The 103,469-nt window shown below is 35.4% G+C and overlaps 14 protein-coding genes across 17 annotated transcripts; 9 read left to right on the top strand and 5 right to left on the bottom strand.

Moving 5' to 3' along the window:
- The first annotated feature begins 12,820 nt into the window (after positions 1-12,820).
- Positions 12,821-15,071, top strand: LOC140884561 (uncharacterized). The gene is made up of 6 exons (XM_073291349.1): positions 12,821-12,953; positions 13,091-13,180; positions 13,294-13,378; positions 13,651-13,739; positions 14,143-14,254; positions 14,667-15,071. Exons 1-6 carry the CDS (start codon positions 12,918-12,920, stop codon positions 14,834-14,836), a joined length of 582 nt encoding a protein of 193 aa, XP_073147450.1. The 5' UTR covers positions 12,821-12,917; the 3' UTR covers positions 14,837-15,071.
- Positions 15,072-20,650: 5,579 nt separating this feature from the next.
- On the top strand, positions 20,651-25,088 carry LOC140882393 (ranBP2-type zinc finger protein At1g67325). The gene is made up of 7 exons (XM_073288374.1): positions 20,651-20,930; positions 21,525-21,922; positions 22,268-22,334; positions 23,476-23,546; positions 23,649-23,803; positions 24,143-24,223; positions 24,798-25,088. The coding sequence occupies exons 1-7, from the start codon at positions 20,738-20,740 to the stop codon at positions 24,847-24,849; spliced, it is 1,017 nt and encodes a 338-aa protein (XP_073144475.1). The 5' UTR covers positions 20,651-20,737; the 3' UTR covers positions 24,850-25,088.
- Positions 25,089-28,060: 2,972 nt separating this feature from the next.
- On the top strand, positions 28,061-35,882 carry LOC140880965 (RNA demethylase ALKBH9B-like). Its single transcript, XM_073285882.1, has 6 exons — positions 28,061-28,426; positions 29,140-29,805; positions 34,080-34,165; positions 34,255-34,565; positions 34,641-34,712; positions 34,788-35,882. Exons 1-6 carry the CDS (start codon positions 28,270-28,272, stop codon positions 35,053-35,055), a joined length of 1,560 nt encoding a protein of 519 aa, XP_073141983.1. The 5' UTR covers positions 28,061-28,269; the 3' UTR covers positions 35,056-35,882.
- Positions 35,883-36,760: 878 nt separating this feature from the next.
- LOC140883107 (protein ANTHESIS POMOTING FACTOR 1) lies at positions 36,761-40,651 on the bottom strand. Of its 2 annotated transcripts, XM_073289439.1 has the most exons (12): positions 40,616-40,651; positions 40,384-40,475; positions 39,979-40,079; positions 39,343-39,443; positions 39,202-39,268; positions 39,017-39,116; positions 38,824-38,937; positions 38,595-38,732; positions 38,411-38,495; positions 38,247-38,296; positions 37,233-37,493; positions 36,761-37,071 (listed from the first exon to the last, which is right to left on the bottom strand). In XM_073289439.1, exons 1-11 carry the CDS (start codon positions 40,620-40,622, stop codon positions 37,350-37,352), a joined length of 999 nt encoding a protein of 332 aa, XP_073145540.1. In that variant the 5' UTR covers positions 40,623-40,651; the 3' UTR covers positions 36,761-37,071; positions 37,233-37,349. The 2 variants fall into 2 exon arrangements, with proteins under 2 accessions (XP_073145540.1, XP_073145539.1); XM_073289438.1 differs by lacking the exon at positions 40,616-40,651 and having other exon boundaries at positions 40,384-40,604.
- Positions 40,652-44,808: 4,157 nt separating this feature from the next.
- On the top strand, positions 44,809-47,248 carry LOC140882091 (uncharacterized). Its single transcript, XM_073287844.1, has one exon. The coding sequence runs from the start codon at positions 45,088-45,090 to the stop codon at positions 47,035-47,037; it is 1,950 nt and encodes a 649-aa protein (XP_073143945.1). The 5' UTR covers positions 44,809-45,087; the 3' UTR covers positions 47,038-47,248.
- A 1,043-nt stretch (positions 47,249-48,291) lies between these two features.
- Positions 48,292-52,182, bottom strand: LOC140882010 (uncharacterized). Of its 2 annotated transcripts, none has more exons than XM_073287716.1 (2): positions 52,059-52,182; positions 48,292-50,839 (listed from the first exon to the last, which is right to left on the bottom strand). In XM_073287716.1, exon 2 carries the CDS (start codon positions 50,728-50,730, stop codon positions 49,189-49,191), a length of 1,542 nt encoding a protein of 513 aa, XP_073143817.1. In that variant the 5' UTR covers positions 50,731-50,839; positions 52,059-52,182; the 3' UTR covers positions 48,292-49,188. The 2 variants fall into 2 exon arrangements, with proteins under 2 accessions (XP_073143817.1, XP_073143819.1); XM_073287718.1 differs by lacking the exon at positions 52,059-52,182 and adding an exon at positions 51,202-51,895.
- Positions 52,183-53,000: 818 nt separating this feature from the next.
- LOC140881232 (ferredoxin--NADP reductase, leaf-type isozyme, chloroplastic) lies at positions 53,001-56,017 on the top strand. Its single transcript, XM_073286377.1, has 9 exons — positions 53,001-53,244; positions 53,347-53,581; positions 54,025-54,158; positions 54,261-54,339; positions 54,433-54,524; positions 54,621-54,698; positions 54,887-54,949; positions 55,337-55,571; positions 55,799-56,017. The coding sequence occupies exons 1-9, from the start codon at positions 53,137-53,139 to the stop codon at positions 55,864-55,866; spliced, it is 1,092 nt and encodes a 363-aa protein (XP_073142478.1). The 5' UTR covers positions 53,001-53,136; the 3' UTR covers positions 55,867-56,017.
- A 1,341-nt stretch (positions 56,018-57,358) lies between these two features.
- On the top strand, positions 57,359-58,714 carry LOC140883365 (uncharacterized). The gene has a single exon (XM_073289804.1). The coding sequence runs from the start codon at positions 57,385-57,387 to the stop codon at positions 58,360-58,362; it is 978 nt and encodes a 325-aa protein (XP_073145905.1). The 5' UTR covers positions 57,359-57,384; the 3' UTR covers positions 58,363-58,714.
- Positions 58,715-62,364: 3,650 nt separating this feature from the next.
- LOC140882926 (MLO-like protein 4) lies at positions 62,365-66,605 on the top strand. The gene is made up of 15 exons (XM_073289188.1): positions 62,365-62,579; positions 62,694-62,751; positions 62,913-63,145; positions 63,272-63,388; positions 63,477-63,555; positions 63,665-63,771; positions 64,305-64,379; positions 64,518-64,603; positions 64,928-64,977; positions 65,077-65,117; positions 65,219-65,392; positions 65,517-65,552; positions 65,689-65,756; positions 65,859-65,919; positions 66,115-66,605. The coding sequence occupies exons 1-15, from the start codon at positions 62,469-62,471 to the stop codon at positions 66,433-66,435; spliced, it is 1,617 nt and encodes a 538-aa protein (XP_073145289.1). The 5' UTR covers positions 62,365-62,468; the 3' UTR covers positions 66,436-66,605.
- Positions 66,606-67,609: 1,004 nt separating this feature from the next.
- On the top strand, positions 67,610-69,434 carry LOC140884748 (protein POLLENLESS 3-LIKE 2-like). Its single transcript, XM_073291596.1, has 4 exons — positions 67,610-67,847; positions 67,932-68,144; positions 68,236-68,391; positions 68,491-69,434. The coding sequence occupies exons 1-4, from the start codon at positions 67,680-67,682 to the stop codon at positions 69,361-69,363; spliced, it is 1,410 nt and encodes a 469-aa protein (XP_073147697.1). The 5' UTR covers positions 67,610-67,679; the 3' UTR covers positions 69,364-69,434.
- Positions 69,435-69,674: 240 nt separating this feature from the next.
- Positions 69,675-75,691, bottom strand: LOC140882736 (cell cycle checkpoint protein RAD17). 2 transcript variants are annotated; one of them, XM_073288911.1, is made up of 12 exons: positions 75,566-75,691; positions 75,257-75,492; positions 74,414-74,474; positions 73,837-73,916; positions 73,704-73,751; positions 72,530-72,586; positions 72,249-72,351; positions 71,733-72,043; positions 71,158-71,656; positions 70,593-70,791; positions 70,456-70,516; positions 69,675-70,022 (listed from the first exon to the last, which is right to left on the bottom strand). In XM_073288911.1, the coding sequence occupies exons 1-12, from the start codon at positions 75,594-75,596 to the stop codon at positions 69,783-69,785; spliced, it is 1,926 nt and encodes a 641-aa protein (XP_073145012.1). In that variant the 5' UTR covers positions 75,597-75,691; the 3' UTR covers positions 69,675-69,782. The 2 variants fall into 2 exon arrangements, with proteins under 2 accessions (XP_073145012.1, XP_073145013.1); XM_073288912.1 differs by having other exon boundaries at positions 74,414-74,471.
- Positions 75,692-76,282: 591 nt separating this feature from the next.
- LOC140885115 (rac-like GTP-binding protein ARAC1) lies at positions 76,283-78,884 on the top strand. Its single transcript, XM_073292046.1, has 7 exons — positions 76,283-76,837; positions 77,400-77,487; positions 77,588-77,697; positions 77,810-77,873; positions 78,137-78,201; positions 78,347-78,412; positions 78,511-78,884. Exons 1-7 carry the CDS (start codon positions 76,739-76,741, stop codon positions 78,610-78,612), a joined length of 594 nt encoding a protein of 197 aa, XP_073148147.1. The 5' UTR covers positions 76,283-76,738; the 3' UTR covers positions 78,613-78,884.
- An 825-nt stretch (positions 78,885-79,709) lies between these two features.
- On the bottom strand, positions 79,710-83,911 carry LOC140880361 (protein FREE1-like). Its single transcript, XM_073284725.1, has 10 exons — positions 83,134-83,911; positions 82,900-82,986; positions 82,667-82,798; positions 82,320-82,451; positions 82,143-82,208; positions 81,860-81,970; positions 81,536-81,628; positions 80,465-80,498; positions 80,241-80,311; positions 79,710-80,101 (listed from the first exon to the last, which is right to left on the bottom strand). The coding sequence occupies exons 1-10, from the start codon at positions 83,842-83,844 to the stop codon at positions 80,024-80,026; spliced, it is 1,515 nt and encodes a 504-aa protein (XP_073140826.1). The 5' UTR covers positions 83,845-83,911; the 3' UTR covers positions 79,710-80,023.
- A 12,724-nt stretch (positions 83,912-96,635) lies between these two features.
- LOC140883640 (thiosulfate sulfurtransferase 16, chloroplastic) lies at positions 96,636-99,019 on the bottom strand. The gene is made up of 6 exons (XM_073290189.1): positions 98,792-99,019; positions 97,905-98,024; positions 97,706-97,779; positions 97,554-97,624; positions 97,279-97,332; positions 96,636-96,897 (listed from the first exon to the last, which is right to left on the bottom strand). Exons 1-6 carry the CDS (start codon positions 98,941-98,943, stop codon positions 96,823-96,825), a joined length of 546 nt encoding a protein of 181 aa, XP_073146290.1. The 5' UTR covers positions 98,944-99,019; the 3' UTR covers positions 96,636-96,822.
- Positions 99,020-103,469: the final 4,450 nt, after the last annotated feature.

Raw genomic sequence — 103,469 nt, 5'->3', positions numbered from 1 at the left:
GGAAACGTAAGAGAAATGCGACTAGTGATTTGTAAATGAATTGTTATATTCTCATTTCCCAATTTCATTTGTCAATGGGACGCAAATTCAAATTAGTTCATTCGATTATTGTCACTATCCAAAAGCTAGCATCGAATGAATCCAATTCTAAATTCAAAATGTCAAAATCAAGTGTATGACTAGCATCGAAAGAATTGATGTGAGAACATTGGAGTGATGAAGTTGTAATCTTTTGTGAAATTCTTATATAGCACAAAAATTTTTATAAAACATAATTAACTTGCCCTTAACTTTTCAAAAAATAATCTAAAAACGATGAAAGTTGTAAATTATAGTAATATGAACCTATAAATGTAATTGATCAATTCTTTTTATTAACTCAAATGACAAAAATACCCACAATTATTAAAATATAATATTTGTCAATGAGTTTTTCTTTGTCCAATAATTTAACATATTATTTTTAAATTTGACTATATTAAAGATTTTAAATATTATAAAGTGAGAGAAGACCAATATTTAAAATAATAAATCCACCAACATGCTATCCAAATATGTTTTTTTTATTTTATAAAATTTATATAAATAATAGCATTAATAATGTTAATGGCATAACAAATTGAAACATAGTAATATTCAAAATATTTATTCAGAGAGATTGTAAAATGTTATGGGCAATAAAGCTTGGACCAAAAGTGAAAATTTTTATCTGGAGACTTGCAATAAACTGTCTACCATTGAAGGATATGTTGGTCCCAGGTATAGCATCACGGGATAAAAACTATGGAAATTGAAGAATAAATAGACACCAAGATTTACGTGGAAAACCCCCAAAAATTATTAGGGTAAAAACCACGGGCAAGACCAAAAGATTCCACTATAATATTTGGAGAATTACAACCTCTCTCTGTGTTTCCAAAGAGACACTCACTCTCTTAATACAGAAGAAAACATATCTCACAAATATATATAGAAATAAATAAGGGAGATGAAGAAACTCAAGCTTAGATGATTGAACTCGAGATGGGATATATAGAATGCTGGAGGAGAGCTCTATTTATAGAGCTCCCCCTGGGTTGTGAACGCGTGAAGGCCAGGAAATTCATAATGAATTTCCTTCAGCTGCACATGATTGACCAAATGAAAAACATGCACGTTTTCTTCATTCAAACCACCCACCATCTTTGACCAATATTGAGCCACCTTTGCTGACATTCTCCCACTTGGAGATTTGATTGAGAATCAAACACATCTCCACACATCCTTTCAAACTTGCCATTCCTGCTGCTTACGTGTAAGGCCCGAAAATATTAAGTTCTTAATTACGGGATTTAAGATTTAAATTCCGAATAAAATAGAAAAGATGAATTAAAGAATTTATGGAAATTGAAGATTTCAATTTCGGGTCAGAAATATTTAATTTGAGGATTTTTCGGATTTTAAGATTTTAATATCCGGAATTCTTAAATTAAAAGATTAAAAATATTTGAATTGATATTTATGGAATTTAAGATGTGAATTCCAAGATGATAAATATCAAAGATTGAATTTGAGGATGAAATCCGAGAAAGGACCCATTTGCAAATATTGAGCAATTCAAGGACTAAAATGCGATAAGGTCTGAAATGATTTAATTTTAATCCGAAAATATTTAATTTGAGAATATTTAGAGTTTAGAATTAAATTCTATTATTCTTAAATTATTTAGTATTAAAATTGAATTAAATCACTTGTCCGGGGTCTAATTTGCAATTAGGCCAAAGTTCAGGGACTAAAGTACAATTTTCTTGCAACTTGATATGTATATACGTGTAGTGTGTTGAAATATCAGATGATTCAGCTTCCCAAGATCAGATTACACTGTGAGAATGGAGAAGAAACTTTCCAAGTCCATTTTCTTCCGTTCAATCTCCAATAACTTTTGATCCGCCCGGTAGAATTTCCGATTGATCGTATATTTGCGATCACAGCTCTTAGTACTTCGTTTTGACGTAAGTTTTATGAAGTTCTACCATGTTTTAATTCTATGATGTTGTTAGAATTAAGATTTGATTGTATAAACGTGTTCTAGCATGTACGACGATAGCATATCTAAGATGGATCGAGAAAAGATCGTCGTTTGAACATGTTTTCGATTTTTGAAAGATTTTTCATAATTCTGAATTTTTAGGGCTGATGATTTCGAAATTGTGTTGATGAATTGTGTTGCTTTTGAGTTGAGATGAGTAGTAAGATTGATGTTATGCTTTTAGAAAGACCGAAATCGTACCGTTACGCCGCCGGTTCAAGATTTTGAATTGATATGCATTCTACATATCTAGAGCTCATCTTCAAGTTTATTGTGAATGAATTTAATATGAGATTATGTTGAGAATGTAGATATGATGATATTTGAATCGAAAGACTTATCGGACTCGAATAGTTGCGACGTCGGTTTGAATTCTGATTGTCTTAGCAAGATTTGAACAGAATAAGCTCTAAATAATCATCGATTCAGATTGGAAATTGATGTTTAGATATGTTATAATATATTTCAGATTTGAATTTAAGATTATCGAAGTTGAATCGACGAGTTCGAGTTCGAATGACTTGAAGTATTTGAAGTTGAATCATAAATACCTTCAAGTAGCATTGATTGAAATGAGTAGAATTGTATGACTGATTTGGCTAGCTTTGAGATGATCAGCATTGGCAACAGATTCAAGATGTTTGAATCGCGATGAAAGGTATGAATAGACATTAATAAGATGGGCAGAATAACTCGAGTTTGTTTTTGATTATCGAGTTGCCTAAAATCACATACATGCATGTTTTCATATATGTTATGGTTTACGTTTACATAAATGGGATAGATTATTCAAGATAGCTATTTTCTTGAAGTCGCAGAATATTTATGTAAATGTTTATTTGTCTGATTTGATTTATAGTATTTTCTGTATTGAACATGTTTTATGTATTACATGTGATACTTACAGATTTGTCGGTATCGTTGAGTGATTATATGTTCATATAATTATATGATTGATGTGTTCAAGGTGTTTTATAGCAGTTAATGCATACAGAACATATTGCATTCATCTTGAACTCCAGCCAGTAAAGCACAGAGGGTTGAAAGGCCTAGAGTGCATATGACGTTTGGAGGGCTGTAGTTGAGTGGCACGGAATGTAGACTTACTTCCAAAGCCAGAAGACTCACTATAGTTGCACCAAAGTCAGAGAAAATGAAGTATTCAACTTCACCTCGATTGGGTGAGTTGGTGTTTGTTGAAGATTTTATTTCCTCGGGATCCCAGAACTACGATTTATTGATATCAGATTTGATAGCCTATTCCTTGGCACATGCATTGCATTTATGCATTAACCTAGAGATTTATATGGTTTAGAATATGAGTTTGTAAATGCTAGCATGTTATGTTATTATGTAACGTTCATGATATGAATGAGTTATATGCTTAAATGATGTATATACATGTTATTCATACTGAGATTTATTCTCACCGGAGTTATCCGGCTGTTGCTTTGTTTGTATGTGTGCATTGCATCAGGTTGGGGCAAGATCAAGCTAGAGTTGGCTTGGATAGCTTGAGAAGAGAGATAGCATGTGGTGATTCGGGTTTTAAGCAGATAACATGTAATTATGATTTGATAAACATGTTAGAAAGCAAGAACCTTTGTATAGGTTGTTTTTGTCAAGTATTGATTTATACTTGAGAGTTCATGTATTCTAGATCACTTGATATTAGTTTGAATGCATGTTAATTAGCTAGAAGCATGTTTAGAAATTTATATGAAAGTTGTATAAGTTTTGGAATCACATTGTACAACAAGATTCATTTTATTTTTCTGGACAGAGTGCCCGCTCGATCGGGTGAACTCCACCGATCGAGCGCGGCCTGTGATTTTCCAAAGCAGAGAAGTGAGTTTTTGGGCTAGCTCGATCGGATGATTTACACCGATCGAGCGAGGCCAATATGAATTCAGACCCGAGAGCAGGATTTTCTTGCTCGCTCGATCGGGTGAGTTTACCCGATCGAGCGAGGTGCTAAGATTTTTTAAAAAAAAATAAAAATTTAGCTCTTGGTTTGAATATTTTTTTATTGTTCGATTAATTGTTTATTAATCGTTAATTTCCCTATGATGAGATTAGCGACCCGGGTCCCCACATTACGTTTCTGCTAGGCCACTTGAGGATCTACACCACTCAAACTTATCTGTGTTCACTGGCTTGGTCAGAAAATCAGATATGTTATCGTTCGTATGGATCTTCAGCATGTCCACACTTCCTTCCTCTACTACTTATCGTACAAAATGATATTGAACTCCAATGTGTTTAGTCCTGAAATGAAAGGCTGGATTTCTTGCAATGTGCAAGGCACTCTGACTATCACAAAACAGGGGAATCTTTTCTTGTTTGTGCTCAAGCTCCTCCAATAACCTTTTAATCCATATTGCCTCCTTGCAAGCTTGAGTAGCTGTCATGTATTCTGCTTCCGTTGTAGATAACGCCACAACTGTTTGCAGTTTTGAAACCCAGCTGACTGCACCTCCTCCAACTGTAAACACATAACCAGTAGTAGATTTTCTTGTATCTGGATCACCTGCGTAATCTGAATCCACATAGCCCCTGAGTGTAAAATCTGATCCTCCAAAACATAATGCAACATTCGAGGTACCCTTAATATATCTAAAGATCCTCTTAACCGTGCTCCAATGCTTTTGTCCAGGATTCGCCATATACCGACTGACTTCTCCCACTGCTTGTGCAATGTCTGGTTTTGTACAAATCATGGCGAACATTAAACTTCCCACTGCTGATGCATACGGTACTCGAGACATCTCCATCTTCTCTGCTTCACTGCTAGGACACATCTCAAAAGATAACTTGAAGTTAATAGGAAGAGGGGTTGAAACTGGCTTACTATCTTGCATGTTGAAGTGCTGCAAGACTTTCTTCAAATAATTTTTCTGGGAAAGCCAAATCTTCCTATTGTTTATGTCTCGGTGAACTTTCATCCCTAGAATCTTGTTTGCTGGTCCCAAGTCCTTCATATCAAATTTCCTAGCCAACTGTGCCTTCAATTCTTGGACCCGATCTTTGTTGGGGCCTGCTACCAACATGTCGTCCACGTACAACAGCAAAATGATATAATCATCATCACCAGACCTCTTGAAATACGTACAAGGGACTGCACTGAGTCTGTTGTACCCAAGGCTCATGATATAGGAATCAAATCTCTTGTACCAACACCTCGGCGCCTGTTTGAGACCGTACAGAGATTTATTCAACCTGCAAACCAAGTTCTCTTTGCCTTTTTCTGCAAAACCTTCTGGCTGGAGCATATAGATTTCTTCTTCAAGATCGCCATGAAGAAATGCTATTTTCACATCTAGCTGTTCCAGATGTAGGTCAAACACCGCACACAATTCCAACACTACTCTGACTGTTGAAAGTCGAACCACATGAGAAAATATCTCATTGAAGTCAATACCTTCTTTCTGAGCATACCCTTTGACAACCAATCTCGCACGATACCGCTCCACTTGGTTATTACCATCACGCTTGATCTTATAGACCCATCTGTTACGGATAGCTTTCCTCCCTCGTGGTAGTGTAACAAGATCCCAAGTTTTGTTTCTGTCCAATGCTTTCGATTCTTCCTGCATCGCTGTCATCCACAGGGATACATCCGAGCTTTGAGTAGCCTCATGGAAACTCGATGGCTCACCATCTTCTGTTAATAGACAATATGCAATGTTTCTTTCAGTGACATAATCTGAAAGCCAACCTGGTGGTCTTCTCTCTCGAGTTGACTGCCTCACTTTGGAAACCTCTGACTCAACTGGTTCTTGTTCCTCGTGCTCTGGTACTGCTTCATAAGAAACTTGATCTTCGTCTGTCTTATTTTCCACCTGAATGATAGTAGTTTCTGAATTCAGTGTGCCTTTGTCTCCCTTCACTTTATCTTCCTCGAAGATAACATCTCTGCTGATGATAAGCTTGTGGACAGTAGGATCCCATAAGCGAAGCCCCTTTACTCCATCAGCATAGCCCAAGAAGATGCACTTTCTGGATTTGGAATCCAACTTTGATCTTTCTTGTTCATTGTACAACACGTACACCGGACTTCCAAATGTATGTAACCGAGAATAATCAGCTGGCTTGCCAGTCCACACATCCATTGGAGTCTTCAAATCAATCGCCACTGAAGGAGAACGATTGATGATATAAAAAGCGGTTTTGACTGCTTCTGCCCAAAATGACTTTGGTAGACCTGCAGTACTCAACATGGCCCTTGTTCTGTCCAACAAAGTTTTGTTCATCCGCTCTGCCACTCCATTCTGTTGAGGCGTGTAAGCCGTCGTGAACTATCTTTTGATGCCCTCATGCTGACAGAATGCATCAAATTCATCACTGGTATATTCTCCTCCATTGTCAGTCCTCAAACACTTGATTTTCTTATCAGAATCAAGTTCAACCTGCGCTTTGAAAACTTTGAAGACTTCGAAAACATCTGACTTCTTCTTGATTGTATACACCCAACATCTCCTAGAGAAATCATCAATAAACGAGACAAAATATCTTGCTCCTCATAGGGATAGCACCGGTGCTTGCCAAACATCAGAATGAATCAGCTCCAATATGCCTTTGCTTTTGGCAGTAGATGAGCCAAACTTTAATCTGTGTTGTTTACTGGTAACACAATGCTCACAAAAGGGTAGAGTCACTTTTGTAAGCCCCGGCAACAGCTTCGGTTCTGAGAGAATCTTCATTCCTCGTTCTGACATATGCCCAAGCTTTCTATGCCACAACACTGTAGATTCTTCCCACGAACCAATTGATGCAACAGCTAGTTCCGTCTCTTTGTGTGTTTTCCCCAACAATACATACAGATTTGCAGCAATCTTTTCCGCCTTCATAACCACAAGCGCGCCTTTCACAATCTTCATGATCTCTTTTTCGATACGGGTTTTGTACCCAATATCATCCAATTGCCCCAAAGACAAAAGATTTTTTGTCAGGCCCTTCACATGTCGTACCTCCTGTATGGTGCGAATAGTGGCATCAAACATTTTGATTTTGATGGTACCGACCCCAGCGATTTCCAAGACATGATCATTTTCCATGAATACAGATCCTCCTGAGACTGGTTCATAATGATCGAACCATTCTCTCCTTGACGTCATGTGTCATGTCGCTCCTGAATCCATAATCCATGCATCATAAAATTTGTGTCTGCCTTCTGCAACTGTTGCTGCTTCGCTGAATAGTATTTCACCACTTTATGAAGTACTGGCCACATTTCCTTGAGATCCCTTCTCGATGCTCTTCGTACACTCTCTCTTGAAGTGCCATTTACCGCCATATTTAAAGCAGTAAATATTCTTCTTCTTACTTCTTGACTTGGATCTACCATATCTGTGGCTCCCACTGGAGTCACGCTCCGTCAATCTTCCTCTCGTCATCGGTAAAGCCTCTGCTTGCTTCGATGTTGTCAACCTATCTTCCTTGTTCCTTCGACGACTCTCTTCTCCAAGAACCGCAGTTAAGACATCGTCAAAATTTAAATTATCCAAAAGAACATTATTGGTAACATTGATGATGAGCTGATCGCATGAATCTGGTAGACTCTAAAGAAAAAGCTCCGCACGTTCTTTTTCCTCTATTTTATGCCCTATATACGTGAGCCGGGAAAATAGAGTATTCAGTGTATTGATATGGTCGGTCATCGATGAGGATTCAGCCATCCGAAGAGTATAAAGCTTTCTCTTTAGGAAAATTTTGTTGTGTAGTGACTTGACCTCGTACAATTTTGTCAGAGTATCCCAATTAACTTTTACGCTTTTTATTTCAGAGATACTTGACAAAACTTCATCCGCTATAGCCAAGTGCAAATTGGCAACAACATTGTGATTCATCTCGTTCCACTTTTGATCGTCCGTGACATCCGTCGGTCTATCTCCAATAGCTTCCAAGCAACGCTCCTTTGTTAGAATTGCTTGCACCTTCAATTTTCACAGCAAAAAATTGCTCCCGTTGAACTTTTCTATCTTGTATTTTGCCGTCATATTGACTACAAGAATCCTGCCTTATAAAATCTTCAAAAAATCTTTTCTGATGTGGAAGATCAGTCAAAGCTGCAACCACATAGCATACTCAGAATTTTAAGAAATTTTATGCCAAGGCTTTGATACCACTTGTTAGTCCCAAGTGCGGCATTACGAGATAGAAACTATGAAAATTGAAATGTCGGCAATTGGCATTGAATTGAGGTTTGAAAAGTCAAATAGAGTGGTTAGCAAATGTAGCAAAGCAAATTAAAAATTATTGGTACAAGAGATTTGATTCCTATATTATGAGCCTTGGGTACAACAGACTCAGTGCAGACCCTTGTACGTATTTCAAGAGGTCTGGTGATGATGATTATATCATTTTGCTGTTGTACGTGGACGACATGTTGGTAGTAGGCCCCAACAAAGATCGGGTCCAAGAATTGAAGGCACAGTTGGCTAGGAAATTTGATATGAAGGACTTGGGACCAGCAAACAAGATTCTAGGGATGCAAGTTCACCGAGACAGAAGCAATAAAAAGATTTGGCTTTCTCAGAAAAATTATTTGAAGAAAGTCTTGCAACGCTTCAACATGCAAGATAGTAAGCCAGTTTCAACCCCTCTTCATATTAACTTCAAGTTATCTTCTGAGATGTGTCCTAGCAGTGAAGCAGAGAGGATGGAGATGTCTCGAGTACCGTATGCATCAGCAGTGGGAAGTTTAATGTTCACCATGATTTGTACAAGACCAGACATTGCACAAGCAGTGGGAGCAGTCAGTCGGTATATGGAAAATCCTGGACAAGAGCATTGGAGCACGGTTAAGAGGATCCTTAGGTAGATTAAGGATACCTGTGATGCTGCATTATGTTTTGGAGGATTAGATTTTACAGTCAGGGGCTCTGTGGATTCAGATTACGCAGGTTATCCAGATAAAAGAAAATCTACTACTGGTTATGTATTTACAGTTGCAGGAGGTGCAGTCAGCTGGGTTTCAAAACTGCAAACAGTTGTGGCGTTATCTACACGGAGGCAGAATACATGGCAGCTACTCAAGCTTGCAAGGAGACAATATGGATTAAAAGATTATTGGAGGAGCTTGGGCACAAACAAGAAAATATTTCTCTGTTTTTGGACAATCAGAGTGGCTTGCACATTGCAAGGAATCCAGCCTTTCATTCCAGGACTAAACACATTGGAGTTCAATTTCACTTTGTACGAGAAGTAGTAGAGGAAGGAAGTGTGGATATGAAGAAGATCCATACGAAGGATAACATAGCTGATATTCTGACCAAGCCAGTGAACACGGAGAAGTTCGAGTGGTTTAGATCCTCATGTGTTCTAGCAGAAATGTAAGCATCAGGAATGACAAGATTGAAAGAATGTGTGGAGATGTGTTTGATTCTCAATCAATTCTCCAAGTGGGAGAAATGTCGGCAATTGGCATTGAATTGAGATTTGAAAAGTCAAATAGATTAGTTGGCAAATGACAACAAGTTGAATGAAGAAAAAACGTGTAGCAAATGTAGCAAAGCAAATTAAAAATTGATTTGCTTTGCAGGTTCACACCGAGGGATTAGCTCTATAAATTGAGCTATTTCCTCAGCATTCTCTGCATCCCATTCTCAAGCAAATCATCCGAACTTGAGTTTCTTCTTTCTCCTTGGAAGCAAATCATCCGAACTTGAGTTTCTTCTTTCTCCTTGGTTATTTTTATATATTTATGAGATAGGTTTTCTCCTGTATTAAGAGAGTGTGTGTCTCTTTGGAAACACAGAGAGAGTTTGTAATTCTCCAAATATTACAGTGAAATCTATTGGTCTTGCCCGTGGTTTTTACCCTAATAATATTTTTAGGGGTTTTCCACGTAAATCTTGGTGTCTATTTATTCTTCAATTTCCATAGTTTAAGCTTGCAAGGAGGCAATATGGATTAAAAGGTTATTGGAGGAGCTTGAGCACAAACAAGAAAAGATTCCTCTGTTTTGTGACAGTCAGAGTGCCTTGCACATTGCAAGGAATCCAGCCTTTCATTCCAGGACTAAACACATTGGAGTTCAATATCATTTTGTACGAGAATTAGTAGAGGAAGGAAGTGTGGACATGCTGAAGATCCATACGAAGGATAACATATCTGATTTTCTGACCAAGCCAGTGAACACAGATAAGTTTGAGTGGTGTAGATCCTCAAGTGGCCCAGCAGAAACGTAAGCAGCAGGAATGACAAGTTTGAAAGGATATGTGGAGATGTGTTTGATTCTCAATCAAATCTCCAAATGGGAGACTGTCAGCAAAGGTGGCTCAATATTGGTCAAAGATGGTGGGTGGTTTGAATGAAAAAAACATGCACGTTTCCTTCATTCAAACCACCCACCATCTTTGACCAATATTGAGCCACCTTTGCTGACAGGATAAGCTACAACAAAGTTGCATTCTAGTACTAGCCAACGTTGTGAGACTTCTGCAGCTCAAGGATAGAAAATAGACGTCATCTCTTCATTTTGTGCCCTTTTGCACAAGAGTGCATGAGGCATAATCCACTAACGGCTGAATCCTTCTTGGAGTTATTCTTCTCGTTTTTGGCAGAGTTGGAGGGCTGCAAGGGGGCTAAGTTTTGTATGTTCTTGTGGAGTATTTGGCGGCAAATAAATGAGAAAGTGTGGAACAATAGTAGCAAAAACTCGAGCCAAACAGTTAGATTTGCACAATATTATCTATGTGATTGGATAGGAGCCAAACAGATGGTCAATGAGATTAGTACCCATGAAAATATTAATGAATCATGTACTTTGTGGCATAAACCTGCACACTCTTTATCAAGTGCAACGTGGATGCTACGTTTTTATCTGAGGAGCAAAAGATTGGGCTTGGATGCATTTTGAGGGATGAAGAAGGGCGATTTATGAGATGTTGGACTTGTGTTACTAATGGTGTGGTTGATATAAAGGACGGTGAAACAATGATACTTCTTGAAGCTCTCTCATGGATTCGAAGTTTGAGGTGAAAGAAAGTATGTTTTGAACTTGATGAGAAGGGGGTAGTGGACACGAAAAATTCTGCGTAGATTTGATATCTCATAATCTAGTTTTATTGTGCACAAATGCAGTGGCGTACCCATAATTTTTTTTATCATAGGGGGTGAATTCAATAGATTTTTTAAAAAATACAATAAATATCATATATTAACTTTATATGTTTTTTGCAATACATTTTCTCAAATTTCATGCTTTGAAAATACTTCATAAGATACCAAATAATTATTTAATCATTTTTCAACCGATTACGAAGTGATGTTTTAATAATTTTCATTACTCAAAAAAGCTATTTACTATAGTTACAACGGATATATAACAATACTAATTTTCAAAGTAAATATATCAAATGAAATATTGATGTTTTTTTTTTCTATTAGGCGATAATAGAGAGCTTTTGTTAAGATGATCCTTTTTTCAGTATTTAATTGTGATCTCCAAATCCGTCTTTACTACTATTTATTCAAAGTTTATCATGGTAGTCAAAATGGAGGTGACTCTTTTGTTATTGAGGAGGAGATTGCACAATTAAAATTTGTATTTTAAAAAGATATTATGGTAGTGTTTGGGAGATCTTTTGAAAATTTTGTTAATGAAAAGTTGAGAAGTGTTTCCCAAAAACTCTCCCAAACACTACCTATATATATAGTACTAAACTTTTTAAAAATTTGAGGGGGGCGATCTCACCATTTCGGGACCATGTAGCTCCACCACTGCACAAATGCAAAGATATAATCAGAAGTGAGCATGATTTCTCAATTGTTTTTGCCCAGTGACAATCGAACAAGTGTGCTCATGTTTTGAAAAAAAGCCTTCCGCTCCTATGTTACTCCCACACTTTGGAGTGAGACTCCGAATTTTAGCTTTTCTTATTTCGATCAGCTATGTAATAATTCCAATAATTGTTAATAATATTTCTTTTGTTTTGAGATTAAAAAAAATTCTCAAAAGAATAACAAGGATCAAAATTATGAAATATAGTAGTAACGATAATAATTTAAAATGGTCATAATTAGAACCCGTTCGGTATTAGTAGCCATTTTTTAAAAAAAAGTGCTTTTTTAAGTTTTAATTTTGGGCTTTTGAAAAAGTTTTAAATTTGGCTTAAAAAATATTTTTTAAAACACTTAAATGATCATCCAAACACTTTATAAAATAAAAAACATTTTTAAATTTTTTTTTCTTTTTTAAGCTCTTATTTTGGGCTTTTGAAAATTTTGGGCTTTTGAAAAAACTCTAAATTTAGCTTTAAAAGGTGTTTTTTAACACTTAAATGATCGTCCAAACAATTTTAGAAACTAAAAAAACACTATTTTTTTTAAAAAAATATTTTTTTGATTTGGCATTTGATACCAAAGGTAGCCTTAAGCTCTATAACTTTATTAATAATAAGAAATTAGGTATGTTTTCTAACTTATCTTGAAGAAAAACGTAATTAAGTAGCAATTAGATTTGTTCAGTATTAAACACGATATTTATCAATTATTTTTACAAATTAATAACTTACCCATTATTTTATGGACAATTTGCCCAAAAATCTCATATGCAAACATGTTTTGTTTTGGACTGTTTATTCATAAAATGTGGTACAACATCATACATCATGTAGTATAAAATCATATAAAATATGATACAAATTAATAAAAATTATGGTACAAAAAAGTGGTAAAGGAATGTAGTGTAAAAGGTGTTTACATTTGGGATTTTTTGCCAATTTACTGTTATTTTATTATCAAAATTGTTATCGACCAACGTAAATGTTCATACAAACACAAGAAAACTCAAGAAACATCATCATTCATCAATCGTGGTGCCGAATTATTTCTTCGATTTTCGATGGGAGGTTCCGAATCGGCTCTCACCAGCTCTCAGGTAGATTCTCCAGCTTCAATGCGTAATTCCTCAGCTACAAAGCCCTAATCTCAATTGCTGCCCCAAATGCTAAATGTTCCTTGTGCAGTGAGTGATTCTTCTCTGAAAGCATTTATGTATAATGTATGCATCTGTAGGGGGAGAATCTGGATGATGAGATCACCACTGTCTCGGAGCGGACAGAAGTTGGGGACCCGATATTGGAGAAGCTGAAATCCCTCAAAATTGTGAGTTCCTTGTTCATCAAACCTCTGTCAAGATGTATTAATTCCATTGATGTATGATTGATGATTCTCTCTTTTTGTTTTCTGGGTGGGGGGTTGATTGCAATTTGTAACAGACGGCGCCAATACTGACTTCTGCTCCGGGGGAGAGTAGTTTGACAGATATCCTTGTCAGGAAACCATCTTCTTCTTCCACTTCTGGTGTGATTTTGTCACTGCTTTTGTCATTGATTTTGTTGCGGCAAACTGTTAATTGTTTTTCTGTTTATGAATGCATGTTGATTGTGGATGAAGAAAATTTTTGAAACAATAGTAGACTGGAAAGGCAAACTGTTAATTGTTTTTTTTTTTTGACTAACTCACTCTATGACATCGTTCGTTTCCTTTACAATCTTGTTGCTTTCCCATGTTTTATAAATCCAAATGGTCTGATTAATTGCCAATCTTTTGTTTTCTTGTTGTTTTTGGACTAGGTACCGTAAATCCTAATGTGCTACTGGAGCTCTTCTCGATGTATCGGGATTGGCAAGAACAGAAGGCCAGCAAAATTAGTAAAAGACAGGTTGGAATAGGTCACCGCAAATATTCCATAGATGCATCTGTTGTTCGATGCTAATCGATTCTTAAATGTTTGTTTTTCTTCAATCGACATGTATAATTATGTAAGGGAATCAAAACTTATAAAAAAATTAGAAGTTGGTAACTAGGCCATGTCTAAGAGGCATGCAGCATGTTAGAATCTGAAGCTTTATTACCTGAATTGGGTTTGTGCCATATCTCAATTGCACCATCATACTTTTGATTTGGGTTTGATGCTATGAGAACTTAAGTACCCCCATAACAGATTCAATTTATCTTCAGACCTGGAAACAAGTTTATTACACGTGTAGTTTTTATTTTGGAATGAGTATGAATATGGTGAGTTCAATTGTTCTTAAATAGTTAATATGTGTTCTTTTCAACAGGAAGAGATTGAAAACAAGATAGAAGTTGCAGATGCTCTGGCAGTTAAGCTTCTCCAACGTTTTAATTACTCAGCGTCAGCAATGAAGACTACCTCTCATCATCTGTCTGAAGGTACCGAATCCACTCATCTAATGCAATGCAGGTAGTTGGGGTTGTTGATAAAAAAAAATATTTACTGATTACATTGGTGTATGTGTTGGTAATCAGTAGATATGACTATTGTTGCTTACAAATGCGTCGTATAACCCATGAAGCTGACAGCCACAGTTTTTATTCGATTCTTCAAGCATAGAGGAAGCATAAAAAACATTTTTTTGCTCCAGTGGTGTGTCTTGTGCACCACATAAAATTTGATGATCTAAAATAGTGGCATCGAGGAAGAGAATTCCATTATCCTGGCATGCTTTTTATGATTAAAAAATTTGTTTATTGCAACATCGTCATCAGTTTCTGTAATATTTTATGAACCGTGGAGCCTTTGCAGTAAATATCACGGTTTCATAATCTTGTTCAAATTTCCCAGTTCATGCCTTGCAAGTAGAACTCGGAGAGTTGAAAGGTAGATTGACCGAAGTCATCAGCAACTGCGATGCATTGTGCAAGAGAATAGCCGCAGAAGGACCAGAAACACTGCAATCTTCTATCGCGCCAATCACAGTAGCGTCTACCGACCCAAAGAACCACCCTGTTTGACATCTTTGCAGATAACATCACAAGATGAGGATTTTACAATAGCAGGCTAGTTTTTTTCGTTTTTATAAGTAGAATTTGGTTGTGTACAGTTTCTTTTGTAGAATTGCAATCAGATAGATTCAGAAACTTGACTTGTTCGAAAAAATATGATCTTACATCATCAAATTATGATCATTTTAGCGTCATAATTGAATTGTTTTCCCTTCTGTATTTCTGGATCCGAACTAATGATTAAATTTACCACATCACAATTAAATGTTATGTTCATATTATTTTTTCATATTCTATACAAGATCCTAAGATATGAGTTCATGTTCCATCCTCTAATTAATTTTTATGGAACAACGTCGTGTGCTTGAAATATTTTACAAAATTATTGTGAAAATATGTTGTTAATCAATCAGATCGATTGTTAGAAAGTCATCTAGTGCTTCGAAATGATATTTTGTGCATCAAGCCCGAAGGGATATTTTGTTCGCATTTCTTCTAAATTTTGGGAAACATATTTTTCAATTGATTTTCTTTAATAACTCGATAAAATTATTAGAATCGATATTATATTTTGAAACTGAATATTATTTTTTTACTTTTTATTTTTTGGAAGAAAATACCGACTTTGAAGATTATCGAAATTCCAATTTCTTAGAAAACACGAGAGTTTATAAATTTTAATAGAAATCTCACTTAATTTACGAGCTTAAATATCAACAATAACTTTTTTTTTTTAATTTTTGAATTAAATACCATACATTACTACACCAAATCCGAAAATACAATTTCTTGTAACCAAGAAGAGAAACCCGACCAAGCGTTCTTAGAAATACAATCAATGCAAGTATTAGCAAATTTAGCTAAAGAATGAGCGGCAGAGTAGCAGCGTAGTCTAAGTTTGAGACTATGATATCAAATGCAGGTAAAGATGACAGAAGAATTATTCTGTAAACCGAAGTGGAGGGGGTTTGAGTTTTAGTAAGTTTGAAAATTTTTCACAAAACTCTGATTTTCACACAAACTGAGAGAATCGTTGGAAAACCCAAATATTTAGTTGCAAGGATCCTCGAAGCTCGATGTTTCAATCATTTTGATATCATGGAGTGTCCCTTAAGAGCGAGCAATCCTACGACCATGAGGAGTTTGTTTGTCATGCTTGGATGATGTGAGGTGTGAGATATCATGCACTAAGTGCGTGATATATAGCTTTAAGAGGAGTTATCACAACTACGAGGGTCACATGATGGCGGCCTTTAGCAAACTTCTTTCGAAAACGACATCAGTAGTTCGTGAGAAGTTGCTAGCATTGTGAGACCATTCTACATGATGTTTGAGATTTTTTTTCTTAGTCAGTTATATATTATCGTAAAGAGAGACATTAATCTAAAATAAAAAAATATCACCGCTCCCGGTCCAAATAATAACATCGCAAATGAATATTACAAAATTACTATAATTTACTTTTAATTTTTAATTGTAAAATTAATTTTATAATTTTTTTGAATCTAAAATTAATTTTAATAAAAATATTTAATAATCTTATCAAATATGTGTAATTTAAAATATAATTAAACATGTGTATCTACCTAGTGTAACAAAATAAACGATTAGTTTCATATGACAAAGTCATAAATTTATATCCGTGAAATGGGTCGAGCTAATTCATACATGCAATAAAAAATAATATTTATGTCAGAGTAGCTCTATTGTGAGACAATCTCACAGCTAAAGTTCCATGAGACTTGTCAACTCTTTTGTCCAGGTACAACGAGGAGCTAACTTGAATAACCGCCATGGAGGTGGATTTTTGGAAGCAGAAAGTTGCTTGTAATTGGCTTGAGGATGAGGAGCGAAATACGAAGGTCTTCCACAATATGGTTAAAAAGAAACATGTGATGAATCAGATCTTCCGTATTTGGGAAGACGAGATTTGTCTCACCTCCCCAGTCCTCATTAAGCAGTCCGAAGGCTGCATACTTCGAGCGCCTTCTCACAGGGGAGCCTTTTGTCCTGGATCTTCCAGATTTTTCTGGTTTTTCCCCGGAAATTTCAGAGGAGGAAAACTTAAGCATCGCGACTGTGCCCACCTTGGAGGAGGTTCGCTCGATTGTTTTTTCAATACCTCGGGATAATGTGGCGGGACCGATGGGTACTCCTTGTTTTTTTTTTCCAGAGCTTCTGGGAGTTTGTGCAGCAGGATGTCATGGACGCAGTCCTTGACTTTTTCAGGGCTCTCCTTTGCCCCAGGGCTTTACAGCCACCACAATCACTTTGATTTCAAAAGTCGAGGGTGCGCAAGCTTGGACGAACTTCCGTCCTATCAGCTTGTGCAATGTCACGAATAATATCATTTCGAAGTTGTTGTCTTCTCGATTAAGGGATGTGGTCGGGAGAATTATTTCTCAGAATCAAAGTGGCTTTGTGCCGGGTAGGATGATCTTTGATAATATCCTTTTCGCACAAGAGCTTACTCACAGTTTTAATCTCCCTGCCCGTGGTGACAATGTTATTTTGAAATTGGACATGGCTAAGGCTTATGATAGAGTCCAATGGTCGTTTATTTTGGAGGTACTCAGACGTTTTGGATTCTCTGAGCAGGTCTTGAGGATGGTGCGGGATTGCATCTCTTTTTGCAAGTTTTCGGTCAATGTGAATGGTACCCCCGCTGGTTTCTTTGCTTCTTCGAGGGGTTTGAGACAGGAAGACCCTCTGTCCCCCCTCCTTTTCATTCTGGGGGCGGAGTACTTGTCCCGTGGTCTAGACAGGCTGTTTGTTTAGAATCCTGATACGAGATATCGTTCTGGTTGTGATCTGTCTATCTCACATCTGGTCTATGCTGACGATGCCATCATTTTTTCCAATGGGGGCTCTCGAGGTATGCAGTGCCTCAAAAATTTCTTGGCCCATTATGAGAACTGCTCGGGTCAATTGGTGAATGTGAACGAGAGTGCCATGATATTTCCTACGGATTGGACCCCTCGTCACCGCTCCTGTTTGCTACGCATCACAGGTTTTGCGGAGGGACAGTTGCCCATGAGATACCTTGGAGTTCCGCTTTTCCGTGAAAAATGAAAATGCTCTTTGTTTGAGCGAGCCTCTTCTGTAGTCGGTCCGAAAAAAGCTAGAGGGCTGGGAGAATCGCTCCCTTGCTCCTGGGAGTAGGATGACCCTGATTAGTAGTGTGCTCTTCTCTATCCCGATCTATCTATGTCAGGTGATTCAGCCTCCTTTGGTTGTGTTGAAGAGACTGAAGCTTATTTTTAATGCTTTTCTTTGGGGCTCTAGACCATTGGAGAAGAAGTGACATTGGTCTCGCTGGTCTTGCGCCTGCCTCCCAGTGAAAGAAGGGGGCCTTGGCTTTCGCAGGCTAAAATACATTGTTGACAGCTTCTCTATGAAGCTGTGGTTCAGATTCAGACAGGGTTCCTCTCTCTGTGCGAGATTCCTTTCGAGGAAGTATTGCCGAACTGTGAGCCCCATCTGTGCTCTATCTCGTGGAACCATTTCTCCCACTTGGAGGCGATTGCTCAAGATTAGGCCTCGTTCGAAGAGTGGTATCCGGTGGAGGACTTGTCACGGTGAGGTATCTTTTTGGGATGATACCTGGTTGGGTGATGCCCCTCTGTCGAGCAGGTGTGATGTCAGAGGGGACCATAGAGTGAGTGTTTCTAGCTTCATGTTGGAGGGAGCCTGGGATTTTGATATCCTCTATGCTGTCGTCGCTCCCTCGGTGGCGGAGGAGATTGTGCAGATCCCTGTTTTGATTGATGAGTCGGATGTGGCCATTTGGATCCACAACATCGATGGTGCTTTTTCTGTGAGATCTGCGTGTGAGCAGGTCAGACAGAGAGGATCGGTCTCGTATATCCTGACTCCTTGCTGGGGGCGCTGGATGAGGCCCACCATGTCCATCTTCATGTGGAGATTTTGGAATCGGTGGTTGCCTGTGGATGAGGTGCTCCAGCAGCGTGGTATTACACTTGTGTCCAAGTGTCAGTGTTGTGAGATGTCGGAGACATTCACCCACATTTTCATCGACGGTCCCATTGCCCGTTCTGTGTGGCATTTTTTTGGGGCCATCTTCCATGTCCGCATCCCCATCACTGAGGACTTTCGGTTGTTTCTCAGTGTTTGGAAACGGGGTCGTGATTGGTCTCATGTGGGTAATGTGAAGGAGTTCATTCCGTTTGTCGTGATTTGGTTCCTCTGGACTGCACGTAATGATGCTAAACACCGTCACTTATCCTCTTATGTGGAGAAGGTCAAATTTCATATTTTGTGATATTTGAAACTTTCTCATTCGGCGGCCACTATCAAGCCCCGCCTTTGGATTGGGGCTTTGCAGGCTGCCCAGACATTGGGTTTCTCAGTTGGCCTTCAATGAATTCATAAGACTGCGATTGTCCGTTGGCTGAGGCCGCCGCCTGGGTTCTTCAAGCTCAATGTTGATGGGAGCTCGAGAGGGAACCCGGGTGAGTCTTCTGTGGATGGGGTTGTTAGAGAGTCTTCTCGCCGCGTTCTAACGTTTTTCAGTGAGTTCATCGGTGTGAGGTCCAATGTCCGTGCAGAGCTTTGGGCTGTTTGGAGGGGTATCCTTCTCTGTTCTCACCTTAGCCTTTTTCCCCTTTGGATTGAGACCGACTCCCAGATAGCCATTTAGATTCTTCGATCTCAGAGGTGTCGTTGGAATTTGGACCATATTGTGTCGAGGACGCGTGTTTTATGCGGGATAAGCCGGTTCATTTCTCGCTTATCTATAGGGAAGGGAATTCGGTAGCAGATGCGCTGGCGCGACTTGCTCATGACCATATGCAGTGTTTGTTGGAGACTGGTGTTCCTCTAACCACTCACATCGCTGCCTTGGCCCGTTCTGATTTATCTGGGATTCCATACCTTAGATCTAGGTTTACCTAGATCCTTTTACTCTTTTTTTGCCATTTCTTTTGGGCTTTCTTTCTTTTCTTCTCTTGTTCTATGTCTGTTTAGACCTTTTTTATATATGTAGATATCTATTTTTCTTTGCAGGTACAGCTCTCCGGCCTCCTTTCGGATTCTTTTGGAGTTAACTAGTCTCCCGGGCCCGATCGAGTTGATTTTTCAGGGAGATAGGGCGCTCACTGTGGTTTCCCCTTGACCGACTCTTTCTTTTGGATGGTGGTATACGGTGGCAGATTTACATGCCTTCTTATTTTTTAGTCTTCATGTTTACTCGGGTTTTAGGATTTGGTTTGGGCTCTCTACGCCATATCCTTGCTACTTTTTCATCCGATTCTTCTGGTTGGTGGTCGCGCTTGGTCTGCCTGTTTTGGCGTTTGCGACTCCTTTTTCCGTGCGACCTCTTTTGGTCAGTGACTATGCATCTGATTGTGACTCTCTTGCCTAGCTTGAGTTGTGGATTTTGCTGTCCTTTTGCTACTCGGGATGGCTTCTGCTTATGATATCTTAATTGTCACTGATATTTTGTTTGTATTCACCAGTGTCCTCAGGGTAGCATCGAATTATCCGTTGTCTTGATTGTATTTTTTCTGATACCATACTTGTTTGGATGTGACTATTTTCATTGTATAGCATGTTAAGGAGGTCTTGACCTAGTAGCCCTCATCCTTTAGGATTTCCTTGTATTGATTATGTATGTTACCCGCTTCCGGTGGTGTTTCTTTAAAAAAAAAAACTTTATCCTTCACATAAAAAAATAAAAACACAAAATAAATATAGACTTTTTAAAATCAATAAATAAATTTTGTTTTTTGTTTTTATAAAAAAAAATTGTTTATTTATTTTAAATGATTTGATTTGACTGAAAAACATGGGAAACACCGAAACAAAAATGTAGACCTGAGTTAGAAGCAAACAATTTCCACTCTTTACAATTTGAAAGGAGTCGGAAAATTTCTAGGTTAGATAACGAGGATGGGTAGCGAAGCAGGAGGCAGAAGCGGCGGAGGTGGAAGAGAAGGGGACTGGGAGTGCAATGGCTGCCGCAACAGAAACTACGCCTTTAGATCATTTTGCAATCGGTGCAAACAGCCCCGTCTTCTCGTTGATACCAAAACTCCCTCCGATTCCAAGTGGCTTCCACGAATCGGCGATTGGATCTGCACTGGTAATTTCATTTCGAATTTTGTCGCCTTTAATGACGGCAGCATTGTTTTGCTGAGGAAAGCTTGTAAAATGCTAATTTACTGGTAGTTTTGTGTGTGTGTTTTTTTTTTTGAAATGATCGTCAATTAATCACCGAAGCACTGCTCCTTTCCATGCTTATCAGTAAATATGTGGAAGTAACTCAACTTTATACTGGTATATAAATATTAGTAGTTTTTTCTCCACTTAAATGTCTTGCTTTGATGCTACAAAAAAAATTGTTGGTGGTTGCGTTATTTTTTTAACTGTTTTTGAAGAACTTTTTTCTTTGCTACTTATACATGTAGTGAGTGAACCAGTAATTATGAATCTGTGTAACTGTAAATAATTTGAATCTCTTTTAGAATCTGTGGGAAAACGTGGTGAATCTCTTTTTTCAATCCGTGTTACTTATTAAAGTCTGTCAATCAAGAAACTTGATTTCAAATTGGTTGAGTTGTTTTGTGTTTTCTGAATGTGTATTTTGGTATTGGATGGCGGTTTGGCGTGCGTTTTCCTCGCATGTGTCTTCTCCATGGCTGCAATTGGTGTGGGTGTGTATACTATGGATCAATAGGTTGCACTAACAACAATTATGCATCAAGAGTAAACTGCAAAAAGTGTGGGCAACCAAAGGAGGTAGCAGCAATGCCAGCAATTGCAATGCCTGGAGCGTCAGTCCCTACTCATCCAAATTATTTTGCCAGGGTTCAAAGAGGGGTGGAACAAATGTTAGGTATTGGATCTGTCCAACAATCTTTGAGCTCTGGTTGGCCTCTCGGAGGGACTGATGAGTATGGAATCCACTCTGCTGATCCATATAGTCTTCAACCTACATGGTCTTTGGGTGGGAACGTCATGCCCATGGTTCCATTTTCTAATAAACCAGATAACATGAATTCTGTTCCAAATGGATGGCGGGCAGGTGATTGGTTGTGCCCTTGTGGCTACCACAATTATTCTTCACGTGTACAGGTATGCCGAGTGTTATATGTTGTGGTGTAGGAAAGTCATTTTTCAAGATGTAGATTCTAAAGTCGACAATGACAGACATCATATTGAAAGTTATAATTTATTCTGTGCTAATTATTGATGTCAAGATGGAGGGAAGTTATTGATTTAATTGATTAACTAGGCTGCCAATTACAAGTGTATATAGCTTGAAGAACTTAAAGGATGTGTAATTTTATACCAATAAATCTCATTAAAATATTGTACCTTCTTGAGAGTGAAACAAATTCAACTAATTTACCTTTTGTGCAAAAGTTCTATATTTGACGATGTTATATTTCTCATGTGCATTGTTTGCCGTATTTCTAGTGCAAAAAGTGCAATGCTCCTACGCCAACAGAGACATCTTCATCTCTCATGAATGCTGCGGTTACAGGTTTGTTTATTCATTATATCTGCTTATAGTTACGTAATAGTTGATGAGGTCTGTAAAGTCAATGTTGCTTTGGGACAAATTATTTAGTTCCGAATATCCTGTTAACATCACGATCTGTATTATTTTCTTTTGCTTAAGGGGGTTTAGTGTTGAATTCTTCTTGCCCGACAACTATTTAAAATTGTTTTTGCCGAGTGTTGTTTGATTTTTTCCCATGGATATTTCACTTTCCTAATGACTCCTAGCGTCGAAGACATCAGTTATTTCCTTCACTAGTTCCCTTCGTCTAAATTCTTGCCATTACACCTCACAGGTATGCATTCGATATTACCTCACTGATATTATCAGTTGGCATTTGAATAGACAACACACGTTTTGATGATTCATAAACTACTGGGATTTCAACGTGTCTTAATTGAGTAGTCAACCATAATCCTCAATAGGTCAGCTGTTTTTAACTTTTTACAGAAAAATAAGCAAATTAGGAATTCGAACAATGCTGTCCAACATATCTTTCTGTTGCAATCAATAAAAAAGAACTCCATTGTAGTTTGCTTCCAAAACCACTTTTGTTTACCAGTGCTTCTAATGAAACAGTAAAATTGCAGTGAGACAGGAAAACTGGAATAACTGGAACAATAGTAACTCCTGCAATCACTGTCTTCAACTCCACGGTGTCATGGGCTGATACAGGCTTCAGATCGCCATCTTGAAAACTTTAAGATAAATAGTAACCCACTGACTAGTGTGTTTGCTGAGCAAAGTTTTCTTGAGTCAGATTTATATGGTTTCTTAAGTTCTTGCAATTTTTGAAAAGATATGATGCTGTGGTATTGGTGGTTTTTGGTCTGGTGGTTTTGAGGAAGGAATGATTCTTTGTGGTTTGAGGCAGTGGAGGCCGTCAGGCTTTTGTCGTGTATGTAGATATGTAAGGGGAAATCAGTGACGTTCTCCTAATTTTCATTGCACTTGTACTCTTTATTTATATTGTATAAACCTTCTGCTAATTTTGCTATAATTTCACTTAAGTACCTTTTTGTGTGAAATATTTCAAAACTGTGCTTGTCTTCCTCTGCATATCTGGACTGACCTTATTATCTAAGCAAGCACACAATCTTATGTCACTTTCCTTCTGTTGAAGCTGTTGGAACAAAACGTGTGGCATCTGAAGAAGCGCACAACTGGGATAGCAAGAGACTGAATGCAGGACGAGTAAGAGACTGATTCAATCATAGGATTCATTTCACATGCTGAAAGATTGAAACTTTAATTTTCACGTGGTTCTCTCACATGATTTATTTGATGAACTCTCAGGCATATGGGATGCAGCAAGCATCCTCTGCACTGGAGCCATTCCAAGTGTCAGGTTACCCCACCATTTCCTGTGGAAGCACGGCAATGGCTTCAAATTTGCAAGTCAATTTTCAAATGTTGCCAGTATCACCAGCACCCATGCTCCTGGGGAAAGGGTAAAACATGAATCACATGATCCTATTAGATGTAACTGTTAGTAGCATATTTGTGTATATTTTCAAAGGAGATCATCATCCAATTTTTTTATTGGGTGCTTGTTCCTCTTCTTTTCTACTTGGAGTCTTTCTTCTCTTGTTATTTTTTCGTTTTGTATTATTTGCAAGCTACATCAATAGGTCTTGGAATATACAACTATAGTATTGCCATTAAAGTAAATCCTGCTCTCATCAAAGCCATCGTCTGAAAGTTTCATGGAGAAGAGAAGCATATATCCCCATTCCACTTATTTTTCGCCGTTAATCTGTAGTAATGATAAATGCCTCTTGTATCTGCAGAGCAAAGCAATGGCGTAATGGGGATTGGATGTGCTCAAATTGTAACAATCACAATTATGCATCTCGAGCTCAATGTAACAGGTGAGTGTGATAGATGGAACCAAAACATATATATTTTTCACTAGCCGATAATTTCCTAGCATGTGTACATTGTACTTGACCATCAACTTGTCAATGACAGAATGACCAAAGAACACGCTGACAGATCTTTTATTTGGGTTACCTACTTATTAGTTATTATGTCAAATGTATTATTTTTTAATGTAAAAAATTGTTGTTTTTATTGTAAATATGAGTAGAGTAAGACCGTTTCACATGAGATCTAATCACGTTTTTACGTTTTTATATTGCAAAAGAATGCATGGAAAGTAACATTTTGAATGCATTTGCCAATATTCTGGATTAGGAGCAAAAAGGTTTGGTTCACTAGTAACTTTCCTCGTGGTATCCACTTAATCAACAAATTATGGTGTAAACGTTACGAAACTGGGTCCCAGTCAGATTTAATTGCTTTTATTATTTCTCAAATTTCTTGGCATTTTTCTTCTGTGCATTGAGAACTCATAATTTTACTCAGAAAAATAATAGCGACGATCAATTCAGTGAGATACAGTACATTGAACTCCATTATTTCTTGCTTTTATTTAATTTGCAGGTGCAAAACTGAGAGAGATGATGCAATTGCTGAGGCGGTGAGTGTTGCATAATTCACTAGTATGAAGGGCTAATTACTAGTTGTGTACTATATTGTTCTTATTTTCGAAAAGTAGACGAACGCATTTTTTAGGGAAAAAAGAAAGAAATTAGAAGTTTGGACATCTGTTAGTGTTGGTGCTTAGACTCTTTGGAAGCTGGTGTGTTGTATGTTAAATTTGTTTTTTGTTTTTTCCAATTGAAGAATGGTTTTTGTTTGCATAAATAGTTGTGTTTAAACGAGGGAGATAGATTTATGGTCGGTTTCGAAATAGCATTTAAAGCTATATATAATGAAAATCTATTTATAAGTAATTGATTCGTACATATAAGTGTGAATGCTCAATTCCGTTAATATTTATAATAAAAATAATATTTTTTTTCATGAATTACTTAAATTAGAAAGGGTAAATATGTATATAGATCATGCAAAAACTTTATTTTTATATTCATATTTTATTAGAATATTGCAAATACATGGACGAAATGAAAAAAAAAATCATATAATAATATTTAAAATGTATGTATGGAAATTTGACACAATTAATATTAGAAAAAAATGAAAAGTGAAATAACATATCAATTTTATGTATGACAAATATTTGACACAATTAATAGTAGGATAGAGTCATAAAACTAAAGTAAAAATTATAGAATTAAATAGGTTAATATTTACAATAAAAACAATATTTTTCATAAATAACTTAAAATAGAATACTCGTTTAACAAAATTGACATATAAAATAGTTTCATATGAGTTATTGTGTCAAATTAATATCACAATTTTTTGCAAACGAAACCAATTTACTCGTGATCATTAACAATGGACAATCGATTCATTCACGAAAATAAAACGATTCAGGCCCTTTTTTTTTTTTGGTGGTTTGGGAAGTTGTTTTGTGTTCAATTAAATCAATACTTTATTTGTTAAGATTATTAAATCAAGTCACGGGAATTAATTTGCTTTGGTTGGTTAATTTTAGGGGATGTTATTAAACACAAAAATTCAATTGAGATTATTTCATGATTCATTTTTTTTTATCTCTTATTCAATCCATAAAAAAATATTATTTTTTCGTATTTGAGTATCCTAATAAGAAATTAATTGGACAAGTCGAGTATGCATTAAAATCGTTGATCATTACTAGATTAATTATCCATTATAATTTGTGTACGATATGTAAGTATTTGTAAAAAATAAATAAATTTAAATTCTTATTGAAAAAATTAGTCTTAATAGTCAATTTGTATCGTGACATAATTGAATTATTTTATAATATATTACAATGTACTCGAATTGGATGGGATGTTTCGCTGACCTATGTTAACAAAATAATATTGTTGAAATATTTTTTTAGAAACTAACTCTCTCTAGTGCCTCAAGAAAGATTATTTTTCAAAAACTTAATTTAACTAAATTTATTTTTCAAGATTTTCGCGACTACTGTTGATTGCTTGTAACACACTCACATCCATTTAATATCAACACTCATTATTTATGAGTGCCACGATCTACTACATATTATTTTATATTAAAAAAAATACATTTTAATTCCAAACAAACGGCTACAATTTCTTTGTTGTTTAATTTTTTTTAATTACAAAATTGATGGAACGTGCTTTCACGCCGCCTGTTCCTCTATTTTTTTTTAAATTTATTGTGTATAACATGATTAATATGTATGAATTTTTGGGCTGACAGATTAATAATTCATGCACCCACATTGGTGCATGAACATTAATTGGTGTTATTAATCAACAAATAATACACCAATGTGGGTGCTCTTAATAATGAGAAATTGTTAATATGATAAATATGTGGCATGTGGATCTCACGCTTTTTGAGGATGTGAAAGGTGGAATAATGTGTATTAATCGGGACCAATGCGGGCACCCTTAGGCTAAGAGCTAATAGGAACTTTTATTATTCTAGCTCTCAAAATTGTTTTTTAAGTTCATATAAATTTGAGATGGAACAAAGGTTGAAAAATGAGTAAGAGGGTGTTTGACTATTAAAAAGAGCTTATAGCTTAAAAGCTGTTTTACGAGCTTATAAACTGTTAGAACTTATTTTAAAAATAAGCTGTTAAAGTGTTTGGATAAATTTATTTTAAATAACTTAAAGATGTTGATGTGTTTGGTATTATAAGATCTTTTTATCGTCGAAATTACCAAAAATGGTATAATTATATGAAAATAATGTTTCGAGTTATACATATATGAAAATAGTTTTAGAATAAACATATATTAAAAATAAAATTTTTATAATATTTTATTTTAGAACAATTTATGTGATTTGAAATTTTTTTAAAAAATAATATTTAATATTTAATGGGTGGAGGATATGATGGAGATTTATTAAAATATTTAAGGATATTTTAGAGAGATAGAATGTTAAAATAATATCTTTTTGAAAAAAGTACCTCCCCTCTTACTTTTTTAAAAACAACATATAAGTTATAAGCTGTCAAACAGCTTATTTTGACAGCTTATAAGCTGTTTCTAAAAAAATTTATCAAACAGATTCGGAGAGCTTTTAAGCTCTAAAACAGCTTAAAAGCTGTTTTTAAGAGCTTAAAAAAGCTCTTCCAAACACCCTATGTCTCTTCTGAAACGATCTCATGAATATTTAGTTGTGAGATTAGTTAGCCTTATCCATTTTTTTAAAAAAATAATATTTTTGAAATAAAAAATAATATTTTTTTCAATAAATGATTTAAATAGGAGATCCATCTCATAAAATTGACCCGTTTTACCATTTCATGATTTTTTTGGTACTTTTATTATAAATAAATATGAGTAGGATTGAATTGTCTCAGTGATAAAAATCCGTGAAATCAGCTCATAAGATACTTATTAAAAATATATTTTTTTACTAAATCAGATCGAATCAAATCGAATATCTGTTTTTATAAAATTGATTCGTGACTCGTGAGATAGCTTAATACAATTTTTTGTAAATTTGTCATTATGGAAATTTTAGTTTTTTTTTTTATGAAGAGGTGTAATTATGGTATAATTCTTTTCTTATGTAGACATAACTTTAAAATTTCCATACTTAAAAAAAAACTTTAAAATTTCCATAAATAATAAATATGTAATCTACATATACATATATATACACGAAAACATGGCTTTACCCCAATATAATATAGTAAATATAAATAATAATAAATAAATATACGCACACATTATATATATGTGCAGATGGCTGAGTAGAATTCGATAAACTCTGAATTTGAGTTGGAGATTTTGGCTTACCTTTTAAGACTCCGTCATATATTTGTAAAATCCCTGCGTGAAATTTTTTCGTCGTCTTCAGATTTTTCAAACACCTGCGTGAAAATTCGCAAAATAAAATTGGATTTTCAAATCAAAGTCTTCGTCGTGTTCAGATTTTGATCCGACCTAATTCGTTTGCTGTTCATCGATCAATGGCCTCAGAGATGGACGAATTTCTGTTTAAGTACAACGCTGAAGAACTCAGAATTGCCGCAGAATTTTTGTCCAATTGGCTGCCTTTTCTGTCCCCGGGCCTCTGCAAGCCCTGCACGCTAACGCTTTCCGATCGCATCCGATCTCTCGATTCAGGTTTACTTGCTCTGTTTATGTAGTGTTTCTAACTTGTGTGTATGCGCGTGTTTAAGTTGGGATTTTCTCTGCCTGTTCACTGGATTTGTAGCGGCAATCTTTTTTCTTAATTGTGCAAGTTGAGTTTTTCGGGTCACAACTAATGTAAATTGGAAGATTTTTTATGCTATCCCTTTGTGAAATCATTAAAAAAGAAGAATCGTGGGGTTTAATTGGGTTTCAACGGTAGATCTACGATGCTGGTTTTTTTTTTTGGGTGTAAAGGGTCTATAAATGTTAAAAATTAGTTATTTCTTCCTGATATTTAAGATAAGTTTGTTTGTTTACCTTTCAAGTTACTGACTGGTACAATGCACTTTCTAGGTGAAGCGTGTTGCTTATGAGGATTCAATTAATTTTCAATTATGCATTTGCTTTTAAGCTTTTCTGTTGTAGATTTATGACTTAACAAGCCAATGGAAAAGTGATATAGATACGGAGTTTAAAACAAAATCCAAGTGCTTATCTTTTAGAATTTTCTGATGATCCTGTCATTGCATAATGCCCCTTCACACTTTGATTTATTCATTTGTTATTGTGCTTTTCATTAATTTGTTTTTATCATCATTCTTTTTATCCCCTTATATTCAATTATCAATTACTTATTTTGAATTACCGGGATTGAATGCTGACAACGAATGCATTAGCTGATAATTTTGAACTCTTGAAAACAGGAGCCGATGTCACTGTTAAGACTCCTGTTATCGTGGATCATCATGGTTGCATGGAACATCAGGGTACTTGTAGTACCCATTCGACTGAAAGTAGGAAAGATAGTGTGGATGATAATGATTGCGCAGAAACTTTTTCATTGGGCAGTTGGAAAGATGAGGCAGATGGGTTGTCAGAACATGCAGTTGAAGAGTCATCAACTAGCGACTTTGTCCAGTCAGCACCTCTCACGAGTACTCCAGTGAAGAAGTCTTGGGCTGATGTGGCTCAAAGCCCTGGGGTGAAACAGTCTTGGGATGATGTTGCTCAAAGCTCACAGGTGAAAAAGTCTTGGGCTGATATGGCTCAGGAAGCTGAGCTTGAGGAAGACGAAGAGGACGAACAGAATAATAAGTTTGCCAATGCCAACAATTTTACAGGGGATGGGACTTCACCAAAGGAAGCAAAGCCGAAGGTGGAATTGTCAAGGGATCAAAGAGAACACATTCGCTTTGGCAATGTGAAGAGGAAGAAGGATTTCATATGTCTGGAAAGGATAAATGGTAAAATAGTAAACATACTAGATGGGCTGGAGTTACATACTGGAGTTTTCAGTGCTGCAGAGCAGACACGGATTGTTCGATATGTCGAACAGCTTCAAGAGAAGGGAAGGAATAATCAGTTGAAAGGTGAGTTCTTGACATATAGTTCACTAACATTCTAGAAGTTTGGTGATGCAAAATAGTATATGCTTTTCGTTTTCCTTATCGTTATAGTTTTTTGATTGGCTGGCTTGGTTTTTATTGCACGGTGATGCTTCAGTTTGTCTGGATAAAATAGAAAATAAATTTTTTATCAGTCTACATTTTATGGATCTAATTGTCTTAATCATTATTTAAGCTACATGAATTTTGAATTTTTTTTTGTCCAGAAGGAGTGGCTAACTTGCTGAATTTGACCAATTTTATGCATTCTTTTCTGATTTTGTGTGTTTGTTTGAGAGTAAATGATCTTTTTCATGATGTGGCCCTCATTTTCATGCTTCACGGTCCTTTGTCATTCTGCCGCCTAAGATCTAGGTCTCTTGAAATCCTATTTATATATAACAATCAGAATTAGAAGTTTAAGAACTTTTTCTATAGATTTGGCGGTCAGGAAAAAATCAATCTAGTTGTGTGGACTTAATTTATGTTTCTAGATGTAAAGAATTGGATGAATCATCTTTGGTGATGTGTTGCTCTGTTTTCACAAACTTGCAATTTAGCCCTTGAGTTATGAAAATAATAGGCACCTTAGCATTTTGGTTATTAGTCATACTCATGATTGTCAGGATCTAGATTGATCTCACAATCTAAAAGGTACAACCTGGATCATATTTTGTGAATTTTTTAAGGTAAGACAATCAAATTCTTTCAAATACTGTATTGCAGTGAAATCTTGCTCCTAACCCATAGCATCACTATCCTACTCGAGATCATACTGATTCAGGTTGAAGTAATTTATCGAGCCAACTTGCCCGGAATCCACCATCACCAAGAAATATAAGTTGAATTGTGCATTTGGATTAAAGCCTTTTTTTACAAACTTGATGGCTCCTTGTTCTTTTGTCATCACGAAGTTGTAACTTTTTCCTAGCGTAATCTTTACCCTGCCTTCTAAAATTTTGGGGATAAAATATTATCACCATCTTATTATGACACCTTCAAATCTGATGATCATAATAATCAAAGGCGCAAGACGCATTAAAGCGCTCAGGTGTCTTGAGGCTTAAAACGCACAGCGAAGTGCACAATTTACGGAAGTAAAGCGCGATAAATAAAATCAGTGCTCTAAATGGCAGCCGAGGCGGACACCTAGGCACCAATAAAGCGCAATAACTAAAATTAGTGATCTAAATGGTGGCCGAGTTGGTGCCTAGGCATTAGGCGGTCCTCGGCCACATCGCTTTTGCCTAATGTGGTGAAGGAGGCAGCCGTAGCTGGTCGAAGGTGGGCGAGGTGGCTGAGGCGGGCAGAGAGGCAGGTGATTAGGAAGTCAAAGAGTTAGTCATCAAAATTGAAAATTTTAAAAACCCTAGCTTTTCAAACATAATATCCAGGTCCAAGTCCAACACATTCACCCAGTAGTCTCGCAAGCTCTCGCCCACTTCCATGCCTCAAACCGCCACCGCCTCCGCCTCCGCCTCCGCCGCCACCACCACCATGACCACCACCGCCCACTAGGTTAGATATTAGTATATTACTTTTTTAGTATTAATATGGTGATGAATATTTTTTAATTTTCTTGTTAGTTGCATTTATATATTTATTTGTATAAATTATATTATATTGTTTGAAATTTATTTATGCATAAACATCATTTAATTTATGGATATATGGCATGATTAATGATTATATATAATTATCTATAAAAACTAGTTTAATTAAATTCAACAGCCTAGTTGGCCGAGGCGGTAGGTGACCGCCCCGCCACGGCCTACCATCATTTACAACATTGAATAAAATATTCAAAAAAGATAAAAATAAAATAATTTTTTTTAAAATAATTATGAAACATGATATATCAAATGTTGAAATCATCATCATTCTCATCTTCCAAGTAGCATACAGTAAAATGGAGGGCAAAGGGCAGAGGTGACGTTGGGCGGAGGCAATTCGATATTAGGCTTTACTCTGCTCTTATTTTTAATAAATAGAGGAGAAATCATACTTCAAGTCTTCAATGGGTGATTTCTCCTCCGTCAGATTTTATTAAGCAAAAAAATCTGTTTTTTGTAGCAAACTGCACAAAAGCGGGCGTTTAATGAAAGCGCTTTGGAGTACACTGAACTCGCGCTTTTGGCAACTATCCTGAAGATAATATTTTACCCTATGCTTCCAAAGTTCATCCAATTTTTTTCTGACTACGTTTTCCATTCTATCCAATGCTACAACCTGGCCATACTCCTGTCATGAATCCTTATATGGCTGAAACTAGTGGATGATGGAAGCAGGGATGTTCAGAAACTGATAAATCAAACCTAGCCGCATGGTTTTAATTGGTTTTTGCCTTTTTGGTTAATTTTAAATAAATTGAACTATAATGTGTTAGTGGAGTTTTTTGAAAGTAAAGTAACTGATTTTGAATATTTATATTTTTTATGTTAAACTTGTAATGTTTTACAATGCTTTATATTTTTGTATATATGTTGATATTTGTATATTTATAATTATGATAATAATTAGATAGATTAGATTAGACAGATTAGACATTTTTAACAATAATTAAGTCATTGAATTTGAGATCATTTTCGAAATGATCGAACCAAATCATAATCTTAGTTTGGTTATTAATAATTCTATTTTTTTTTTCATTTCGTAAGAAGCTTTTGTTCGAACTTTTATATGAATAGAAGCAAACTATGCTTGAACACCCCTAAATGGAAGGATGTAATTGGGAGGGTTCAGAATGGCGAATGTGGATTCCTGAAATTTGTAGTTGCATCTCCATCTGATAATTTCTTTTACTTCACTTTTTTCATTTCATAAGAAGTCTTGGTTCGAATACTTATAATACCGAACCAGACCTTATACGAACACCCCTAGATGGAAGGATATAATTGAGGGCTCAAAATGGCGAATTTGGATTATTGAAATTCGTATTTGCGATTCCATGTGCTAAATAATGAGGCCTTTGTTCGTATGTTGTAAAAGTCGAACCATACGGTCCAAACCGTACTTGACCACCCTAGATGAAAGAATGCATCTGAGATGGCTCAAAATTGCGAATTTGGATTGCTAAAATTTGTGTTTGCAATTCCATGTGATAAATGATGAAGCCTTTTTTCGAACTTCTGTAAAAATCGAACCAAACCGTACTTGAATGCCCTAGATGGAAGGATGTAATTGAGAGGGCTCAAAATGGCGAATTTGGATTGCTGAAATTTGTATTTCCAATTTCATGTGATAATTTTTTTTATTTCATTTCACATGAAACCTTTGTTCGAATGTTATAAAAATCGAACCAAACTGGAATGGCTCAAAATGGCGAATTTGGATTGCTGAAATGTGTATTTGCAATTCCATGTGTAATTTCTTTTAATTTCGTTTCATTTCATATGAAGCCTTTGTTCAGTTTTGGTATTAAACAGAAAAAAATACCAAGATGAAACCAATTCTGATGCTATTCAAAGCTGAAAACTAAAAATTAAATATTTGTTCGCATTTGGTTATTGAGATGATAAATATTGCAATGACTTGGTATTATAAAACAATGTGCCTACACTAAACTTCTTGGTAACAACTAAAAATAATACAATAGGTCGTTTTTAATGGCTGAAACTGAATTTTCAACTTCAAGAGTTAAATCTGGTTGTGAATTTTCCTTTATGAGGTTAATTACTTGATTCAGATTTTTACTCGTTAATATCGTGTACTTGTTATTCCTTTACTGTCCCTTTTTTTATTTCTAATTTCGTAAACGGAGTTTTCCATGTTATGTCTGATGCTTTCTCTATTCATGGTGATGAGTCTAACCTAGTTTTTTCCTTTTGAAAGTTAAAGTTATCAATGGTATGTGAATCTTATCGATTGTTTTGAGGCTAGTATTGCGACATGGAATTTGTGAATATATTTTCTTGAACTTTGTTGTCATTGCCATCAAAGAGGATAATAAATATGGACAGGAGGGTGATGGCACAATTTGAACCAATGGATATTGATAAAATTTCTTTTCCAGTCTTATGTTGGCTTAGTCAACCAAATCTGTTCATTTGTTAAAGTATTACATGGATCTTATTGATTAGGACACTGGTATATTAAGTTATGCAATTCTGCACTTAATTGTTTTTTCTTTTTCTTTTTCTTTTCTTTTCTTTTCTTTTCAATTATTTTTCTTTTTTTGTTGTGGACCCAACCCTAGGAGTTATATGCAATATTTTCAAAGTTATAACGAATTTGTTCTGCTTTCTCCTTTCTATTTTCAGATCGCACATATTCTGAGCCTCGTAAGTGGATGCGGGGAAAGGGACGTGTAACACTCCAATTTGGTTGCTGTTACAATTATGCCACTGTAAGTTTCTTGTTGCTTTGGCCGTAGAAATATTTTTAGTCTCCCATAAGACAACTTTATCAGCCCTCACTTAACTCTGCTGGTGACAGGATAAAGTTGGTAATCCACCAGGCATCCTCAGGAATGAAATTGTAGATCCTTTACCTCATCTGTTCAAGGTTATGATAAAAAGGCTTGTTAGGTGGCATGTTCTACCTCCGTCTTGTGTTCCTGACAGCTGTATCGTCAATATTTATGATGAAGGAGACTGCATACCACCTCATATTGATAATCATGATTTTGTCAGACCATTTTGTACAGTTTCGTTTCTCAGTGAGTGTAAAATAGTATTCGGATCAAACTTGAAAATAGTTGGTGCTGGCGAGTTTGCTGGTTCATTTTCTATTCCCCTACCAGTCGGGTAAGCCTTTATTTTATATAAACAAATGTGTTTGGTTTTTGTCCTTAACTGATCAGCTGTTTCAAACCTCTCTAGGTCTGTTCTTGTTCTCAATGGAAATGGGGCTGATGTGGCTAAACACTCTGTGCCTGCAGTTCCCTCAAAAAGGTACCATTCTTTAAACATATATTTTTTCTGTTATCACTTTTTTTCAACCATGCTAAATCTTATTTGTTCTGCCAGGATATCAATTACCTTTAGGAAAATGGATAGAACTAAATGGCCCGCCGATTATGTCCCTGAACCTGATCTGCAAGGGCTGCATCCGCTGCCAGATGAAGTGGATAAATCGAGGAAATATAGTGCTTCAAGATCCAAAAGTTCTACGAGTAAGGCAGCTGGCGGAAGAGAGCAGGTAGACAGAGGTAGGGGATCGAATAATGTACATCCAGATGCTCGTCATTCAGGTCAAATCCAACAAGGAGGTTCAGCCAGCAGGCGAAGATCTTGAGTTGATGTGGAAATTTGATAAAGTGAATATTTATATTGAAGCTCTAACATGTTCTATCATTTTTTTTAATCTTGTTTTTGGGTGAGAAAGGGAGGTAGTTTGCATACAATTGTTTCGAATATACTGGTTATCCACTCAAGGGATCATCAGGTATCACTTTGTTCATCACAGCAAAATGTTTGCTTGGCATATAGTTGAAGCAACCGTGTGAGTTGTGCTTGTGTTTTGACTTCAGTAGTTTTTATGTGGAATATGATCTGGGGAAGTTCACATTAGTGATTGATTTCAGCAGCAGGAGGGTGGGTTGGGGTGACTGTTTTTAAGAGAAAAAAACTGATGAAATTTGGAGTATGACTATCCTGTTTGCATCCAACTGCATTGACTTGCTTCTTTGTTATTAATAGATTGATATGACACTTTTTTATGTTCTTTTCCGATTAGAAAAGCTTTGATATTACTTGTTCCTTCATGTTTTGTCAGCTTGGTTGAACTTGAACTTATCAAATTTGCTGAAAGTGTTTACCAGAAAACTGGATTCCTGTTGGTTGCCATCACATATTTGATGAGGGAAAATACCGGAAACTATTTTCTTCGTTTCTATACCTGGAATCAACATTAGGCCTCACTTGTACAATTATTTTTATTATTTTTTTGGGTATCAAATCAAGATTGATGGAACACTCCGTGTTTAAGTTGATTTTTTGTATTATTTGCCTCTTATTTTAAGACTGAAACTGACCAAATTGAACGGTCATATCCTGTAAAATCTCATACTTGGATTAGGCTTGAGGTTGCGGTGGATTGATATTTGTTATCGATTTTGTTTTTTGGAATTGTTATTTATATTTCATTTGGCTTAAGATGGATATGCGCACGTGCTTGGTTCTTGAGCTTCGTAGATTTGAATGTCAAATTTAGTGGGGGCTCTCTTTAATTTATCTAAAAAATAATATTAGAGCTTTCCTCGTTATCAAATATTCGATTCATTCTATCGAGTCAAGAAATTCCGAAACAAGATCCTCCACATTGAAACCTCATGAATACAAAAATTTGTTCAATAAATTCGATGCGTATTTTACGAATTTTTAAAAAAACTTGAAAGGAATTCACCAACAAACTTTAAAGCTTGCCGATTATGCATTGTCATCGTCCTAAAAGGATTATGACTTTCCACAAGAGTGAGGTTGATATTTGATACTCGAATATCATATATTAATATCATATTTTTGATATTTTGTATCGATTTTTATCTAAAGAAAATAAATATGTCATTAATATCAATATTTGTTTACATGTTTGAGTACTCAAAAATCATACATTTGTACCAGATTTGAAACAGTTGATACTCAAATATTATGCATTCATACCATATTTTTATCGTTTTTGTATCAAATTTCATCCAAAAAAACATGTGGGCCCGATAGTTTAAACGATTTTTTTTTTGACAGGAGACTGAGCATGTATTTATGTTTGGGTTCAGAGCCTGACCACCAAATTACCGATTAATATATAAACACAATGCATTGTGTGTATATAATACAATATTAATTTTTCTAGCAATTTGATAGTTTGAGAGTTTGTTTTGTAATTAAAGATTACTAATTTAAAAATATTATAATATATCATTTTCTAAGGTTTTCTTACATAATGATATAATAGATATATAAAAACAATTATTAAAATTCAAAGTTTTTTCACCCTTGAAACACTATTTAGTAAAGGACCTTTCATGTTTCACGTGAAAAAAAGATGTCAAACAATTTTTTATAAAACAAACATAACCTTGACACAAAGTTTCGACGTAACTTTATCATCAAGTATGGCAAGCTTTCTCTCCCAGATGTCATTCTCCACACCATCTCTTTATATATACATTTACTTCTTCCTTGCAGACCTCGGTTTTCCACCTTCAGTTAAGGCCTTTTCGTTACTTCAAACCATATGAACGCGCCATCAAACCGAAGAAATCTTGCATATGGCATACACAGCACCCATGCGGAGCACCTACGTGATCATCTGCAATCAAATGCTCGAACAAATCAAGCAAGAACAAGCTGAATAGAAGCACACAAATCTGGTGAAAATTATAGGCTAGAAGAGGGAATTTCCAGGGGGAGGGAGGACTAGGGAGCAAATAAACTAGTGACCACAGTAGGAAAAGATAATGGAGGAGTTACCATTGTAAATCTTATCACCGGTTAATGAAATGCTAGCACGAGGGCATTATCATCCAAGGGCCCAAAATTTATTTGGTCCTTGTATCTAGCACCCGCATGCTAGCACCAAATAAATCCTTATTTCCTTCCAACATAAGCTGCTAATTTAGACAAGTCTGGAATCCAAAATGATAATTCCGATGACCCTGTTGTAAACATTAAGCTTCCAGGAGCCCATTTTATTACAGGTGGTTCAGCTTCAGTACTCATCCAACTGGCTACCTGAAAACTTTCAGTGTCAAAATAATAAATATAATGATATTCCAGAATTACGATGGGAGGTCTAGATACTTGCTTTCTATTAACTCTTACAAGGATGTTGGTTGAGCAACGAGGATTTCAGTTTCACCAAGAATATCATAATTATTCAAAGCTTACATTGTTTTGTTGAGCTTCTTCTCATTTGAAGACATATTTGCAAAAAAAAAAAAAAAAAGGATGGCGTATTGTGCTTGCAACCTGATAATTGAAGGGGCTCAACTATCTACAGCACGTGAGAAAGGTGTAATTTTGTAACATCAGTTCAAAACTACATCTAGCATTTGCTTTCTCTGAACATACAATACTTTCTTTCTATTAACTCTTACAAGGATGTTGGTTGAGCAACGAGGATTTCAGTTTCACCAAGAATATCATAATTATTCAAAGCTAACATTGTTTTGTTGAGCTTCTTCTCATTTGAAGACATATTTGCAAAAAAAAAAAAAAAAAGGATGGCGTATTGTGCTTGCAACCTGATAATTGAAGGGGCTCAACTATCTACAGCACGTGAGAAAGGTGTAATTTTGTAACATCAGTTCAAAACTACATCTAGCATTTGCTTTCTCTGAACATACAAAGTATAGTTTAGGAAAAAGGTATTATAATGCAATTGCAAATTGATTTAATATTTCTATAAATTAAGATGCTGACAATGAAATCTAAGAAAGATGTTTAAGCATAATCTAGGACGAGAACAAAGAAAAATATCCATACTTCTTTACCACTTCGAACACTCCAAACATAAACACTACCATCACCAGAGCCTGCCAATAGCATAAACCCAACATCATTAGTGATCCTTTAGAAGTTCAAACACATTTAGCCCATTCAAATCAGAATCCCAGTTACCGCCCGGCACAAGAGCAAGATACTCTTACCTGATACGAGAAACATTCCTTCAGGGCTGAAAGATGCCTCCAAAGTAGATTTACTTGAAACTGGCTTGACATTATATGTCGATAACTACAAGAAAAGTGACAAGTAAATTAAAAAGGGAAACTCCTGTTCAGTGCAAGCCACATAACCATGATTAAAATTAATAAAGAACTATAAATGACTCACTAGGGCTCCCCGAAAGGAATCAAGCACATGAATATGCCCATTCGAGGATGTCAGAAGCATAAGTCTTCCATCATTACTGAACTTCACAACATTTGCTTCTGAAACGTCTCCTCCAAGAGAATAAATGTCAAAAGGGCCCTTCAATCATAAAAAGTCGGCATCTTCAAAAATTAAAAATCAGAGGACCTGACTATCAACCTTGAGCACATTACGAATATTGAATTCCAACCTTTTCATATTTTCGAGCATCAAACATCCTTATATAGCCTCCAAATGCAATAGCAAATACAAGTCCCTGGTCATCATAAGCTGCAGCTGGTCTTCCCTGAACACGTAGAAGACCCTAGACACAAAATTAATTTTAACAGAGAGTACAGAAAAATAGTGCAGAAACAAAGAATTCAACACCATGCCATGGCCACCTGGCATTTCTCTGATCTTTGATCCCAAAGTAAAACAGTTCGATCAAGAGATCCTGATATAAAACAATCTTTTCGAGAGCAAAAGCTCAGGGAAACAACCCTGTAAATCCAAAAAGATAAAATTTGAGAGTCCTTGATATCTCTTAATGAGAAAAAAAGCTGTGATTGAAGGTTTACAATCATACCTGTCATGATGACCTTTGAAATACCTCAGGTATTTGTTGTCGTGCAATGACAAAAGCCTAAGAGATTCTGCCATCATTAAACAAATACATGAATAAATGCATATGTTTCTAAACAATGCAGTTAGGCACAAATGGTCATACCATCCCATCCATTCTTTGAGGAATAAATAACAGTGGTTGGGTGAGAGGTGAAGCTAACTAAATCAACTCCATATTTTTTGCTGTTGATTGTCTTCAGACAACTGAAAGTAACAAGTAGGCTCCGTTAGAACACATAACTAGGCATTACCTTTGATTCCAAATATATAATAGTCAGTGACCCAGAGGTCGTCACAGATTGAAGGAACCTAGCTCCAGAAAGACACGTCACATCTGTCCCATACAATATGCTGGTGAACTAGTGATTTTGAAAGGCTAGATTGAATTGGTCTTTTTCCTTAACGCTAACAGGATGGGTATTCCGAAAAAAAAAGGAAAGAAAAAGAGTCTGTTTAGTGCAAGTTAAAAATGTAAAAATGATGGTTCAAAGGGGGAAAAAAACTATTTTCAGTCTTTTAATGCAAGTAGGAGCAAATTATTTCTCTTGGATATGACTAACTTTGAGTGTTGAGACGAAAAATCTACAGCTGTGAGCTACAATCTTCCTCAAGTACAAAAAGAGAAAAAATGGCTACCAAGGTAATGCCCAAATCAAAATTCATCATCTTTCAAAAAAAAAAATGTAAAACTTCGCCAGAAAGAATGATCTGAAAACAGAAGTCAAAAGAAGATACTTACGTTGCGCTGGAGACATCGTACAGGCGAATTGATTCATCATCACTAGCAGTTACCAAATAATTTGAAGTCCTATGAAAATCCATTGAACTAATTCTACCATTCTGCGGGATGTAATATAAGAGTTCAGCTGTAAGATACTTCACATAGGGAGAAAATGAGAAATTCAAGCCAGGAATGAAAAATTTATTATTGCAACTATTAATTGTGAAATAAAAAAAAATTGCCAAGCTGAACCTCTTAATACAAATTCTACGTCAGCGAACTAATTCAAGATAATAAATTACTTCCCTTTTCCACAAACAACGCAGAAAAATACCAACAAAGGTCAATTTCACAGTACAGAACCTTTTCCATTTCCAATTCTTTTGGTTAATAGGAAAAAAAAACTAAAATCGAAAGGCATACATAATCACGAAAGGCCATCCCAACTTCCATGCTCTGAAGGATTTCTTCAGTGAGTTCCAATGAAACATTGTCTTCTCGCTCCGATTGCCCTCCTTTTTCAATGGAAAAATCAATAGAAAATTGAACCAAAAAACTAAAAAGTACTGCCATTTCGTTAAGCGTAAAAACTATCTGCACAAAAGCAAGCAAATAAGGAACTGAAAATAAAAATCTCGGATGGATGTCACCTTACCCGCCATTGGAGTTCTTGGAAGCTTTCTGAAAACGAAACCGACCACAAGGTAGATCAAAAAAGTCGAAAATACTTGGATTTTATAGTCACGAGTCTAATGGGCCGGTCCAATTCAATTGGATCAATTCTTCCTCTTCTTCAGATTGGGTCAATCAATTGGGCGTAGTAATGTCTCGGCCCAACGTTTCTTGTTCGTTTGGATGTCTAAAAAATATAATTTTAAATTGAAATTTGATTTTAAATTCATAGAATTGCAATTTTATTTTGGTGTTTGAAAAAATGTAAAAATATATTTTGGAATTTGATGGTATAAAATTTAGATAAATGATATTTCGTAAGAAAATTATGAAGAAAACCTAAAATTTACAAGTAAAGTATATAAATTTATTAATAAAAATAATTTTATTGTTTTATAAATTCAAATACCATGAAATGCGAAAACTTTTATTAGGATTTCACTTAGTTAAATAAAATAAAAACAAATCCCAACAAATATCAATCTTGTTTTGAAATCTCATTTTGTCAAACATTAAAACAGTATTTTCAATTTCAAATCCAATCAAATCATGTCTAATTTCATAGTTATGTTTAAAAATAATTTTTAGACAAAAATAAGTTGCTGTAAAAGTTAAAAATATAAATACAAAAGGGGTTTGAAAGGCTACTGAGGATATGGGGCAGATGATGTTATTGCTATGAATATTCGAGAGCTACTGAATTCTCCTAGGTTTTCTTCGAGCCAGCATATGGGGCGTATGGTGAATTCGGCAGCACACTGCCTTGCCAAACGAGCTTTGAGCTCACTTTCGAATATAGAAGGTTAATGGTGGCTTTCCACTTTGGTTGTTTAGTGTTGTATTGAACGATTATTTGAATTCTCATTAATGCATTAGATTAGTCTATATAAAAAAAATGTGTTATTTCGATCATCATGAAATATAACAAGTCGAAGTAACGGAATACCGAACAATTGAAATATGTAGGATATTAGTGGATCATCTACGAGAGTTTCAAAGATTTATATATATGATACGAGTCTACTCAATCATATGAAAATAAATATTTTTAACATAAAAATTAATATTTTTTTGATTCTTCCAAATAATTAGATGGTCTTCCTAAGCAAGTATTTTATTTGGTAAGTAACATCGATGATGTTACCACGAAAACCATGAACTTATAAATGGAGATCAAATTGAAGAAATGACATTAAATTTGTGTACAGACCCCTAATCAAAGTGTTTGAGATTCAAAAGTGAAAGAAATCATTTTATGTATGAATAGTGCTCAAATAGATATATTACCAAATCATGCTCAGATTGTTATAGCTGGAGATATAAGAATTTTGAAAATACGTAAATAAGATATTCGTTTCAAAAAATTGACTCGATCGTGTGATCATCTCATTAAAGTTTTTTGTGGTACGAATTACGATATCTTCGTTACAGGTCATGTAACTCGTTGAGATATTTTAGATGACACTGTGACTTTGGATCCAAAAAGGCGTACCTATACGAAGATTTTTACATATTGGAGACGGTGCCTAAATTTGGAAAAATATCTCGGACATCTCGAATAGAGTTAAGAGTTTCCTACGCGAATCCGGCCCACGTTCTGTGGGTGATATGAGTTTTAATTTTAAGCATTTTCATACGCAAATCTCACAATATTTTGCATCAATAAATGCAACAAGTAAATATAAGATATTTCCCCACTTGAGTCTCGAAGATAAAGCACATTGACTTGAGATTCCAGCAGGTGAGTTAAGTTAGGGACACAAAGGACCGATTCCGAAGACATATGGCCTACAACCTTTAATTTACCAGGCCCGAGCTCATTGTCTTTGTGGTGGATTGTTTGGACAATCAATGTTAACATCACATAATATCAATCACTACATATGGAATCTTGTTATTGTGGACACGGGTGGTAAAATATATCAAAAACTTCGGTATATCACACTTATCGTACCGTAATATATCGTACATGCTGTTAAAATCGGCATACCAAAAATTTCGATACGATATTATATCGTATCGAATATTTCGATATCGGTATCGGTATAAGATTTGTAAAATATACCGAAATACCAAAAAAATTTATAATAAAATATATTTTAAGTATATGTAAGAATTTTAAAATGTATTTTAATATATTTTTTTATAATATCGGTATAAGACGATATTATATCGATACCATATCGAATTTCGGTATACCAAAAATTTTCCGTAAATAATGATATGAAATTTATGTCGTACCGAAATTTCAGTATACCGGCATTTCGGTATATCGAAATATCGGTACGATATCGAAATTTATTTTTTCGGTACCGAATTTTCGGTACGGTATGCGGTATCATTCGGTAAAGTCGGTATACCGTATCGAACCAACCCTAATTGTGGATTGTATCGGAACGAGGGTTGTATCTATACAGAGGTGAATAGATCATTGATGATATTTAGATATTGTTTGTTCGAGATATATTTTTCAGAATATTCTCTAAATAAAAAATTTAAAATATCGAAATTTTGAGACTTTAAGAATAAGTGTTTAACTTTTGATTAAAAGATGGAGTGTTCGATCTTGCAATTGTTATTATAAGTTAACTAATGTCGCGTGTTTGATTTTATAGTATAATTACGTTGATGAAGATTGTTACAAAACGATATGTGATTTTGATAAAAGTTATACAAATTAAAGGTTTAAGTTACTCTATCATCACGAACTATTAAATTTTAAGAATATCTTGAGTTGGTTTTATGTTATCATCAAAAAAATTTATGTAATGCTATTTATAGCAATCTCGGAAAATTTTATTTGAATGACCTTGCACTTTACTGATTCGCATTGTTGCTATCATCTTCTAAGGTCAACTGTAGTTTCTTTATCACATGGAGCAACGTGTGATACCTATTAGTGTTACACTATCAAATATACATTTTTTAAAATATGTTTAAAGACTTGAAACTTAGATTTTTTTTTTTAGATTTTTTTGTTTTGTTTTGTTTTTTGTTTTTTTTTAAAAAAACACCATCAGTTTGTGAAAGAAAAAATAAGAGGGACGACATTAATACCCCTCCAACTTTAAACTTAGGTTTTCTTAATAGCACGTCAAAGTTTTTTTTTCTAATTTATATTAAAACGGTGACTTACTTTAGATAGTATTGTATTATATAAGATCATATAAAGTGTTTCTCTATTACAACTTGCAATTTTTTTAGACGGTAAACTCGTAAGTTTATTAAGAATAATCGTCCATTACAAGTTTAACTAATCAAAAATAAAATTCATCGTTAACCCATATAAAAGATAAAGGGGAAGAAAAAACAAAACGAGCTAAATTATGAGCCACTCATTCTATTAGCCAAATTACGAAGATGAGTGAGCTCTGAAATCATAGGGTTCTTCATACGTTTTATGATATCTTCAGCATAAAAGCCACCATATCCAAAATCAATCCGTTTGGTAGTGATTGCTTGCACTGCCAAAAGAAAATCAGTTGCAACTTATACATTCTGGAATCCTTTCTCATAGAAGAGATTGATTCCTTCCCTAATCGTTAGAAGCTCGTCATGTACAACAGATATGAGCTGATTAATTTGTTTACCAAATCCTGACAGCATGCTGCCTTGTTTTTTATAACTTGCAATTTGAGTGAACTTGAGCTCAACTAATATATTACGTTTATATTATGATAAGATAATCGAATATTATTGAAGGACAAAAACATTTATATGAATCAACAATAAACTTAGGCGTATAATAAGTATTGGATAGAATTTTTTTTTTCAAAAATTTTAATTGAATTACAAATCCAAATTAACCCGAACATATAACAAAAAAATGCTATGAAATAACGATCAATTTTGTGACACGAATTTTCTATTTGACTCAATTCATGAATTTTTTTTTAACAAAAACTCCTATGAGACGGTCTCAAATTATTTTTTTTGACACGAGTCTCTTATATGGATTATTCATTAAAAAATATTACATTTTATGCCAAAAATATTATTTATTATTATAAATATGAATAAGATTAACCGAACTCACGAATAAAACCGTCTCACAAAAATATTAATATTTTATATCAAAAATATTCCCAAGACGAAGCCGGAAGCACCGAAACATAATCTGCGTGTTTGTATATTTTAGTACATAATATAAAATATCCTAGTAAAGAAAGAAATATTTTGACCATGTAAACAGTCAACTTCTTCAGTTTTCACACGAAGAAAAGAGAGAGCTGTCTTTTTAGAACATTTACAGGTTCAACTTCAAACCATTGACAGCTCGCAAAATTGGGTTATTTTTCATTGGTTTGAGACTCAAAATCACATTTTGATCCCAATTTCCAATCTTGAATTAGGTTATACTAGAAACCCAGAAAGGATTTTCAAAAAAAATCCGATCCCTGAGGGTTTCATTGAAGAATTTGCACACAAATCTTGAGACTTTGGTGGTGGTTTTAGATGGGGGAATTGGTGAAGCAGATCTTAGCGAAACCGATTCAGCTATCGGATCAAGTGATTAAAGCTGCGGAAAATGCGGGGTCCTTCAAGCAGGAATGCTCGGAACTCAAGTCTAAAACCGAGAGGCTCGCCGGGCTCCTCCGGCAGGTGGCGCGTGCCAGCAACGAACTGTACGACCGGCCCACGCGCCGCATAATCGAGGACACCCAGCAGGCACTGGACAAGACCTTGTCCCTTGTCCTGAAATGCCACGGCAATGGCCTGATAAAACGCGTTTTCACCATTATACCTACCGCCGCCTTCCGCAAGGTTTCAAACCAAATGGAAAACTCCATCGGAGACGTGTCTTGGCTCCTCCGAGTCTCCGCTCCCGCCGACGATCGCCTCGACGAGTACCTCGGTCTCCCACCCATCGCCGCCAACGAGCCGATCCTCTACCTCATATGGGAGCAGATCGCCATGTTGTACACAGGCTCCATCGACGATCGAGCAGACGCCGCAGCTTCACTGGTTTCCTTAGCCCGAGACAACGATCGCTACGGGAAATTGATAATCGAGGAAGGAGGAATCGGACCCTTGTTGAAATTACTGAAAGACGGGAAACTAGAAGGCCAGGAGTATGCTGCAAGGGCCATTGGGCTCCTTGGAAAAGATCCAGAAAGCGTGGAACACTTGATACACGCTGGTGTTTGCTCAGTGTTTGTGAAAATCCTCAAAGAAGGCCCCATGAAAGTACAGGCGGTGGTCGCCTGGGCTACATCGGAACTCGCAGCCCATTACCCCAAATGCCAGGATCTTTTCGCGCAGCACAATATAATACGTTTACTCGTTAGCCATCTAGCTTTCGAGACCGTGGAGGAGCATAGCAAGTATGCTGTCGTCAGCAAGGCCACGTCCGTCCACGCAGCTGTTGTTCTTGCTAGTAGCAATAACAAGAATGGTGATGTTACTGGCACTAGTTTTGGTGGCAAAGATGGTGGTTTACTGAAGGGGAATCACGTGGAAGATGAAAGGAGTTTGATTCCTCATCCTTTAGGGAACAAGCATCCTAATCAAATGCATAATGTGGTTTCGAGTACAATGGCTCTTAAGGGTGGCAATGGGAAGATCAATAACCACCATCCTCCCCCGACACTTTATTCTGTTTCTGTTTCGAGTAATAAAGCTAGAGAAATGGAGGATCCTGGCACTAAATCTGACATGAAAGAAATGGCAGCAAGAGCCCTTTGGAAACTGGCCAAAGGGAACTCGCCAATCTGTCGAAGCATAACAGAATCAAGAGCTTTGTTGTGCTTCGCGGTTCTTTTGGATAAAGGGACTAAAAAAGTTCAGTACAATTCAGCTATGGCGTTAATGGAGATCACAGCCGTGGCGGAAGAAGACGCCGACTTAAGAAAATCTGCGTTCAAGCCCAATTCGCCGGCTTGTAAAGCTGTCGTCGATCAACTGTTTAGAATAATTGAGAAAGCGGATTCTGAATCTGAACTACTTGTTCCATGTATCAAATCTATTGGGAATTTGGCCAGGACTTTCAGGGCCACTGAAACGAGAATGATAAGCCCTTTAGTGAGTCTTCTTGATGATCCTGAAGTCGAGGTTTCAAAGGAAGCTTGTGTCGCACTTACAAAATTTGCTTGTTCTGATAATTATCTACGTGTTGATCATTCGAAAGCGATAATCGGGGCTGGAGGGGCCAAGCATCTGGTTCAGCTAGTGTACTTAGGAGAACAGGTCGTGCAGAAACAGGCATTGATTCTGCTTAGTTATGTTGCATTGCATGTGCCAGACAGTGAAGAATTTGCTCAAACAGAGGTGTTGACTGTGCTCGAATGGGCGTCGAAACAAACAGTTTTGATGCAAGATGGTCAAGTTGAGGAGTTGTCAATGGAGGCCATTGGGAAGCTGGAGCTTTATCAGTCAAGAGGACCAAGGGTATTCAATAAAGTCTGATTGATATGTTTGTAGACATTTTTATGTGTTGATGATGAAGTTTTTTTGATCATTTCTTTATTTTTTGGCTTTGGTTTTTGTTTTCATCTTTGATTCATCTGGAGTGTAAATAGCATTTGTTTGCTGGTGTTCTTTTTTATACTCATCCAAGATAGCCTTAGTTTGTGACTAGTTTTTGAAGGAAAATAATTTTGTACATGAATTTAGTTTCCTGCATTGATTCTTTGTGCTGAAAACCTGGGAATTTTCTTTGGGAACTGCTGATGAATGATTTGTTGATAATTTGTAATGTGCCCACCAATCCTCAACGTGTATCCATTTTTCTTTTGGTAAATACAATCCTCGTACGTGGTCTAGATCCAACGCTGGACGTATGAGAAATATATCCACTTTTTGTGGTATATTCGATCAGATCATCGTAGGTGCGTCTAGATCCAACGTCCCACATGAGCCATGGGTTCTAGTATCCAAACATGATCGAATTTTCCATTTTTCTATGTGTCATTCTGGAACTCGTCGTTCTTTAATCATGTCGTGAGATATACTTCTCATATACATTTACCGAAGTAGACTGGGTCGAACTAGCCCCTATTATGATATGCTTGTGATTAGGTTTGGCATATTGATTATTATAATATTAGTAATATTCACCCCACCTAATTTATTCTTAATAATTTCGAGTCAATTACTCATTTATTCTAGATTACAAGAGTTGACATTGAACCCAATCAAACCATTTGAATATTTAAAATTAATCTTATGCAAATTATTGCCACCTAAAATTGTCTCATATTTTTCATTTGTAAGCACTTTAATCTTCATAAAAATTACTACCATAAAATTTCTCATGCATTCAAATAATACACAACACAATTAACGTGGTGGGCTCGCGCTTTCGACAACCATTTTTTTTTATTTTAATTAATTAAAAATAAATAATGGAAATAACAAATGACGCCAAGCACTCATACTAGGTCGCCACCCACCACTTTTGTCAATTTGGATTATTTTATATTTCATCAACAAAAAACAACTTTTGTCAATTTGGGCCTTTTTTTGGGTTCAATTTGGGTATTCATACCTCGTCAACAAAAAAGAATCAATTTATCACAACTAGTTCACAATAATTTTTCATTTCAAAATTAGTTGGAAACACATCAAGAGAATAGTCAAAATATTTTATTTCGACTTTTGCTATAAAAAAAAAAAAGAAAGAAAGAAAGAAAGAATGGGTTAAATGATTTTAAGGTCCAACTAAATCTTATTAATTTAGCTCCATGAGAAATGGGATAAAACATGTCATCACAAACGAACAATTGTAGGAAAGGAGCCATTAAGAATCCGTCAATATCTAACTCAAATGATAAAAAAAATAAAGATAAAATAAAAATTTTATGCATAGTTTGTTAAAGAGAATTGAAGTTTCATTTTCCATTCTTGCCCTCCTCGGCTCCATGACCAAAATCTTGGATTAGCCTCCCTCGGCACTCGGCAGAGCCTTGTAGAAAATTCAGCACCAGGGAGCAGCAAACTCTTCATATATTTCTTTCTTGCGTTAGCAGGATGAAATCAAACTCGACTCTCGAGATAGCACCTCAATGACTGCAGCTAGAGAGTTATATCTCTACCAGGCTTTAGAGAATCAAGACAGCAAGAGACAATAGATCATAAGACCTGAAAAGGTATAGGAATACCGATAATCCACTATAGTCTTGTACTCCCGTTGAGCAGTTTGAAATCTGAACACTGCGAAAACGGTTTGGTTGACCAAAAGCGTTGAATGCTCGTGGGCCGTTCTTAAATGTCCAACTGCACCTTCGAGCTGCTGTCCAAACTCGACCGTGGCTACCACCATATGGCAAGTTCTCAGTAGGAGAGCTGGAATCAAGGCTGAATCTACCTGTTAGTAAGGGAGAGCGCTGTAGAAGAACCAACTGCACTGTTTTAGAAATTCCTTTGAACCTGTCTAGGCTCAGAAACATGATATAAAGGCCTATTTGATACACATCTTCGTTAAGATTCACAATGTCTTGAATTTTTGGAGAGATTTGAGCAGCTTTGAGTTTGAATCATCAAAAAAAGAACTTTGCATCTTACTCTTCCAAATCACCATAAACTTATGAATTTCTACGTTATGAGTATTAATTGAGATCAATCGAAGTTGATCAGCAGCTCATCAAGGAGCTTAAACGCAGGTAATAGCTTTCTCTCTCTGGAAATCAAATCAATTAGCACACTCCATGTATTAGGCTCTGGCTCAAACCCCATTTCCACCAATCCAGACAATTGTATCGCAGCATCGTTTACTTTTCCAGCCTTACAGAGCTGAACTATTAATTCATTCGATGTACCAAAGTGTGGCAGAAAACCTCTGCGCAACATCAGATCCAACAACCCTACCGCCTTCTCCAATTTACCTTCCTTGCACAAGCAATTTAGAACAATTCGATAGCTAGCCTTATTTAGATAAATACCACCAACAGGTAATCTCATAAGCATGGTGATAGCCTCATTCGATCTGCCTTCTTCACACAATCCCCGGAGAATCACATTCATTGTAACCACATCTGGCCGGCAGTCATTTCTTTTCATTTCTTCAAGCAGCTGAATAGCTTCATCAGTTCTCTTAGCCCTACAAAAGTAATTAATTAAGGTAGTATAAACAACAGCATCAGGTTTCAGACCAGCACCTTTCATCTCAACCAAAGTTTCTTTGGCCTCCTCAGGTCTTCCCTCCTGACAAAACCCATTCATCAAACTTGAATAATTGAACACATTTGGGCTGCTTTCATTTTTCTTCATGAACTTCATTATTTTCAAGGCTCTATCAGTTTTCCCACTACGACAAAACCCATTAATCAAGAGATTGTAAGTCAAGGCATCAGGTAATATCTGATGTTTGGAGACCATTTCCTCGAACAGAGCAATTGCTTCTTCTAGTCTGCCACTTTCACAAAGACAGTCTATCAGAGTTGAATAGGTGATCAAATTTGGACAAGACAATTTAGACTTCTCCATCTCTTTTACCACCTCAAAAGCATATCCTAAATCTCCTTTCTTGCAATGATGTTTGACCAAAATGTTGAAAATACACGTATTTGGCTCCAATTTAAAGTCTTTTCGAGTACTCAAAAGGAATGCCCTTGCCATTTCAATTTGATCTGCATCAACCAGAAGATTAAGGCACGTACTAATGGCTTTGAGAGATGGCTTTGCACGTACAATCGGCAGAATCCTGTGAAACATTTCAAGAACTCTTTCATGCATAGATGATTTGGAGAAATGCATCATGAGATTGATGAATATGCCTTCCTGAAATTTGCAGGTGTCGTAGGTCATCTGATGAAGAACCGCATCAAGGAGCTCATATTTCTTGCATCGAGCAAGCTTGTGGAGAATGATAGCATAGGTGTTGTGGTTATGATTAAAGCCCTTCTGATTCGTAACTCTGTTAAACAATTGTAGAGCTCTTTGTGGATCTTTCTCATGCCTTATCAAATTGATGACAGATTCATGACAATGATGCTTTCTTTTCTGAGGGGACTCTTGGGCCACAGGGCTAGTTCTAGATGGTTCATTTGCTCCCCGTGATATGTTCTCAAGGTGTTGGAGAGGAGAGCGAAACTTGACTAAAGATGGGAATGATTCAACACTCGCGGAGACGCGGCGAACTTTTCTGGCAACCACATCCATAGCACCCACACAATATGCTAGATCTCTCCTATTAAAAGTACATAACCGGAAGGAATCGCTATCTGCTAGCTAGCAAAGCCATTCGCTGGCATGCATACAAACCTATCATCTGTATAAACGAAACCAAAAGACAATAAATCACCATAAGTTCGAAAAACTATAAAATTGGGTAAACAGGTCATCACTTTTATATTTCTATTCAGAACTAGTATTGTTATCCCTTGGTTTACAGGAATACACATGATCTAAATCAGTAGTTAGTCCAAATCTTATTGTTGATGATGACAACTCGTAATTAGGTTGACAATAGTAACTAGATGTCCAGGAGGTGAGCATAGATAAGAAACGCGAAAACTATCAATAATGGGCATAATGTGCATTCAGTTGTTATTGGACGACAACTTTCATCTAAAAAATGAAAATTTATTTGGTCGAAAATGAACAATAAGTAAGAAATTGTACAGCACCAACCTAACCATGAAGCATTCAACACATCTCAAATTCTCAATGCTCGGAACCCTCACCACTAGAATTACGGCAAAAAGATAATAAGACAATGAAAAATTTTCATTCAAGAAATCTGTCCAATATCTCAAGCATACTATAATAGTTTCAGACATTGTCAATGCAACGATTTCATATACAAACCTCCCAAATATATGCACCATTCACATGCAAACTTCCCAACTTATGCATTGCAACAAAACTAAACACCATAACGAAACAGTTAAGCACAACAAATTATTAAAACTTTGCGAAGTTCCAAAAGTGTGCATTCAATTCGCAGGAAATGGCAGAACCAAACACATATTTGCCTAAATATAGTGTTAAAAATGGCACCTTGGGAATATTCATACCCAATACTGTAGCATTTCAAACAAACCTAGCTAAGAAAATTTTAACTTCATCTCAATCTCAAAAACACAAGAAAAGATCATCCTGGTTATCTCCAGGATTTTTTTCGAAACTAAACTATGGATTGCTAATAAAGAGGATATCCGCTGGAGGATCAGAAGGGTAACCGGGAGAAAATTTTGGATACCAACTTTCAACACTCTATGAATCAATTTTCGTAAGCTTGTACCAAATCCTACCTTCCATTTCCACCTCTTTGTTCATCAATTTTACAGTGTCTATTGCTATCAAAATTCAAACCCACCCCACAAAAAACAGTAAATCATTAAATGAATCTCAGTTTTCAACCGAGACATTTCTTAAAATGAGTCATTCAATTTATACACAGGTTCTTAAAAAAATAATCATCTTTAATGCAACTCTTACACAAACCTCCGAGGTTTTACAGTTAAAAAACAAAACTATTTCATCACCTTGGGTAGGCTAGTTTCTTCTCTTCTCACAGATTTGGTGGCGCCAACAAGAAACACTGCGAAAAAAAGACCCCGCTGTACTCGAGTGTGCATCCTTCTCCCCCTCTCCAGTTTGGATTCATTGTTTTGTTCACACAGAAATAGGTTTCATTTTTTTTATAAAAAAAAATTCAAAAATAATCTTTTATTTAAATATTAATTTATCTTTGAACGTAACAAAAATATTTATTCATGAAAATTTCGTTTATATTACTAATATTTATAATGATATTGTAATAATTGATTGAAAATCGATGATAAACAGGTAAAAAATGTATTGACACATAATCCAAGCCATCTCTTGCTACTCGCAAGTTGAATTAAATATAATGATCATGTTATATCAAAATAAACGAATTAAATTGAGTTAAATTCTTACGAAACGATTACAGAGACAATTTTGTGATATATTTATCTGATCCAATTTATTAAAAAACATTAATTTTTATGTTAAAAAATATCATTTATCACTACTTTTATATGATTCGATTGCACGAGAAAACTATTCATTTAAATATATATATATGTATATTTTTGAAGTTTGTAAATAAAACCATAAATGAAGCTATTAACATTAATGTCATTCCACACTAAAAAAATAATGTTATTTCAAATAATGTAATTTGACAAAATATAAAGAACTTCTAGTATATTATTTTTTTTTTGAGATTTTTTTTTTTGATATTTGTTATATATACGTAACGCTTTGCATTAGTCGGATAATTCAAATCGAACTAATTGGATGTCCAACTTAGGCCTATATGACTCTAAAATTAATCTAATTTGCTAAACATGTTACACATTTAAGGGATTCAAAAGCCAAAAGCAACTAGATTTTTTGGTGTCACACTCGAACTGAAAATTTAGTTTGGCAAGAATATTGGTAGTCATACATTTAAATTATTTTCTTATCCTCACTATTGCCACTGCATTCACTCCCACTCTCATCCACTCGATACACAATCCAATTCTCAGTTCTTCGCCAATTTTCTTGTTGCACTTTTCAAGATCAATTTCTCTACTCATTGGATTCCCCACCATGGCTGCTGCGGTAAGCTCTGCAGTCTCCTTGCCATCGTCGAAGCCCGTTTCTCTTCCTCCCTCGACCTCCATCATTACTTCTTCAGAAAGAATTCATTTCAGGAAGGTATGGTGATGATCCTTGTCATCTTTGCTTTTATACGATGTTTTATTGCGACAAGAATTATGGGATTTTTGAGAAAAAAACATTGGGTTGTTTTTTATGCAGGTCCCTTTTCACTACAGGAATGTGCCTACTGGTGCAAAAATAGTGCCCATCAGAGCTCAGGTCACCACAGAGGCTCCGGCGAAAGCAGAGAAAATCTCCAAGAAGCAGGAAGAAGGAGTGATTGTAAACAAGTTTAAACCTAAAGAACCGTACATTGGCAGGTGCCTTTTCAACACCAGGATCACGGGAGATGACGCCCCTGGAGAAACGTGGCACATGGTTTTCAGTACGGAAGGTATTTCTCCCTTATAAGGAATTTATTCATTGTGTGATGATTAATAGGATTGAGTTGAGCCCATGAACTTGGAAATGTTCAGATTTTGGAATATCATCTAAATGGCAGTTGTATTAGATTCAAGATCATTTATTTGTGTCTTCTCAGTTGCGATTTTTGGCAATTGGCCCAATTGGTAGAGAATGGTAAAGAGTGTAGATATTGTTGTTCGCTTGCATGACTAGTTGCATGACATGATGATTGAAATGTAGTGTTTAGATTGCTGAACTGTTTAAAATATACGAGTTGTACTGCTACTATCAGTTAGAGTCTTTGGTAACTTGGCACACGTTCGGTTCTACGTTGTGTATATCTGCACAATGAAGTGCCTTGTGTGTGGGACCCCTCTATCCAATTGGGATTGTTGGATCTGATGTAACATAGAAGTGTGCCTTTTTGAGCAGGGGAGGTCCCCTATAGAGAGGGCCAATCCATTGGCGTGATTCCAGAAGGTGTGGACAAGAATGGAAAGCCTCACAAGCTAAGGTTGTACTCAATAGCCAGTAGCGCCCTTGGTGACTTTGGAGATTCCAAGACTGTAGGTTTTCTGCTGAATGAATTATGGGACCATTATGATTAAGATCTTTGGCTGAAATATTCCGTTGTATTGATAGCGTTGTTTCAATTCAATGGTATACAGGTCTCTTTGTGTGTTAAAAGGCTTGTTTATACCAATGATCAGGGGGAAATAGTTAAAGGAGTTTGCTCAAACTTCTTGTGTAAGGCTTTGATTAAGAATGAATTCTGTCGATGTTTTGAATTTGTAAGTTTCAGATCATCTGATGCATGAAATCAAAATCTTCTTGAGTTAGGTGACTTGAAACCTGGATCTGAAGTGAAGATAACAGGACCTGTCGGTAAAGAGATGCTCATGCCTAAAGATCCTAATGCTAACATAATCATGGTATATTGCACGTTACTGCTCTTTGTATATCAGGTTCTTCATTTCATGTCGACTTTTTTGCTGAAAATTGTTGAACTTGGACATATCCTTTGGTAGCTTGGAACTGGAACTGGGATTGCTCCTTTCCGTTCATTCTTGTGGAAAATGTTCTTTGAGAAGCACGAAGATTACAAGGTACACACTATTCCGAGTCCAGAAGATTCGTCTTTCTTGATGCATTCTTGTTACATATTCAAACCTCCAATATCAGCAAACTTGAAGCAAATAAATTAAAAAGAACACAAGTAAACAATCTCTGATCACAAGCATTGCAAAGCTGATCTTTCACGATATTGACAGTCACCTGTCTTCTATTATTGCAGTTCAATGGTTTGGCATGGTTGTTTTTGGGTGTCCCCACAAGCAGCTCATTGCTCTACAAAGAGGTAATTTATAAAATTTGCTCCCACATCTTTACTAACTTTACGAAAGGACTTTGTACATTGGATCTGTCAAGTACATCTTTTGACTACAAATAGTGCATCTCAGTAGTGGAGGCAGGGGGAGGTTATCTGGACATGGCCTTAGTTAATATTTTGAGTTGAAATTATTGATTGTTTCATGAACAAAAATCTAAAATGGAAAAAGAAGTTCAAAATTTTAAGTCTGGTATTCTCCCGTGTTTCTGAGTCGACCGAGAAAAAGAGTTCCCTATCATCGAGCTACAGTGGAAACCAACTATTTGATAGAGAACAAGTCAGTCTGACATGTATCCCATATTGTGTTATAACCTTCTTGTTACTCCTAAAGACCAAGCATTTGCTGGTGCGCAGGAATTCGAGAAAATGCAGGAGAAATTCTCAGATAACTTCCGGTTGGATTTTGCGGTTAGCAGAGAACAAGTGAACGCGAAGGGGGAGAAAATGTACATCCAAACTCGCATGGCTGAATACGCAGAAGAACTATGGGAAATGCTTAAGAAAGACAACACCTATATCTACATGTGTGGGCTCAAGGGCATGGAAAAGGGAATTGATGATATTATGGTTTCTTTAGCTGCTAAAGACGGTAATTTTACATAAATTCTTGGTTTTGCATTTTGCTTGGATCCTGTCACTGTAAGGGACGGGACCTGAATTTTGTTCAAGGACAGAGCGGCAGCGTCGACATTTCTAGAAAAATTGCGCATGTTCATTCTTGGCTGAAGGGGTTCACCTAGAACCTCGAATCCGCCCCTGCCTGTGTTCCATGCATACTATCCCTGTTTAGTCCAATGTATTTGATCTTGTGTCTAGGTATTGACTGGATTGATTACAAAAAGCAGTTGAAGAAAGGAGAGCAGTGGAATGTGGAAGTTTACTGATTCTTGGTTTTCTTGTGCAGATATGATCAATTTTCATGTCTCTGGCTTAATTTGTCTGTAATGTGTAAATAGGAAAATTGTTTTGCAACAAATTTCAATCATTTTGTAGAGATTCATGAGCTTTCTTTGCCATAATATATCCGTTACGAAAGTCGAAAGAGGATCGATCGTGCATTTATTCTTGCTCGTAAATTTATTTTTTTACTAAAACTAAATATCCTTTCAATTACTCTTAAAAAAAAATCCTTTCCTTCTCAAAAAAAAAAAAAATCCTTTCAATTGCATCATATTTAATTTTATTTTAAAAAATTGTAAGAAGGTGGTGTTTTGATGTTTTCTCATACCATAATTTCATCAAATATTTCTTGCTTAAAATGATATTCTCTCATTTATGCAAGTGTTAGGTTATATTATACGCCAAAAACAAGTGTTAGGTTATAGTAGTTTCGATGCATCGATCAATTGATGAATAAGTATCTTGTGAGAATTCGATCCGTATCTACAATAATATGTAACATTTTAAAATAGTTTGGGTTGAATAGGACGTTTCACAAAATAAACATGTGACACTTAATATGGGCAAATATGGTGATGAGTTTTAAAATGTCATTATTATTTACATTCTGATTTATGTTATTAGCACTTGATCGATTAATATAAAAAGTGTATTCTTTCATTTTATTTTATGTACTACACAAAGTTCCAAATCAATTTTATGTATGGAGAAAATTGGCCTGATGATATATAGTGTCAAATGGAAATTCAATACAACTCATGATTTTTGTGGGATAATTATATTTTTAGTTCTGTAATTTGATATTTTTCATTTTGGTTATGTAATCAGCGAGCTTGCATTTTTTGTCTCAACTTGCACCCTTTTTTTTTTTTTTTTTTTTTTCATTTTTGTCCTATCAACATTGAATATGCATTTTGTAGTCCCATAACTTATATGTTTTTTTGTTTTTTTGTCGGTTCGGTTTTGACATATATAATGAAATCGAATCACATAATTTTTTATTTTAAAATTTATATCTGAACTAAAAAAATTCCATTTTCGATCGATATTTTGTTTCTTCGATTTGGATTTATGTTTTTTTTGGGTTTTAAACAAAGCTGTTTCATATCATTCATGTTTGGCACATAAACAATTTTAGGCAGAAACTACATACCAAAAATTAAAAAAAATACAGATTACATGACTTAAAGTGAAAATTCACTATTAATATGACTTAAAAAAATATAAGTTACATGACTAAGGTAGCGTTTGGAATAACTTATTAAAAACACTTTTCAGCTTTTTCGATTATAAAAATTTAATTTTTTTTAAAATTTTGTTAACAAAAAGTTGAGAAATGTTTCCTAAAAGCTTTCTCAAACACTACATAAAAACGCAAATTCAGTGTTAAAGGGTTAAAAAATGAAAAAAAAAAAAAATCGAAGGTTTAAATTGTGCCTTTATATATACGGTGGGATTATTTGTCGTATTGGGGGTTTTAGGGTTTTGGTCATCTTTTAGTTATGGCGGACGAGAAAGTTCCTCGATCGAAAGGAGTTGTGACGAGATTCAATGATCTGAAAGGCTATGGATTCATCCAACCCGATGAAGGTGGCGAAGATTTGTTCGTTCATCAATCCGCCGTCAAGTCCGAGGGATTTCGTACGCTGTACGAGGGTCAAACAGTCGAGTTCACGATAATTTTGGATGGAGCTAAGACCAAAGCTATTGACGTCACCGCCCCTGGAGGTGGCCCCGTCGATTCCACTTCCCGGAGGCGGAATGACAGAGATGGCCGTGGTGGATACGGGTTTAATGGTCGGAGGACTAATGGGAATGGCTATGGATATCGCGGCGGCGGCGGCGGCGGCGAGTGTTTTCATTGTGGACAGGTAGGGCATATGGCTAGGGATTGCGACGGCGGGAGTAACGGTGGGAATGGCGGCGGTTGTTATACCTGTGGTGGGTATGGGCACATAGCGAGGGAGTGCCCCAATTGGAACCGTCGGGGAAACGGAAGTAATGGGGCTTGTTTTACTTGTGGTGAGCCTGGGCATATGGCAAGAGAGTGTGTGGGTGGTGGGAACAGTAGAGGGGGTGGCGGCTTTGGGAATGGAAACAATGGGGTTTGTTTTACTTGTGGTGAGCCTGGGCATATGGCAAGAGAGTGTGTGGGGGGTGGGAACAGTAGAGGGGGTGGCGGCTTTGGGAATGGTGGTAATGGGGTTTGTTTTACTTGTGGTGAGCCTGGGCATATGGCAAGAGAGTGTGTGGGTGGTGGGAACAGTAGAGGGGGTGGCGGCTATGGGAATGGTGGTAATGGGGTTTGTTTTACTTGCGGTGAGCCCGGGCATATAGCAAGGGAGTGTGTGGGTGGTGGGAACAGCAGAGGGGGTGGCGGCTCTGGGAGGTCTAGCGGAGGCCCTGATGGAGGAAAGTGCTTCACTTGTGGCAAATTTGGTCACTTTGCTAGGCAATGCGCAGAAGCACCTCGTGGATGAGGCAATTTGACAATCTGGTCTTCTATTTTGCTCTTTTTGCGATTCCCATTGGAATATTTTCATGTGCTGTCACTATAATCTGATGGGTTATGCTTATAGGATGATAAGTTGGTTATTTCATATGACTTGGAATGGATTTTGATTGTTGTCTTGACATGCTATCAACTGATTCTGTGAAGGAAAACTTTCTTTTGAATGGTGGTAATTGGTATACAATTGTATAAATATGGTGATATGATGACTTAAATTTGTGTTCCTACTTCCTTTTATGGAGTTTTAGTCTGGTCGTTGATCCACTAGATTTGTCAAGATCTACTCATTTTGAATATCGTTTAATGTATTGAAGTTTATACGGTGTTTTCTCTTTGCTATTTTATGTATCTTGGTGATGTGCAAGTACAATGGCGGGCTAAATTAGCTAATGCAAAGCAAGAGGCAGATATAATGAAATAAAACTTTGGTTGATATTATGCAATGCTAAGTTTCTATACCTGGGCAATGAGTTTGTTTGCCCTCTTGAGCATTTAGTTGGTGAATTTTTGAAAAATGTATTCGTATTCATATTTCTTCTTGTTATCGAATCTTGTTTCAATTATATCCATATTGAGGTCACCATCTTTGCAGTCTACTTGCCCATTTGTTTTGGTGAAAATTATGTAATGTGTGCTCTTTTCTCCATTTGTTTTCAAACTTATTTTCGCGTAATTTAAAGTTTCATTGAACCGCATGGAAGCTATCTACATCATATGTAGTAGAAATGTAGAACCGAAAAATGTGATTTAATTTTCTTCTCTCTAATGGAACTTTATACTATTATTGACCATGTTCGGAATTGATGGACTTGAATCTAATTTGATCAGAATATACTTCAATTTATTCTATGGATGCTAGTCCACTTACTAGCTGACAAGTGTTCACAGATTGTTACGTTATCCAATTTAGACATGATTTCATCTGAACCGTAAAAATACTTCCTGGGATGCTATGTTTTCTTTGAGTTGTGATCTGTTATGATCTTGTTAATAGTTTAAAATCCCCTGTTTTGATCTGTTTTTTACATTTCCATCAAATTGTATCTTTGACTGCAAAGATGGCTGACCTCAATATGGATATACTTGAGTGGGATGTAAACCAAAGATTTGGTTGGGGGCTGCATATTGTACAAAATATTCTCATATTAAGATTGAGATCCTTTCTTAAAGGTGGTGCTGGTTTATGTTTTGAATGGATGTTTTTTGAAGTCAGAGTTGGTTTTTTTTCTTTTCTTTTCTTCTTCCTCTCAACTTCGAACATATTAGAAAAAAACAAACACGATTAAACTCCGTGGAAATATGTAGGCTAAAGAGCCGAGCCGCCCACGGAAAATTCCAGAAATGCGAACTGTAAGTCGTTTCCTCTTCCCAACCCTTTACGTAAATTTTTATGGTGTGCCGTAAGAGCCCTTGCTCCAACTCCAACCACGATAAACTCTTTGCAAAATTCCTGAAATGTGAACTGCAAGTCGTTTTCCTTTACGTTATGGTGTGAGGTAAGAGCCCTTACTCCGACATAAAAACACGTAGTTTGCACAACTCCAACCATGTTTAACTCTTCGCAACGAGGTTGGCATGCATGCCTTGTAAGTTGCAAGCGTTGCTGCACATGCGAGGTGTGTGATGATCGTGTCTTCGGGCCAACCACATTCTTCGTTAAGGTCAATGACGTACGGATAGTTAAAATCAAAATGACCGATAATCCTTGTATGGTCTCATTAAGGGGAACAATCAACGGAGCTAAGCCTAAACTCTTTTGTTGCCATTTGTACTGACTACTGATAGTGGTGAGATTCTTTCGGCGCGGGTAGAGTTCAACTTGTATTATTTTAATCATGAATTTATCACATCAATATTATAACTTACTATTAATCGGTCGGATCACGAATATGGGACGGTGGCTTCACATAACTTACTATATCACACAAGTTTTCTTTCAACACTTTCATCCACAAAATTTGAAAAGGTTAGCATTCAATTTATCAAGAAAAACCAACAAATTATTCTCCTAAATTTGCTCGATCCTTTATTACAATAGAACCAAATTTGTACACCCCATTAAAAATGTGAGACGAATATAACCTCCAATTATTATTATTATTAGTAGATAAGTTACGATCGATTTTGCCAACAAAATCACTAGTTGATAGGCAAAAAATAAACAAAAAATTATAAGTTTCGAAAACAAATTAACTAACCAAAATCTATATAAAAAAATTTCATCTTGGACTAATCTTGGCAATTAGTTAACTTAAACGGCAATGTGTAAAATAATTAACAATTGTTGAGGTGGGTAAATATATATAATGGAAATGTCACATTCTCCATTGCGTGTATATGTATATTTCATATTTGTTTGGACAGAGCGGCGGGCTTGCAAAAAGTAGGATTTAGCATTTATTTGGGGTAGGCTGCTTGCTTCTGAATTAAACCTTTATTGGACTACATCACTAGCTTATATTCAATGAAACATTTAAAACGTCAGTATGTTAGTTCGATCACTTACCACTGGTGGGGCCATTTGCCTTAATATCTTAGGTTTAATGCTATGTACGTACTTTATTTATACAAAGTCTATTTAGTTGGGTGGGATGTGTCATGTGATTGTATAGATAAGTAATATATATTGTGATCAGTAAAATTTATATGTTTGGTTTGATTGATTTAAAATTTGATATTAGATGATAAATTCAAATTTTTTCCTTTTTCAAATTATGGATTAATATAAATATAAACAAAAGAAAATAAACAAAAGAAATATGTAAATGATGATGATTCACGTGAGATAAATAATTTGTACACAAAATTACAACCAAAACATTTGATTGGATCGGATCACGCCAACCAAACACAAGCGTGGCGGTTCTCAGGATCGATTTCCCGTGTTCAAACAGTGTATAGATTCATTTGATTACACATTCTTGTTTCTAGTTTCTTATAATTAAAAAAAATTATTGCTGTTGTGGGACAATTTACATTTTGGAACTTAATAATAATAATAATAATATAATAATAAATAATGATAATCTAGTTAATCCATGGATAATAATAAATTTAGGGTTGGGATACCGAACAAAAATATTGATTTTTCGGAATATCGTACCGAAATTTTTTCGACATATAAACATTTTTTTGGTAATTCGAATTTGGTTTTGATATCTGCACGATATTAATATCAATTTTTTCCATATAAAAATTCCGAAATTTTGATATCGGTATCAGTATGAATTTTTTCATACTAATTTTTTTGATACGGTATACCGAAAACCCACCACTAATAATAATATCGAAACATACGTATATAGTTTTGGATACTATCGATTCTTTATCATTTTCGGGCCATTTGTAAGTGATAATTTGAAATACGACTGCACGGTAACAAAATGAAGAATATCCTTTGTAAGGGGAAAAAATGAATTACTTATCATCATTTATCAGTTATTATTCACTTTTATTATCATTTACTGGTATTATTCACCTTTTTTTTTTATCAAAGGTATTATTTACTCTTATCATCATTTACTGGTATTATCATTTATAAAGTGTTTGGATGATCATTTAAGTGCATAAAAAAATAATTTTTAAAACAAATTTAGAGTTTTTTTAAAAATCCAAAATTAGAGCTTAAAAAAGCCTTTTTAAAAAATTTTTTTTTTATAGTATCCAAACGGACTCTTTGCAAGATGAAAAAATGAATTACTTATCATCATTTATCAGTTATTATTCACTTTCATTATCATTTACTGGTATTATTAAACTCCTTGATTTGGCCAGCCTTGAATTCTCCTTGCCTACTTCATAGCCCCCATGCAACCCACTATTTGTTGGCAGGTGGAAGCTGTTTTATTGTTCGTATTATAATATAATATACATATACATACATACATGCATATATAATATAATATAATATATTAATCCTGGCTTATTGGAATCAATGGGCTATTATTTTTCGCACCTGCTAAGAAAAAGATTTAATTTTTATTCAAAAGTAGCTAGTAGTTAGCTAGCTCGCTTCAGCATCAAAGGTTAACTTGGAAACAAAATCTAAATGCTTTCTTGCATTTGGAAAAACAAATGGACGGAAGATCCTTGTCTGAAACACCCACATGGACTGTTGCCACTGTCACTTCACTTTTGGTTGGTACTGGGTTTTTGATTCATGGAGGTTTGAAGAAATTTGGAAAGGTTAAATCTTGATTTATAATTAAACGTATATATTTGTTTATAGTTTGTGTTTCTTGAAACCCATTTGTGATTCTTGGAGCTTGAAATTTTTTTTTTTTTTTTTCTGGGTTATAGTGGTTGGATAGGACTAAAAGGAAGCATCTTCTCGCTGCGCTGAACAAAATTACTGAAGGTAAAAACGACGATATATTCTTTCGATGATATCTTGCATCAAAATTATATTTTTCTCTATAATATTCATTTAACATTTTCTGCTTGTTGTTGGATGTTCACTTCGGCTTTTGCATTTTGATTTGTTTGATAATTTTGAGATTTTTTGTTGGATTCAACCAGAGCTGATGGTGTTTGGTGTTCTATCGTTGCTGATGGGCCATTGGTTAATTTTCGTGCCAAAAATTTGTGTAAAATCATCTGCTTTGAGCAGCCGGTTCTATCCATGTGCACCTCACTATAACCTCGATCGTCAAGCATTTGTAAATCATGCTCTTGATACAAGGCCTAATAATACGAGCTTCTCGATCCCGCGGAGATTATTGGATGACTTGCATAAAGATTTTTGCCCAGAGGTGTATTTGTTGGTTTCCAAATTGTGCCTTGTTATGATTCTTTAGTTATGTTTGTGATAAGTTAGTAATGAAAAGTAGTATTAACATCTGAGAATAATTTTCCTGATGTGCGGTATTTTGTTATAGGATCATCAACCATTTGCATCACATGAAAGCCTTGAGCAGCTTCATCGTCTCTTATTTGTTCTGGTTGTTATGCACGTCTCGTACAGTTTTTTGGCCGTTGCACTAGCCATGATCAAGGTCAATATATCATCTATAAAGTTATGTATCTGAATAAACACGCGCTACTTCGTAATTTATTAGGCTAAAAGTACGAGCATTGATGCAGATCTATAGCTGGAGAGCATGGGAAAATCATGCCAAGACAATGGCTTTTCGGGGCCTATTACGTGCAGACGGTTCTAATGGTGATTTATGCAGATACTATGATATGTCCTCGTCGTTTCTCTCTCTTGGGACAAATTCAGCTGATTTTTAGCTAACGAATGTGTCTTTTTCATGCAAAATATCATATAGATTCTCAAAATTGTGCATCAAATGGAGCGCAAATTAATCGTCCATCAAGTTTCATCTATCACCGAGCTTCTCACCGTTGGAGTCAGCACAGTGTTCTTGTTTGGCTGGTATACCCTTGTTAATAGTAAATTTGATGCTTCTTAAATTTTCTTGGTGTTTCAATTACCATTTCTTGAGCAACGTCGCTGGTGAAATGACGTGGATTAATGTGGGTCTGTATCTATTTTTTGGTGAAGGATAATGCTAAACTAAAACCTCTTAAATAAAGCAATTTACTAGAGCATGCTCGAATTACAAATTATGACAGCTTGCCCTATACATTTTACATAGACCTCTTTGAAGGTTTTTGAGCAACTCGCCTATTGATTGTCGGTTCCACTGACTCCGGAATGCTGAGCCAAGATAAAAAATTTTGTAATACAATGGATAGTTGAAAAGAATTTCCTCACTCTAGCTTAAGGCATATGTCTCATTAAGTTTTCCCAGCTTTGATAGTCATCATTATGAAACCATAGGGTCCATCTCAAGCATTTCTATTTTCATAGCACATAATTTAGCTTCATTTATCTAACTAGACTCATGTGTCAAATATGAATTTTAAACTTCTGGAATTCATGGGCAAAGCCCTTTTTATATTTAGCTCTGTTTCAGCCGCCAGTTTTGGAGTTCAATTAATCAAACAGACTATACGGCTTTGCGACTAGGATTTGTCACTGTGAGTACGCTGCTTTCTTTTGTCTTCTTCCAAATACTAATCAGATTGTTGCTAATGTTTGCTCGACTTTGAAAATTTTACCATGAAGGTCCTTGAATGAAGTGTGTAACCATTATTTTATTTCTGTGCATATGGCAGACTCATCAACTACCTTTAACATATGATTTCCATAATTACATGCTACGAAGTATGGAGGAAGAGTTTCGAGATATTGTTGGGATCAGGTACTACAACACTGTGGCTCTCAAAACTTCGAAAAGGTGTAATATACAAGTTTTTGTTCAAGATTTATTTTTGAATGCCTTAAGAATGTGCAACACATTGCTGTTTAAGGTGTAACTGAGGAGAAAATGCGTGGAAGGAAAAATATAAATTGATTCTTTTAGAAATATTTTAAGGAAATTCATTATATGTATGTTATAAGTGAGGTTATATTTATTTTTATACATAAAAAACTTAGTCAAAAGGTACTCCAAGCTCCATTCTACCTAAACTTCATGGTTGTAATGTGTGTGAACATTTCTGATCGATCCACGTTTCTATTGCAGTGTCCCACTCTGGATATTTGCTATTTCCTGCATTATTCTTGGCTTTCATGGTAAAATTTATTTCCCGTCGAATCAGACTGAACTCTGCTTCTTTGTCTTCTATTGTTTAAACTAACCTCAATGATATGTATTACTCTTTCTTTCCTTAGGAACTAACATCTATTTCTGGGTTTCATTCATACCCGTAATTGTAAGCAGCAACTTTTTGTGCCTGTTGTATTGGTTTTCAATTGTGTTCACCACATCTATTTGTCTATTTATCCATATATTGTCTCAATTGTTCTTGGCAAGTTGATACTCCTGATTGGAACGAAACTCCACCACATAGTTGTAAAGTTGGCTGTCGAAATCATGGACTCGAGTCAACGGACAGGATCATTTGATCGATTCAATCTGAGGGATGAATTGTTCTGGTTTGGGAAACCTCGGCTTCTGTTATTCTTGATACAGTTTGTATCCTTCCAGGTTACAACACCTAAAAAGGGTTTTTGGTGACTTAAAATCTTCAGTTTAACAAGAACTTGCATAATTTTTTCCTACTTTAAATGGAAACAAGAGAAAGTCACTTCATTTCTTTATGGTATTGCAGAATGCATTCGAGATGGCAACTTTTGTATGGTCTTTGGTAAGAACTTTCTAACTTCACCATATCCTTTTTCTGTCAACCGTCGCAATTGCTACTCATGAATGAACCATATTGGCTAGTGATCTCAGGCTTATATCCCATCATTACCTTAACTTCATCCTGTTTTCTATTTCAGTGGGAAATAAGAGGGGCGTCGTGTTTCACCGGCAGTCAAATTTTCTTGATAATTCGGCTGACGTTTGGGTATTAACCGTTTAATCTGAAACATATACCGCCACAATAGTTGGATATCATGCAGCAACTCGTGTTAAGTTCGAATGATATATTTAGTCGACTTGTATGCAGGATTGTCTCCCAGTTCTGGTGCAGCTTTGTCACTTTTCCACTCTACGTCATTGTTACTCAGGTAAATAAAATACAGATGGAAGTCCTATAATAGTAATCTATGCTACAATTTCTGTTTTATTCTATCATATTGTTGGAAAGGTGGGGCTGCCTCCAAACATGGTGTTCGCTATGTACATCATTATCATCGGTTATAATTTTTTGGCATAACAGTATTCACTAGATCCTAGATAAGTTATCAGCTTTTTGGGTACAGATGGGTTCTAAATACAAGAAAACCATCGTTTCTGAAAATGTGAGGCGATCCCTCCATGGCTGGCGAAAAAGGGTGAGAGCTAAACAAGAATCAACGTCGAGAGGGCTGAAAGGGACAGCATCAACCACGTCGTTAGACTCCATGGTGGATGGCGAAGAAGTAAATCGTGATGATAATACCTCGACTTGTTGTGAAGATCACATGGAATCAGATCAGAATCTGCCGATGGAACGCTTGGGACCCGATGAAAGATTATCTCAGCACAATCAGACGCTTAGGGAGTTGCTTATGTCCTCACCTCTCCACGAAGATTATGATTGAAGAGGACAAGTAAATTAGTGAACACCATTTTGATGACTTAGAGCAGTCCTTTGCCTAAGATTTTATGAGAAGCAAGGAATATTATGAAATAGAGTACTAATGAATTGCCTATAGTATTAGGATCAATAGCCTTTGTTGAACAAAAGGATTTTCATCTGAGTAAATTTTTATGCATATATAGAGGACCTATAATCTTTTTGAACAAGAGGATTTCCAAAAAGCAGACTTCAAAATGCAATTTATTAATAAGAGTTATGTTATATATACAATGAAAGTTATACACGTGAGTACATATTAATTATAAACTATTACAAATGTAAGCACTCTATTAAAAGTGTATTTAGAATAATTTTGTAATTTCAATGGTAATCCGTATTTTTCTATTAATAAATACATCTATGCCAAGAAAAACATGGCACATCCCTTGAGACGTAATTTTTAAAACTTTTTAGATGAATAAAATTCCAATTTCATCTCTATCTTTTTTATGTAGTAAAAGAGAATGAATTTTTTTCTTAAATAAATAATATAACAATTTATAAGTTATTTTAAAAACTTAAAGGCGTCATACAACTACTATAAAAATAGCATTGAATAAAAATTTTAATGAGTTGCGCTAGGCTGCCTCGGCCTTACATTTACAAAATTGGTTGGTTAGAAACAAAGCCTTAAATGATTTCTCAAAAAAAAAAAAAAAAGAAAGAAAGAAAGAAAGAAAGAAAGAAAGCCTTAAATATATGGTGAAGAAAAAATTTGGGATTTAGGAATTATTATTAGAAAGAAAAAGGACGGAAAAAAAAAAGATTAAGGAGTGCGGTTTAAATGAAAATTTTGAAAATGAATTCTTTTGTTATATATTTTTTAAAAGTAATTGTTTTTATATTTCATTGCTATATTTTTATATAAAATTTTATAATAATAAAAAATATCGAAAAAGTCCAAAGTCGAGGCGAATTTCACTCCAAAAATATAGGCATAATAATGGCGAAAAAGTAAATTAACAAGAAATGTTGGGGAGCAAATGAAAATTCCAACGGCTATGTTAAACGGTAAACTCTTCAACGGTCCAAAAATTCAAAAAGTATAGTCTTTTTGTCAAGAGTCCACCCCTACTTACATTTCTTCGCTTCTTCTGCGCTTTCTCTGTCCCTTAAGCTCCTGCATACTTCCGCTCTGTCTCAGTTTCCCAATCGGAATCCCACCAAAAAACTTCCATCATTTTCGCGGTTAGATAAGCGTAAACGATGATGCAAGAAATGTGGAACGGGCAGCCCGGTCTCCGACACACAAAATCGGCTCCATCTTCACCCGCTAAGCCACTGGCAATCTCCCGAACCAGTTCTGCATCATTCCACATCACGCACAAGGTCCCAGTTGGCGATACCCCTTATGTCCGAGCCAAGAATGTTCAAGTACGTTCGAAACTTCATTCCCAGTTTCCTAATTTTTTTAAATTGTCTTTAAGGAAATGCATTGATTTGGTGTTGTTTGTTAAGCTTGTGGATAAGGATCCTGAGAGGGCGATTCCCTTGTTCTGGGCAGCCATTAATGCTGGAGATAGAGTGGATAGTGCTCTAAAAGATATGGCCATTGTGATGAAGCAGCAAAATAGAGCAGAGGAGGCCATTGAAGCTATTAAATCCTTGCGCAGTAGGTGTTCGGATCAAGCTCAAGAATCTCTTGACAATATCTTATTAGACCTCTACAAGGTATATTTCATTTCTTTACTACTTTTAATAAAATGTGTTGAAATAAAATGACGAAAATTCTCTGACATATGCTTGGATTGTTCATTTCCAGAGATGTGGAAGATTAGATGACCAAATAGGACTTTTGAGACACAAATTGTATCTGATTCAACAAGGCATGGCCTTCAATGGGAAGCGCACCAAGACCGCAAGGTCGCAAGGAAAGAAATTCCAGGTTTCTGTGGAGCAGGAGGCCACAAGATTGCTGGTAATTATTATGAATCTCTAAATGTTTATTTCTCCAGTTAAGATTAGGCTGGCCGGATCGATTATAGACCAGAAAAAGTTGAAATCTTGAATATTGCAGGGGAACTTAGGGTGGGCACTGATGCAGCAAAATAATTATGTAGAAGCAGAGGAGGCTTACAGGAGAGCCCTTTTGCTTGCACCAGACAATAACAAGATGTGTAATCTTGGTATTTGCTTGATGAAGCAAGGGAGGATAGTGGAGGCAAAAGAAACTCTTCGGAGAGTGAAACCGGCAGGAAGCCATGGCCCCAGAGGTGTCGATTCTCATCTCAAGGCGTACGAGAGAGCGCAACAAATGTTACTGGATCTTGAATCCGAGATGATGAAAAAAGGCGGTGACCCGGTCGAGCAAAGGAGGCTTTTTGATGCATTCTTGGGTTCCTCGACCATCTGGCAGCCTCAGCCTTGCAAAGAGCACACCATCACAGAAAATTCTTTGATTCTTGAAGATGAATTTGCTGATGAAAATGCCAATTCTAACATCAACTCTACCGTTCATCCCCAAGGGCAAAGAAGTTTCAAGAAATGTGGTGTTTTATCTGCTGAGACCAATGCGCTCAATATTGCCGCACCACCATTTTTCTATTCATCAAACTATCCCATTACAGAGACCCTCAAGAGAACAAGGTCCGGAAATATGGCGAACCCACCGAACAAGACAACATTGCCCCTGACTGAGCCTGAAGTGAAAACGAGAAAGCAGCAGCCAGCCATCTCACCGCGGACGAGCGGTGAGAAATGGGCAGATTTTTTACCAGATAGTGAGGATTTTGAGGAGGCAATAATTGCCGCTGTTTTGGGTTTGGAACATGGAACCAAAACAGCTAATGAAACCAAATCTGATGATGCCGGTGTAGTACTTCAGAAAAAGGTGGACAAGAGGCTGAAAGTTTTTCAAGAAATCACACCATCTCTAAGTCCAAGGGCCTGAATACAGCACTCAGTGTTTTGACTTTATTACTTAATTATCTAATTTTATGTTAGGTATGTTGGAGATGTAACTTGTTCTCCTCGACTCTTGCTCATGGAGTAAAGAATAATTTGAATTTTTGCCTGCTTGGCTTTATGGAAATAAAACAAGTATCCCATCTTAAATCTCCAGCAATTTTTTTTTAATGTGAAGATTTGATTCGAGTTGTAAAATTGGGTACAACTTAATAAAAATTAAATATATCACAATGAGTTTGACATGAAATCTGAGGGTAGAAAAATATGTTGGCTCTTATCCAACGACACGTCACATAACAAATATCAAGATTATACTGAAACAAAAAGCATTCAAGATATATTACAGCTATTTACAGATTCGGGCAAGATAAGAGGGCTAGCTAATATTAGGCTAATCAAACTTCACCAATCTTCTATTTCATCGTCCTCATTCTCATTATATTGGTAACCCAAAGTACTTCCATCAAAGCATTCATTTCCGCCCATGTTAACTTCATTCAATAAATGACAACCTTCATTATCTTCTTGTGCTCTGCATCCAAGCCAGGTGAGAGCATATTTAAACTCGGTCGCAAAAACTGAGAGTTTAAGATTGTTAATGTAGACACTATTATGAGCATCTCGTAGATTCGCCATTCGACACTGCAAGTGCATTGTAACAGAGGAGATCAGTTTAAAAAATAAGCAGCACAAGTACTATGCACCTTAGAGCTGAACAAGATGTCAATTATTTAAGTCTAGAGATCATCATTGATATGTATTAAAGATGGACAAGGCAATTGCAAATTGGTGAACATGACCGCAGAATGCAAGTAAAATATTTTAAAATGATGCAATCACAAAAATGTTGAATGCCATTTTAGAACTGAGAAGGGCCTTGAAACAAGAGAACGATTTTCCAGCAATTCCTAAGGAAACCAATAACTGGTAGGATTAGGGTAGCCGGAGCTCTTTAACATACAGTAGCACGGCTTAGTTAATCCAAAGCTTTGTATAAACATGGAAGACTAAGTGCATCCGAACTTATTTTCAGATATTTTCAAAATACAAGAGGATTTCCTGATGGAAAAAACACCTTATTTTGCCACTGGGACTGCTCGACCTGCCAGAGTTTTGGACGGCGTATAACATGCCACCTGGATAAACAGAGTAGGAAAAAATCATCAACGAAGTGTCAACTAAAAAACCAAAATCTGTGGCATAGAAATATACCTAGAAGACACTGGGTGAGTGTTCCCAAATAACACCCCACGCACCGCCACAGAAGCAGCTGCAGATTGTACAACATTCTCAGCTTCAAAGTTCTGACTTAAAGTTCTACCTACTTGTGTAAGAAGTAAGTCAGTATCACTCAAATATCCGCTAACAACTGCTGCATCCTCGATTGCCTCGTCATCCACAAAATCTAGAACTGTCAAGGAAACAAATACAGCAATAAATTGTAAAATGTCACCCAATTAAATGCATAGCCAGTTTTGCCAGTTGAGCAGAAACAAAATTCTACCAAGATGTACTTTTCCCTAAAATAAATCCAAATTACAAATTAAGATCACTCAGACAAAAATACTCCTACTCTAACACGCAGCTTCAGCTATCAAGTTTGCAAATAAAAATATAGTTACAAGCCCTAGCAAATGTCAACCTGCAAACTTATCACAGAGTACCACTCACACAATACAGGATTACAGGTTATGGGAAAATCCGAAAAGACTTTCGTACCAGATCTTCATACATAGCACATTCTAGGGAAATAGCATGCTCATAGATGAAACATTACCATTTTCTTGTAGAAAATCAGAGACAACCCTTGCTTGCCCATGGGCTTGGGAAAGAACAAACTCTGGAGCATCCATTTTGAGAGGACACCTGACATACTTCTCCTTTAAAAGAAACACATCTCCATCCACAAACACAGATCTACCTGATGCAACTAAATTTGCAGCCTCTCGTTTGTTGTGCAAAAATTTTCCCAAAGCATGAAATAGTGATAGATTTGCATCCTTTCCAAATGGTAAAGAGAAACAATTGTCCAATGGAGTATCACCATTTTCTTTCTCTTCTGGATAACTTGAAAGCCTCTTTGTGATACATAAAGAATGCACTAGATGAGGTTGCAGAGCAAAATACTGTAAAGATGTAATCGCATGTCTTATATCCCCTCCACTGGCTTTTGCAATTAGATCAATCTGTTCATCACTAGCTTCTAATTGTTCCACTCTGCATATTTTGGTAAGTGTTTTTCTGATGGAGTTGACCGTGATCGGATTAAATGTAACCTGAAAGATAATATACTATTTAAAGGATCGATAAATTATGGGATAATTTCTGACTGCACAAGGCAAGAGAGGCAACCTTATAAGCCCCAGCATTTTGAAGAGAAGACTGTAGCTCTTCCCAGTACCTGGTATGGTGCTCTGCAGAGTCAGATTTGCCATAGTCGTTGATCAATATAACCGTTGGTGTACGAACTGATTGCAAAAGAAGATGCAAGCACCTATGAAGTTTTCCATAAGTGACCTTCCCATTTACAACAGGAAGATCATCAATTAAGAGTATTGATAATCTCTGTGAGACCCTGTCCAAGGGTGATGAAACCAATCCATATTTCCTTATCTTTTCGACAAAACTGTCAAACTCATCCAGCTTCGACATATATCGTATCCCTAGTTCATAATCCCAAAGTTGCATAAGGGAAAAAAAATAGATAAATGGACTGTAAAAACAAAACCTATAAAATACTTAATTTAATTGGTCAGCAGCTGAATCATGACTGTTTAATTAGTCAATAATAAAATGCACATGGTAACGTGTTTTAGTTGGCTCCAACAGAAGCCAAAACTTCTCACTGTCATTCTACTTTGCAAGTACCTGAATTAGAAATATAAAGATGTTCCTGCCATAACGTGGGGGCTGGTGTATTCCATTCACAAACATCAGCTCCAAGATGAGCCGCAACTGCGTAGATAGTTGCCTACAAGATGAAATTATCCAATTTATCAATTAAGAAAGATAATATAGTATATGGTTTCAATAATACAGTTATGATGGTCATCTAATGCGATCAAAACAGTTACATAGCACAAATAAAAATTCATTATTTTATAGTGTGCCTAGTGGCTGAACATAAAAATGTAGAAGAGATAACATACAGATTTTCCAACTCCAGCTTGCCCAGATATGAGGAGTACATTACTATGCAAACTATTCTGCAAAGAGTCCAGACAAGGTTAAAGTTTATATACGAATAAAACAAGGGGAGAAATAACCTAGGTTGATAAAATTTCCAGATTTAAGTCACAATATAACATGATTTTTGTTAGATTCTTTGATATGGTCACCTAGGCGGCATATTACATAATTACCACTAATCACTAAATATGTAACTGGGAATGATGAAAAAGGAATTCTTATGTTAGTGTATTAGCAGTCCACATAGTGACACCACACATCAAGAAATGACACAGGCAAAAACTGGAAAATCACACGCATTGAAGTTGATAAGATCCCTGCTTAAGGATTCGAGCAAGTTCCATAATAGGTAGTCATGTTATTGAAAATTCAATTTGTAATCCGACATTCCAGCCATTAGGAATACTTGAACAAATAAGGCCCTTCAACAAACATATGAGGCACTTTCACATGAGAAAAGGTCAATACAGTATTTTTATGTCACAATATCTCCGTTGTACCTCAAATGCAAAATGATTACACTTTCTAAGCACTCAGATTGTAACGCATTAATATCAATTAGTGAATAACCACTTCCCGAGAAATACTGTTGTGTCATGAACATGTGACAAATTATCCTCAGTAGCATCTGTCAGGCAGTTAGATATCCACCTTTTAAGAAACTGACCAGCAGCAAATAGGGCAAATTGGCTAAAAGAAAATGTGCCAGTTTCAATTAAGCATTTCTTGAGTGTAAACAGCTCAAGGGGATGTCTACGTGCACAGTGGGTGGGTCATCTCCAGGAAAGAACATCTAATCTTCATTTCCAGGAAAATGGACAATACACTTAACATTCTTTTTACCACATGCCGCTCCCTGTGCTCTCTCACATACATGGAACAGAGGAAAAAGGTAAGGCATTATCCATGATCACCATTCAGTAAAATTCCAATAAAAATAATTTTCTGTTAAAGTATTGCTTCTGTATATTAAGTGATTGGTAATATAACTAATCAGCATAAGACCTTCTGTATAATGGGCCACATCCACACCAAGTTACTAGGATGAAAGATCCATCAACTGACAGCACCCAAGAAGGGATAGGAAAAGTGATGTGCTCTAGTAATAAGTTTTTAGTGAGGGAAAAAATATACCCTGGAATTTTTCAGTCTCTCCTCAAACCACGCTTTAACTTCTTCAACCTGCAAAATCAAGGAATCAAAATAAAGCATTCTATCATTTAACCAATGGAAAGAGTTAAGGTAAACTTGATTCAGGAGTAAATACCTTCTTCTTGTGAACAGCTAATTCCTTCAGAGAGGTGGGCTTATACTTGTCAACCCAAAGGTCTTTACTCCTTCCAGAACCTATGTCGTGTCAATTTCAAATGGACCAATAACCACAAATGAATGGCAGGAGTTTTCGAAATTTGCATTCACAGAATACAGGAAGATGAACCTATCTAACATATGAACTAGAACAAAATGGCATGATAAGGACTTGAAAATGATCTCCAGGGGACCAGGCGTATATATTTCAAGTTTTAAGAGTTTCCAGGAAAGAATCTTAAGTGATTACACCACTCATGAAGAAATTTACATGAAGTAAGAAATGTACCATTAATATGAACAAGAAACACGACTACACATAAAACAATAAATAAAGAACAAGAAATGGTTGTGCAGTAAACAAACAAAATCAAGGGTTAATCAAATTTTATTACATAATAATTAGAATCAATAATTTTGAACAATAACTGGAGAAGGTTAGACCTCCGCAAAAATATTGAAGCATAAAAATCAATCTTACTTTATCGATGGCAAAGAAGATAATCTCAATATTATAATCTTTAAAAATAGCATACCAGATGATACCTTGAACTGAGCAAACCCTTGGTCAAATTCCTGGCAAAAGCGCTTGACCTGCTTTAACAGTACGTCTACATGAATACTGGAGTATGGTTTCGATGATGAAATCATGAGTGCAAATAAAAAGATATAAATTTTCATGCAGCCATGCATCGGTCATAGTCCAAGAGTGAGGCCCAGAATCTAAAACACTAGCATTGTAAGTGGATTAGCCTCAAAAGCATAACCTTTAATGAACATGGATCATTTTACTGAAATTGCTATAGTACCCATCAAGTTAATCAGTCTCTCCGCGATTGCTCACATCCAATACAGAATGACAAACATCGTGTCGTATCTTTCTTATTTAAATGCCGTGAGCTGGCTCCAACCAAGCATTGTGGTATACAAGGACAGTAGGACACTAATCCTGGATCTGATGCATTGAACTGACTCCAACCATGACCTTGTGACATATGTAGTCATTAATATAACATTATAACTGAAACTCTCTGAAATTTCAGTTCCCCTTGAGCTTTGTGAATTGTTGAATTCTTATCATCTTCAAAAAGGTTTTTTTTTTACAAGGCTATAGCTTTGTCAAAAGTCTTTAGGAATCACATTGTAAATCACGTTGGAAGTAAAGTTTCAACAGACAGGCAGTGGACCATCTTTTATTATAAATAAAATAAGCAATATGGATAGCTTCCCCGATATTTATAATTAAAGTTAGCATTCAGATTTTAAAATATGATAAGCCTCGACAAGGTCGTGCTGATGAAACGGTATTTGAAGTGCTATTCACAACAGCCATTACATTTACACAAGCTATGCTACATTTTAAGTGCATGATAAATTACCTCATCGAAGCCATTGAACTCTTGGTTTTGAAATGACCGCGGACACGAACTGGAGAGTGAAACCCTTTTCACCTTTTTCGAGTTTTTCCGCGTGGGTGTTGAAGCTGAAGCTCTGAAATTGGCTTTCAATAAAGCATTTTTATGGTCTTCATCATCATCGGATGATGAAATGACAATTGTTGGCTTCCTCTTTCCTTTGCCCATTGAAACACCGACTCCGAAGTTGATATTATACTCTTTAACAGAAAGACAAAAATTAAATGAATCTTTCCTTCGACTTCGAAACCCACAGAAACAAAAGAAACATACTGGAGAGTGCGAGATCCAGAGGAGGGAGCATCAGAGAATTTTTGAAACCCTAAGCGAGCGATTTTGTGGCATTCTCCTTCTCCGCTCCAGGTTTCGAAAATGCGCGGGTGCTTATCAGAATCTTTCCCCGAAATTCTAATTGCTACATTGTGTTTGGCTCGCTTCTTATATACTAGTTTTAATTGTCGTAACTCCATTTTATTTATTTATTTTTATATTACAAAATAACTTGGTTTTATATGTTTTCAAGTTTTCAAAAAAATATTGATTTTAACTCAATTTGTTTGGATAATCGAATTTCTATTTTTTTTTTAGAGAAATCTGTATTTTTAGACTCCTCGTTTCAAGATAGTCTGTATTTTTAGATGCATCATTAATTTATTGTTTTAAAAATAACATGAATTTTATCGTGTTTAAATCAATTTCATTATATAATATATAATAATTTATATTATATTTACGTTATAATTATCAAAATAAAATCACGATTTTAAATTTTAATAGTTCTGAATTATGTTTTTTAATAAGTAGTTCACTTCGCACTAAATTCAAAAGATAAAAGAGTAATGTTAGAATTATGAAAATTACTTCACTAAAAGATGGTTAAGCCAGGCCTCAGATTTAGGCGGCCCACTGGGCCTATTTCAATTTCAAACTATAAAATAAAATAGCCCACGCACGTGATTCAATTCATCAATCAATGAATCAATGAATATAGAAAAAGGGGAAATATAAAGAATGGTTCAACGGCAGCATTTCGCGGCTAACTTCTCTCATCGATCCGTTCACCGCCATTTTTATCAACTCTCCTAGATCTGGATCTCTCATTTTCTTCTCACCCATCAAAATCCCATTACCACCCACATTTTCTTGATTTTCTTCATTCCATGCTTACCCGATTAGGGGTTAGGGTTTGAAAGTTGCTTGCCTTTTGCCGTCCAGGATTCATGAACGATCGAATTGAAGGCTTGGAGATGAGCGAAGCAGCCGAATTATTCATTTGATTTTTTGTTTCTGTTTGAGGTTTGAATAATATGTGTAACTGGGTGTCTTGATCAATTGGGTATTCAGTCGGGTCTGCTGGAGAAGATCTGAAATCACGCGGGCAAAGGGAGACAAGTAGAGAAGGAGTGGAGGGAGGAAGAGGGTAATATATTTTCAATTCATGAAAAAATGAGTGCTTCGAGATTCATAAAGTGTGTGACGGTGGGAGATGGCGCTGTTGGAAAGACCTGTCTCTTGATTTCCTACACCAGCAACACCTTCCCCACGGTCAGCTCCCAGCATTTTCTTTCCTCTTTTCTTTTTCTAGCAATATTCTTTATATTGCCTCGTTGGTTTTAGTTTTTTTTTCCAGCAAGGGCATTACGACATTATTTGCAATATTTGACATTTTGTTTTTTTCTTTTGTGTCAACACATCTGAATGCGTTTTAATTGTTGATACAGTGAAGCTATAGAGGAGGCTGCATTTTTTTATTTCTCTGTGCTCACGAATCCGTATCTCGTCAATCACTGAGATTTTGGAGTGAGGATGAAATTTACGGGCATGATTTTTCTCTCTATATTCTGTCATTTTCTCCAATTATATCTGTAATTGAACTAGGCAAAGATTTCTTTTGCATCATATGTTTTTGGTAGAATAAGTTGAATCGCATAGGACTTGAATGTGCTCCCCAAAGGCTAGTTATCATGTGGATACAATTATGTGTCACGTGATCATGATCCGAATCCGTTCCTAGAGTATGATTTTTGATGTTATGATACTTCCATTATCCCCTGGAGTGCTATTGGTTTCCCTTCCTTATGTTGGCTTTATTTTGTTAATGAAACAGGATTACGTGCCTACTGTATTTGATAATTTCAGTGCAAACGTGGTTGTGAATGGTGCCACTGTTAACCTAGGCCTGTGGGATACTGCAGGTATTTACTAGAATATCTGAAATCAAATGCTTACTACTTTATGTACTACTGTTAGTTATGAACCTGCAGTTATGTTTTTTTCTTTTTTTGGGGGAAACAGGACAAGAGGATTATAACAGATTAAGGCCTTTGAGTTATCGGGGAGCTGATGTTTTTATTTTGGCCTTTTCTCTCATCAGCAAGGCTAGCTACGAGAATGTTTCCAAAAAGGCAAGGACTTGGTGGCTCTTAAAGAATCTCTTTTTTCTCCTTTCACTTTTCTACTTTATGCTTTCACCAGTCTAACTGTGTTGATGAATTTTCATGGACTCCCTTTTTACAGTGGATTCCTGAATTGAAGCATTATGCCCCTGGTGTTCCAATAGTTCTGGTTGGCACAAAACTTGGTAAGATGTTTGTTGTAGTAATCTTCCCAAGTTCTTTGAATTGGTTTCTATTATTGAGATCAATAAAAGTTGCTTCCAGTCATTGTGCTCTATCCTTGAGTTTACATGTTGATAAAGAATGCAATTCCGGAATTATTTTGTCAATTTCAATATCTTCCACTACCATCAGTTCCATAGACAATACCAACAATAAATGGTATAAAGAGTAATTGCACTGTGAGATAGCTTAAGTTCTTTAACTCTTCAATAATTGTTGGACTCAGATCTTCGGGATGACCAGCAATTCTTCATTGATCATCCAGGTGCTGTACCGATTACTACAGCCCAGGTGATTCTCTATTATATTATCAATCTCGTGTTTTTTTTTTCTTTTTCTTTCAATATTTCAGATTTGTATGGAGAATAACATCTGCTTTATCATTTCCTTTGATTTTTTAACACCCATCTCCATGACTCCATCTATTAAATTTTAGGGGGAGGAGTTGAGAAAGATGATTGGGTCACCTTCATATATTGAGTGTAGTTCAAAAACACAACAGGTTTGTATGATATGAGATTTTTTCTTGTTTGGGAGGACTTCATGTGAATCGCGTTCTTTATTTTGAATGTGGCTCGTTTTTTGGTATTCTTATTGCAGAATGTCAAAGGAGTATTCGATGCTGCCATAAAAGTTGTGCTGCAGCCACCCAAGCAAAAGAAAAAGAAGGGAAAAGCTCAAAAGGCCTGTTCAATATTGTGATCAGCTCTTGGAGTGGAGATATTGTCTTCGAGCCCTCATTCTATTACTTCCTCGTACACCCGTTACTCTTTCTTTTCCTTTCTTCAATCTAAAGAGTTAGCTTTGTCTCTGGAAGTAGTGTTTGGTGACTTGAAGTATGTAGAAATTTTCTATCTCCAGTTGTTGAGTCACATCTCCGGCACCTCTACTGTGCCAATGCTGTTTGATTCTTTTTTTCCTAGTGTACTGATCAAACCAGAAGTCGAGACGTTAGCGAATATTGTTTACTTTCATTTGTTGTGATTTATTGTTTCTTTCCTTTGCCATTGGCTGTTGACTTTTTTAACACAACGGTGGGAAAGAGTGGATAGGAAGTTGTCCAGAGTTGAACCACAGGGAGAGGTCGTGTGTCTATTCATGGAAGAGGGTGTTGGCAATTGACTTCTAATTGTAGTTGAACTACTATGTTATTGCATTGGCAGCATAATGTGGCACTCTATCAAATGGGATTTTTAGGGTAAATTTCACTCAAGTGGGCACCACATGAAAATACTCTGGGTCCACACAATCCGGTGGGTTTTGAGATTACAGGTCGCGAGTCTCAGAGCTGCATAGTGATAGGAGACAATGCTGCTCAAATGTGTGTTGTTTATGTCCATTTTATCTGAGCCTCCAACTACACTAGCATTTTCTTTTCTTTTGTTTGCCCTCTTTCAAGTTCCATTTAAGTTTGCAAGCAATTAACCCTCAAGAGAATAACAATTTACAGAGATGATTAACCAGCAAACTGGGTTAAGCAGATTACACAAGGAACATTCAAATGAAGCAAGTTTTCAAGATTATGCTTTATTTTTTGCATTATACAAGTTCTCTTTAAATGGATGGCTCACACAAATTCAATTTCTCCGTAGAATGCGTACAAAATTCATGCACAAGGTATTCATCATCAAAAAAGCCCTAAACAGGACGAGTGTTGGACACCTACACGAGAAGTCAGATTTTTAGGGATTTCCAATTACCACATTATACGTAATATGTTCGTAGCGAGTTGATTCTGATCACCTCTTCATTTACTTTAGACTTTATTGATATAACTGCAACTCTCGCCAAAGCAAACAGAAGCAAACCCCGTACTTTAGACTTTATTGATATAACTGCAACTCTCGCCAAAGCAAACAGAAGCAAACCCCGTATGTATCCTTAACAATATTTTATGCATCAAACATCAGTTTGGGATACTTTTTACAATGCCACTAGTGCGTGTATTATCGTTGTGCAAAAACTATGAACAAAACGGTCAACACAGATGATGGAGAGACCATAACTAATTTGTATGATTAGATAACGGTAAACGGTAAAAAGAGAGGAGCGCAACAGGCTAGTAAGGAACAAGATAAAAAGTCGATTGACCCACAACCGATCAATCACTGTCTTAGTGCGCGTTAACAAGGAATGGATGCTGGCACACACTGCATTCTATCGTTTCAGAACCAGAAAACGGAACCTGAACCTGGAACAATAAAAAATAACATTGACTTATTTTCCTTCCCACAATAAACTACAGTGGAAAAATAAAAAGAGCTTCTATGCACAAAAAAAAAAAGAAAAAAAAAAAAGAAGGCATGGAATAGGAATAAAGAAGCAGAAACCTGTAAATGGACTGTGCATGTTGGACAGGCAACTTCTCTCATTCTTGTACCTGATGCTTCGGACTTCATTCCTACAAATATCACTGTGCTTTAGCTAAAAATAGCAGACACAGATTTTGAATAATGGCTAGTTCACAACCAAACGACTTGTATACCTGGTGTATGGAACATTTCTATGACAATATTACAATGAAAAGGGGTCAAAAAACAATTTGCATAATTACCTGTTGGTGTCTTGCGCTTTCTGTCCATCTCCTCCTGCAAAGGATAGATAGATTAACTAAAGCCTGCAGAGAGAGGAGAAGGGTTGGGGGGTGTGGGGGATGTGTTGCTAGTGCCAGAAAGTGAGCCATAAATCCAACAACTATCATCGAGCTATCAATCCCTCCAATATTTCATGAAGAGAAGTAGAGAACAAACATTTTCTACAGAATTTGAGAAGGAAAAAAAACATGAGATCAAACCCCACCCCTGAAAATGGCCATTGTTACTTCAGCACCATATCAATTAACTAAACTGCCCATTCCAAGACAACGAGTACTGTATTTAATTCTTCATTTCCCCCGAGTTCATGTAGTGTGAGTGTTTTCAAATCATTATTAGCAGCATGCTGTACAATAAGGAGGCGACTGTGATATGGAAAACTGTAAAAGAGGAAGGTGAGACACGATGACAATAAGGAGGCAACTGTGATATGGAAAACTGTAAAAGAGGAAGGTGAGACACGATGACAATAAGGAGGCAACTGTGATATGGAGAACTGTAAAAGAGGAAGGTGAGACACGATGACAAATGAGAGTTATAGGAGAAAGACGCAAAGAAGACAAATTCAAATGCGATAATAGAGTAGAAAAAAGTGGAGACACGGTGATGGTGCCCCGCAGAGATGATGAGGCCTGCTTATATTGTCTACTGTTATTACCAATAGATGCAACATGGAATAGAGAATAAATTAGGGAAGAGAGGAAGTATAACAAGAAAATATGAATTTGAGGAGAAAGGGCGGTACCACACTAAACACATTTTGGATAAGACAATCGCTGCGAATAGATAAACACATTGGCAATAGGCTGAGTGCCATTCCATTCGCACGACTAGGTATTCTTGATCAATAACATCAAGTAAAGGCTTGTGAAGGGACTTGGCAAAGTCCATTATATAATCAATTTAATTGATGATTTTAATCCCAATCCAGATCCGCATTACAATAGTGGCGCACATGTTCCAGAAAGAAAATGTGCAAAAAATGTCACAGAACCTAGTCCACTACATTAAGGATGAAATCAAGTTTTAACCTGAAGTTTTCTTGCCAGATCCTCATGGCTCTGTAGTCCAGCGACTCTGGCTGGTGCTTCCTTTATGTTGCTCAGCCTCTGAGTTGCTTCTGCCTGAACAAACAAAAGACCCAATTACAACCATCAGCCAATATATGAACAAATACAAAATATTCAGCATCTATGGCATAGAAACAGTTGCAGAACTGAAGATAATCCATTATCACACACTAAAAAAACAATGACATGAAGAAAATAACTCAAAAAATATAAGGTAAAGAAATCATTGCTATAGAAAACAAATACTGCAGAAGAGGAAGCATAGGTCTAATAATGCATAAATACCATGCAACTGTCACAAACTCGAACTGGTTGAGCACTCTCATCTGTAGTTAGAGCAATTCTTCCTTGAGTACACTTGTCACAGAAAATTTCTCCACAGTTTCGACAGTGATGCTGCAAAATATTAAAAATATGTATGAGACAGCTCCATAAAAGCAGAGCTCAGGGGTGAGAACAGGCATATCTGTCCTGCATTCTGCATTTTTTTAGTTCTTAAAATTAAAACTAGGCAAAACCTACAACATCAATGAGTGATGCTTAATGCACTGTCACCCATTAAACTAACCTTCCGATTAAAAGCATTAAAATCTGTACCACAAGCTGTGCACTTGGTTACAGCTTCATCTGGAACCTGTGAAAAGAGAAAGAACCAGAAAATCAGAAAGTATTTCAGAAGTTATAAAGCTGCAGCAGAACATATCATGAACCCATGTAATGCACATTGTTAAAATCCTAATCATACCCAGTGATCTTTCTCCTCATTAGCAGGCTTTATCAAGTTCTTCCAATCAAGGAAGCCTTTCTTCTTCTCCCCTGATTGCTCAATTCCCTTGGCAAGTTCTGAAGGGTTACTGGTTGGGCCCATCTCCTTGGACTGTTTGTTTAAGTGTGGCAAAGGAAGCAATAACAACATCATAATCGTAATTTTTAACTAAAAATATTACACATAGAAAATAGAATTAACAAACTCTAGATATACCCTGCATCATAATATTGTCAAGCATTCACCAGCAAACATGAACATGAGAAACTTCTGTGATCTAGCATCTACCAATAGGAAAAAAAAGGTCAGAGAGAAGACCATCCAACCTGTATGCTTGCTGCTGTCACCATGTCCAGAATAATGTTTGTGGTATAACTACTCGATTTCAGTCTGATCCGTTTTAAATCAGGATCAACGCTAGTACTGGCCCAAAAGGCAAAGATGTACGAATCCAACACCTACACACATATTGACGATGAAAAGATAAGCCACATTCCAACACAATCCCCGAAAGTAATGATTGAATATCTCAAATTTAGTTCATAGGAGGTGAACTTACCTCCCACTTGGAGACATTGTGAAGTGGATATATTTTCAAGGTCAGGCTAGTTGCTGGATCAAGAATCCTTATTCCATCAAGACCAATCTAATTTCCAGTGTCACAAACACGGTTCAAAATCACAACAAAAAAATCATTAAACAATTAAAAAATTAAAGTAAATTCCATCAAACTAAACAAAGCAACTACCAATACGATAGCCACCAAAGAAATAAGGAAAATCATGTCGCAAACCTGACACATTACGTCCATGTCAGTTTGACCAAATCCTTCCGACAACATCTTGACCCGGAACTTCTGGACGCCACCGCTCTTAGAACCCTGGAAATCCTCAGATTTGGGAACCGCCTTGACGACCTTATGAGAAGAATTTCCAGAACCAATCATCTCCTTCCCTCCAATATTATTAGCGATCGGCCTCCCATAATCATCAAACAGCATCCCGCCACCAGTTCCTACCTCGGACGATCGACCCACATCCACCCGACCACCATTGTACTTATAAACCCCGCCATCATACAATCCTTGCTCACCATAATTAACGCTGTTTTCAAACGAATTCGCGTGATCGCGGTAAGCTGAAGGCCCATCTGAATAAGAATTTGAAAAGGTCGAGGGACTGTAATCAGGAACGGGATTAGGGTTTGTGTAGGTGGCGTAATAATCGTAATTCACCGGAGCGTTAGGGTTCGGATGGTATGGATTCTGATCGTGAGAAGACGGGTTCTGGAGGTGAGGGAAAGAGTACGGAACAGAGGATTGTGGATGATGGGGAGCAGGTAAATGATCGGAATTGGCGGGAATCGAGGGGTAAGAAGAATAGTCCGAGGGGGACACGGGCGGCGCTGAGGCGAACGGAGGAGGAGGAGGAGGAGCGGCGGCGGCGGGATTCAGGTAGTATTGGTAATATGATTGGGACGCGGAGTTGTCAGCTTGGTGCTGCATATTTCAAATGTCGTTGGAAAGAAGATGATAATAGATTAGCGTGTACTTTGTTACAAATGATTATATGCTAGTACCACCATCTTTCCTGCCTTATTAAAAAGGTTTTTGTAATTAGTTGGATTTATTTTATTTTATAAAATAAAATTAGGTGATATTATATTATAAGGATTAGGGAAAATTGTACTTTTTGTTTTTATATTTATCACTCGTATAATACAAAATTGAGGTTCTAGAACCATGCCGAAAGTGTCCGAAGAAAAAGTACAAAACAAACTAAGCATGCCCAAAAATTTATCATGAGATTGGGAAAAAGCAAAATACTATTTCGCCGACATCAAGTTTGGGAACAAGTGATTGTTTGATAATGACCGAGTACTCTATAAATTTATTGACCGCTTCAGTGAAAACCCGAAATTTGGCCTCCAAGTTTTTTTTAATTTAGGAATGATCTCCCAAACTTGGAAGATATAATCTTTTTTTTTCTTTGAGATTGAACAACTTGGATACAAATCAACTTATTTCAAAAATTAAATCAAGTTGATTTATTGACAGAATTTTTATTATCTATCAAACTGATTTTATTTCCGTAATCGGAGCAACAAATCACTCTATTTTCAACCCCATATCTCGTCAACCTTTCCTATATAAAGCCACAAGACCTCTTCAAAAATCTCACACAAAAATACTATTTTTCACTCTATATTTTCGAGAAGCAGTTAGCCATTAGGGTCAAAAATTTGTCCACTATTCTCTTTTTATTTTCGAAATTAAGGTTTCCAATTTGTGTCAGATCCATTTTCGAGAATTGTGATTAGAATTAAGAGAAGAAAAATATATGTAGGTTGGTCATAAGCCTTCGTGACATAGGAATAAAATAAAGAAAAAGAGTGTTCTTATTGGCCAAGGGATTAAGCTCTCTCGAAAGTGATTTCTGAACTTTTCTTTCGGAATTGTCGGAGTTGCTGTACACCTTCAAGTTATTTGATTTCTCATGCGTACCAAGGTAAGTGGGCTTATGCTTTAAAATTATATGTATGATTTAAAATTCGATCGCTCATGTTAATCGTTGGAATTTTGCTATTTAATATTGTTCATGATAATGCTTTGCTGGAAAAATGTTTTGACACTGTTATGAATCGAATAAGAAGTGGAAAGAAAATTTCCGAACCATGTTATGTTATGGCCCTGATACGGTGGGTAATAATAACCGTTCTATGACCTCACCCCTTAGAGGGATTACATATAGGGGACTGATCAGTTAGCCACGATTAATGAGAGGAATTTCAGTGTCTGGCCAAAATATGTAAATCATGTTGATTTTGTTATGATGATGATGTTTATGTTATGTTATGATGAGACATGTTATGAGATGATATGTTTTGAAATATGACATGCTTGAAATCCAAGTATGAGTTTTCTCAAATGAATATATCTAAATATATATATTTTGGTATGATCGATCGGCCCCCACTTGCTGAGTGTTTCCCAAAACACTCACCCCTTACCTTTTCCCTTCCAGATGATACAGAAGAAGAATTAGAGGATCGACAACAAGACCAGTTTTGGGGTTGGTGAAAGAAAAAACTTTAGGATTTAATTTTGTTATTTCTTTTGGGATTGTTGCATTTAATATTTTGATATTTAAGTCTTTTAGTCGCTTTCGCAATTATGTATTAGTTTTTGGGTTAACAAGTTGTAAAGATAATTTTTTGGAGCTTTTATTTATGACAAAATACTGGTTTGCATATACTGTATTAAGAGCCTTGTTGTTTTCAAATTTTATTTGAAAGCAATGGCAATGTCACCCGACCCTGGGATCGGGGCGTGACAGAAATGGTATCAAAGCAAAACCAGGTTCATGGTCTTGATGGAAAATTAGAATTTAGAATTTATGAACTTGATGGAAAGGAATCACTTGGGTGTAGTATTTATATTGCATAGGCAATATAAAATTTGAAATTAATTTTGTTGGTGAATTCTTGGTTTAAGTTAGATTAAATTATTTAAGTCGTTATTTTTGGGATTTATAAGGAATCATTGGGGTATTGGATTAAGTTTTGATTGTTGAGACTTAAGTTGACATTTGAGATTTAAGTTTGATATTTGGAATTTAATTATGATTTTTTTAGATTTAAGTTTGAACATTATTATTGAAATAATTTAGTCTTATGTTTTTAGACAACTAAGTTAATTCAAGTTTCGAGGACGAAACTTTTCATAAAGAGGGAAGGATGTGAAAACCCGGAACTTGGCCACTTTAATGTCACGCCCCGAGACCGAGACGTGCCACCGGCGTTGTTTCAAATTCACACAAATTATAAAACAACCAGCCTCATAGTACAGTATAAACCAAACCAGTCTATTATCATAAATAAACTCCAAAACTTCGTCTTTACAACTCGATAAATCCAAAATAACAAAACAACTGTGGAAGCGTCTAAAAACTTAATAACAAAATATTAATGCGAAAATTCCAATAATAAAAATAACGAAATTTAGTCTTATTGATCATCTATCACCATCCCCAAAACATATCTTGTTCACGAACTTCTACATCATCATCTTCATCATCTGGGAGGGAAAAGTAAGGGGTGAGTGTTTTGGAAAACACTCAGCAAGTGGGGGCCGTTCGAGACATGTAACAAATATATGCATAATCATAGGAACACAACACATCATGAACATAAACATAAACATAAACATAACTCAATACTTGGGCCATCGGCCATAACATCATCATGATACACAAGCTTTCAACACATTAACATAAGCACTTAAATTCATCTCCTTTCCATGATTTACTGTCTCCTATATGTTAATCCTCTAAGGAGCGAGACCATGTCCAATATGTTAATCCTCTATGGAGTGAGGCCATACAACAGTTACAATCCCACCGTATAAAGGTCATATCATTATCATATCCATTCGAATCATAACAGTGCTTGACAATATGCATGACATAACATGAACCAACATGACACGAATAAAAGACACATGCTCGAACGAATTTCGAAAACCAAAATATCATGACTCATCAATAAATATTTTTAAAATCACGTCAAGAAATATACATACAAAAGCCCACTTACAGTATATCTTCGTGTGAGAATTAAATAGTTGACTTGGTGAAGCTTTGGATCGAGAATTCAAAAGAAATACTCGAAAATTCAGACTTGAGTTCCTTGAGCACTATTCTTCCAATTGCCTAGGCTACTTCCACGTGCATATGGAGAAAAATTGACCAATCCCCTTTGACCCAAATTTTGCAATTGATTTCAGAAACTCTCTGACACAACTTGTGCACCTTTCTTTTCTAATTCTACTCATAATTCCCAAAATTATTCTGACACACTTGCGACACTAAGTCTCGAAATTCAAAGAAAAAAGAGAGAGTAGTGGAACGATTTCTTTCTACGAAAACATGGAGAGGAAATAGTGAAGATTAAAGCGTGATTTTCAACAAGGCTTGCTCCTTTGCACTTAAATAGGAGACTACAAATCGTCCGAATAAAAGAGGAGATCTGCCTTGATTTCGAAGCTTTGGGAAAGAAAAATCTTACATCTTCATTCCTTGATTTAATTTTTGAAATTATATTGATTCTTGTCCAAAATATCAGCCATTACCTCGTTATCACAAAAAGGAAAAATTTTGGTTTCCATGCTTGGGAGTCGTATACAGTCGGCATTAGCAGTTTATCAGCCTGCCAACTTCGCGGATTTGATGGGAGCAGCCTGTAACACCCGGAATTTTAATACGTAAATTCGCATGCATAATTAGGGTAAATTAATTTTAAAATAAGGGTTAAATGAATTTATGTGTTATTATGTGATTTATATGCATGATTTAAGTTATTTTAGCATTTAACCCAAAATTAGTGATTTTTTGTGATTTATGAAAATTAATTGGTTTTGATCGCGTAGACGGGACCGTGGACGGACGAGATACCAAAATATTTAGCCAAAAATATTTTATGAGTTTTACGAGCCTTAAAATAATATTTTAAAGTATTTTGTCAAGAAAATTTTAGTATTTAATTATATATTTATTTAAGGGTTTATTTTTAGCAAAAATAAGTCATTTTATTGACTTTTATTAATATTTAAAAATTCCCAAAGTTATTATTTCGGGATTTTGGTTTAATATCAGATTTATTATTAATTTTATTAGTTTAAAAATTTATATTTTATGCCATATTATCTACCTAACTATATTATATTAATTAATATTCCTTTTTAATTCTATTTAATTTATTTAAAACCTAAACCTACCCTACCACTATATGATTGAGCCGATAACTCTTCTTCCACCCTCCTTCACGCCTCCATCATCTTCCTTGACAGAAAACTCCATAGCCGATCCAACCAAGCTCCACCTTTGAAGATTTTTGGTCCGTTCGTCGTCCCGGGGTCCCGTAAACGCATCGTTCGTTGTCAAATAATTATCAAGGCATGTTTAACTCCTTTCTTTAACACCATATAAGCTATTATGCATAAGGGAGATTTTTGTTTCAGAATTTATTAGCCATGGTTCGGATATATTGCAAGTATGAATGAATTGTTGCATGTTTTGGTGAATTCATGATCATAAATCGTTTTGTGCCTTGCATGGTTCGGTCCAGAGGTGGTGGCTCGGTCAAGGGGTGTCCTAGGGTGCCTAGGGTCGAGCTGGGTCCAGGGGTTCAGGCTGGTTCACGGCTGGGTTCAAGCTGGTGCAAGGTTTGGTCATGGGAGGCGGCAGTTTAGGGTTTAGTGGAAGGGGGGCTCGGCTGGTCATGCTAGGCCATGACCCAGCCGAGCCAAGGCTGGGTTCGAACCGGCAGGACCCTGGGAAGGTCCTGCCGGCGGCGCTCCGGCCAGGGGCGGCCGGAGCGAGGCGGCAGCAGCCCCTTAAGGGCTGCTGCTCGCGCAGCCGAGGGCTAGGAGAGGGGGGGCGTCGGGTAGGGGGTGCTGGGTGGTTCCGGGTCGGGTCAGGGTAGTGGGTCGGGTCAGTAGGGTCTAGGGTCGGGTCAGGTAGGTCCGGGTCAGGGCTAGGTGGGCCGGGCTCGAGTATTTTAATTTTAAAATGTTTAATGTTTTAATTGATTTTTAGGCCAATTAATTAGAAATAAAATTATTTGGACCTCCAAATAATTTTATTTGGGCCTTAAATAATTTATTTAAGTTAGCACAATGATTTTTATGGGCTTGGGAGTCCATGAGAATTTTTGGGCCAGTCTAGAGTTTTATTGGGCTTAAGTTAAGTAATTAGGCTTAAATATTTTATTTAGGTCAAGTTAAGTTTAATTAAGTTATTTGGGCTAAAATATGATTATTGGATTTTATTTAAGTTTAATGGGTTTAGAGTGAGTGACCAGCAGTCTGGACCAACCCATGAAAATAAACTAAGTCCGGAATATATATTTAATTATTTTTATGCATGAAGTCTATTTTAAGTAAAAGTATATTTATTATTAAAATTAATTAAATATATATTACGGACATATTTTAAGTGCATGCATACATGAAATATTTTATGATGTGTTTATGATTAAGAATTGAGCATGAAAATATTTTTATGGAAATTGAAGTGATGTGACAGCATAGAAGTGGTTTTACCACTGACACAGAGGTAGTTCTACTACTGGCATAGAAGTGGTTTTACCACTGGCACAGAGGTAGTTTACTACCAGCATAGAGGTGGATTTGTCCACCGCCACGTACGATGGTTCTTTAGACTGATCAGTCGGCACAGTTATTAGTCACATTCATGGATATGACCATACACAGTTTTTATGTTTATGACATGCTCAATTATGTTATGTATGATGAAGAAAGTTATGTTATGTATAAGATTTATGATTAAGCATTTATGTCATGAAAAATGTTTCCACGCATGCTCATGTACATGTATATGTATTAGTATTTACGTGATGCATTATTTTTAACCTTGTTATAAAGGATTAGACATGTTGAGCCTCTAGGCTCACTACGCTTATATGGTGCAGGTGAGTATGATGTAGCTCCTATCGGTGGCGAGGACGTATGAGCGAGCATGGCAGTGGCCCCGTGACCGTCTCGCTAGGATTTTATTTATGCATGAGTTATATATTTAGGATATTTTTATGTTTTTATTGGTTATGATTAATTATTGAATTTTTATGATTTTAGTAGACATAAGTTATGAATTTTCACGATAGACATTATTTTATTTATTGCATGACTCAAGATTTTATCAAATAAATGTTTATTATTTTATTAAGCGAGTTATGATTTGAAATATTATTTTTAATATTTATACATATATGTATGGGCGTATATGTATAGTATTATTTAAAAAAAAAAAAAAGTTTTTCCGCATTTATTAGTAGTAGGCGTTTCACAGCCATCCGAGCTAAATCGGACATCAAGCGTCGTGAGAATGACTTCCATAACAAACGACCTCTGACGGGCCAATCTTCTTCACACAAACACGTGTCCAAGTGTTCGAACAATTTTGATGAATCCTTCAAGGAAACTTATGCTGCTCCAAACTGTCCACAGATCAAGCTATGCCCCACCTGCAACCTCCGACATGAAGGGGAATGTCGTCGAAACACTGGTGCCTGTTTCAACTGTGGAAAATTCGGACACCGAATTGCTCAATGTCCCGAAACCATGAAGGCAAGGACAGGACCACATACTAGTACTACTACCCAAGGCCAACCAAAGGAAAATAAACCCAATGCTCGTGTCTATGCAATTACTCAAGAAGAAGCAGGCGGTGCGAGCAAAGTCGTGGAAGGTACCATTCTAATCAACAATGTTTTTTTATCTGTTTCATTTGATTTTGGCGCCACCCATTTGTTTACATCTAAGAGGTTCGTAAGATGTTAGGGCTTGTACCTGAGTAACCGACCAAACCATTTCGATTAGCGACCTTACTAGTAAGTTAATCCAAGTTTCGAGGACGAAACTTCTCATAAGGTGGGGAGGATGTGAAGACCGTACATTTTTCCTAAATTAAGTTTAGGATCTTTTATTGTTTAATTATTTATTTGTGATAATAGTTAATTTATGATATTTTGTATTAGTATATTTTATGTCATCGAGATATTTTTGGAGATAGAATAAATATTTTGGGTATCTTGATAATTAGTTTACAAATATTATTGAGATAGATGATCACGATCAAGATGTAGTCAAATCTTGGGAGATATATTTCTATTTCCAACTCTTGAAAGTCATAATCCTAGTCAATCTCAAATTTCTTTGGTGCCTATAAATAGAGGAGCAGTGCTTGTGGAATAATCACACCTAAATCATCTCTATTTTCTCTCCTTACTTTCGAGCAGATTAGCAACCTTAGGATTTGTCAGTCTCTGCTATATTTTCGTGTGTAGAGGCTGCAACTTTGATCCATATTTCCGTCCACAATTTAGTTCCTTTTCTGTACTATTTTTCGAAGCCTTCTGTCAATATTAAAAAGGGGTTGTTCAATCCTCACGTGAGTGGCATAGGAATTTGTTTAAAGGATTGTCAGAGAAGATTCGTGAATTGAGAATAGATTAAAGAAGAGGCTTGCTTTGATTGGTTCACGGATTAGTGTGTTTCGAGAAGTACTTTCGAATTTTCGTTGAAGTTTTGGTCCAGGATTTGCAAGGTTATTGATTTCTGTACACATCTACGGTAAGTGGGCTTATGTTTTAAAATATTATGTATGATTTAAAATTTCGATCGTTCATGATATTCCTTCGAATTTTGCTATGTAATTGATATTCTTGATGAATTTGTTAAGAGTATGTTTTGGCACTGTTATGACTCAAATTATGAGTGGAAAGGAAATTTCCGAACCATGTTATGTTATGGCCCTGATGCGGTGGGTAATAATAACCGTTCTATGACCTCACCCCTTAGAGGGATTACATATAGGGGACTGATCAGTTAGCCATGATTAATGAGAGGAATTTTAGTGTCTGGCCAAAGTATGTAAATCATGTCTATTTTGTTATGATGATATTATGCTTTGTTATGCTTTGTTGGGACATGAAAGAAATGTTTTGTTATGAAATATATTACAAGTTTTGAGATAAATATATATATGTATATATTTGAAATGATCGATCGGCCCCCACTTGCTGAGTGTTTTCCAAAACACTCACCCTTTACCTTTTCCCTCCCAGATGATACAGAAGAAGAATTAGAGGATCGAGAACAAGACCAGTTTTGGGGTTGGTGAAAGAAAGAACTGTAGGATTTAATTTTGTTATTTATTTTGGGATTGTTGCATTTAATATTTTGATATTTAAGTTTTTTAGTCGCTTTCGCAATTATGTATTAGTTTTTGGGTTAACGAGTTGTAAAGATAATTTTTTTGGAGCTTTTATTTATGAGAAAATACTGGTTTGCATATACTGTATTAAGAGCCTTGTTGTTTTCGAATTTTATTTGAAAGAAATGGCGATGTCACCCGACCCCGGGATCGGGGCGTGACATAAATGGTATCAGAGCAAAACCAGGCTCATGGTCTTGATGGGAAATTAGAATTTAAAATTTATGATCTTGATGGAAAGGAACCACTTGGGTGTAGTATTTATATTGCATAGGCAATATAAAATTTGAAATTAATTTTGTGGGTGAATTCTTGGTTTAAGTTAGATTGAATTATTTAAGTCGTTATTTTTGGGATTCATAAGGAATCATTGGGGTATTGGATTAAGTTTTGATTGTTGAGACTTAAGTTGACATTTGAGATTTAAGTTTGATATTTGGACTTTAATTATGATTTTTTTAGATTTAATTTTGAACATTATTATTGAAATAATTTAGTCTTATGTTTTTAGACAACTAAGTTAATTCAAGTTTCGAGGACGAAACTTTTCATAAGGAGGGAAGGATGTGAAAACCCGGAACTTGGCCTCCAAGTTTTTTTCAATTTAGGAATGATCTCCCAAACTTGGAAGAGGTAATCTTTCCTTTTCTTCGAGATTGAACAACTTGGATACAAATCAACTTATTTCAGAAATTAAATCAAGTTGATTTATTGACAGAATTTTTATTATCTATCAAACTGATTTTATTTCCGTAATCGGAGCAACAAATCACTCTATTTTCAACCCCATATCTCGTCAACCTTTCCTATATAAAGCCACAAGACCTCTTCAAAAATCTCACACAAAAATACTATTTTTCACTCTATATTTTCGAGAAGCAGTTAGCCATTAGGGTCAAAAAATTTTCCACTATTCTCTTTTTATTTTCGAAATTAAGGTTTCCAATTTGTGTTAGATCCATTTTCGAGAATTGTGATTAGAATTAAGAGAAGAAAAATATATGTAGGTTGGTCATAGGCCTTCGTGACATAGGAATAAAATAAAGGAAAAGAGTGTTCTTATTGGCCAAGGGATTAAGCTCTCTCGAAAGTGATTTCTGAACTTTTCTTTCAGAATTGTCGGAGTTGCTGTACACCTTCAAGTTATTTGATTTCTCATACGTACCAAGGTAAGTGGGCTTATGCTTTAAAATTATATGTATGATTTAAAATTCGTTCGCTCATGTTAATCGTTGGAATTTTTCTATTTAATATTGTTCATGATAATACTTTGCTGGAAAAATGTTTTGACACTGTTATGAGTCGAATTATGAGTGGAAAGGGAATTTCCGAACCATGTTATATTATGGCCCTGATACGGTGGGTAATAATAACCGTTCTATGACCTCACCCCTTAGAGGGATTACATATAGGGGACTGATCAGTTAGCCACGATTAATGAGAAGAATTTAAGTGTCTGGCCAAAATATGTAAATCATGTTGATTTTGTTATGATGATGATGTTTATGTTATGTTATGATGAGACATGTTATGAGATGATATGTTTTGAAATATGACATGCTTGAAATCCAAGTATAAGTTTTCTCAAATGAATATATCTAAATATATATATTTTGATATGATTGATCGGCCCCCACTTGCTGAGTGTTTTCCAAAACACTCACCCCTTACCTTTTCCCTCCCAGATGATACATAAGAAGAATTAGAGGATCGACAACAAGACCAGTTTTGGGGTTGGTGAAAGAAAAAACTTTAGGATTTAATTTTGTTATTTCTTTTGGGATTGTTGCATTTAATATTTTGATATTTAAGTCTTTTAGTCGCTTTCGCAATTATGTATTAGTTGTTGGGTTAACGAGTTGTAAAGATAATTTTTTGGAGCTTTTATTTATGAGAAAATACTGGTTTGCATATACTGTATTAAGAGCCTTGTTGTTTTCGAATTTTATTTGAAAGCAATGGCGATGTCACCCGACCCTGGGATCGGGGCGTGACAGAAATGGTATCAAAGCAAAACCAGGTTCATGGTCTTGATGGAAAATTAGAATTTAGAATTTATGATCTTGATGAAAAGGAATCACTTGGGTGTAGTATTTATATTGCATAGGCAATATAAAATTTGAAATTAATTTTGTTGATGAATTCTTGGTTTAAGTTAGATTAAATTATTTAAGTCGTTATTTTTGGGATTCATAAGGAATCATTGGGGTATTGGATTAAGTTTTGATTGTTGAGACTTAAGTTGACATTTGAGATTTAAGTTTGATATTTGGACTTTAATTATGATTTTTTTAGATTTAAGTTTGAACATTATTATTGAAATAATTTAGTCTTATGTTTTTAGACAACTAAGTTAATTCAAGTTTCGAGGACGAAACTTTTCATAAAGAGGGAAGGATGTGAAAACCCGGAACTTGGCCACTTTAATGTCACGCCCCGAGACCGAGACGTGCCACCGGCGTTGTTTCAAATTCACACAAATTATAAAACAACCAGCCTCGTAGTACAGTATAAACCAAACCAGTCTATTATCATAAATAAACTCCAAAACTTCGTCTTTACAACTCGATAAATCCAAGTATGAGTTTTCTCAAATGAATATATCTAAATATATATATTTTGGTATGATCGATCGGCCCCCACTTGCTGAGTGTTTCCCAAAACACTCACCCCTTACCTTTTCCCTCCCAGATGATACAGAAGAAGAATTAGAGGATCGACAACAAGACCAGTTTTGGGTTTGGTGAAAGAAAGAACTTTAGGATTTAATTTTGTTATTTCTTTTGGGATTGTTGCATTTAATATTTTGATATTTAAGTTTTTTAGTCGCTTTCGCAATTATGTATTAGTTTTTGGGTTAACGAGTTGTAAAGATAATTTTTTTGGAGCTTTTATTTATGAGAAAATACTGGTTTGCATATACTGTATTAAGAGCCTTGTTGTTTTCGAATTTTATTTGAAAGCAATGGCGATGTCATCCGACCCCGGGATCGGGGCGTGACAGCTTCCATTTTTTTTTTTCTTTTTTCTTTTCCTCTTATTTTGCTGTGATCGACATGCATAGATCATATTCATTAATTAAGATCATTGTTGATGATCCTTTCAAACAATGTGATATCTTATATCGGGTAACTCCTTGAACCTTCTCCCTTTGGTTAAGTCTTACTAGTCTGAATAATGTTATTGTAAATTATGGTCAATATCAATTTTGATTTTATGCGTCGTAGAATTTTAATATTAATCATGTATCTTTTAATTTATGCTAATTTTCGTCGTTTTTACTCGAATGTGTTAAAGATTAAAGCTTTACATTCGAAAAATAATTAAAATTACAAAAAATTAAATATATCGAAACTGAAATTGAAATCTGACAACTCAAAAAATCAAAATCGCACAAAAATAATAGATAATAGATAAGATCAAAAATATTGTTTCCAATATAATCAGCATTTCTAAAGGTAAATCTTGTGAGTATCAAAAGCCAAGGGGTAAATTTTCTTATGGATAAATTCATGTGTTATGTTTAAATGGCAAAAAATCTCGTGTGATAGTTTTAGGGATTAATTTTATGAGATGAGTCTCTTATTTGGTTACTCATGAAAAAACATTATTTTTTATTATAAATATTGGTAGGATTGACACGTCTCACGAATAAAGATCGTCTCACAAAAAACCTACTCATGTTTAAATAATCGAAGAATTTTATTTGTATTTTTATGAGTATAATTGTGCATATACTTTGTTTCAAACAATCGTTCAAGAAAATATTTTTTGGCGAATGAATTGAGAATATTGTTTAATTTAATTATCTTGTATATAGTTAAAATATTTTTTTTACTTAAAAATATAATGTATTATGCTAATACTATAATAACAGATTCTTTTTATTAAAACACAAATGAAAAATACCAATGAATAATTATGGAACACCGACAAAACATAAACAAAGGATTATATTGGTTGGTGACGCATAACTGTTGGGCCAATCTAGGCGCAACCCGGTGTGTACAAGCCCACGATTACCATTTGGCAAGAAATACGGGGCCTGGCTCATTTCGGATTTTGACATAAAGACATGAAATCGGCTCGGCCCTTTCACATTAGCCCAAACTCCCAAAGCCTCACTTAGGAAAGTCGACTGTGTCGTTAATTTCGGTTGTTCTCTACATAATACATATGAAGTCATTCTATCGATATCCAAATAACACTAAATAATTTAGATCCTCGTATTTTAGTTACAAAAATTCATATGAGACGATTTCAATGATCAATTTTATGCGACAAATTTCTTAGTTAGATCATCTATGAAAAAATATTATGTTTTTATTCTAAATATATTATTTTTTATTGTAAATATGAACATAATTAACTCGTATCACGAATAAAAAAAAGTGACTGTCTCACAATTAACTTGCTCTATTTGTGTAGAAGCGGACATTATGGGTTGATTGGACAATCAAATTTTCACCATATCATGAAGAAGAAATATTTTAGGAGAAATAAATGTAGCATAGAAAATTTAATAAAAATCGACAGGTAAAAATTTATTAAAAAGTTTGAGGACAAAAGGAAATTACTAAAAATTACACCATTTCTAATTAGGAAATGATAAATTAACATATATACATGTCAATGCTTTCTGCATTAACTTTTATTTTTCTAATTATTTTTGTAAATGTAAAAAAGCCTCGTCAGGACTCTATAGGCAATCCATTTTGTACCCAAGCTGCATATCCTCCGGCCATATCAGTTACTCCACTAAAGCCCTACAATTAAGTTTCACAATTTTAATTACTTTCATGAAGAAATACAATTAAAAATACAAATACAAGCAGGGAAGTCGACAAAACTTAAATTAAAAAAAATTCAAATATATATATTTTTATTTCTTGCAAAAATAATAACGAGCTTTTTGTGATTTTATCATTCACCACAGTAATCCTCGTTTAAACTTTTAAAAAATATATATTAAAATTAAAAATTTTACACTTTCTTTTAAGTATAAATTAATATTCCACTATAAAATACTTGAAGTAATCAATTGGAACTTCGAAAGTAGCTGCTTCAACTTTAGCCACTCGAATTTTCAATATTTCATTTTATCAGAAGGATTTAGATTACAAGATGGGGGAAATGGAAGAACTTACAGCAGATAATAGCTCAGTCGCAGCCATGAGAGATCTTTTTCCTAATTGGCATCCCTGTAAATTGACAAATTTGAAGCCAAACAAACAATACTCAGAAAGAAGATTTTGAATAGAGACCAGAAAGAACTTATGTTGCATTTGTATAGAAATCCTTAAATTGGACGCAAAGGTTTGATTTCGAAAAAAAGAACAGACGAATTTATGAGTCTATGACAAGCGATTTAAAATCATTTATTTCAAATGTCTCAATCCAAACGCAAGACGAAACAACATACAACGATTATTTCATCATCTTTTCCATAATGAGCCAACACTTCCTCCAAAAATTTGGGATTATGGGTCATACCTATTATAACGCGATTCAATCAACGAGTTAGTCGAAGAACTTCACCAGATCGAAATTGTACTAAATCATAAGTTACTTAACCTGATCCAACTCTCAGCAAGAAAGGGACATTGACAGCACCAACAACATGCCCCGTGCTAAATTCCTCGGCGGTCCTGCACGAATGCAAGCCGCGGATTTTACAAATTTTGGGAATGAAACGCGAAACATATCGCCAATTGTTCGATTGCAACGTTGTTCAAGCTATATAAACGCGGGCCGATTGAAGAGTGAAGATCACCTGACATCAAGATATCGATGGCCTGCTAGGAGAAGCTCGTGCGCCACACGAACAGGCACCGACGTCGGAACACCTGCAGCCTGCTCCTGCACGCTCCTGTTTCCATTTGCTATGCCAATACTGAAACATATATATTCCACAATTCAATGGATTCCCCAATGTACATCTTTTATTAAACTCGAAGCAAGTTGATACATTACATTTTTTCTAAAAATTATACATATTCCCTTGCTTGGTCTGTTTCCGATTTTTATATTCCACATGAGGCAACACAAAATACAGTCGATGTAATACATTTTTCATATTTAATTAATATTATCATCTATTCTTTCATCAATCTACTAACGTTGTCAGGACAGTGTTACGATGAAACAATTCTCAACTTTTCCTTTCACCAAACTCTCCCAAACACCGCCTAAATACACATTAACTACTTCCTATAGATTTTTGTTTTATCCTATCAAAAGATTCATCGAGCAAAGCTAATGGAAAATTCTTTTTAAAATTTGTTATTCCGATAATTTTATTAATCTGTATAAAAACAAATACAAGGCTAAATACACATGACCATTATATTAGTTACAAAGAAAGGGAAAATAATGTAAATTTCGAAAATTGAACCCAAATTAAATTGAAGTAAAATGATATTGAAGGGTAATTTCACTTCTTTTATCTAATGCATTGAGGCCGAGAGCTCACTCGATACGCAATGCTTTGGTTCCGTCACAAAAAAAATTACAGAATACACACCCTTTTAAACCGATAAAACTTGCTACAAACAAAATTTTAGCAAATATCTGATTATATTCTAAAACTAATCATAATTTGTCGATAAAAAAACGCTATATAAAGAGTTATACGGTGCATTTGAAAATTAATGAAATCACCTGAAGTTGGAGCCATTGCGATAATTTAATCTGTTCGTCCATTTCGGATGGGAATGTTTGGCCGCGGGAATCGAAAACCTGTAATTAGTTGAATGATCCTCCGCCAAAGACGAAGCGGGAAAGGGGACGGAGATTATAATTGGCCTCAACATGGATAATATTGGTGGGTTTCTTCTTGCTAGTTTAGTTTTTCTACTAGTACTACGCCGAGTCTTGGGTGGGGAAATGAGAGAAATTTATGGGAAAATTTGTTGAATAATTTAGGCCCCATTTTGCTTTGCATGTATCTGTTTCTTGTCGCTATCGGCACCGATAGATAAGAATAATCGACTGGGAATGAGTCACGACAATCGTGTGGATAGAATTCTAATTTGGAATTAGATATTACCATTTTTCGAAACTTGGGATTTAGTTAATAAACAAATAGAAAGATAATTATAAAATAATATAGATGGTAACTATAGGAGGACACCTAGAGGTGTCAAAATAGATTAGATTTGTTGGATTGATCCGTCCCGTCATATAAAATAGGTGGGTTGAGTTGATAATTTTACAACCCGTTTAAAAAGTGGTCGACTCACACTGGCCCATCTAATGGTGGGTCGTGGTGGGTTGCGAGTTGACCCACCCCGTCACTTAAAACAGGTGGTTTGGGTTGGGTTTTTCTCAACCCGCCTTAAAGGTGGGCCGAACCCGCCCCGTCCCACCCCGCCTAATGATGAATTGCGATGGGTTATAGGCTAACCCGTCCGCCAATCCATTTTAACACATCTAACAACAGTACAACACCCGTTTAAATTATTAGTGTTATTATTATAATTATTATTATTGTTGTTGTTTTAAAGAGTTCTTTTGTTTTAAATTTAATTTGTTTTTCAAGGGGAGATCTGGAAAACGTGATAGGGTGTGAGGATTGACACAAATCACAATTGGCACACGTTACGAAGATCAGCATAAATAATATAATATATAATAAATATAAAATTTACATGTGCATTACGGTTCTGCCATGCATATATAGGATAGAGTACGTGCTGATGGCAGGCAGATGCTTACATGGCTTGCTTATGATCGAAATAATAATATCATGTCTAGTGTGATAATATTTATTATTAAAAAGATAATATTTTTGACATAAAACGTAATATTTATTTATTAATGATCTAAATGAGATATTTATTTCATAAAATTAACATGTAAGACTGTTTTTAACATGAAAAGGATATTCGACTGTTTTTTTTTTTAAAAAATAATCTAAAATAAAATTGGAAAAATAAATTTTGTTAGAATTAAGGATAGTAAAATAAAGTGCACGATGAAATTAAGTAAAACATGTAATTTAATTAAAGCATCAATGAATATTATGAATGCGATCATATCATCCATCAATGTGTGAACATCTAGACATCGTTTGCACTAAAAATAAAATTAGCCCGATACGTGCAAAGTCCAAGCCCAATAACAAATTGTTGCTGAAAAAATCGCACAGAAAAAGCCCAATAAATAATTTGAATTATTTTTTATGGTGAAAAGCGGGTAAGAAATTCGGATGAAAAGATCGTTGTGAAAATCGTGTATATATAGTGAAATGGGGAGTGGGTAAAACTACGTTAAATTTGAACAAAACGAAATCGACGAAAGGAGAACAAGCACAATCAACTACTCACAAACTTGCAATCACTATGCAAAAATCTCTACAAATTTCAACTTCCACAACATTCTTATAATTTTTTGGTTTATGGTCGCGTCAGTTGATTTTTCTAGCTTTTCTCAAATTCGCATGAATATTTTTATGTTTTGTAAAATTCTACTGTTTGTTGAAAATATTTAAACGGTGTTAGGACATAGGAGTTTATTTCTTGAGGTTTTAGTTTAGTTTCTTTCGTATTAATATTTTCTTAGGATATTAAAACTGACAATCAAGTTTGGAATTCACTGTCGTTTGGTCATTAGAAGTTAGATTTTTAGTGCCATTTCAGTCAAATTGATCATAATATATTTGTAATATTTAAAAACAAATTCTACTGAATTTAATAGGATTTATTATTATTTCCAGAAAATATGAAAGAAAAAATAAAAAAATAACGAATAATAAGAAAATATGAAATAATCGAAACAAACTTTAGAAAAAACATAAAGTATTTTATTTTACTTCCTAAAGTAAAGAAAATGATTGGAAGATGAACCCTTACACATCACTTTTTTTTTTTTTTTTCCTTTTTTCTTTTTTCCTTGGGTTCATTATTATATTTCTACTTTATGTTGTGTGGGCTGTGGCCTTTTGCGCACTATCACGCACTACGATAACATGAGCTAGCTATTCACAAATTCTGAGCTCCAACATTGGTTAAGCTCAAGTACAGAGGTCGTAGTCGGGATTTTTGGATGTAAAGATCGGATAATTAAATATTTTTTGTTGTGTTTTAATTTTTAATTTTTTAAATGTAAATTTCTATAATTTCTGTAAAATTTTATTTCCATTCTGAAAATTACATATTATTTTTTTCTGAAGTGGAAATAAATTTATTTGTTTAAATGTGTTTATAAAATATAAATAATTATATTTAAAAAATTTGTTCTCTTATGAAATACAACGACATAAATTTTAACAATTTACGTGAAAACCCATCAAAGCCCTAGTGTAGTGATACACCTAGGCCTCTACTCACTAATAAATTGAAATTGACTGAAAGAATAAATAATAACTAAGAAAGTCAATGATTCATGAAACAATATTATATTTTATTATAAATATAAATCGGGTCCATGTATATTACGAATGTAGATATATAAAACCGTCTCATAGCAAATGTACTCTTATACAAAACAATTGATTGATTATTTTAATTCAAAACAAAAATGTATAGAGTTCACTGACCATCATTAGATCATCTTTTATATATATATATATATATATTTTGGAAGTAGCGTTGCAAGGCTAGGTACTTGGGGATGGGTTAATGAGATCATATTTCATGGGTATTACACAAATCATGCAATCGATAATCAATATTTTTACACATGAACATAATTAATGGGATATTTTTGATGTGGCAAATCATGAGACATTTGATTTATGATTCGAGTAAAACCTTAAGATAAGTTGAACTCTACCCATTGATAGTTATCGATTAAAATCATGGTGGTGTAATTGTCGTAATACTTATATTTTATAAACGGAATTTGACTGTTGAGATTTCACGTACTTATCCATTGCCACGTAAATGTGAGTGTAATTTAAGGCACTAAAATAGGAAAATAATGAATTATTTGCCGGTGTGATTCAATTTCATTAAAATCTTGTTTCGAATGCGAAATTAACGTTCACATTCACAAAGTTCATGTGTATTACCTCAAAAAAAAAAAAAAAAAAAAAAAAAAAAAACACACATACAGTTCATTTGTATCATAATTCGGGATGTACTGAGATATTATTGGGAGGGAATGGCTGGATTAGTAGAATATATGGAGAATAAAATATGATTTTTTTTACAAAAAATTAGATATAAACTCTCAATTTCTGATTAGAAAAAATCTATCGTCCTCTCACATCCATTGGGTCTTTATGCTACATAAAGTATGACATTTTTTAAAAAAACAAAAGATATATGTTATATATTTTTATTTATATCTGTCTTAGTATACGTTGGATTCATGCTTCCAATTACATGTATTGAACCACGTTTGAATTTTCAGGAAATCCAAATGTTGAACCAAAAAAAAAATCATATGTAACACTTGTTATATAATTGAATCAATCTTATGATATTGTACTAAAAATAATTTATATTCGAGTATATCATAAAGTTCTGGGTAGTTTCTGTAAATCTTCCAAGAAGCACACATTTTCTTGGATGATTGCAACGCCACGACTTATTGGCCATTAAGTTTTTGTATTTTTATGTATGTTCCGGAAAAACAAAAAAAAGACGTATTTTATCATTATCTTACTAAATGTGAAACACACTCTTATCAAAATCATCTACACGTGTTGCATGTACACAAAATTTTTTATAAAATGATATTGCGGATTAATTTTAGGGCAAATTTATTTTAAATCTCTAAACTTAAACTAAAGTTGATATTCAGACTTTCTTGTCAAGGAAAAAAAATATTTGCATTTCCTGTTCCAAAAATATATTGTTTCTGCACTTCCTAACCACAAGTATTTTTACGGGTGATTTAGTACAAAACATTGAAAATATAATATTCATATATAATATTCGAGCACTAATTGATTTAGATCTGATACAATTGATAAGATTTTGAGTAATACAATTTGAACATCTTTATTATTGCAAATGTTTGATCAACACTAAAAAAATAATAGATATGCATTATATTTAACACATTTGATACTCAAATAACATATTAATATCATATTTATAATGTTTTGTAGCAATTTTTATTCAAATTCAAAGAAAAAAAATGTATCATTAATATCAATAGTTGATTACATGTTGAAGTATTTCAAAATCAGATATTAATATCATATTTGAAACCGTTAATGTTTAAATATCATATTTACAATATTTTTAATGTTTTATAAAGACTTTTTTGAAAAAAAAAAAAAACACGTGGGGTCCAAGTATTGCAAAAAAAATATTTATGAATGAGAGAGTGTAGTATTTGTACAACATTTTCAAATTTTAGTTTAAATTTAGAGACTAAACACAAA

This window comes from Henckelia pumila, chromosome 2 (genome assembly GCF_033568475.1).
Source record: "Henckelia pumila isolate YLH828 chromosome 2, ASM3356847v2, whole genome shotgun sequence".
NCBI lineage: Eukaryota > Viridiplantae > Streptophyta > Magnoliopsida > Lamiales > Gesneriaceae > Henckelia > Henckelia pumila.
Note: the sequence above shows the minus strand (reverse complement) of the source record. Positions and strands in the feature narration are given on the sequence as shown.

Excerpts from the sequence above, each read along its gene's own strand:
- LOC140880965 (XM_073285882.1), top strand. The coding sequence starts at position 28,270 with ATGGCCTCAGAGATGGACGAATTTCTGTTTAAGTACAACGCTGAAGAA. Across the intron at positions 28,427-29,139 it reads CATCCGATCTCTCGATTCAG|GAGCCGATGTCACTGTTAAG; the intron begins GTTTACTTGCTC and ends TCTTGAAAACAG. Across the intron at positions 29,806-34,079 it reads AAGGAATAATCAGTTGAAAG|ATCGCACATATTCTGAGCCT; the intron begins GTGAGTTCTTGA and ends TTCTATTTTCAG.
- LOC140882393 (XM_073288374.1), top strand. The coding sequence starts at position 20,738 with ATGGGTAGCGAAGCAGGAGGCAGAAGCGGCGGAGGTGGAAGAGAAGGG. Across the intron at positions 21,923-22,267 it reads ATTATTCTTCACGTGTACAG|TGCAAAAAGTGCAATGCTCC; the intron begins GTATGCCGAGTG and ends CCGTATTTCTAG. Across the intron at positions 23,804-24,142 it reads CCCATGCTCCTGGGGAAAGG|AGCAAAGCAATGGCGTAATG; the intron begins GTAAAACATGAA and ends TTGTATCTGCAG.
- LOC140884748 (XM_073291596.1), top strand. The coding sequence starts at position 67,680 with ATGATGCAAGAAATGTGGAACGGGCAGCCCGGTCTCCGACACACAAAA. Across the intron at positions 67,848-67,931 it reads TCCGAGCCAAGAATGTTCAA|CTTGTGGATAAGGATCCTGA; the intron begins GTACGTTCGAAA and ends TTGTTTGTTAAG. Across the intron at positions 68,145-68,235 it reads TCTTATTAGACCTCTACAAG|AGATGTGGAAGATTAGATGA; the intron begins GTATATTTCATT and ends GTTCATTTCCAG.
- LOC140884561 (XM_073291349.1), top strand. The coding sequence starts at position 12,918 with ATGGGAGGTTCCGAATCGGCTCTCACCAGCTCTCAG. Across the intron at positions 13,181-13,293 it reads AGCTGAAATCCCTCAAAATT|ACGGCGCCAATACTGACTTC; the intron begins GTGAGTTCCTTG and ends AATTTGTAACAG. Across the intron at positions 13,379-13,650 it reads ATCTTCTTCTTCCACTTCTG|GTACCGTAAATCCTAATGTG; the intron begins GTGTGATTTTGT and ends TTTTTGGACTAG.
- LOC140882926 (XM_073289188.1), top strand. The coding sequence starts at position 62,469 with ATGGACGGAAGATCCTTGTCTGAAACACCCACATGGACTGTTGCCACT. Across the intron at positions 64,604-64,927 it reads CGAGATATTGTTGGGATCAG|TGTCCCACTCTGGATATTTG; the intron begins GTACTACAACAC and ends TTTCTATTGCAG. Across the intron at positions 65,118-65,218 it reads TTTCATTCATACCCGTAATT|TTGATACTCCTGATTGGAAC; the intron begins GTAAGCAGCAAC and ends GTTCTTGGCAAG.
- LOC140883107 (XM_073289438.1), bottom strand. The coding sequence starts at position 40,533 with ATGGCAGTACTTTTTAGTTTTTTGGTTCAATTTTCTATTGATTTTTCC. Across the intron at positions 40,080-40,383 it reads GGATGGCCTTTCGTGATTAT|AATGGTAGAATTAGTTCAAT; the intron begins GTATGCCTTTCG and ends TACATCCCGCAG. Across the intron at positions 37,494-38,246 it reads GTGTTCGAAGTGGTAAAGAA|GTAGCCAGTTGGATGAGTAC; the intron begins GTATGGATATTT and ends GAAAGTTTTCAG.
- LOC140880361 (XM_073284725.1), bottom strand. The coding sequence starts at position 83,844 with ATGCAGCACCAAGCTGACAACTCCGCGTCCCAATCATATTACCAATAC. Across the intron at positions 82,987-83,133 it reads ACATGGACGTAATGTGTCAG|ATTGGTCTTGATGGAATAAG; the intron begins GTTTGCGACATG and ends ACTGGAAATTAG. Across the intron at positions 82,452-82,666 it reads TGACAGCAGCAAGCATACAG|TCCAAGGAGATGGGCCCAAC; the intron begins GTTGGATGGTCT and ends TTAAACAAACAG.
- LOC140885115 (XM_073292046.1), top strand. The coding sequence starts at position 76,739 with ATGAGTGCTTCGAGATTCATAAAGTGTGTGACGGTGGGAGATGGCGCT. Across the intron at positions 76,838-77,399 it reads CCAGCAACACCTTCCCCACG|GATTACGTGCCTACTGTATT; the intron begins GTCAGCTCCCAG and ends TTAATGAAACAG. Across the intron at positions 78,413-78,510 it reads GTAGTTCAAAAACACAACAG|AATGTCAAAGGAGTATTCGA; the intron begins GTTTGTATGATA and ends TTCTTATTGCAG.
- LOC140882091 (XM_073287844.1), top strand. The coding sequence starts at position 45,088 with ATGGGGGAATTGGTGAAGCAGATCTTAGCGAAACCGATTCAGCTATCG.
- LOC140883640 (XM_073290189.1), bottom strand. The coding sequence starts at position 98,943 with ATGTTGAGGCCAATTATAATCTCCGTCCCCTTTCCCGCTTCGTCTTTG. Across the intron at positions 98,025-98,791 it reads CGCAATGGCTCCAACTTCAG|TATTGGCATAGCAAATGGAA; the intron begins GTGATTTCATTA and ends TATATGTTTCAG. Across the intron at positions 97,333-97,553 it reads AAGATGATGAAATAATCGTT|GGATGCCAATTAGGAAAAAG; the intron begins GTATGTTGTTTC and ends GTCAATTTACAG.
- LOC140883365 (XM_073289804.1), top strand. The coding sequence starts at position 57,385 with ATGGCGGACGAGAAAGTTCCTCGATCGAAAGGAGTTGTGACGAGATTC.
- LOC140882010 (XM_073287716.1), bottom strand. The coding sequence starts at position 50,730 with ATGGATGTGGTTGCCAGAAAAGTTCGCCGCGTCTCCGCGAGTGTTGAA.
- LOC140882736 (XM_073288911.1), bottom strand. The coding sequence starts at position 75,596 with ATGCTCCCTCCTCTGGATCTCGCACTCTCCA. Across the intron at positions 73,917-74,413 it reads TCAGTTCAAGGTATCATCTG|GTTCTGGAAGGAGTAAAGAC; the intron begins GTATGCTATTTT and ends GACACGACATAG. Across the intron at positions 70,792-71,157 it reads TGATTTTCTACAAGAAAATG|TTCTAGATTTTGTGGATGAC; the intron begins GTAATGTTTCAT and ends TTTCCTTGACAG.
- LOC140881232 (XM_073286377.1), top strand. The coding sequence starts at position 53,137 with ATGGCTGCTGCGGTAAGCTCTGCAGTCTCCTTGCCATCGTCGAAGCCC. Across the intron at positions 53,582-54,024 it reads CATGGTTTTCAGTACGGAAG|GGGAGGTCCCCTATAGAGAG; the intron begins GTATTTCTCCCT and ends CTTTTTGAGCAG. Across the intron at positions 54,159-54,260 it reads ACTTTGGAGATTCCAAGACT|GTCTCTTTGTGTGTTAAAAG; the intron begins GTAGGTTTTCTG and ends AATGGTATACAG.